The 116,474-nt window shown below is 39.7% G+C and overlaps 1 protein-coding gene across 3 annotated transcripts; it reads left to right on the plus strand.

The window, feature by feature from the left end:
* Positions 1 to 6,981: 6,981 nt before the first annotated feature.
* On the plus strand, positions 6,982 to 105,966 carry SPATA16 (spermatogenesis associated 16). Of its 3 annotated transcripts, none has more exons than XM_057411566.1 (11): positions 6,982 to 7,102; positions 24,022 to 24,658; positions 41,052 to 41,197; positions 52,983 to 53,072; positions 64,779 to 64,863; positions 77,735 to 77,882; positions 81,113 to 81,259; positions 81,484 to 81,596; positions 88,576 to 88,740; positions 93,057 to 93,137; positions 105,637 to 105,966. In XM_057411566.1, the coding sequence occupies exons 2-11, from the start codon at positions 24,086 to 24,088 to the stop codon at positions 105,826 to 105,828; spliced, it is 1,740 nt and encodes a 579-aa protein (XP_057267549.1). In that variant the 5' UTR covers positions 6,982 to 7,102; positions 24,022 to 24,085; the 3' UTR covers positions 105,829 to 105,966. The 3 variants fall into 3 exon arrangements, with proteins under 3 accessions (XP_057267549.1, XP_057267551.1, XP_057267550.1); XM_057411568.1 differs by having other exon boundaries at positions 93,057 to 93,230; positions 105,637 to 105,774; XM_057411567.1 differs by lacking the exon at positions 93,057 to 93,137.
* Positions 105,967 to 116,474: the final 10,508 nt, after the last annotated feature.

The raw sequence follows: 116,474 nt of genomic DNA on the forward strand, positions 1-116,474 counted from the left end.
GTAAAATCCAAACCTGAACAGTAGACCTAAGCAAGCTAGGAAAACTGCTGTACTTAGCTGTGAGATACCAGGAAGAAAACAAGAGAACAGTTCCTTCAGAAGACATTTTTCCTGTGCATTTAGACTTAAAAATCAGTGTTGGGATAGTACCAGATGGGTAGCTTTGTCTGAATACTGTAAGTTCTGCTGGATGATGGATGGGATCCAGAAGGAAAGTCCGAGTGGGCACACTGTCTACTAGCTCAGAGCAGCAGGTTAGGAAATAGTCTGTATCTCCTTTGCTAGACAGCATCCTGGATGAGGTGTTATGTGAGGTACCTGTTAAATGTCCAGCTGTGATTAATGAGGTTGGAGAACAAGCTCTTCAGTTACCAAACCCACCTTTTTAATGCTGAGTCCCGCTGGCTTAGGGGAAAAAATGCAGGCTGACAAACACACATAAAAATCTGCATAGGTTTTTAATTAGGTTGTTCCCTGTTGCTGCTCATTTTTGTGCCAGACACGAGCCCAGTAAGAGCAGAAAATCCCACCATGCTTGTAAATACTCACTGGTAGTCAAATAGGAGCATGACTTTGAGAATCAGAATTTATCACTGAAAAATACCATTGTTTAATCAACAAAGTAGTTTCAGTTTCCCTGTTAGTATTCGGATTTTTGTAATTTCCGCTAAGAATTTAGCAGGCAACATCAAAAGCCTTAGCTTGGGGAATTCATAAGCAGGATATGTTTAATACAATTTCAGATGTATTTGTAGAAGATGCCAAACTTGCTGTAGGAGCTGATAATTTAATTACATTCTTGTTTATGTGATTCATATACCTAATATTCTGAGTACTCTATTAAAAAATAAATACAACTTAATTTTTCATAGGGCATTGCTTTGTTTTGCTATACAAATAAACAGTTGATTACATGGAAGGCACGGCTTTGATTTGCTGTAAAAATTAGGATATCATTGTACTGTGAAATAGCTCTCAAATATAGGTACAGAAAACAGGCTGCATATGCATAAATGCATAAAATCCCCAGGGAAAAATTAACACCATATTTGGGAATTTTATGTTGAATATCACAAATCATATCAAGTCTTGAATACCAGTAGCTTAAATAAAAAAATATTCTCATAAACTATTTATCATACACATTTCTTAAAATGTTAGCGTTCATTTTTGCACCAGATTTAATGCAACTGCCATGAGACTGTTAGGCAAAGTCTCTCTCATATCTCTACACTATATACTGTGATCAACAAAAGTGCTGGTTTTATCATTTTCATAGACAAGATGCAGCTGTAGTTCTGAGGTAGTCAATGAAATTACACCAGTATAAGCAAGAGAATCAGACCCACACTTATTAAGTGCGCCTGATTCTCTTGCTCATATTTTATCATAATATACCACTTTATTTTTCTGCAAAAATACAAATATTTCTTTATAGGTTCAGGAGACGCTTAATACATATCTGATACACAGTGAAAATCAGTTTTATTCTGGACTGACTGCATAATTTAAAATGTATATGCCCTGGGTATCTCTAGAATCTAATGTAAAACAAGTTTGCTGTATTTGTGGATAACGTGAAGGTCAAAAGGATTTTTATAGACTTTTTTTCCTTATTTAAACAGTGTTTCAGTGATCAAATTCTGACAATTGTTAAAACCCTGTATCTACTTGCAACTAAGCAAAATTCTTACAATTTACAATAAATACAGTGGTGGAGCATCATAAACCTGGGTATATAGAAATTTAAGACTTGGGGATCTAAGAAAAAAGAAATCTCTGGCAGAGACAATATTTGTAGATTTTCTATACAAAGCCAAGACCAATCTCCTTTCAGTAGCCTTTGGAAAGCACAAAGAATGCTATGTGTGCCACTCATTGCAAACAGGTAGTAATACTTTTTTATAGTCTTTTAGAACCTATTCCATTCAAACTGGTGCCTCTGCAGAACCCCAGCTGCTATTTTTTGTGGCAGGGAAGAAAGTGAAGTGCAGCAGGTAAGCTGTAAAACCACACACATAGTGAATCAATTCTACACTGACTTGCGCTGTGGAGTGCTGGGAGGAAACTGTCATGGGGAGGCCTAAGCTGAGTTCCAACCACTATGGAATAACTTCACTGTGTTGTAAACCTGCTATGCACAAAAAAAGCAGAGAGGCCAGACATATGTCCCAGATGGACCCATGTCATGGAATTCCTCCTTTGCAAAGTGCCCATTGATGCTGCAGCTGGAATCTGCCCAACTCAGGATGTTTTCATGCTTTAGAAGAAGTGGATGCAAGGGTACGGTTGCAGAAAAAAGGAGCACTATGATGAAGCTGTCCCTTATTGTCCATGAGGCCCTATCAACTAAAAATATTTCTTCCAGCAAATGTCAGAATTTTTTATTTTATTAAAAATTTCAAATGGATTTAGTATGTTTCTATGAATGATTGCTCTTTGTTTTCAATTTTCAGATAATCTGAAAGCTATATGTTTATAAAATTTAAAATACCAAAAGTATTTTGGCACTCGGAGAACTTCAGCATCTAAAGCAGCTTGGCTTTTGTTTGCTCTGCATATTTTCCCATCCTTTACTCCTTATCAGAGTGGACAGGCAATGCTACCAGGATGCAGGGGTGACATCTGGCTTATGCACAGGGCAGCTGACAATAAAAAAGGCAATATAGCAATATATTTGGCATATGTGGATTTTTCCCAGTGCTGTATGGTTGGTTCAGCTTTACAGAATGATGATTTTGTATTTACTTTCAAAAAGCTAGAATTATCTCAAAGTTATTTAGCCATTAAATTTCCTCAGTACATATATGCATACACAGATAATGTAACTAGGAGACAATGAAAAGAATAGCACAGCTTGATTTCTTATTTCATTTGTTGCATTGTTTCAAGTTCTCTTCTTGGAGGAAGATGTGTGTCTAATAGGTTCAGTTGGAATATACACAGCTAATGATGTACATTGCTAATGTACAAAACAGATTTCCTATTACAAGGAGTCTTAGACAATAAACATATAATGAATCTGCAAGTAATTTCTCACTGAAAGCTAACAGTTCCAAAGTCCTTGACCTAAGTGTGGGATTACTTTCGTCGAGATGGCCAAAGTCATCATAAGAATATGAATTGAAAAATGAGAAAACGGCTATATCAGTATGAACAGAAAACTATTCAGACTCATGAAGGCAGTCTACAGTAAAATCAGCCAAGGTTATCACCAGATGTTTCTTGTCCCACTTGCCACCACTTGATTGAATTGTAATTAATTCAGCTGAAAAGCCTCTGTGAGAACTGTGTTTTCAGCACAATATCAAGCTTGGTTTCAAATACCAGAAATCATTTCTGATTTCTTAAAACATCCCAGACAAATGTGAAGCTCTGCAGTTAAAGCCAGAAAGTACTTTTAGAAATTGCACTTAAAGAGCATTAAAGGAATATTTTCAAAGTAGTTATCATTAAAGCTAGAGCTCTGGGGTTCAGAAACTTATGCATGTATAGCATGAAGTCTTAGTGCCTTATTCAGTAAATTATTTGCCCCAGACCATACTGCAACTTCAGAGGTACAACAGAAATTTTAACTTGGGCTTCTGCAGCAAACCATAGTAGTATTTATCCAGTCAGCCATACATAACATGAATAAACAAAAATATCAATATTTCCCAAGGTATTTTATAGCTCACCCTCCATTTTTTTTATGGCATATCAGGCCAAAGACCTACTATATTCTTGTTGTGAAGAAAGATGCTTTTAATTATTTAAAGTCTGAGGTCTATTTAAAAATTAATCTCATTAAAGTTAGATATTCGCAGGTAAGAAGTTAAGTCATAAATAAAACTGAACATATTTTATCTTAATATACCACTTTATTTATCTGCAATATTTGCAGAAAGAACATGTTGAAATGCACTTCTGAACTACTCTGAACCTGACTCTTTACAACACAAGACAAAATGAAATACGTTAAATATTATGTTTCTGGTCTTCAGAGGCATTGACCAGCAAAGCCTATATTTAACTTCAGGTAGAATTGTGTTCAGCATGTCTGAAAATTTGCCCAAAATTAAAGATAAGTGCTTTTATGTGGGTAACATCAGTTTAAGTACCAGCCACAGATTATATAGTGATAGTTCTTCCCACTGGAAAATCATCTTTTGAATTGTTTTAAAACAAAAGCACAGACCAATGTCAGCCCTCTTACAAGCTGCATAGTAATGTGAGGAGGGGAAGAAAAGATTTATTTGGAATCTTCTAATTGACCTCAGTGGAATTGGGCCTGGACCCATTAAAACATTAATGAAAAGCAGTTATGGAGCATGAATAGTACTCAACCTAAAACATTAATGTCTAGGTAATATTAAAAGTAATTTGTTTAAAATTTGCTGGGGGGGGGGGAGGAGCAGGACCCTGGCTACATTAACAACTAAATTCCTTCAACTTCCGGTTAGTAATTTTTATCATTATATTTTAAACAGTTACAGAGAAAGAAGTTCATGTTTTTCCCCTTGCTTCTCCTACCGCAGCACTGGCTCGAGAGTTAGTAGTACTCCTCATTTTCATCTCAGTCCTGCATTATCCTGATTTTTAGACTAATGTGCCAACATATCACAACTTCATCCTTTCTCAGGACTGGTGTAGGCAGTAACAGGTATTAAAACAAATAAGCCTCCAAAATTAATGTGTTTTGCAAGGAGTAAGCATAAGGGTATCCAAAGCCAGAGGGTATGTTCACAATAAGGGGATTCAATTCCAGCATGTCACAAAATATTCTCCATTACCACAGCATGGCAGAAACCTTTTCTTAATGCTATGACAGATGTTTTAAACACACCATTTACTCAGAGTTATTGGATATGGGAACATACAAATCTACCAATAATGCAAGAGCCTATGTTTTATGAAGGGCATAGCTACCAGAGAGGCAACTGCTTCCCCAAGGATTTAGCAGTGGCTTTCCAGATAGTTTTTAGTGCAAACAAAAGCTGCCATTACTGTATGATCTCTAGCTTACAAGTACCTGCATGGAAATCCTCTAGCAAAAGTTAACCCAGTTATCAATAGGAAATTGCAAGTTATAAATTAAAAGCAAACAAACAGATTGGTAGGAAACATTTGTGACCCTCCCTGTGTAGTACATTTTCTCTAGTTTTCCAAGCATTGACTTCTCCTGTGGTCCTTTACCATTTATTTCCAGAATCTCTCAAAATGAACAATAGCCATATGCATATTTACCTTTGAACACATGAATGTTGCATTGCATCTCTTCAAAGGTGGAAGGGCCACGTAGTCATCCTAGAACTATGAGAGACATACTTTCAATAAATGATGTAGCAGCCCAGCTTTTGACCAGAAAAAATGTGGAAAAGTATGTGATGCTAATGTGCATTTTCTCTGCTGCTCTCAGAGGCACATAGCAGCAGTGTGAGTCACAAGACCCTTGACAGCTCCTCTCCAAAGGCTGCCCATGCTGGAAGTCAGTGTCTTGCCATTTGTCCCAGCTACACCCCAAAGCCCTCCCCTGCCTGCCTTTGACTACCTGCAATTTTTCATGAAAGCATTTAAAACAAGCCATTTTGGAAACAAAAAGTAAAGCATTTTGGTTTGAGAACTTTGTTTCAATGTCTCATGAAAGGTGTGGTCTCAACATCTCTTGCACTTGTATTTAATTTGCACACCCTCCTTGGGCTGCGTCTTACGGAGACCATGTCAGCCTGTTTCTCAGACTAGTCAAATTTTAATCAAACACAACTACTTTCTTTCCTTGCTTATTTTCCGGAAAAAGAAAACAAAAAATGCTGGGATCTCTATTTTTAGGGAAGAAACAAAATCTCTCTTTTTCAAGTAGTCCTACTTAATTTTTTTAAGGTCTCTTCCTAGTAAGGAATCTTTGATGTAGTCAGCAAGACGATTCTTCTGCCTGGAAGACCAACTGATATATAGTCAAACAGAGAGCAGAGAAAAAAACCCACTCTTGTATGTCACTGGACTCTTAATTTATTTTATTAGCCTTAAAGACTAAAACTCTCTGCACAGTAGAAATTTCAAAAGACCTAAAAATTCTATATTTTCTCCTGATGTGACTTTTCTAAACCTGAAGTTTTACTTTTTGTGAATATTTTTAACCACCACAAACTTTTTTAGGCTTTTTCTTACATTTACCCTTTGTCAAGGAAGGAAGAAAGAAGCAAACCTGTGAATCAGATCCCATATGCATAATCACACAACTATACGAACTAATCGCATCCATAAAAAGCATTCAGTTCAAACATTGCTGTATAGGGAATTCTTAGCCTTAAAAATTATGTTGTTTGGACTGGCAACTTTGAACACATCTTATAAGCAATCCATCTGCTCTAGTATTTATTTTTTCTTTTTTTTAACTTAAATCAGGGGACATGAGCAACCTGACAGCGTCTCCAATAAGCCTGCTGATTACTTCACTTTTTGTAATTCTCACTTCTCTTTTTGTCTCACACTTCTGTTATACTAAAATGCACATTGTTAAAATACTTTAAAAAATTGATCAGAACTTGATTGCCAGCTAGGAAATTTGGAGTAGTAATCTCAACAAAATTTATAATGAGCTTCAAATTTGTTACTCCATACAGAGACGTCATGCATCAAAAATTACGCAAGTTGGGTGGGACAGACCTGCCACTTAGAGTCCTAGGAGGATTCATTTATAGCACAGATTTGACAGCTTTTTTTTAGACACCAAGTCATGGCCTAGCCAAGCCGTGGCTCACCATGCGGGTGGAGGGGTGGTGGCAGGCAGTGTGGTGGCTGGGGATGAGGAGTGATGAGGGACATGGGGTACACCGGCCTACATCCCTGGCACTCCCCCTGTAGCAGGGGACACTAAGTGGTGGGGACACAGAGATGCTGGGGACGTTGGGTTGTAAGGATGTAGGAAAAAACAGGAGCACGGAGGAACACGGGCTGGTGAAGACACAGGGATGCCAGGGACAGCAGGCAGTTAGGACATGGGGAAGGGCGGGGCACCAGCTGGTGGGGTCTCCAAGGACACCTGGAATGTTGTCTTTTGAACATTCCGCTTGGCAGCTACGGAGGGTGAGAGGCAAGGGAGAGAGCTGGAGAGAGCTGGCTGGTGAGAAAGCTGCCTGTTTCTATGCCATGCACAGAGGGGATCTAGGTGGGACCTGGGTTATCACATATGGAATGCTTCCCTTTGAGGAGTAACAGGATATTAATAGTTTGCTTTTCCTGAGCTGGCTGCAACTTTAGTACTCACAGTGGGGACAGTCCTGAGAGGGAAAGGAGGACTCCTGGCCCTCACAGAGGAAACCCACCTCTAAATCTCCTCCTCCATTCATGTTTAAGGGAGTGTGGACTAACAAGGGGTCAGCGTTTCATTTTCTTCACCTCACTCAAATTTAAAGTCTTGGCACTCTTCGGAGACTGCAATGCATTTCTTCCAGTCATCTCTGGTCTCACCTACCCCAAATCCCTTCTTTCATTTTACCACCTAGTAGCAGCCTTTATTTCTTGGCCACCTCCACTTGGGGATCTCGTCTGTCTATATGGATTTTTTTAAGCACTTGTCTCAACTGCTCTCCTGTCTCTCTCCATCCAGAGGTTTTTTCCTCTCCCATTAGAAAATTAAGTTAAAAAGAAAAAATAATAATCTTGAAGATTTAGGTGGAGAAAGGTCTTCCCCTTTTTTATTTCAGTTTTGTTTCTATTTTGCATCTTCCTTCCTTCTTATTTCATTCTGACTACAGCATTTGGTTTTCTGAGGGAAAAGACTTAATTATTGTTTATCTAGCTCTCCCTGGATCCTATCTCCAAATTACTGCATCATCAACAACCCACTGAATAGACACTAGGAAAATTCACATGAGGGAGAGACACTGTGAATACTCTCTCTGCAGGGAATGCTTCGATCAGAGCTTGTATGCTGTTAGAAAACAGACAGCCTAGCCTAGGTCCAGGTAACTTGGTTTCATTAGTTCTACTCATCATCCAACTACTTGTTTTACATTCGTATTATTTTTCTGTATTTCTCTATTTCCTCCTCAGATCTTCAATGCTTCTCCCTAATACTGAATCCCTAACCATTTCCATTTTATTTCTCTCCACCATTTTGTTGCTTTAGCCTTGCTGCACTTTTCCCCACAATTCTGCACATCCAGCAGGCCAGAAAGTGCGGATGGGAGGCAATGGTTCATTTGTCTGGTTTCATCTCAACTGCATAACCAAAGTACAGAAATTTAGATGCCATATCTAAGTGGCACCTGGGGAGGCAAATGTGTAGAGGAAATAATAAGCTACTGAAGAGGTGAAAAAAACAAACAAAATATCCTGGCCTGAAAGTAAGTTTATTCATTTCTCTGCAAAACAACTATTATTTGCAATATGACACATCTGTTCTGAGATTTTGTATCTTAGTTACTTGATTAATTGTGCAGATTTTGCTTTGTGCTCCTTATTCACTTGTTTCCCAACGGTCATGGGATTCTTTAGCACTCACTGCCTAAGAGAATAGCTTGACACTGAAATGGGACTGTTTTCTGTGAGTCCAATCATTTTCTACTCTACTTCAAAGTGCTTGTTAAACCCTTGTGGTATTTCAAATTGTGATCATAACTTCAGTGCATCTTTTTCCACCAGCTCTGTCCTGTGGCCTGCAATTAGAAGGTTTTTGTCTGAGTTAGAAGCAGCAAAGGCTTCATATTTAACTGCATTTTTCAAATTCATTTGCAGAATTTCTTTAGAAAGTGAGGTTAACAAGTTGCTCTGATGTGTGCTCAGCAATTTAGTCTCTTGACACATTAATAAGGACCTTCCTTAAAACCCTTTTCTAAACCTATTTTAGAACTTTTTTTTCTTTTATCACATACATAAGTGGAGCTCAGGTCCTGATGAGCATAAATATACCTCCTTCAGTGGTACAGGATGGGAATAAGCCTCTGCTTACATTCAGTCATCTGAGATGCAAGTGATAGAAGAGTTGCGGGGATATAGATTTCCTTTCTGGTATTATATACAAGTAAGACACCTTTGAGCAGGTTCAGTTTCTTGTTTCCAAAACACGGGGCTGAAGGTATTCACAAGAAGGTGAGGAAGAGCTGAGCTGGAATTACTAAGCTGGGGCATGTTGTAAAGCATTTAGGACTGACTGCATCAGGGACAGCCATGCAAAACCTTTGGGTGCTTGTACTCACATGCTCCAACAAGCTCAAGAGCCTTGACTGAGCCAGTGTTTCGCTTCCCAAGTACATCCCCAATAGGGGCGTTCTTCAAGCACTCCCTAGGCAACTACAGTTGCGCTGAGCTGGCTCAGTGCCATTTTGTAATGGGACTTAGGAAAGGCAACTGCAGGAACCCTGAAAGTGAGAAGCTAATCTGCCATGGGTTACCTGTATGTCCCTGGAATCCACTTCTCTGTGCCTCATTCCCATATCCCAATTTTGCCACAAAGGATATGTCTTTAAAAATGTATTTTACAATGAATACGTAGAAGTATAATAGAATCCTGATCTCAGATGGCACCATTTAATTTTGTTATAATAATAGTAATAAATGTACTAAGCACAAACAATGTGCTCAATGTAGAAATAGATTTAATATACTGAACTGGATTTTGAAATTGGTTATCCATGAATGGACATCCATTCTTGTTCAGATCAGAAGAGACATCTCAGATGGTACTTTGGAAGATGATAGAATACCTGTCATCCTCATAGCAGGATAAAATAGAGAAGGAACATTAGATTTCCACTCCAAGCCTGTGAAAAGAATTTTTTTTTCTGATACTTGGATGTTATTTCATTATATTTCCTTTTCTTCATTTAATTTAATATTATGTTCCAATATATTTATCCAAATGCATCTGTTTTATACTTAGGGAAATACAATCTGAAAAGAAAATATAACTTGTTCCAGTAAAGTTAAAAGAATGGAAGACAACTAATTTTAACATATTGCCACTTAATGCCATCTTGTTTGCTGATAAAATACATGGTAAAGTGTTTTCACTAATCACTTCTTGAAACAAAACAGAGCTTTTCTAGCTAATGAATAGAGATACATTTATTTATAGGACATTCATCATTCTAGTTCCTTTGTGTTTCACAGATATTAGTAAGTTGATCCATGTGGTACTCAAAAGAAGCAAAGTCTTATAGCTCCATGAGGCACAGACATCTCATGATCTACCCACACTTACAGAAAGATGCATGTAAAGTATAATTAGAATGAAAAAAAAGCACCAAAAACTTGCTCTTATTACAACCAGTAACCGAACTTTACTAATAAAAAACTCCCTCTGTCATTCAGTCTTGCTAACTTTAAACATTAAACATCCTCAGGCAGGCAACCAGGAGCACTTGATAAAAATGGGGGGTGAAGGGAAAAGGGTTTGGGTTTTTTTGGTTATTATTTTTACAAATACATTCTTTGACTTCTTTCCTTTTATTTCCTGAGCCTTTACATGATACATGAGTTATTTTTCCAAGCCTTTTCCTGCAGCCATGAAGGCTAGAGAAATTATTTTAAAATAACATTGAAATTGTCATCTAATTGCATACCTTCTAGAAGCTGAGTTGTCAGCAGCCTGCTAAATAAAATGAGGTCTGTTGTATTTCAGGGTGGCCTTACTGTCATAGAACCAGTAAATGAAGTATTTCAATAGGTACATTCCCTTTGTGGTGCCTGCTCCTTAAAAGGTCATTAACTGTATCTGTGAAAATTGGTGGCAGTGCCAGGACATCCATAACTAAACTTGCAAAACTATTTAGGAAATACGGATTAAATATTGTGCTAATAGTATTCAAATACGACCACTGACAAACTTTAATCTCCAGACACATGTAAAAGTGAGACCTTTGAAGTGTTTTGCGTACATTTATCTTTGCTCTAGCAAATTCATTTGAGGTTTTACCAACTGATTGAAATGGTAAGTAAGGCCAACAATGAGCAAACTCCATGTATTGTTGCTGTTTTGAAAGCAAAATCAATGTAAAATGTTTTGCTGCAGTCCATATTTCTTCATTATAAATATAAACCCTAGCTCTGCAACTGCTTGTTTGCATGTCTAATGTTATGCGACTCAGTAAGACTACTCACTCCTATAAAATTAAGATGCTGCATGTGTGCGTTTGCAGGACTGTGACCATGAGGAGCACTTGCTCAATGTAATAACTACCAGTTGAAAAACAAAATAAAAATCAACTCTAATTGTGCCCATTTAAAGTCAAACATTGAAAAATAGTTTAAATATGGTATTTCAGGATGGAAATCTTATAAAAAGTCTGAAGATTTTAGGATTCTGTTAGCTCTTTAGACCCTCTGTAACGAGGCTATTACATAGCATTGTTCAGATTGATGCTGAGATAATGCAGCTGCAAGAGCAGCTGCAGCAAGAATTTACAGAAGCCAGGATCCAAACCAGAACCTGCTCAAAGTCACTGCCTTTAGCTTTCTATTGTCAGGATATTTCCCCCGCTTATTTATTACCTTAATTCCAACATCATCTGTAATGGTGCCTTGCTGGGAATAAGTGAGGGTTAAAGCTTTAATGGCTTCACTTAGCCCCACAAATGAAAAATTTGGAATTTACTGCCTTCTACAAACCAGAAACACACTGACAGAAGCAAATGCTGGTTTTTCATAATGAAGAGTTCAAAGTTAGTTGACATCAAGACAGTAACAGCCAAGAAGAAAAATAGCATCAAAAAGGAGGAAAAGTACTTCACAGTCAGGTATACAGTGTGTGAGAGTATCTTCATGCTTCTAGTACTTAAAAAGACATTTTTGCTCCTCAGCAGGAGCTGATGAACCTGTGGGCTGCCTCCGCAACACATTTGCCTGTCATGTGGCTTGCAGGCAGGTTTGGAGGAAGGTTCAAGTCCAGCACCCAGCCTTATGCTTTCTTTTTCATGACATGCAGGGGGTGACAGGAATTAATTGCAGCAGCAGAGTGCTGGGCCACGGGTAAACCCAGATTTTGGTAGTCCCAAAGGCATTACAATCCTCACCCCATTTCCTAACCCTAAAATTTGGTGATGGTAACTGACACCTTGGTTCTTGTTGGTTCTTTCACGGACAGGATGATATTAGGTAAAAACGATTTTAAATAATTTTGAAAGAAAGCTTTACATAACTTAAATCCAACATTAATAAGTCTCATCACTCAGTCTTTCATAACCATCGCATAAAACCTTCAGAATAATAGTTCACAGGGAGATTTACAATAACAGATTATACATGGAAACAAACATCATAATTCACCTCTCAAATCTGAATGTACAATAGCCTGTTAATTCAATGGATTCAGTTACTGGCCTAAAGTGACCTGTACTCAGGACAAAAAAGCAATTGTAAACCTCTGCTCCTCTTTAAATTTAAATTTTAGAGCTAGAAGAACACCTTGGATGATCTCTACTAATGGCAAAGTTCATAACATGATGTTTGCATCCCACATGTAGCCATACCAAATACTTTGTGTTCCTAACGGCAAAATCAACTGGATGAAAAGAACTGATACAGTTTTCTTTCAACTCACTTAACGTGTTCAGTCTCCTAACTGCAAGTTGATATTCAGGTTGCAATATCTTGCATCTATTGGAGTTTTGCAGAATTTTATAGGAAGGACATAAAACATTAGAGTAATATAACTTAAAGGTTACACAAGCATGGGCTACAGAATCAGCAACAGCTCTAGTCCCATTGCAGTTTATAGGAAATAAAGGCAAGAACCAACCACACATTTAGTAAAATGACCATAACAATGTTAGAATCAACTGCTGGATCAGACTTTTTTGTTGGTTTTCCAGTCACTCACAACTGCCACTGGATTTCCCTTGGCTATCCATGATCTTACAGAGTTGTGTTGTTGCATAGAACCATGTCAAAGACCATGTTCCCTCACGCATCCTGAATAGGAAATTCGTACCTACAGAATTTATGCCATGTACCTTTCTATTCATCAAGGGAAGGAAGGAAAATTTCCTTGCTGTTCTTGTGGCACTTCAAGGTTAAAATCCATAGCAACAAAATAATGCATCAAAGGTAATAAACATTCACAGAGGTTAAAACAATTGTGTAAAGGGCAATTTCTTCACTGGAAAATTAAGACACCCAAACTAAAAGAAGAAATTAAAACCAGAAACCATACTAAGAAACTAACAGCTGTCAAGGTAAAAGAACTGCCTTGAATGTTAATCTGAGATATTTCAGCCAGGTCTTTTTCACAACCTTTTCTTTCCTGCTGACTTTATGTTACAGCTCTATTGCCTGTACAAAGTTGCTGAATTGAAGTTCTGCCTGTCTGCAGCTCTCATCTGTGCATGCTTTAGCTCTCAGTTGTTAGTGAATTCACTTCAGCTGCCACTTTTAAACGATAGCATGTCAAATTACAAAGCAATTAGGGTAAAATGCATAGCTGTAATACACAGGTTTAAAAAAATCCAGAAACCCTACCTCTAAATTTTCTAGGTTTGTAACGATGACTTTGGAAATAATTAAATATCTATTAATTAATATAGTTCCCAAATTACTGACATGTGCTTAATATGGTGTCGTTTTTTTACTTTCCATCTTTCTCTTTTTCCTGCCTCTCAGGCTTTTTTTGCCGAGGAATATTTAAAGTTTATTATTCCACACTGTAAGGAACGGAAGAAGCATAACTTGAGTATTTGCTAAAGCGGCTACTGAAAGAGAACATAGATAGATAAGCTACCCACATTCTTTATTGTGTATTCTGACCCTGAATTTTTGCTCTTTCTGTCTAGCATTACTAAGGAAAAACTGTATCTAACATGAAATCCCTTGGAGGTATTCATTAATATAAGGCAACTGTAGTGATTGTATGAAGGAGTCTAGAGGATGGCTCAATGATAGCTGCCACCATTGTGCTCTGAATCAGGAGCCAAAGAGGGGCGGATGCACACCTATGCATAACTCATTTAATATCTCTGCTTAACATCTCTGCATCCCAGTGGGACTCATAATATTTAATTACATATCTAATGGGAAATTCATCCCCACCCTGCGAGTTATTGTGCTTCCTCAATTTCTCTTGCATTGTAGAAGCACAGCACTTCACAGGACTGGTCCTGCCATGAAAATTAATTAGTTTATGCCTGAACAGGGCTTTCAACACACAGATCATTCTGTATGACAAAGTAGTACTAGATAACAAACTAAGTTATTCAATTGAATTATGGAGCCATGAGAAAATTATTGTCTCTTATTTTTAGTCAAGCAGACTCCAAGCCAGATTAGGCCCTGAGGATGATGCTTTGGATATTTCAACAGGTTTTATTGCCACCAGAAAAGTTTCACCTTCTTCTTGCTCCTACACTTTTCACTGCTGTATACATAATCCACTCAATAAAGCCAGTTCTTGCCTTCATTGAACAGTAATTGTTAAGATAGCTTGTTGAAGGTAAATAGTGAGCCTTGCTGGTTTGGAAACAAACTTCTCCACCTTGTTTGGTTTGGGTTTGTTTTTTTTTTTATAAACATTCTTTTTAACCATCACTCACTGCAGGGATACCTGAATTTAGAAACAGCTCTGCAAGTCAGAGAAAATTAAGCACCAGTAGTTCTGCATTTCTTTTCATAGCATCAGAAAAATCTCAGGTTAGATTTCATATGCATGAATGCTTCAGTGCCCTACCACCAGTTATCAGACTCTTTATTAGCCTGCATAACCCAAGCAGAATAATTTCAATATTGTCTTTAAGAGTCACTTGGACAGGAGCTTCAAGACAAATTGTACTGCACGAGTCATAGAAATTCAATAGCTAACTTGGCAAAAGAGAGCTTAGTTTTGTTTGATGAGGTATAGAGGTATATTTTTTGCATGGTCTTCCTTGCAAAGATGAATTTCTGATCACAGTAACCCATTTGTAGTCAAAAGGGTCATCAGCTTCCATCTTTCCAGACTATTATCATTCTAGACAATATATTTGGGACAGATCAGTGTTAATCTATACCAGTGAAAGATCTGGACTGGGTCTTCAAGATTTCTCATTTCTCATTTAGGCTGTGGTCTCCATGGTCCCCTGCTGCAAGAGCTTCTTTATTACCAGAAGAGTGGGAAGGACTTGTCAGCACCCGTTATCTGCTCCCTTGTTCCCTCACACTGCATTGTACTCTATTGCTTGTACACTTTTTCTTCCATTTATTGCTCTTACATTGGAAATCAGATACAACAGTCATAAAGAACAACAGCACCAAAGAAATAAAAGCCACAACAATAAAAGATGAGAAAAAGAAATTCCAGTTGATGACATTTACCTGGGGCAATTCTCCCTACAGAGAAGTGGAGCAATATGGAAGGAAATTCAAAAGGAAGACAGCCCTCAGTCCACTAAAATTAACTTTGCATCTTGATATGATGGCCTTTTAAATATGTTCAAAGTTTCTCAGAGCCTACTTGCTGACTTCCTTTTCTTCTTCCCTGCATTCTCATGCCTTCCTTTTCTCCCTATTGCTCCTTTTGGTTGACTTTGATTTTGGGGAGGGTTTTTTTGTTATTATTAGAGCAAGAATTAGGCACACAAAGAAAGATATTAGATTTTTTACTAAGCGTTCAGTAAAATTAATGACTTACAAAGCTCTAGCACTGATTTTCCAAGTTTCTGTGGCTCCCAGCTTCATCCTACTTACATCGTCTAACCAAAAGGAAGGATTGATACCAAAGATGCCTTTGATCAAGTGGGGTGGTCCTGGTTAGGAGCTTGGATATCACAACCAACTTTTTACCATATGAAACATCTTACAAGAGGTAGCAGTGGAGTCTTGCATTTGGTGAACAGAAATACAAACAGGTAGTTTGTATACAAACTACCATACAAACATAGAACTACCATACAAAATGGTAGTTCTAATCTAACACCTATCTTTTCAATTCACATGAGTTAATGAGCAGAACTGAGGGGACTCTAAGAGGATGCTGATCCTGGGGTGGTGACCAGCAATTAGGGTTGGGTTCAATCATGGTAATCTGCTTGTCTGGTATAGCTAGAGCAAGAAAAGGATCTGTATCCTCAGCCACATCTCCGTCACAATGTGTTTGACCTAAGTGCCCTGCAAGGTGTCAGGAACCTTCTTTACTCTGGATCTGGCAGCTGATACGTTTTGTGTACTGCACAATTGGTAATGGAAGTCGTTACAGGTTTGCTAACATTCCCTTTAGGTCTGGGCTTTCCTAGGGCCTGGTCCCATAGGAACATGGTTATTTTGTGAAGTAAAAGAGAGCTTTCTCTGTACCGTGAGCTTTCACTGAATTCCTGCCTTATACTGGAGGCAGGGCTGCCCAGAGCAGTTTGGAGATTCAGACCTCTTCATAGTATGTTGGCAGATCTAATCAAGCCCACAGCAGAGTCTGCAAAAAAACCTCCAAAACCAAAACTTGCCCCTCTGCGCTTGTTCTTTACAAGTACTCAGGTCTCACCATTTCAAAGCAATCTTTTCAGAAAATCGATAGTTCTTCATCTCCTTCAGAACGAGAGCAAGTAGGACACTTGGACGTTTGCTTTGTAATCTCTTCAAAAATTGCCTTCTTGTCTTCCCAACAGAATTAGGAAATATTGCAGTACTAAAAAAAAAAAAACCCCTCAAGTTTTTTCAGCACAAAGTCTCAGTTGTAGTACCAATCTTTGCATTCCTTTTCATTTAGGGATTACCCTAAGCTTACTGGTCTGTTTATACCTTAGGCACACACATACATCCTTGTTCCTCACACAGAGAAATTATTTGTTTTCACAAGTCCACTTTTCAGGAGGCTGCTGTAGAAACCTTTAACATTTTAAAATTTCCGTTTTCTCTCCCTCTTTCCTCTCAGTGGCCCTTTAGCTAGGAAAATGAACCACTCTGCTCCCGGAGTGCTGAGCTGCCGAATCCAATCAAGGAAGGCTGGCCAGGCTTCACATCCCTGTCAGACACAGCATTGACCTTTTTTTTCCTAATTGACAATGCGGGGCTTTGTGCTAATAGGATGACATCATTAAGCAGAGCTGAAATGCTTTCCCTGCTGTCTCTTTTGTCTCTCAGTATTTTTCTCCCACACTTAGAGGAAGTATTTGACTAGGAGGGAGTGTAAGGAAGACAGTTACACAGTGCCTAAAAAGCAGCAAGAAAACATCCTCAATTTCTCTTCATTTTTCCTTAGTCACACTTGTTTCCAACCACATATCCTGAGCCCTCACTGTGTACTGAATCTTCCTTTTTCTTCTTCCAGGTTGTTATCACTGATGCTGCTTTTCTGTATTTTGCGTTGCCTCACTGTCCTGAGATACGCTGCTGGGGATAGTCTAGTTTCTTCTTGACTTTGAATTATAATTGTAGTTGTTAGTCTAATGTCCTTTTATTTTAATCTTATTCCTCTCATTTTAATAAAACAGCTTGTTAAAAAGATCCTTGTGCATCTCTACAGCAATAAATGGTTAATTGAGATGCCCAATTTTGTGTTAAAATGTTGGCAATTAACTTTCGTTGCGATATTAAAATATTTAAGGTTTTAAAATAAAACATGGAGGGGAATAATACATGTAGGAAGTACATATGGAAGGGAAGAAGCCCCAGTGAAATGGAAAATATTAAGAGCTTTGTTTCAGCTGTCTTGTGAAATTGGCTCACCTATTTCAGTGAGTACTATAACCTCTTAAGGATGCTGCCTTAAAGCTTTAAAAAAATTGCCTTAATGCTCCTTAAGCATGCAGCCTTGGCCAAGCCAACAAAGCAAATGGAGACGTGATGGGCTTTCCCTGGAGAAGATAGAAAAAGCAGGAGCTTCCCAGTTCTGCCTATCCTCCTTTTCCCCTCTCCCACGGCTGACATATGGCATACATTTCCAGCCTGCTTCAGTGCCTAATGAAATGGAGTAACTCAGATCCCAGGTACTTCTGTGAATCTGTTTACCCTAGCTGTTTCAGTCTGCACAGTAATGCAACAGCAGCTAAGGAGAGTATTGATCAGCTGGGAGAAGCAGCCTCTTAAATCACTCAGGCTAGCTCTACAGGACCATGGGTGCCTATAGCCTTACTTCAAGAAACGCAAGCAGGAATGATAAGATAGACAAAACATAGAGTGAAGAAGGGAAAAGGTTCAGGCGGGAGAGGAAGCAGATCCCATTACTATTCAACACATTCACAGTTGGCAGGAATAGGGATTTATCTATTTTTCTTTTTGCCCAATCAACACACAGCTGTGTCATAGAAGACTCCTGGATTCCTGGACTCATGACAGGGAACTTCATGTTATTCTTTAATATGACACCTTTCCTTTCTGCATTTAAGTACTGTTCAAGAAGGCAATAACCACCATGCTATTAACATACCTTGTGAAGATTTTCTTGATTATTTTAACTGTATTTCCTAATCTTTTTTTTTTGCATGTTATCCCTAGAGACTGTTAAGCATTTTTAACCAGGATGTGTTTCTGTCATATTTACCTTCAACTTTAGTTAAATTCCATAAGCTATTGTGAATAATAGAAGGAATTGTAGTTGTGCTACTTTGAATAACAGTAAGCTTAAGCTGTTTTTGCATCAGTGCCTAGTAAACTAGCCATCTTATAGCTGTGAACAGTAATTGATACAGTTTAATATTTCTCTTATGCCTATAGCCTAACGAGATTAGTGCTAAGCAAGTTTCAGCTTCAAAGAACAATTAGGAAATTAGGATAGCATACTTAAATCCCTGCAAACTATTATTTAAAAAAAAAAGCCAGACCATCACACCATTCACCTTGCCAAATTTCAGCTCAGAGCCCAATTTATTTTTTTTTTTTTTTTTTATGAACAGGTTAAATACAGTGAGTGAAAACAGTGTTTAGAGCGGAAATGCTGACAAAAACTTTACTGCAGCCATATGAACAATGCAGCTGTAATAATAGAAAGTATGCCCTTACCACAGCAAGAAAAACGTAAGGAGTTCTGAATTTGCACTGAATGAGCCATTACTTACGTCTATCACAAAGAAATAGCGGTGCTGAAAAAAAAAAAGAAAAAAAGGATATATTAAGGGTCGTTCCCCCTCCTTTACCCAAAAGAAAACTAAAACTAAAAAGATCAGATGTGACTCAGGCTTTCAAACAATAAAAATAGCAAGATAAAAGAACTAGGTTGCTTCATTGCCTAAAGAAATGGTTAGAATCTTAAAAAGTCTGAAACCTGATTGTGAGAGATTCACTTTATGGGCTGCTAAGAAGGTTCTGACCTTCATCATCAATAGATTGTCTGAGCCTTTGTGGTATTCAGCAGTAAAGGAAGTGCTTAAAAAGTCATCCCTCTGAAAGATGGACTGGAAAAATCTCCAGTTCAGATCTCAGCCTGGCTGTTGTCACTGCACATGCTCATTCAGAAAGTCTGCCTGTAAATCTAATACAGATAAATCTTGCTTCATTTCTAAGTGATAAAACCAGAGCATCCTCACCTTAGAGATGGATCAGGATCTCTAGAATTCAATATAGGTGAAATCACTATAGAGGAGGGCAGCTAATGACCTATCTGTTTTGAGGCTCTGGATGTGCTTTGTGTAGTACTATATTTCTCTGTCTGTACTAGAGGACATTGAAGGAGTGGGATAACACTTTTACAAGTACCAGTGATATAATTTTCTTACACTCACTCTATGGTTTTGGATGCAGTTTTTCCTGTTCCAACATTTGCACTGAAATGAACTGTAGCAGATGACTGCCCTGTGATTTCAAATGGCCTTCTAGGACAGGAGAACTGTTATAGATTAAAGAGTTCAGTTCCTACAACTTTCTGGAAAAGTCTCATCACTGTCTAAGTAGTACACCAACACAGCAGTTGTCAGGATATGGATCTTCTAGCAGGGTGAATTAGCCACAGTGGTGTATCAGGCTAATACAATGACATAGCTGCTGGTACACAAATGAGCTCACTGAAAGACAAATGGGGTATCTTTGCACAAAATGCATCTGTGTTGCAGATACAGTCATACCCTAGCTGAAAAATGTTGTGATGTTATCCTCTAGAAACCATACAAGCATTGAACATTCACAGCAGAGAGCATAAAATACAGATGGACCACTAATGACAGCAGATGAGGTACAGCCAGACTATCCTGAACGAGGCAGCTTGTACCTTATCCTGCAAAGGAAGCAAAAACAAAACAAAACAGTGACAAGAGAAATCTCTGCCAGTTCTGGTCAGGGTTGAGAGGGAGAGAATTACTGCTGTCTCCAGATCTGATGTCTAATGTCTTGAGTTTTAGCAAGGAATTTATGCAGTGTGTTCAATGTCAGAGCACAAGTCCACTTGGACTGCTGTCAAATGGTCCACGTAAGGAACCTGCTTCAGAGTAAGAAACATAATCATTGAGTCTTCTTTCTGCTTCCTAGCTGCTGTACCATTCCCCTGGACCTCCAAACCATGCAAGGGTATGACCCCGCAGGCCAACACTGCGGAATCCCTCTTTGAAATTGTATCTTCCTCCATAGTCTTGCCACAAAAGGCGACTGTGACCCTCAAACAGCAGCTTGTGCTGTTTACCGAAAGATTTTACTGAAACTGGGAAACAGAACTTGTTCTGAAGCACAGTCTTACAGAATTCATGACCCAAAGAGCTAGTAACAACATTATAATGGTCCAGTTTCGAGGCAGCTTAATCCCCTCAGAGAACTACTAGAATTTCATCTCTCCTGTCTCTACACTTCAGTGCTGAATGTAGCTCAGTGGTTCTGCCTTGGTATATGTAGATTTAGGAAGATAGCACTGAAGTCTTAAGTGTATTGAAAGGTTTTACCTCATAACCATAAGGGCAGAAGCTTTTTTGGTTAAAATCAAAGTTTAAATTCTGAAATAAAAAGGGCTCATCAAAGAATTGGCAAAGAATATAAGAACTAGGTGCCAGATGAAATCCCTGTGTGATTTATCAGCAGGTTCTTCTCTAATCTGGTGTAAGATAATACGAGTAGGTGTTGAAAGCAGAATAAAACTAGATACAGAACAAAAAGCATAAGTAACAGGGTTCATAAGACTATGCACATAAGGAAATTTACATTATGTAGTAGGCAGGTTGCTCTCCCCAAGGTTTACCGAGATATATTGGGAAATAATAGACAAACCCAGATTTTAAAAGATAAATTATCTTATGTTTCTTTTGCATCTATTTTTATTCTCTATGTGAAGAGATGTGGTTTCCTTACCAACAGGCCAAACAAAATACTTATCTGGAGTAGCTGGTAGTGCCATGGACAGACATCTCTTAGCAAAAATTAACCCTCAAATATACAGAAAGCTGAACTTGCTTAGAACTGATCAGGAAGATCATTCCTGAGAGCTCACAAATTTAGAGTAGTTAGTTACTGTAGCACTAAATTGTCTCATCTATATTCCTCTGCATAGTGATTCATTAGAAGCACTTTACAGTAAATGCTTCCAAAATAAAACCAGACATTTTAACCAAAGTCTCAGGAAAATACTTAACTGACAAAGATAATGATTTTCTAAAAGCTTTTCCCTGGAAGTGTGGTGGTTTTTTTTATTGAGGCAGTGATTAAAGTGAGCCTGCCTGAGTTATAATGTGCTTCCATTGCACAACCCAGAGTCATGTTAATCAGCCTGAATACCTAAAAATACAGTAGAAGCCGTAAAAATCCACTTAATACAGCAAAGTTCATTTCAGGTGCTGGTCCACCAGAGAAATGTCCATATGTGATAAAAAATTACCGGTCGTATTTCACAGTTTGTGCTCTGCTTTTTTTTTATTCCATGGCAAATTATTTTTAGATTCTTAAGACAGTCTCATGGCAAAAAGTTTGGTCCATTTCCCAATTTCCCATTTATGCTGATATCAACCCTGCTTCAGATAGAGGACTTTGACTTTGTTAGCTTTCTGGTGAGGAGAAGACAGCCAATTGTATTTCGGGCTGCATTCAAAGAAGCATGACCAGTAGGAAGAGGGAGGTGATTCTGCCCCTTTGCTCTGCTCTGGTGAAACTCCACCTGGAGTACTGCGTCCAGCTTTGGAGTCCTCAGTACAGGAAAGATATGGACCTGTTGGAGACGGTCCAAAGGAGGGCCACAAAAATGATCAGAGGGATGGATCATCTCTTCTAGGACAAAAAGCTGAGAGAGTTGGGGTTTGAGGTTGTTCAGCCTGGAACAGAGAAGATTCCGGGGAGACCTTATTGCAACCCATCAGTTCTTAAAAGGGGCCTTATGAGAAAGATGGGGAGATAATTTTTAACAGGATCTGTTGCAAAAGGACAAGGTTTTAAACTAAAAGATGGAAGACTCTGACTGGATGTGAGGAAGAAAATTTTTACAGTAATGGTGGTAAAATATTGGCACAGGTTGCCCAGAGAAGTGATAGATGCACCATCCCTGGAGATATTTCAAGGCCAGGCTGGTTGTGGTTCTGGGCAACCTGATCTAGTTGAAGATGTCCCTGCTCATTGCAGGGGGGGTTGGACTAGATGACCTTTGAAGGCTCCTTCCAATCCAACTGTTCCATGATTCTAATTCTGCTTGAGGGCTCCTTAGTACTATACAGCTGCTTAGAGGAAAATTCCTATAAACTTGTATATGACGTAGATACTTAAATCTCATTTTCTAAAGTTCTATAGGACCTTCACTGAACGGGCCACCCAAAAGGCTGTGAAAGTCCTGTGTTCTCCCTCCAGAACATGGTATAGCCATACACTGCAGGGCCACACGGAGGTCCATAACAGGTCCCAGTTATGTTGGCATGACATGGCACTAAGATCATCAGGCTCATCCCCTCAGCTGGGGCTAGGGCTGGCTGGAGTATCTGCTTTGCTGCACAGTGAAGATAAATCATAATTTCCTAAATTACCTATTGCCAAAGCCAGCACTGAAAAACACAGCTTCCAATCTTTAGGCTGTGCTATGGTTTGTTTTAAAAGGGACTGAATGTCTTACAAACAGGTAAAATTGCTGCCAGATGCAAGTACATTAGCTTTTTCCAGCTGCTTTACTGCTGCCATTCAAAATAATCTGCTATAAATATGATTCCTTTGAGCTCTATCCTGACAAGCGCGGGCACTATCTGGGGGAAGAGCCAGTGGTTTTCTATCTCCACTGAACTCAGTAGGAGTTGTGATTTCTCAGCGCATTGCTGAAAAAGTCTGCTGAAATTACCTTAAATGACACAATTATCCCCTCACCTCTTGCTCATTCTCTTGCAGTCATGGAAGGAGGAATAAGTTTCTCCACAGGCAGCTGTGCTGCAGTAAAGTTTTCAGCCTGGAGGTGGTGAACAAATGTCAGAATCAACAAGTTCCTTCCTTCTGGGCTGGTGACAGTCCTGACTGCAATCTGGTTTAGCCGGGGAAGAGGTGCGAAACATGGCAGAGATCTGAAACCCTATTAATGAGTTTACAATGCCAATTAAGTCACCTTCCCTATTGTATAGGAACTAGTGTTGAGAATAGGCTTATGAACTTGATTCTGCACCTTATTTGACAAGTTTGAAACCATTACTGGCTCCCTAAACTGAGAATTAGGGTGTTAAATCTTAGGGGAGGGATGCTTTTTAGCAGCAACACTTCAGGGTCCCTTGTAAACAGCGCAATAAGAAATGGCTTTGAAAGCCAAATCCAGATCTGAATTTGGCTCAAATACAGCTGGGACTCCACCTGGAGCTCATGTCCCTCTGGAATATATTCACTCTACCAGATTTTTTTAATATCCTTCTCTGACCTCAGTAACTGTGCTTACCAGCTCTCAAAGATCAGAACACAGTGATTTTTTTCCACTGTGTAACAACATACCACACAAATCAATCAGTCACAGGGTTTTGGTTGTTTTTCTTTTGCTTAAAAGCCAGGTTTTCCCTTCTTGTTGCAGATATAAAACTGGAACACCGACGTTATTTTGCAGTTTAAGGGACTTAAACTTTTACACAGGAAAGAGAAAGTAATTACAGCTCGTCTAATATTTTATGTACTAACTGTTGAAGAGTTTCCTTCTTTCATAATAGTGCCCACAATAGTGGAGAAGGCATTAGCATTTTTGGCTTTGGAACATTTGAGTATTCTTAACTTTTCTACATTTTCTCCTAGGACTCTTTCTTTGCTCAAGTTATGGCATCATAAAGCAGCATTAACTTCCAAAAAAATTTTAAGCATGAATGGCAAGAATGAAACCTCTCAGCAGACGCATAGTAGTAAGCAGTTAAATGTAGCAGCAAACAAATTGAATGATATTCCAGCAGCACTACAAGAGGACAAAAATCATCTTGGAGGTGCAGCAGCAGAAAATATAATGGAGAGAATAAAAATGGCAGAAAGAAAGAATAAAAACCAGAACAATGATGTAGAGAGAGCAAGCCATAAACAGAAATCAGAAAATAATGAAAAACTGGCTGTGCAAACAGAAGAAACAATGTTAGAGACTGGGAATCCATTAATGTTAACAGCTCTGTCTCATATTCCTCTGAAAAGCCTAAGTGACATAGAAACGAAGCTGGTCTACGTTGATGAGGATAACATTTTCCTTGAGTTTGATGAGCCTATGGTGTTTAACAGCAGACAATCAGGGTATCATGATTCTGCACAAGCACATGCTCTGAATCCACCTGACAGCAGCACTTTGCCCCACATCAACAAACAGCTTCAGATGACCCTCCTGGAAGCCAGCACTTGCTACAAACAGAAGAACTATGCAGCAGCAGTGGAGCAGTTATCAACAGCAATGGAGGTATGGGTTAAAGAAGTATGATCACCATAGCGAAATAAATGAAAGGCTGTCATTGTACTAACTTGGTATAATAATATCAAAGCGAACAAGGAGTACAAACCTGGGATGGATACAGTTTAATAAAACCCTGAGATGCAATTTCGCATGAAATCTGAAAATTGAAAGATAAAAATAAATCACAGAGGGAGGGTGGCACGGACCAAACCAAAAAATCTTAGCTGACCTTGTATTTTTCTCTAAGTCTTCAACAGTATTTATGTATGGAGGAAATTTAAGTCCCATAGAGTGTGGTGGGTCAGAAGGGGAATCTCTTTCTTATCCCAGCTCTGTCAGAGACAAATGATACCTTGATAATCAAGGGAATCCCCACTCTATCCCAGCTGTCTATGCGCTACTGGGTTAAGCATTTAAACATGCATTCTGATTCCCTTTCTTCTCTAAAGCCAGAAGATGGCCACTGGATCTGTGTGGAAATCCATTTTTTTCCACATGAGAAAGAACAAGCCCAGTACTGAGCAACCTCCTCCAGACACAAATGGCTTTCTCTTCAGCAGATATGAGTCCAAAACCTGGGGGTTTTGTGAAAAGAAAGTCTTCTTGCCTGCCTGAGATATTAAAGAAACGATATGACCTTGACTATGGTCTTTGAAACTAATCTAAGATTTTAATGACTTTCTGCCTTCAAGTGCTCAAACTTGAGCTGTCTTAAACACATCTGTTCTTCAATAAGCAGCTATTTTTATGTTTGCAAAAGCTGAGCCCTTTCCAGTTTCAGGGTGAGCCCCCAAAAGGGGGTACCTAAAGGCCTTTGACATTTTTTAAAATCTTAGCCAGCCTTGAGTTTTATCAGTATAATATGAAAGGAAAAGAATAGAAGAGGGAGTACCTAACACTCTGACAAGGTTGAAATTAATTTCATGGGGGGAGGGAAGAGAAAGGAGGTGTAGGAAACACCAGCAGGTGGTCACAGTTACGTCCACCAGCCTCTTGTTTCCTGGAAGCCAAAGCTAGCAGCATTTACAGTAAAACTGATTGTTCAAAGTTGTATCATTATTCCCAGATTTCTCGAGTGCTGCTAATCTCAGTTAATTATATTGGAAATCCCTTGTATTATGACCATGTAATTCATGATTTGCCAGTAGAAGTCATGGTTCATAATAATCACATAATGGGCAAGGACTTAGACGTAATCAGATTTTAGTTACCCTGTCATGTTTCCGTAATGCTTTTGTAAAACGGACATAATCACAAAACACCAGTTATTTAAACATTTTTTATCAGATTGATGTACAGTATTTTCTCTTTTTTAAACAATGTAAGATAACAAAAATTGGATTACAATTGCTGGGAACAGACTATGATAAACTGTTTGCTTGCGTGCAGAATGAAATTTAATAATGGCTTCAGCATCTCAATTTTTAGTAATGTTAAACGTGTTCAATAGTAGCACTCTGCAGCCAAAGGCTGCTTTCAAAGAGGAAGCATTACAGCATTTTGAAAACTGTATCTCCAAGAGCATAGCTGTCCTATAAACCTTGAAAAATACCCTATACACTCACAATTAACCCAGATGTTAACATTTACTGTGCAGATGAGGGCTTTACTTTTTCTATGATATGTGATGCAAAAAAAACTACTCTTAGTAGCTGTAAGAATTTTAAAGGTCAGTGTCTGCTTCTCAAAATAAAGAGAGGCACTTTCTACTTTACAGGAATATGGTTGGTGATTAGAATAGAGGACTTGCAAGTTAGACTCTCTGATCTCTAATGTTTTATCTCCACTCTGACCCCAATCACTTCAGCTGTACACTTGACATCCTGAGAAAGGGTCCAGCTACACTTGTTTCAGCACTGTAGTGCCAAACTTAATTCAAAAGCATTTATGAAACATTAGTTTGCAGTTGAAAAACACATACCCTATTCCTACTTTTTTTTTTCTACAATACCAAAGGCATTTTATTTTAAAACAATAATTATTACAGAAGTGAGTGAGCGAGCAGAATTAGTAACTGCTATCCTTTTTAGGCTTCCCCTTCCCCCCCTTTCAGAAATGAGCTGTGATGGTGACAAAAGCACTTATCAACTGACAGCAAAGGGGTACCTGCTGCCTCCTAAAAGGAAATGGAAAAGCTAGCTAATAGACATCCTGGTGAAAGATTAAGTAGAGGTTAAAAAATTCCTTCCTGGGATTGTAGACAGAGTGATTGGGAAAATCACAGAACTGTAGGGCTGGAACTTCTCAGCAGCCTCTTAAACCGGCTCTTCTCAGAAGTAAAAACCAGAATATTCCTGAAAGACACATCTGTGTTTTTCACAAAAGTGTCTTTCACAGACAGACTTCTTATCAGCTTGCTGATATAGATGAGAAGTTTTTCCATGCCTTCCATGCTGCAAAACAGCTCATAATGGTTTTTGCATCCTTATTTGACATGAAGAGCAATTAACCAACCTATTCTCTTTGTACTTGCAACCTCTTGCCATCTCTCTTTTTCAGTCTTCTCTAAATTAAATAAATTTAATCCTTTTAGTATTTCCTCCCAGGTCATGCATTCTGAACTTCAGTTTGTTGGGGTTTTTTTTATTGCTTTCTGTTGCAACGTCTCCAATTTGCCTACTTATTTGGATTTCTGTGCACAGATTGGAGATGGTGCAGAGAAACCCAGCAAACTTAAGTTGCCGAGATTGGAACTGTAGTGGATTTGCCCATTGTTTTTTTGAGAAATAAACAAAAATTCCTCTCCATTTCACACGAGTGAAGGGATGTGTGATACGATGCAATAAGCTCAAAGGTCAAAGCCACGGCTTCTGTTTACAAAAATTTGCAGACTTTTTCAGATTTAAGGAAATTAAGGCTTTAGCCTGACATTGCAACATTTTGAGTAAGAGATCTTGATACAGAAAAGCAAGTGCACAGCATTAAATTTGAATAATACCACAAAAGCTAGTGCTGCCTTACATACTGCAGACATCATACATTTGGCTCTTCTTTAAGCCAAAATTTCTTCTCTAGATCCATCTATATATTTATGTTGCATTATAATTTTTATATCATGTCATTTTTCAGATATGCAAATAACAGGCAGTTCTGAAAGTCTAGCACTGAAATTACTGGATTTAAAATTATTAATCAGAACGGAAAATTGAAACGCTTATTTGATTTAGAGACTTTTATATGTTGGACAGCATGCTGCTGATTACCACAGACATCAGGAAGGCAATATTATCAGGAGAACTGGTGGCTTCTCACTTTTTCTGCACTATTTAGTTACCATTAAATTAATCAGGAGGGACTTAGCATTAGTCAACTGCATTATAGTTGGCCTGGGAGAGTTAAAAATAACGCTCCCTTGGAGAACTCTTACCATTAGAGCATAAGAATTAAGTACTTTTTGTTGCTAGTGAGGAAAATAGCTGTGGAAATTGGGGCAATAGTCTTTGCTTTTCTACTTCTGAGCTCAAAAATACAGTATGTTATATATACTACATTGAGAAACACTAAATTTCCCTAGATTTTCGGCATCCATCTGTTGGAGCATAGGGGAATAGGACTTGAACATCTGGAGTGGGATATGAAGGGTATGAGAAATCACTCTTTAGCTTAAACCCTCAGTGGAAACCATATACGTGTATCTATAAAATCTCTAGCCAATTATTAACAGCTTAGCTACAAAATAACATTAAACCTTTATGAGGATTGAAAGATCTTGTCTCAAACTAATCTCCTAATATCAGAGAACGTAAAAGACCTCAGAAACACCTGATTAAAACCTGCACAAATTTAAATTTCAGACCCTATTGTTCTGAAAATAATCCTCCCCTGTGATTAAAAAATAAATGAGAAGAGTTCATGACTGCAGCGCACAGAAAGAAGCCCACAGTATCCTGGCACACAGCTTTTGGTGTAGAATATCTGAGACACAAAATGAATCCCACAAGCAAGGTGAAGGCCTCAAACAGCATGTGATTAATTTACAGGAGTGCTGTTGTAATGCCTTCCATAAGCTGGAATACCTGCATTTTCCACAGATGGCTATTATGGGCACCATTCCTATGGCAGGGAGATTAGTGGCATTTTTTTATCGCACACCTTGATTGTTTAGATTAACCTTTCCTGTGCAACAATGCCTTCCATGCAAAATTATCTGCAAAAAGCAAATATTCTGAAAGCGGCTGTGGCACTTGTGCCTTTTGGACTTAATTACATACCAGTATGGAGCTAGGCAGCATGGTTCAACCAAGCCTTCCATCAGTTTCATCATGCGAGAAGCAAAAACTGAGTATTTCCTAGATAAATACCTGTGTGAAAAGAGGTACATCTTAAGCAGTGTATCCACTGGCAAAGCACATGAGAAAAGCACAAGTGGCTTTCTTTAATTCATTGCTGCAAGGGCATTCCTGGGAGCACTGTAGGATTAAGGTCTTTGGATGTGCTCCCTGTTGTGACCATTGGATCAGTGCTACTTGCAGAAAGACTAGGGCTCAGCCACATTTCTGCCCACCCTTCCTCCTCCAACATTGCCTCTTTTTGCAGATGGGACTTGAGGCCCAAGAAGCTAGCAATGTATAACAACGTGTAACACCTTACTTCATGGAACATGGAATTCCTGATCATCTGGAATGAACAGGGCATATGAGGGGACTTACTGGAGTTTTCCCTAACCCCTCTCATCAACAGCTGTGCAAGAATTAGACACAACACAAAGGAAGTCCTGAAGGGAAAGCCTCATGAGAAAGGCTAAATAGTTATTTTAGCAATTTTCTGGAGCTAAAAGTCAGGCTCAGATTATCTACCCTTACTATCAGCACAGATCCTCTAGAAACTTCTTGGGAGTACACTAGATCTTGGGCAGAGAACAACAGAGATGACAATCACTATTTCCCTAAAGCCTGAATACAAGATACTGAATTTACTCTCTAGAAATATTCTTTTAACATCTAATCATAGAATCATAGAATAGTTAGGGGTGGAAAGGACCTTAGATCATCTAGTTCCAACCCCCCTGCCATGGGCAGGGACAGCTCACACTAAAGCATATCACCCAAGGCCTTGTCCAACCTGGCCTTGTACACTGCCAGGGATGGAGCATTCACAACCTCCCTGGGCAACCTATTTCAGTGCCTCACCACCCTAACAGGAAAGAATTTCTTCCTTATATCCAAACTAAACTTCCCCTGTTTAAGTTTGAACGTGTTACCCCTTGTCCTATCACTACAGTCCCTAATGAAGAGTCCCTCTCCAGCATCCCTATAGGCCCCCTTCAGATACTGGAAGGCTGCTATGAGATCTCCCACACAGCCTTCTCTTCTCCAGGCTGAACAGCCCCAACACTCTCAGCCTGTCTTCATATGCAAGGTGCTCCAGTCCCCTGATGATCCTCATGGCCCTTCTCTGGACTTGTTCCAACAGTTCCATGTCCTTTTTATGTTGAGAACACCAGAACTGCACACAATACTCCAGGTGAGGTCTCACAAAAACAGAGTAGAAAGGCAGGATCACCTCCTTCGACCTGCTGGTCACGCTCCTTTTGATGCAGCCCAGGATACGGTTGGCTTTCTGGGCTGTGAGCACACACTGAAGCCGGCCCATGTTCATTTTCTCATCAACCAACACCCCCAAGTCTTTCTCCACAGGGCTGCTCTGAATCTCTTCTCTGCCCAACCTGTAGCTGTGCCTGGGATTGCTGCAACCCAGGTGTAGGACCTTGCACTTGGCATGGTTAAACTTTATGAGGTTGGCATCAGCCCACCTCACAAGCATGTCAAGGTCCCTCTGGATGGCATTCCTTCTCTCCAGCGTATCAACTGAACCACACAGCTTGGTGTCATCGGCAAACTTGCTGAGGGCGCACTCAATCCCTGAGGGACACCACTCACTACTGGTCTCCAGCCAGACATGGAGCCATTGACCACAACTCTTTGTGTGCAGCCATCCAGCCAGTTCTTTATCCACTGAGTGGTCCATCCATCAAATTGATGTCTCTCCAATTTAGAGACAAGGATGTCATGTGGGACAGTGTCAAACGCTTTACACAAGTCCAGGTAGATGACATCAACTGCTCTACCCCTGTCCATCAGTTCTGTAGCCCCATCATAGAAGGCCACCAAATTGGTCAGGCAGGATTTCCCCTTAGTGAAGACATGCTGGCTGTCACCAAGCACCTTGTTGATTTTCATGTGCCTTAGCATGCCATCCAGGAGAATCTGCTCCAAGATTTTGCCAGGCACGGAGGTGAGACTGACTCGTCTGTAATTCTCCAGGTCATCCATTTTCCCCTTCTTGAAAATGGAGGTTATATTTCCCTTTTTCCAGTCATCGGGAACTTCACCTGACTGCCATGATTTTTCAAATATGATGGCCAGCGGTTTCACAACTTCATTCGCCAGCTCCTTCAGGAGCCACAGATGGATCTCATCAGGACCCATGGACTTGTGCACATTCAGATTTTTAAGATGGTCTCAAACCATATCCTCTCCTACAGTGGGCGCAAGGTCTTCATTCTCACAGTCCCTGTGTCTGCCTTCCAAGACTTGGGTGGTTTGGTCAGAGCCTTTGCCAGTGAAGATGGAGGCAAAGAACTCATTCAGAACCTCAGCCTTCTCCAAATCCTGTGTAGCCAGTTCTCCTGAGAGATTCCAGAGGGGGCCTACGTTCTCCCTAGCCAAGTTTAATTCTAACTGGGCCTTAGCTTTCCTAAGCTGGTCCCTAGCTTCCTGGACAACATCCCTGTACTCTTCCCAGGCTGCCTGTCCTTGCTTCCACTTATTATAAGCATCTTTTTTCCTTTGAATTTTCCTCAGGAGCTCCTTATCCATCCAAGCAGGTCTCCTGGCCCTCCTGCTGCACTTCCTTCTGGTTGGGATGCAACACTCCTGAGCTTGTAGCAGGTGATCCTTGAATATTGACCAAGAGTCTTGGGCCCCCCTGCCCTCTAGGGCTGTATCCCATGGAACCTTCCTAAGCAGGTTCCTGAAGAGGCCAAAGTCTGCTCTTTTGAAGTCCAGAGCAGTGAGCTTGCTGCACGCTCTTCTCACTCTCCTGAGGATCTGAAATTTTACCATCTCTTGATCGCTGCATCCAAGGCTGCCCTGGAGCATCACATTTCCAAGGAGCCCTTCCCTGTTGGTGAGCACAAGGTCAAGCATGGCACCTCTCCTTGTCGGTTATTACTTGTACTGTCTATGGAGGGCTTCATCCGCAGGTTCTCCTTGATCAGGCGGTCTGTAACAGATAATAACAATAACAAATAACAAAGTAGTTTCTGAAATATGCATTTAACTTTCTTAAAAAAAAAAAAAGTCAGTTTTTTCTCTCCCTATAATCCCATTACTAAATTTTTAGGCTGCAAAGCCACGAAACTGACTTACACACACACACTACCGATTTTCTTTTATGGCTGCAGAAGGTTTTAGACCAGGAAGGTGAAGCTTATACAGATGGCTCAAATCTGGCTAGTGGAATAGAGTAGGAATCTGTTATGATGATCCATTTGGACATGCTCCCATTTTTTGATCACCGAATTTGAATTTAGTCATCTTCTAGACATATCCAGCATGCCTATCACCATTAAATAAAGCTGAGGAACCACGCAGCTATTTCTCCATAAGGATTCTTGCCCCCTCTCTTCTTGCCTGATCATCTGTTACATACTGGCCTATAAAGTACTTTTTTCCCCAAGGAATACTATATGTTGACCATAAAGCAATATCTTACTCATATGCATGTGCAAGAGCAAAATTCCTATTCCAGAAAAGACAGGCCATATTTTCCGATCATTTTGGTGCCAAAGCAGATCAGTCAATTTCTAATTAGCTCTAATTAGCTTCCTCACATGTTATAAAATTATTTACCTGGAGGTGACAGCTGCTCAAAAGCACCAAATATTTTCTCCATACTTTACCAGTGTTAAGCAGTATATTTGATTAAAAATAATCATCCACTCCTTCTCACTTACAATCAAAGGCCTCATTGTAATATATAGTCTGTATGTGTTTAGGTCAGTCACTGAGAAATGGAGACAAGGTCCATGTAGTAGATTCCTCAGCAGGTAACACCGGAAAGAAAAAAGGAGTAAAAAAAAATTAATAATTTAAAAAAAAAGAAAAAAAGACTTGGGACAGCCCTGAGGGAGGCAGTAGCCCACCCTGAAAGACACAGGCTCAGATTTCTACTCAAGAGTTAACATCAGGGCTCTGGGCATGTCGCTGCCAGCTGGATCCATAAGGGGCTTCTCTGAAAGCTGAGCAGCTAAAATCACTTAGCTGCTTAAACCCTATAGCTCCCCCCCATGTATTGCAGGCATCGTGGCACCCAATGGCAGATAAACACAAAGGCGCCGTGCTACCTCACCTATGTGCCTTAGAGCCTGCCTCAAAATGGAGTTTCTGTTATGCTCAAGGGCCCTAAGAAATTGGAAACATTTATCCTCCCAGCTGCCACCTGCTCCTGGAGGGAAGTGCAAGACCAGAGAAGGAAGAGCAATTCATGTTTAATGTGTGGCTCCAGGTGCTCCCTGGCTAGAGCAAACACAGCACAAGAATGCAATGGACAATCGGCTTAATTTAGAGTAAGAAAATTAAGCAAGCTCGGAGAAGGTTCAATTACCAAAAGCAGCTAATTCAGGAAAGCAGCAGTCATAGAAGGTGTCCTGTTAAAGTATTTTCTTGCTGAAATGTCTTTAAATCATACCTCTGCATACCTACACAGACTCTGCATAAAGACACTGGCTGAAGTGGGCACCGAACTGGAAAGTGCTCATGGACTGATTTGAGAGTAACTTTATCCATGAGGACAGTTTAGAGAAAGTGTGTTATTAAAGTACTTTATTTCCATTTAGAGATTCACACAGGCATACACAGACAGTAGGTGGTGACAGCTGCTACCAGAACCATTTGTTATCTTACTCCTGTTCAGCTTTTGACAGTGTAAAAATGAATATAAATGCTGAAAAGCTTTAACAGAGGTGAACCAAACAATAAAAAGTAAGGGGGAATGAATTCTGGTTAGGCTACTTTAGGGAAGAAGCTTTATTTCTGTTTATTCCTGGGGCATGAATATGTGCTGTGTTTCTAATGCTGACAATACTGTTGAGAGAACTCTTGTTGGATTTTACCAAATCCAGACCATCCCGAGGTGGGAGAAAGGGGAGAGCTGGCCTTGCAGCTAGCTTTAATGACATATCCAGAAACAGCATGAAAATAAGTCTTTGGCATATTATTGCTTTTCCCTAATAATCCTGTCCATCAAAATGGAGTGAACCTTTCACACAGTTTGCCTTAATAAAAGAGCTGGTGAAATATCTCTGTGTTTGGACTTAGCAGGAGCAAATCTCTTGGCATCAAGGGGATTAAATTAGTTGGCCTGAAATTATATTGCTTTTTCCAAGCAATCATGACAGCTCTCAAAATCTTGCTACAATATAGTCACATCACACCAGCTGACAGTCGCCTCCAAAAAAACATCCATTTTGGCCAGCTCCTTCTGTGAGCACTATCAACACTGGTGCTCCTGCTTCAAAGTTGAACAGGCATTTTGAACTGTAATCCTCTCAAGAGAAGGTACCGGTATCAGTTTTGACTTCTGATTGTTTGGTTTTCACAGAATCACAGAATGGTTAGGGCTGCAAAGGACCTTAAGATCATCTATTTCCAACCTCCCTGCCACAGGCAGGGACTCCTCACCCTAGACCATGTCACCCAAGGCTCTGTTTAACCTGTCCTTGAACACTGCCAGGGATGGAGCATTTACCACTTCCTTGGGCAACCTCTTCCAGTGCCTCACCACCCTCCAGTAAAGAACTTCTTTATATCTAGCCTGAACTTCCCCTGTTTAAGTTTAAATCCATTATCCCTTGACCTATCAACAAGAGGAATAGCTCACATGGGGTATTTACTCCATCCTCAGTTGGTTTGATCTTGGATGAACTCACAGGGAAGGAATGCCAAATTTCATATTACAAATGCAATCCATAAAAGAGATGTCAGTATGTTGTACAAAAAAAAAATACAAAGTTCCTCAGAAACTAATGTATATTGATGCCATGATATATGTTTCATTTTAGCACTTTGGGGTTGGTTTTTTTGGATGGGTTGGGGGGGAGGGTTGGTGGTGATGGATTTTTTTGGTTGGTTGGGATGTTTTTGCTTCTGTGACTACTTCTTTCACCCCAGCAGTACTGATAATAGAAAAACTCAAAATTAGGATTGATCATAAGAGGGACAGACTTATAGTGCATCACACAGAGTAAGCTGAAGTCAAATGGATGACATTTTCCTAAAACCTTTGCTCCTGATATAATACTTCTGAAGCAAATTATTTACAATATGAGACAGACCCCTAAGTTTGCACTGCGGGGAGATAAAGCCTTTAATCTGAAGTTGCGCCAATAAACAGAAATGATTTAGGTTTAGGAATACTGCAGGGAACATCGTTAGCTTCTGTGGGAGGGAAAGATTCACATCAAGATTATTTTTATAAAGCAGCATTCACCTAGCAATGAGCACAAACTAAAATGATATATCCTTCGAATTTGCTGGGCACTCAAAAAATCTCTTTTGCAGAGAGTTCTTGTTTACAAAAAGGGCCAAAACAGTGACAGATGTACAAAACATGTCAGCCTTTGAGGAACATAAAATTTAGGTTTGAATTTCTCTAACATTCTGCCCCACCTGGTAAACAAATCCCTTCCACATACATCTGGTTCCTGCTAAAAGGCTGGTTGCAGCCAAAGAAGGAATTTAAGTACAGGCATAGACAGAACTTAAGACAAACCCAATGAAAATGTCAGGAGAGCAGGATCAATTCCACCCCACCAGATGCCAGTTCATCTGGGAAAATCACCCCTCACCAGATCCATACTTTTCTAGTGAACTGGTTTTCTCAACAGAAACAGGGAACATTTCTTATAATGCAGGACAACTTAGGTATATTTGGCTTTCAGCCAGTATTGAGCAACTAGCAATGTGCCCAAGATAGCAAATGTGTGCTGCACACACATTATTACAGCATCCAGTGCTAACTCTATGCAGAGTAGCTAATACGCCAAAAACACCATACGTACATATTATTTGAATTACTCATTTGCAGAACACATTGTAGGAAGCCTTGTGAATTTAGTTATTCTCACCTGACATCTGCATTCATATTTAGCAGTGAATTATATATTTTCAATATGTTTTCTTGCAAGTTATTTACACAAACCTTATTAACAATAAAGACAGGGGGTTTATATACAATTCCTGCTCTGCTGACTGAAATTGCATACCAAGACGTCAGTATGACTTTGAATAGAGCTGGAAAGTTATGCTGCATGAAACCATGTCATTGAGGGAAAATCCTCTCTTTCTCCCCCATACTTTTTGTCTCTCCACTGAGACAAAACTGCCATTAACTGTTTCTTTGTTATCCTGGTTTCCTGCAGTATTTTTGATAGTGCCTAATAGTTGTAAAGCCTGTATTAGAGTACAATATACAAAAAGCAGTTTGTTTTCGGCACTGTGTGACGCCTTCTACCAGGTTTTGAAAATTATTTTCAGAAGTAGCCTTCCTTAGCAGACATTTTCTAGGATGCAGTTAGCGTTCAACTTGCCAGGTGCCTGATGTGCAATGCAGTAACATTACCAGGCTGATTACTTGGATGGATCTGAAGTGAAGGCATCTGGTTAGGACTGTTGGCCAGTCAGAAGAAAAGGCACTAATTAAATACTTTTTGCCTTTTCAGGTTTGTCTCTCTGATTAGCCACTCTAAAAATCACTGCAGGGAAAACCACTGTTATCTTTAATAGAGAAGCATGATTAAACATTCCTCTGCTAACAAAGAAAAAAAAAATAGAAAAAAGGCAACGTAATCAACTCAGCAAGGCTAGCAGGTTATTGCTGTATTCAAAGTAACTCAGCCCTTTCGTCTGACAGAGGAAAGCATGAGTGATCTCATGGAATTTGCCAATGAATCTTAGTGCCACACACTATTTGACCAAATGTACATGTTTTCCTAAGCTAAATTGGTCTTAAAATATGTATCTATAACTACACAAATGGGTGGACATCTATTGGGCATCTTTAAAGCAAACTGTATTCCTGAATTTAGCATACACCAAACCTGTAACAGTGATCAGTAAACTGTTACCATTGCCAGTCTCTTACAACTGAACCTTTCACCTGGTTTTCAGAGAAAACCATTCCAAAGTGCCAAGTTACAGATCACCAGAGCTCTAATCTTATTCTTCTAAATTACACACATGCTAACTAGAAAGCTACCTTAATCATAAACATTTCCACTGGTCTTTTACCAAAGCCATGGTTGGTCTTCTGGGGGATCTTTTTCTCTCTTCCTTATTAGCTAATGCCTGGGAGGTCTTTGCTCATAAAATTTCATTGCTTGCTACTGCCAAAATTAAAGCCTTAATACCAGAAAAAAATCTATGCTAAATTCACAGTATCACAGACTCATTCTGTGACCTTTGATAAAGTACTTTGTCACAAGCATTTATATGACTGTAGTTTCAGCAATATTTATAGGGTCCTATACACTGCAAGAGAAGCTTCCTTCATCAGTGAAAATACAACATAGTGTCAGTTCACCCCCAATACAAAAATTGCCCATGACACTTTCATTCCTTACATTTTGTTTATATACTTGATAACTCTTTGAATGGGATAACTCAGTAGTCTTCTAAAGGAGGCATGTTCACAAAACCTGCTCGATAGCCTCCAGTTGTAACAAGGGCCTCTATGAAAATAGAAATATCCTTTGGCAGGATTTTTAAAATTAAATGTTATTTCTGGAAAAATACTTGTATCTACTGGCAGGGGCACTCTCAGGTAAACTAAGTCTAAAAGTAAAATATACTGTTACACGTGCTAGCTATGGTAAAAATCATAAACTGGCACATTACAAGTTTTCAACCCCAGATTGGCTGTAAAGCTTCAAGTGTTTAAATGATTTGCTTCAAATTTAAAGCCTCTATAACCTTTAAGATATTGGCTAGATTTCTGCAGACCAAAAGCTCACTGAAGTTTTAGGCAAGATGTACCCTAAATTTCCCAGTTTGGAATTAAAATACAATTCTCACATAGCTCTGGGGAAAAAAAGTAAAATAAAATAACCAAATACCCTCAACAGTACAAAAAGCAACTGCCTCTTCAATCCAACATCTATATTTGAATGTCCTTGTGACAAGACCATAAGGTATGCAGAGTGAGAGGGAGCTGCTTTTACTTAAAGCATTCCAAAAACACCACAGCCCTTTTGATCTTCAAAGTTGGTGTTATTGGACTGCAGACTGCAACAAGATAAATAAAACTCAGTTGTGCTAGGTGAAACATGAAAAATGCAAACAAATCTCCTCCCTGCTCATTATGTCTATGCATGGCACAGCCTTTCTTCTTCCCTTGCTCTCAGTTCAGCTGGGTTTTCTAAAGTTACAACAATCTGCAGCTACAGAGGCTCCTTCGGATCCCTAGGAAATTTTCCTCTTCCCCTTTGAAACTCAGATGTGAGTCTTTCTACAACTCTTCTTCACATCGCCCCCCCCCCCAGCTGAAAATCTCTGCCCCACTGTCTCTTTCCTGCCTAACTCCTCCCCTGGGAGTTTCCCCTAATCAGCTTTCTCAGGTGCTTTCTGGGACTGTCTTTGCCTCACACCCCCAGAAATGCTCACTCGGACTTCATATTCAGTGCCAGACAGGCCAACACAAGGAAGTGGTCCTTCTCCTACTGCATAGCCAAATCATTTTATCATAAAGGCCAGCAAAATACAATAAAGGGTGATAAACCATACACAAAACATATCTCCTCCATCAGAACTTGGAAAACAATGTGCACTTTTCAAGCAGTGCTAAAATCATTCACCTGATTAAAACCTTTTCCAGTGGTGTCTTTATTGCTACCAAAACAGTACATTTAATAGTGCATCTTATTGTGCACCAATACCAGACACTAGGGCTATTTAGTATATTTATAACTTGCCCCACTTAGTACAGAAGGAGCCATTTCTGTAAAATTAAGTTGAATCTAATTTTTGATACGTTTGTTGTTTGTATGGAACTAATATGGAAAAGTCTGTCTCAAATGCACTGACCCACTGCAGAAACGCTACATAAAAATTAGGAGAGTTTGGGACACAAAAAGCATATAACATAGATATAGGATGTCCCAAATGCAAGCACATCCCTTTAAAAATATTACTCTGATTTTGCAAGATTAAAGATTGAGTTATTATTAATTTCTTTGAGCTCTTACTCTGAGATGCCTTAGAGGAGACCTTACAGAACCCAATCTTCACCATATTTAAATATTTTTTCTGAATCCTTACCTGTTCAGGTATGGTTTATAGAGACTCATGTCTTGGTTTTTGTCAAAGATAACTGAGGGGTCACACAGGTCTAAACATAACTCTTCATATCAGCAGTAAGACTCAAGGAAACTCTGAATTGCAGCAGTTTATACTGAAGGGAGTCCTAAATGATTTTTTCTTCTCACAATCATTCAAGAACCTGGAAGTCCAGGGAGTAGCCTGATATCTCTTATTCCCATAAATTTAATAGAGGTCACAGCATGGCCAATTCAGCTGAAAAGTGTTATTACATAAAAGTATCATCAGATTTTTCTGTTCACTGATGTGAACATAATTCTCTGGGTCTTTTAGGTACATATAGCATGTCTTATCCATAGAGACACTTCAGCAGATATATACGGTACCATGAGCAAAGTTGTAAGTGATGAATTTGCTGATTTATAACTTCTACTGATAACATGATGATAGAAAATCTTAAATGTTTGGGTGTTATTATATACACTGTGTAACTTTGCTCTGTGGAGAAGGGATGCGAAAGAAAATAAGTATTTATCACACCTGAACTAGGGGGATGCTTCCTCAAACCACCTTTGTTGCCTCTTAAGAACTGAGCTGATCTCCAACCAGTACACAAAAATCTTAAAGACAGGGATAGCTTTGTAGATGCTAAATGTGGATGAGGGTCTATAATCCTTGCCATTAAGAATCATAAGCAGGAAGAAAGACACATACATAGGAGAGCTTTTTTTCTGGACAGATTTAATCTTCTAAAGGGATCTCAAACTGCTGAGTTGATATTGCACCTCCTACAGATCAACCACTGGATTTTAACTTTGTAGGCACAAGAAACTAATTACTATAACTAAACTCATTAGTGATGTGGAGCTGGCAAAACTGGGCTTAAGCAAGAGTCCCTTGGTTATACTCCATTTAAAGCAGAGACTACATTCATCCACATCAGGCTGCAGCTGTATATCTGTGCCATAAGCACCCACAACACTGCTCTCAGTGTGATTCAATATATTAAGCACACAGCCTAGATAAGTATTAATTTGTTAATCTTCATTACAGATCTACTTTCAAACCTGACTCGCAGTGAAGTCACTTAGATGAAATCATTGCACACTACATAATCCTGTTAAGAACGTTTATCCAAGCAAGGGACATACAATTGCGTTTTCATTAGTAGCACTATATGGTTATTCTACTTAAAGACAAGGATCTTACACTTCATCTATTTGCTTACAGTTGACTTTTCTTAAGAGCTAAAAGCTAATTTTTACTACTCTTGGGCATTACAAAATCAGGTAGATTAATAAAACAAAGATTTGAGGACTGAAGGTTGTCCTACCCAGTGCTGCAGCTCTGCCAGCACTGAGGACTCTCCAAAACTTTTAAGGAATTGTGCATTATCTGATTCTAAAGATGTGCATTTTTAAACATTGTTTACCGAGAAAGTCACTGGCTGTGATGAACAGCAGGCAATTTATCTATCAGGGAAAGATAACTTTTTAAGAGAAAATATGATGCTTCTCTCTGCTAAATTCTATATGGATCAAGATGATCGGAAAGATGGTCGATCTCATCCTTTTAACTTGCTATAGTAGTCTTCTGGAAGGACAAGTCCTCCCATGAAATGAGGGCAGGATTTCTGGTTTCCTTGCCTTGTATCACACTCTGCTTTCCTACCCATGGGACAAAGGCAGCAGAGCCTAAGGCATCACTGGCTTACTGAAGTAAGTAAATAGCTGTCTGAGCCTCCTCCTTCAACCTCCTTCTGAAGACAGCCATGGATTCTGGTATCCTGAGGTTGAGCCTCTAATTTTTTAGATGGGGAAAAATACAGCTTCTTTCCTAACAGTGCTTTTTAGGTTTTAGTTTATTTTCTACTGTCTTGACTATCCCTTCCAGGAATATGACACTGCATTTTATATTATATTCACTTGTATTTGTACTGGTTTTTATAGTGCTAACTTCGGTTGAAGTCAGGGTATATTTTACTTGGAATTCCATCTACTCAATTTATCAGTTACAAAAAGCATTTCTACCTAACAAAAGGTACATTATAACATTAGTAAATAATGTTTTTGTTTCTTGTACAGCTTTTCAGTAAAGGTGCTGCTATAGAGAATCCCTATGAGTTACCTACAGAAGATCTTTCCAGTATTGCCAGTTTTATTGAGACAAAGTTTGTAATCTGCTACCTAAAACTGAGGAAGCCTGATGAAGCTCTCAATCATTCACACAGGTAAAAATAAATATTGATTAGATACACTGCTAAGACAGAAACAAAAAATGAAAGACCATGAATTAAACCTGCGCAGGAAAAAACAGTCTAATAATGAGAAAAGAGAAAGCAATAAAACACAAGTTACACGTGACACTGATACTTAGTGTAGACTAACACAACATCTGGGACATGAAGCCACAATAGCCCTGTATACATTTAACTGCTTTGATAATGCATAAGGTAAGGTTTTGCAAATAAGTCATACAGTTCAGGGCACCCTTAAGGCTGAAGCTAGGCAAATATAAACATTCTTAGCCTTATATGACAGTAATGATATTATGAGCTCTTGATCTGCTATCAAAGCAGATTAGGTCAGAGATAGCTTCAAATTATTTTCATTACGTAATTTCTCATAGGCTCACTTGTGATCCACATGACCAGCACCACCAGCAATACATAAAGAAGCCAGAAAAAAAACTCATACATGGTGGAGATGAAATTCCCATTAGTTTCAGATGAGTTTGGATTTTGCTGGGCTTGTGCTACCCTTAATTAGCATTCAGGCATAAGGATAGTTTCTGTTAAGCACATGCATGTCCTGCCAGCAACACTTCATTACTGAGGTCTCTGTTCTTTTTTCTTTCCCTTGGATGATGAGATGTATTAAGATGGATACTGCAATTAGTGCAGTGAGGGTTTTTTCCATACAATCATTCCAAATGAATGTAACTACAAGAGAGTCATTACAACAAAAGAGAAGGCACATGCTTATGCCTGATGCACAGAAGACAGTGGTGAAGAATGTGTTGGTCTAGAAATGCAATGCTACCACGGCAGCAGTTTCATTTAGCTACATGCTAAAGTCATAGATTCTCAGACCTAATGACAAGGTCTTCATCTCCCATCCGCATTGATCCCCACCCTTTTCCCCACTATTTTTTGTCTGTAAAGCTATACCTACCGGGAGCTTATACACACTGGGGGCATTCATCCTTCAGACTACTTCCAAGTACCTTTCTGGGTTAGATAGCTTGAATGCCCAGGAGTGGTTAGAGAACATTAGGTGTGCTCCCAGGGCACACATTTAGCAGGGACTCCTTGCAGGTGGAGTATTCTGGTAGATTAGTCAAAGCATAGGAAGCAGGGAAGACGAAGACTGAGATTCCTGCCCATGGTAGGGGGGTTGGAACTAGATGATCTTGACATCCTTTCCAACCCAAACCATTCTATGATTTCTGTTACAAAAAAAAAAAAAAAAACACAAACCAACCAAAAAAACCCACCACAAAAATCCATAAAATGCACTCCTCACACAAACTAAAAATCAAACACATTTTTTCATGGTTTCTCAAAGACCATGTTAGAAAAGAAAAAAAAATGTATGTATAAATTTGACTGGACTCCCAGCTTCTAGCAAAATCACTCTTATTCCAACTGGGATTACCAAGAACACTAAAATAAGGAAACATTTGGACATATAACTGGAACAGGAAATACTTTACTTCCTTTAAATTATATTGGTTTCAAAATAGTAAAATGTATTGACCCTGGTGCTGCAGAAACTAAAGCCTATTCAGACATGCCTTGGTTTCAATTTCTAAAACAGAAATCCACAACCTACAAAGAACATATATGCAGTCAGACTGAGATCACTAGAAAACTGAAAAGGGGAAAATTCTTCACTTTTTCTTATCTGCAATTATAATTACTTGTTCTTAACTCTCTTAACATAACACAAAGAAAAGTGGCGATCAGTTATGCCCATTTTTAATATAATTCATTTAATAACTTCCAGAAAGGGAATAAACCTGCAGACCATAGTTGTCACACTGAAAAATGCAGCAACTTGTACAACAGTATGTCAATTAAAAAAAAAAAACATTCCGAGACATAATTAAGAGAAAGACAAAACTTTAAATACAATTGCTATATTTTTCAAAAAGATCATATAAATTACTGTATGCTTGCCTACTAAAAATAGCTTACTGCTATCAGTTAACTGCTGTATATAGAATTTTTATTCCTATCGAGTTTTTATGTCATCACCACATTGTAGTGGCTTGTTGGTAATCCTTTGGCATTAATCATGAATCCAAATTAAAATATTCATTTCTGCGTTTATTTGCATTTACTGAAATATTCTTTCTTTAATTTAATGTAAATTTCACAGCTCATGCATTCATTTCTGAATCCTTATTAGCCAAAAATCAGCTTTAATATTCTCACACAGAGTTGTATCAAATATATAGAATGGGTTTTGCTAGGAAGAAATCTTATAAAATATCACAACTAGAGGAATAGAAACAAATTCCAGCAACTTTGTTTTAAAGTATTCAAGAACAGGCATTTACAGGAGAATAGCTTTCCCATTCTTAAGAAATGAAAGGGAGTAGAATTTATATCATCGGCCTTAGATCCTGTATAAGAAGCCAAGTCTTCCTGAAAAGTGGGAATTGTATTCTCTGGTTTCTCAATATCAAAATTTAAGGCTGTCTTTAGCATCACTGGCACAACTGAGGACCCTGGCTGGGTTCTGATCATTTGTCAGGCTGATAACAAAAGATTTTACCCTTTGCAATCAAACACCCTCATCCATCACAGCTTTGAACAAACCATGGATTGACCTCACCAGGCAACATCTGCAGTAACCTACTTGACCACCAATTTTCATCATGAGATAGCCATCAAAATAATTCCTAACTTGCAGTCCGAGGCTATAAAATGAATCACACAATATTTACATGCCCTGTGGTCCTTTTGGCCCAGGCATTATGGCATAACATGGTTTAATGATCTTAATAACCCCATATGGCTTGCTGAGAAATTAGATTTTCCCTTTGGTTACAGAAGGTAATTCTCAATTATAGCAGATGGCAAAACAGTGAAGGTCCAAGAAGTCAAGAACTGAATAAGAAACCTCAGATTAGTACTTAGGCCTTATACTGCTCAGCCTCATAATGTCAGTGGTTGAATTTCTGCCCCAAATGAAAACAGTCACAAAGCAGAGCATGGCATTTCAGCAGAGCAGTTCCCCGGTTATGTCCGTTCTTCAGAGGGCCAGGCCCAAAAGAGAAATCCATAAAGCTGCAGTCACATGTGAAGAACAACCCATGGAGTATCACGTACACAGCTCAGCAACAGTTAGGATTCAATTTTGTTTGAAAATGGAGAGAGTTATGCTGAACTCTAGGACAACTGAAGATAGACAATCCTTCAAAACATGATATACATTACTTCCTTGATGAGACTGTATATCTTCTTACAGTTTCATTGTTTATTTTCCTTTTTTCCTCCGAGCAAGCTGAAACAAATCATACAATAGAATCACAGAATAGTTAGGGCTGGAAAGGACCTTTAGATCATCTAGTTCCAACCCCCCTGCCATGGGCAGGGACAACGCACACTAAACCATGCCACCCAAGACTCCATCCAACCTGGCCTGGAACACCACCAGGGATGGAGCATTCACAACTTCCATGGGCAACCCATTCCAATGCCTCACCACCCTAACAGGAAAGAATTTCCTCCTTATATCCAAACTAAACTTCCCCTCTTTAAGTTTTAACCTGTTTCCCCTTGCCCTATCACTACAGTCCCTAATGAAGAGTCGCTCTCCAACATCCTCATAGGCCCCTTCAGACACTGGAAGGCTGCTATGAGGTCTCCACACAGCCTTCTCTTCTCCAGGCTGAACAGCTCCAACTTCCTCAGCCTGTCTTCATATGGGAGGTGCTCCAGTCCCCTGATCATCCTCGTGGCCCTTCTCTGGACTTGTTCCAACAGTTCCATGTCCTTTTTATGTTGAGGACACCAGAACTGCACACAATACTCCAGGTGAGGTCTCACGAGAGCAGAGTAGAAGGGCAGGATCACCTCCTCCGACCTGCTGGTCACGCTCCTTTTGATGCGGCCCAGGATACGGTTGGCTTTCTGGGCTGTGAGCACACACTGAAGCCGGCTCATGTCAAGTTTCTCATCAACCAACACCCCCAAGTCCTTCTCCACAGGGCTGCTCTGAATCTCTTCTCTGCCCAACCTGTAGCTGTGCCTGGGATTGCTCCGTCCCAGGTGTAGGACCTTGCACTTGGCATGGTTAAACTTCAGGAGGTTGGCATCAGCCCACCTCACAAGTGTGGCAAGGTCGCTCTGGATGGCATTCCTTCCTTCCAGCGTATCAACCGAACCACACAGCTTGGTGTCATCGGCAAACTTGCTGAGGGTGTGCTCAATCCCACTGTCCATGGCAGCAACGAAGACGTTGAACAAGACCGGTCCCAGCACCGATCCCTGAGGGACGCCACTCGTTACTGGTCTCTAACTGGACATTGAGGCATTGACCACAAATCTTTGTTGTGGCCATCCAGCCAGTTCTTTATCCACCAAGTGGTCCACCTATCAAATTGATGTCTCTCCAATTTAGAGAGAAGGATGTCATGAGAGACAAATGCTTTAATCTGCATTAATACCATATGTATTTAAAGGAAGGCTATAAAGAAATCAGAGACCCTTCTTTTTACAAGGAATCACAAGGAAAAGACAGGGGTAATGGGTACAAGTTACTACTGGGGATATTCCATTTGGACACAAGAGAAATTTTCACCAGGAGAATAATCAGTCATTGGAATAATTTCCCCAGGGAAGTGGTGGATTCCCCAGTGGTGGACACTTTTAAGATTCAGCTGGACAGGGAGCTGGGACATCTTATCCAAACCATGCTTTTGCCAAGATAGTTTGGACCACATGATCCTTAAGGTCCCTTCCAAGATGGCATTCTACAATTCCCCAACTGCTATGGTGCTCATGGCACACACTATTTCAAGAACAACAGACACAGCTTGATCTAGTTGCCTAAACAGACTGCTGTTCACAGAGATCCTGTGCATGGATCAAGCACTAGAAAATGGGGAAGAAGTTAATGTCACCTACCCAGCTGCAAGTGGCAATAAGCATTTTGTTTAATTCATGCTTACTTTGGATTACTCCCTGTCCAGCTGTAGGATGGCTGCTGATGCATAGGGCTCCTCTAGAAATAGTCTACTCGTCAGGGAAATAAGGCTGTCCACTGTAAGTGAAAAGTCATACCTCTTCCCAATGGGATTGCCATCGTACCATAGGAAACCCACATCTGTTGATGGGAACTGCCATCTGGAAGGATGCTTGCAACTTGCCTCCTCCCAGAGCACCCCTGGGCTTGACTCCTTGCCCTCCCTTCCCCAACATGGAGGCTGTGGATGCAAGAGCTGGAAGGCAGAAGATGAATCAGACATTGTGGCATGTTTCTTTAACATTATCTCTAAGTAATGCCTGAAAAATATGTTCATGATAATGAGGAATGCTGTACAGAGCTATATTCAAAATCTTTTGCAGGTTAGAAAAGATTTTCCTGTGTCCTTGCAGACTCTGCTTTGCAGCACAACTTGCTGCCAATACTCTCCCTCCCTCCCAGAAAGGCAATGTATAGAGAATATAATAAATCTGTAAAGCTTTTTCTGCTATGCCTTTTTATGTGCTCAGTGGAAGGCAAGGCTCTCTAATGCCTCTTGCACAATTCACAGGGAGACACATGAAGTAGAAAATAGCACCTATGTTAAGTAGTACGCGATTGCTTTAGTGATGACTTAATAGAGGGAATCTCTTCTGGAGGCACAGTGAGGGGGAAAAAAAAAAAAAATCTAAAAACAGCTGAAGCCTCACAGATTTATTCCTAAATCCTTTGCATTTTTCCCTGTGACTTTTCAAACACTTGAAAGGTTTAAAAAAAATTATTAATGATCAAGCTTTATGCAATATCAGTAGGAAGAAAGGCATCTCAAAACTTGGTCAGTGTATTATAGATAGGATAAATCAGTACTCTTTCATCCAGATAAATTCAGAATTTTCAGAATAAAAATTCAATATTCAGCTAGTTCTTCATTCCCTAGCTTCCTTATTTTGCACCTTTAAAGTAGGACTATACTAAAATAAGTTGAAGAATAGAATTCTAGTGAAATATTAAATAATCAAAAATAAATAATGCAATGATGCTGTGATACAGTGCAGTCAGTGGGCATTAAAATTGAGATAGAATAGAAGGGCAGCTCAAGAGCAGCATAGACTTTTAGGTAGCAGTAGAAAAAGGTGAAGCATAATGGCTGATGCTGCTAATCTGTGGGAAGTCTATAGTGTAATGTATACTTTGCTCTAAACTACTCTCATAATCTCTTACCTTTACAGAAAAATGAAGAAAGAGAAGAATTAGCAGCACCTAATTACTTCAGCAATTTTGTTAAGCATATTGCAATATACATAATAGATGAGATATTATTAATACAAACCTATTCCACTGAGATGCTCTTAGTAATATAAACCAGAAGTACTCTTAAAAAAATAATTCCTTCACATGCAGCATTTCAAATATTTCTCTGTACTTCACCTTTATTACTTTTTAAATGAGAAACATTTTCTCTGAATTCCAATTCTCAGCTCTGAATCACACATTATTTCCAGGTTGGTATACCAGCAACATAGTTCCTATTTTATGGGCTGAGACTTCCTCCACTGAGATCAAAGGTTATATTCCCCTTGACTTTAATGATGCTATATTGCAAAAACATTTATCTACGCAATGTATGGTGGGATCCTATTATGGAAAGGTGTATTTGGTGGGGGTAAAGGGGAATAGGGGAAGAAAAGCTCTGGAAGAAGCAGTCTGGCAACACTTTATCAGAATCAGACGGAATCACTTTATGGAATCAGATGGCTTGGTGGCAAAGACAGTGCTACTTGTACAGCTGGAAAGTGAGCTGGCAGTGCACTGTGTACACAAGATGGGAAATGCAGAGTATCTCCATTTGTATTAAGGTGTTTTGGGAGCTTGAGACAAGATCTTTCTAAATATCTTTTTTTCTGGATTGAAGAGCATTCTCCTTTTTACCACCTTCACAGCTGAGGAATCGAGACCTGTATAGCACATTTATCTTATGCTTGCAATTCAAAGCAAATTGCTGCTGCAAACCTTTTAGTATGACAGTTATATTTCACTTCACTGACAGAGAAAAGGCGTTGTGTGAAACCTTTTTTGGGAGCCCACACTCCCCCCCATCTTGTCTGTTTAGATACAAAAACTTCATGAGATGGTTTCTTCAGTGCACTAAAGGTCCTTGCCCACAGATGCCATAACTGCATTTTACTTCTAATTAGCTGTACAAAAAAATTGAACTGCACACAAGCAAGTCAGGTGTCCTTCAGCATAAAGGGATTTGGACAGGTTCCTTGATCCACTTAAGTTCAGTAGAAGCTTTTATGTCTCTGTTCACAGCTGATGTCTTTGTTCGCAGTGATGACAACAACATTAGAAGGGATTCCTAATGATTTATGAGGTTACCAAAGAGACCCATTACAAAGTCTGCCAGATTTGCCTTTATGGGTGCTCTTATAGCTACATCTACATGGCCTCTTTGTCTTCCAGCTTTTTCCTGTATAGCACAGATGTTATCTAGTTTTCTGTGTCACTTCTTTAAAGTGACATAAAAAGGCCTTCAAGTGCAGGGCAGGGTGCAGACCATTGCAGCTAGGCATTTAGTGGCAACAGAAACTCCCCATGGACTCATGTGTCTGAACCTGCACAGCCACCAAGAAACCAAAACCTAGCTCAGGAGAAAGGCCCTACCTCCCTCACATGTCCTTTCAGGTGGCTCTCCTCACCACAGACATCCTCCTTCTGCCTTTGTTAATGCCACTAGCACTGAAACCACCACACTCTCATCCTCTGGAACAAAGTGCTTCAGCATGCCTGCTTTCACAAGCCTACTAAATATTTCCACCCGCTTGTTGCGACAGGGAGGATTTTTACCTCTTCAGGATGTCAGCTTTGGTAAACTCTCACATAGAGCACAGAACCCCTTAAGCTTTTGTGTATCCAAGACACATCCCTCTTAGTTCCCTGTAACAGCACTAGGAGGATAAGTGGTTTGGAATAGAAAGTTGGCTACAAGCAAACATTCCACTGTTAAGTGCTCAAATAAAACTTAAATGAAATCGTAACATAGCTGCACATACAAACTGCAGGAAAATATGATAAGATTGCTTCCTGGCTACCATAGGGTTTAGAGATTTGACTGCCTCTACTAGGGCTGAACTCTTAAACCAGCCCTTGGGATCACAGAACAGAGTATGGCAGACTCAAACAGATGTAAGACTAGAACTACATTGCAGATATTAAGCTCCCTGCCATATAGATGAAACAAGAAAAAAGTTGAGGTTCAATGTAATTGCACAGGATTCATCAGGTTCATCTGAGAGTATACTGGGGCTGGATCATCAACTGTACTAATCAACAGTATTCACTGAAGATAAAAACTCTGTGTTGGTCTACACCAACTGAATATGTGGCTCTGCTGAATACTAGTTGACATTACTTGTACTGATATTGTATTTAATGTTGTGGTGAAGAACACCTCAGCAACTGCATCTGTACTCAGTAACAGTGACAGATGGATGTGCCAGCCCTTTAGCCCATGCTAGCTTTATGTCTCTCTGCAGAGGCACATATTGCTTTAGCACTGAATTTTTACTTCTGATAGATCTCCCAATTCCTTTCTAATAGTAAATTACAATTGACTATTAAAATGCTTCTGTAAAGATCACACTGTGTCACAGAAAAGCTTGGAAAACTCAGAAAAAGCTTCTGCTACTCTACTCAAATAACTGCACGCACTCCTACAAACGAACTATCTTTTACTTACAGTACTAGCAAGAAAAATGAGTTTATCTGCTTTAGAGGTGAAGAGTATTTTTTTTTTTTTACACTTGTTTCATCTACAGAATCACCTCATTGACTTTTTCTTGGCCTATAAAGGCCAAACAAGAACTATGTGGTGGATAGTAGCAGAGGCACTTTCTCATGTCAGTCAGAGTTAAATCCCTGTTGCATTTAGGAAGGAATTTGATACAGGATGCGCACCTTAGACAAGAAGCAAAGTGATTCTTGCCACACCTCTTTTCTTAACACCAGGCAGCAAGACTGAAAGAAAAACTTGGAAAGAAAACCACAAACTAACGCAGGCACCTTTGATTCGCATACTCCAATTGTGAGAGAGTTGATGACTTCTTCCCCCTCCTCACAGTTTGAAAAAAAAAGATAAGAGGACAAACACTGTATTATTTTTAAGAGAAGATGTCAAGATGAAAAAATGAAAATGTCAAAAGAGGCTGATATACAGCATTACTTAAGGACTGTTTTGTTGAGAAAAACTGACCAAATGATTTACAAAAGGCTTTTAACAGGGCAGTCTTCGGATTACAGCAAAGATGAAAAATAAATGAAAATCTATTTCAAGTTTACTTTAGTCTAGTTATTTGACAGATGAGGGCAAAACCTGGCAAGAACACAAGTTTTAATCCTCAGATGTAGTGACTTTATTTGCAGTTTTGCAGATTAGAAGTTTTCTCTGGGCAAAATAAGAATTACTCAGTTTCAGACATTTCCTGTTGAAACTTTTTCTACCTGAAACTCCAATGGCAGCACATGGGTAAAAAGACCAAAGGACCAGTGTTTCTGCTGATGGCAGAAATTGCTGCACACACAGATTGTCCCGACTGTACTGCAGCTGGTGTGTCCAACACCTTCCTCCCTTCCTAATTCTTCTGTCAAGCCTCCCTCTTGAAACACATCCCTCCTAATTAATTACAGGATAAACCAGCCTAGTATCAAGACTGCTCATGGCTGGAGGTGGATCTTGGAGCACGGACTTGTTCTCACTATGCACAGCCTGGCACATTTCTGCCTCTCCAGATGGGCTCCCCATCTGCTCCAATTTGAAGGAGAACTTCCTGGAATTAGAGTTTTCCTCTTAACCTTTGTTTGTACAATTCCTTTGCTTCCTATTCTCATTCAGGATTGTGGGGTTGTTTTTTTTTGCCTTTTCACCAAAATTACCTGAAACACGGATTCAGGTTTAAAAGCCAAAGGGATAGCTTTGCACAGTTCTAGTGCACACTTGGCATTGAATTAGAATGGCTCATCATAAAGGCTAGTAAACTGCAGCTGCATCAGTATAGCAAAGGTTTGGGTAGAGTAGTAATACAGCAGCAGTTATTTCCAGCGTACAGGCTACAGACAGCCTAGCAACATCAAACCAGACTGCCAGAAGTCAAAGCTAGGGTTTTGATATTTGCTCAAGCTATTAAGGCATGCTATAATACTTTTCAGTATAGAGTTTATAGACCAAGAGAAGCAGTTGAACTTCTTGAGACTAGTAAAAAAAACAAAAAAAAAACCTCAAGATGGAAAACAGAGAGCCAGTATCTAATTCTATGAAAATCTGCCACAGTTCTATATTTGTTATAAGCCTATCACAGCACATCCTGCTCAAAGACTTACAGAAAATGTGTTGCTAACTACCAGAGAATTATTGATTTTTTTATTATTTTTTTCTTTCATAGTGCTATTGCTTGGCTGTGGTAGAGCAGATAACTTGGGGAGCAGGGGGAAGAAAAAAAAAAAATCAATATTGCTATTATCAGCTGTTGACTACAGTTTACAGCAACCATAATCTCATAAAATAGCTTGCAGAAGCAGTAGTTGTCATTCATGGAAGATATTACTGTTTTGGTCAAATCATTAAATGCTGGTAGTATTTGACGTTTTGATGACTTTGCTTTGGTTAAATTAAGTTTTGGTGACCATCAGTACTGTCTAAACTTCAGACATGAACCATGTTCAGCATGCCATGTTTGCAGTTGGCATTATCTTTTCATTATTGCTAGAATGATTTGTTCCTCTCATTAGAAAAACTGATTTTTAACATCTCATGCTGTTTCATACACTGTATTTTAGTTCAGTATTTAGATGTGCCCTCAGTCACTAAGGTCTGCACTCCTTCCAGTAATGTCTTAAATTACATGATATTCATTTGTCAGTTTTTTTAATCCCACACCTTCTTCCCAGAGAGGTAGTTCCTGCAGGGTAAAGCTTTCTGTCAATACAGTTTTCTGAGCATTTGTTCAAGTGTTGGACTGTGAAAGCACAGTTCCGAGTTCTACATTTTCTACATGCATGCAACAATAAATATTAAGTTTGGCATCCTACAACACACTGTATGCACCTTTTCTGCAAGCACCAGGAGAAGCGCTGACCAGAGAAGCCAGTCACTCTTTGGTTCCACTCAGAAGTGCAACTAACTAGATGTAGAAACTGTCTCTCTTGCCCTCCCCCTGCTCACATCAGAAGTCTACCCTGCCTGCCAATCTAACTGCTTAGCTTATGCTATTTTTAGCCTTCTTCTTTCTGATATTGACTTAAAGCCTATAATTTGTTACACTTGGAATTGCATCTGTTAAAGGTAAAGGTCTAAGAAACATGCCAAGGTCCACCAACATAGAACCTACCACTTGTACAGAAAGCATTTCACAAGTCTCCCAAGTTAACATTAAAACACATGCTACATACAGTTTTTCCAGGTAGATAATCAGACAACTGCGATTGTGGAGCCTAGGAGTTAACATGAAGTTGTACTGTAGCATTTTTGCTTATGTTTCCTACAAGCTAAAGGCAATATAGAATATTACCACAGTAACTTTTTTGCTAGAACAATACACAAAACCCCAATGAAACTGCATTTATGATACAACCTCAATAAAAATTTTAATAATGTTGTTCATATATCACAGCTGTCAAGGGAAAGCGAGAGTTCATACTACATTTGAGACATACAGTGTTGACCTGTATAGAGTGTGCACAGTATGATTCTTACAGTTTGATTATCAGTAGCTTTTAATGGTGTACAGAATAGAAATCTAAACTTGTCTCTCTCATCTTTTGAAGGAGCATTATTTTGAACCCATCTTATTTCCGGAATCACCTGCGCCAAGCTGCTGTGTTTAGGTGCTTAGAGAGATACTCTGAAGCTGCAAGGTAATCCACTGCTTGTGTATTTCTAGTGGTTTATCTACATCTCTTTCATGCCAGCTCTCAGTAGTAAGGATACCACCTTATATCCAGGCTTTTTCAAAGTCAGTAGGAGCTTTGCGCTGGCTTTGTGTATATGATCTCACTTGCAACAGAGCTCCAATCTTCCCAGTTGGCATAGCATGAATAATCCCAATTTTGTCCCTAGTTGCTGTTAGGTTAATGCATGCAGGAGCATTTACTCCTCCTCAGGCACAGGGGTGAACCCTGATTGGGTCCCTGGGCTGCCCTGGGGCAAAAGTTACATGCACAAAAGCATGTTCTCCTTCCTGGTTTCTCCATAACCCCGGGCCGAACCTCAGGTGGGCTCCGAGTGGATGGGGGTGGGTAGAGAATCAAGATCTCCGGGTACACTGTGGTATGCTGCAAAATTTAGCCTGCACGCAGCTGATGAGATTGCTGGTGTGAACGGGAGCTGCTGGCAGGAGGAAAGCCTACGAGAGGAAGCTCTGCTTGTATGTTTCCATTAATGCTGCCAAAACCTGAAAGTTTCAACATGCAGCAGAAGTTTTTAACCATTTAACATATTTAAATGAAAGAAATGCATGAGGAAATGCAATGGTGGTTTGGTATGTATCACCATTACTAGTACCATTAGACACTTACAGAGGACTGCTAAGCTAAAGACCGCAAGGTACATCACAAAATATTTCACAAATCATTAGCTAACTAATGGCAGAACAGGGAGTGCAAATAGGGAAGCTACTGAAAGGGTCACTCTGCTTATCATTTAAGATGGATGCTAGTGGTATTGCTCTGAAGCTATTAAAATAGCAGAAAACTAGCTTGTACAGGGAGTGGAAGACAACTTTATCCAAGCAGATATGCAGAGTTACAGAGAGAATTTGGGAAGATGAACTATTTTCTGCGCTGGACTTCAGCCAAAAGCTCTGGGACAAACACTTCCTTTCTGCAGGCCTCCCTAGCTTTCACAGGTCAGGATAGGGAGAAGAAATCTATTCCCAAAGGCAAACAGTTTTTCCAGATTTCCTTAAAAATACAATTTCAGACACCTGGAATATTTCAGTTGTCTGTAAACCCACCTTTGGGTTTGGTTGGGTTTTTTTTGAGGAGGAGAGGAGGAGGGAGGTGGGGTAGGGTTGGGTTATATCTCACTTATTCCCAAATCTTGTTAGAGCATTGGTTCAAAGAGAAATTGTCACCTTCTGAATCATCAACAGCTGGGGTCCACTGACCAGCCACACATTTTAGAGCTATGCTAGAAGACCATAGTCACTTTGTGATAGGGAGAGATTTCTGTCTAGGACACTTTTAAACACAAAAGTTCACCAGAAGCCCAACAGGTGAAATAATACAAGCCAATTGTTTGGGGTGCTGCAGGGGAAAGAGGACTTTCCTCTGAAAGACAGGTTGAAGATTTTTAGAACAACAATCATAGAAGTTAAACAATACCCTCTCAGACACTGATCTTTCCTAAGCAGCAACGCATATAGAGGCCCATATTTGAGAAGACAGTATGAGCTAAGAAGGTGTTCATAAATAAGATTTAAAAACAAACAAACAAACCATAACAAAACACATACAAAAAACACCCCACAGGAAAACCAAAATTGTGGTTAGTGTTACCGCAGATAAGGAATCAGTAAGTTTACTACATCAGCAGGCACAGGGGAACCCTGTGCGCCTGTTTTTCCCCCCACACCGAGTATCTTTCAGGGGGCTAGATTTATAAATGAGATTACATATTTTGTAAAGGAGAGGAACACTCTGACAGACTGAATCCAGAGTGATTCCAAAAGCAGTGACTATAGCAGTATTCAGAGTTTAGCCTAGTTTAACATAGTGTTATAGCAACTGTGCAGAGCTGCTTCTGCAGATTGTGTTAAACTAAGCTTAGCACTACTTCCACCATCACCGTGGAGTTGCTGGTCTTAGCTGAACCTCACTAATGGTGCAGAATGTACTCCAGTCATTACAGAAAGACCATGGCACAGATACTCAGTTGCAGTTTCTGGAAAGACAAACTTGGGTTTTGTTAGCATAAGGCATCATTTATTTCTGCTTGCCATTTCCATGAGAAAAAGGTCACTCTATTCCTTTTTCTGCTTTTAGGTATCCCTTGCCTTCCCACCCCTTGCGATTTTTATGTTATCGCCTAGTCCATTAAATACACCTAGAACACTGTACAAGTGAACATGAGTGGCTGGTTTTGAACAGTTCTGCTTGGCACAAGCAGCATGGATAACCACATTTAATTCAGCCTACCTATCACCCCAGAGATTCTGTCTCTGAGGACATGCCAGACTGAATTCTTTGGTTCAGAGAAAGTAGTAGGTTAGAGTGGGGTCAACTGTAATTTAAACATCTCTCTACTTCCTCTATGTGTAATTTTCACTAGTACAGCAGGAGAATAAGCACATGAAGCAGTCTAAATGCAAGGACATCTGAATTAATGCAAGGAGTCCGATACGCCCATATCAGCATCACTTCTGAATTTTGTCAGCTGCAATAGCAATTCCTGTGGGCTAATACTGCGATAGGATGCCACCAGGTAAAGTGCAACCTAAGGCCATTTGGCATTGTAAAGCAATCCTAGAAACACCAACGTGGGGTCATAGAATCTGCAAATGATTAATTCCGAAGTGCTGCAAATGCTTTCGCCAAGACGTCAGCTAGTAAATATATTTCTCTATAGGTATCTCTGATAGAGGACTGTTCTTGACAAACACTCTAAAGATTTAAACATCATATGGGAGAAAGCCTATTTCAGTGGAAAGATCATCTTGGCCCTCGAACAAGTGACCATAAATGCATTATACATAAATTTCATCTAGAAGTTACTGGGAAGTCTTAGCCATTAGAAGGTATTTAGGTTTAGGATCAGCATCCAATAGCAGCTACTAGAGGTACCCTGCCAAAGGACACATGGTCACAGCTGATCAAAAGATCACCAATAACCAGAATGGAAAGTCAGGGGCTCACTTCTGTCCCTAAACTAAGAAAATGCTCTTGGAGGAGGCCAAGGAGAACTCAACTTTCCTGGCAACATACCCAACTCAAATTATTCTGTGATCCTATGACTTCTACCTTAGGGAAGGATGAGATAAAGGACGAGACAAAGGATATGTATGTGCAAGGGTATGTATAAGCCACAGAAGAACCTCAGAGGTCCATGCTGCCTATAAAGACAGAGCAGACAAACTACCATCCTTTGCTTTCAAGAACAAGAGTGCTAGAAAGGGAACATGCACCCAAGAGCGAGCCTCAAAGCTCCTGAAGGAAGAGTTATGAGAGCCTACCAAGCCCACGGGCTGTGACCCCACAGCTGCACCCACAGGAGAAGGTCTAACCAGATGAGCAATAAGGCATGAAAGCAATTTCTCTTTTTTTACTCAAATAGCGCAGGCTATTGCTGACACTGAGTAACCTTGAATCAGTAGTAAGGTGAAAATTCTTAACTTACAGAAAAATATTGCCACCTATTTGCTTTGAAACTGGAGTTTTAAGTACAGAAGAGATTTTGTCCCTTTTTCTCATTAAGCTGTATAGCTCTCATCTTCTGCTAATCAAAATGCTGTGCTGATTTAACAGTGTCACTGTGTTCTGCGAAAAGCTTAAGATAGCTCTTTTATCACCAGCTAGAACACTAGTGACTTGAAATTAGTTGTATACATGTAAGGGAAAACAGACTGTCTGTCCCTCTGCCAGAACAAACAACTCATATTCATCTGACTGCATAGAGTAGGGGTAAGCAAGCATTAAGGAGGAAGACGTTTGAGGATCTTAATAGCTGGGGTACAGCTGACTCAGCTTTTTGACATTCATATTAAATAGACATAAAATAATCTAGATAAATCCATCATCTGAAAAGCAGACTAGGTCTGCAAGTAGTGAACCTCAGCCCTCTGTAAAAGTTCAGGTGTGTGTCCCCTTTTGGTCTGACTTGAAAACACGGTGCGTGAAAGCTAGGTGAATAATTTGGGTTAGTTTGTAAATCCAGGTTTGTTTTACAAATCACAGAGTTGCACTAAGGAAAGCTGTAGTAATAATTGGGGTTGGGGGACACACTGCTGAGTGCCTCTAAACCAGGGCAACCTGCCTTTGTATCCAGCCTGGGTTTCCTCTTGGAAAAACAGATGAAGGTTTATATTGTTTCTCCACCCTAATGGTTTCAGTTTTCCTAAACTGGAAGTAAAGAAAACTAAAAACCAAAAAACACCAAAACAAACAAACAAAAAAACCAAAACAAAAACAAAACACCAGAACCACAACACACACACCAAAAAAAAAAAAATACTCTTAGAAAAGGAGTGGGAAACCTGCTGTCATGGCAACGGACCACCCCACACCCCCACACCCCCCGTCAGCACCGGGCTTCCCTCCGGAGCCCCGCGGCTCCCCAAAACGTAGAGAGCTCGCCCGGCCAGGGAGGCGCGTTTGTGTACCCTTATTTCGGGGGCTGTCCGGGGGTCAGAGCCGCGGGACTGCCCTAGGCCGGGAGCTGCGGAGAAGAGACCAGTGACGCCCAGGCCCGCAGCCAGCCCTGCGCGGCACCTCCGCCGCCCCACGCCTGACCACCCCAGGGCTGCTTCGCGGTCAGGCGGCTCCGGCGAGCAGCGGGGCGCCCCCTGCCAGGAAGCGCGTTGCACGGGCAGCACGCGTTGCCCAGGGCCGGGAAGAAAACGGGATCCGTGAGATTTTGCTGGTTTTGTGATCTCCAGACTCCCCAGAGCAACCCTGCGGAAGCAGCGCTGCATAAACTGCATCTAGGAAAGGAGCTTCGACAAGTGCTGGGATCAAAGCCCAAAGTCCACACAGCCTATTACTTAATTTGATGCCACCATACGATGTTAGACTGTGTCTACCGGCTGTTATTTCTGGGCCACACATGTTATTCTTTACCATTTGAGATTGTCCACATGTCAAACAACAGCTGGCTCCAATAGGGGCAGATCAGAGGCAGCTTTCAACGCTCACATTCTCCACGTCTGGCAGAAGAAAATCTAACCACTGACAGTACAAGACACGCCCCTAACCCAGGGAGCATAAGACGCAAACACCAGCGAACAGGGCAAGCACCAAGGGAGAATTCAGAACAAGCACACACCATGGATTTCTGGAAGTTTCCTGGCATCTCTGCCACAAGCGGTTCCAGCTATCCTATCCTGTCTCTAAATGGCTCAGCCATGAGGCTAACGCAGGAAGTGGGGCCTCCCATACCTCCTGGGATTTGTAGAGCATATCCATTTTGACTAGTGTTATTTCATACCAGCTCACAGCCCAAGATTTTGCTAGGCAAGCAAGCAACCTGTTTTCTTGAGCATGTCTTGTCATTTTAAAAGGTTTGTCATTTCCCTGTGCATCACTCAGCTCAGGTTTGTAAAGCAATTTCCATGACCTTATGTGGCAGTTGCCATTAAATGAGAAATGCTTGTTATCACTGCATAGCAATCTCAGTACAATGCAGAAAGTTGTTACCTGCATGCAACCATGGCACAGATAATAAATGTAATAAATGTATTCTAAGTACAGGTGCCATTTTCTTTGCAGGAAACTTACTTCTCCTTTCTCGCAATAGGCTAATGACCCAGAAACTTGAGCAAAGACAGTAGACATACCCCATCACCAATCTGGAAGGGCTAGGCAGGACAGAAGAGCATCTTCCCAGTGCACTTAAGGTTCACTTGTGAAATGCACAAAGGAAATTTTTAGCCGGTCCACTGCAAGAATTAGCAACGTCAAGGTGTTATACAGAGATAACATAACTGTTTGCCCCATTTGGGGGCTAGTCTACATATAACTAAATCCTGATGTTAGTAATTTCATTTTTGCTTAATATTATGGAGTTGTGTTCAGCTCTCATCATCTAATGGTTTCCAAGTGTCTCCATAACATCAACGTAATTCATTTACATTTACTTAGGCTATATAGATATGTTTAAAAATTAACTATTATTATTTTGTTCACTTTTCAAATAGGATTATTGCATTAAAATTATTACCTCCTACTTATTCCAGTTACAAACATCAGTTTCCTTTTATAATCTCAGAAGAAAATAAGAAAGGTCATGCAGAATAGAGCAGTAGCTTATTTTGTATCTTGCTTTTTAGTCTCAGTACTATTGCATTGGAGAGCTTAAGTACGCAGGTATCTACATCTGAGCTGATCTAAATAGGAATATAATAGGAAAAGTTCCTTTTAAACTGGGAAAAAAGAAAAAAAAAATTAAATATATATATATATATATATATATACTTACCCTTTCCAAGCAGTAGGTCTGCCCAGAACTAACACCACACAGCAGCTGCCAAGGCCTCCTTTTAGTACCATGTACTGAGGATCCAGGTGAGATCACTTGAAGTAGGGAGCAACAGCTGCCAAGGCCTCCTATTAGTATCGTGTACTGAGGATCCAGGTGAGATCACTTGAAGTAGGGAGCAAAGGTGATTTTCTGCTACTTGTCAGGCTATAATGTGCCTAGACTGTGATTATTCCTAAGGCTCTGCAATCTGCAGAGAAATCTTCCTCTCCCCTGCAGGGCTTCCTTCCTTTCTTTCTCTGTAGCTCAAGCGGAGCAGTCAAGGCTTAAGGAGCTGACCTTGAGTCTTGCCCTCATATATTTCCCAGTATTTACAGTGGTAAATGAACACACAAGTATGTAGCAACCATACTAATTTCTTGTCCTCTTTGGAAATCTAACACTTTGGTGCATTCCACAAAACTCTCCATATTTCTTATACCTGTACCATCCATTTTCTTGTCGTGCATTTGTGTGGCTGCTGAAGGCATTTTGCTGTACACTGGTTGTTAGTGTCAGCAGCTGTCATGCAGCAAAAGCTACCTTTGACTCTTCTATTACAAGTTCTATAACATGTCTGGAGATGGGCCTAGGGAGACAGTTTAGGATCTGTGATATGCTCTTGGCTTGCACATATAGAAATATATCTTATTATTCTGCACCACCAAGTGGCCAGATTGAGCAGATATTGCAAAACACTGCTTAACCCAAGTGGGTCAGGATATGTCATGGAAGTTCCTACTGACCTGAACTAGCAACTAGGAAATAAAAACATTTGAATTTAAAGCCTCATGTTTTGAAAGAAGGAAGTGTCACATTTTCTGCCACATCCCATAAGGTGTTCCTGAAGGTGCATTGTCAGAACTACTTCAGTTCCCATATCAGAGAGAGCTCCTTGATGGGCTGCCCACCTGAAACTCAGGCATGTTTTAAGTATTTCAAATTAGTGAGTCAAAACTGGTGGATGGTTTTGTAAATATGAAGCAAATATTTCTGAATATCAATGAAGTGGTTGTGTCAGAAGTTGGACGGGGCTTTGAGCAGACTGGTCTGGTGGAGTGTGTCCCTGCCTATGGCGGGGGGCTGGAACTAGATGATCTTTGGGGTCCCTTCCAATCCAAACCATTCTGGGATTCCTTTGTTATGTTCTTTGTGCTCAGGAGGGTTCAAAGTTGGACCCTTATGGAGTCACTCCAGGGGTACGAATCAGAGTGAGGTCTGTTGCTGGCCAACATTAGTTGTCCAAAACCTCAGCATGACATAACAGCTGATCTCAACTGATAACATTACATATCTACATATTGCATTTCATATAGTTTTGAAATTGTAACGGGAGGGAGTGGTCCCTCATTCTGTTTCTGGCAATAGTAGTCAATGTATCAGGAAATTCCTTCTTTCAAGGGCTTCTGCTTTCTGCTTTTCAGAAAGCCCTGTTTGGGAGGGGAATTAATCCTACCCATCCCTATTGTACTCACCATATAACTTCTTTTTATCTATGGAGTTCCAGTGAACAATGAAGCAACTCAGATTCATTCTCAAGATATATATTATCCCCTTAAACCTTTAATAAAAATGCAGTTCTACAGTATGTTCTAGAGTTTTGTATGCTTCATTCCACCTATGATTTTACATTTAAAATTGATGATAATTCAACACTGCGTGCCTAGTTTAGTCGTTACAGATTCCCCTGATGATCTGTATTTAATATTTTATCAGTCTGCAGACTGGACCAATGTTTTCAATGTGCAAGTAGAAAACAAGGTTACAGCTGGTTCTGCAACTAATTTTCAAACTTTTTTAAAAATAGACACAGCATGTATTTACTATATGCAAAAGTGTAAGTAATATTAGGCTAATGAAAGCGAGATAAATGTATACAAACAGAAATGGCAAGAGTAATCTGAATTGTGGAGTTACCTGTAAAAGTGACTATTATTTCAGCAAACTCTTTACCTCTTCCCCAGGCAATTCCATCAGATATAAGAAGAGAAGCTTCAGAGTCAGGCAGTTTGAACTCCATCCCTCTTTTTTTTTTTTCTATTTTTGTCTCAGTTTAGGGAAAGCAAATTTCTCTCTTCTTCATTAGCACACTGCAGGAAATGGAAGCATTGCGTTGTACAGTGTACAAAATTATCACAAATGGGTCTATTTTTAAATAAAGAAGGGCTCTGCAAATAAAGAAGAAAACCTCCAGATAGCCATATCATTGAAGGAAGGTTGGACAGCTTTGCTGAAATGCTGTTACACACGAAGCCATCAAAAAAGAAATAAAACCAAGTATGGTGTCTTGAGATATGTGCATGCAATAGGCTTTCACTCTGATAAAAGCGGGAGAAAAAGATGCTAATGATCTGGGTCACTAGCTCTGGATCTTAAATAATAATTTCATAAATAGTATTTCGTTAAATAATATATTGCAGAAGTCTCATTTTAGAGTGTCCCACGGGCTTACCATTTGCTTACTGAATGTCTTTGTTACCTGAATTTCTAAGGGCCACATGGATACATATTCACCTGGAGTTAGAAACACAGCTAAGTTATGTAGACCTTCATGTATTTCAGTATTTAACCTACCTAAATATCTCAATCAGTTTTTTGGCTTCTGAGAATTTAGGTGCCTAAATATTTTTCAGTGCCCAGCCCTGTAACCATATTCAGACAGCATAATTTCACCTGTGTCCCTGTGTCTGGAAATTCATAGTTCCCTACTGCATGTGTCACTTTGCTTCTGTGAATTGAGCTTTGGAGGCCTTTGAGGAACACTTTCTGACTTGGGCACATTTGGGGTTGGACACAGGTCATGCACATAGAGCCTTAATACTTGTGCTTCTTTTGAAAGTGGAATTTTTTAATTGTAAACGCTGAGGTCACAGTAGCAAGTGTGCTCCCTGATGGCCAAGGAACTGAGAAGCAAAACTGGGATGGAGGCATGTGAAAGGCTCAGAGGGGTTTTATGTCTGTGCCTTGCCATTCATGATGTAGTGCATGGCAATATAAAAGAAAATGAGTATGGATAAAAGCAGACATTGAAAAACTAAACTCAAATGCTGGAAATATAAGTGTGCTTCTGATTATTTAAATAAGAACAAATTAAGGAGGAAGAATAAAGAGGAAAGGCATTTGTCTGGAGTGCAGCAATGCCTGGAGATGTCTGCCACAACCAGAGTGACATTATGCTAAGCATGCTGCAAAGAATTAGCAAAAGGTTGTGCCAGGAGGACTCGCACACCAAATAAGTAAATCAGTCAAATATGGTCATCCGCATTTTACAGCTGATGCTGAGAAACAGAGAAAGATGAAGAAACTTGTCTGAGAAATTATTCCAGATTTTTCCAGGGCTCTGCACATATCTCCTCCTTTGAAAACAGTGCCACACTGGGACAAAAGTCTTGGCTACCATGAAGGAGCAGGAGGTCACAAACTGGATGTCCTGTTGTGCTGCCAGTGGGATGCATTCTCACGTCACCAGTCTGCAGCCCAGCAGTAGGGATGTAAAAACACACTGCAGGTGTCTCTGTATCAACTGATTGTGTTCAACCCATGGCAGTGCTCCACAGCAGCAGGCAGAGATGGGGCGAAGCTCAGGTTAAGGATTTGCCAGTTTTAATCTTTGAAATGACAGCAGTTGAGGCATGATGTATCTATAGGGTCCCAAATTGTAAATGACCACTTGCAAATGTGCTTTGACTCCAAGACAGACAAGGCTTTAGTGCTTAAGAATTGCTCTAAATTTAGAGTGAAAGTTCCTTCTTTCTGACATGGTGGCTGCAGGAGGCCTCCACTGCTCATGTACACCACTACAAGTAGCTGTGCCATTGCCGTGGTAGCTGGAAGCTTTGTAGACCACCTCTGGTAGACCAAAGGCACACAATAACATGACAGATTCATTCAAAGTCTTCCCTCAATTCTGTGCTGCACAGTTATTTACCTTTTCTACCTCAGAATATAGTGAAGGTCTTTCCTCAAAACTATCCCAGGTCAAGCAGGCAAAGCTGGATGCTTTGCTCACCTTCCCTGCTTCGTCCACAGGATCCATATGTCGTACCTGGGATTAAACACTGGAGTCAGTGAGAGTTTTGCCAATGAATTTCAAGGCAATGAAGATTTCATCCTTTGTTCATCCTGTGCCGGCTGCGCTCATGATGTTCAATTAGAAACCACTCTTTGTTCTAGTGCAGTCAAGAGGATTTTTGCCAATGATTTAAACGAGCATTGGGTAAAGCTTATGGATAAATCCAGTCCTTATGCAGAAATCCATGGATCCTACTGAAATGCTTTTCTCCTTGTGAAATTAATGGGAGCTGCATGGGAACATCTACGGGAAGATTTAGTTCCTGTTTGTAACAATATGTTACCCCCTGATACTGGCCTTGCTTTGAAATGTTTATTGTTAAATCCGTGTATTTTTGGTTATGTCTCATTAAGAACGTAATACAGCCTTGGAAAATGCGTTCTGAAAGGGTACAACAACAGGATTGGGATTACTGTTTGTGAGACACTTTTAACTAGGGGAAAATTTCAAATTCAATTTATGGTAATGTCAAAGCACAATTAATATATAGGCAATGATAAGGGGAACATGCAGAAGTACACATTGCTAGCACTACATCAACAAATAAACTTTTGGTGCTAGTAATTAGGTACAGAAGATTATTATATGTTTAATTGACTAAGTGACAATTTGGAATTACATCTAGTCACATTTAATTGGATTTGGAATCTCTAGAGGACAGGAAACGAAGAGCAATGTGGAGAGGCAGCCATAAAAGCAAACTGATTTTCTAAAGTCTGTTAAGACTCTACATTAATATCCATTGCACAATAGTATTTTAATATCCCTCAGTCTAAAAAGAGCAATGTAATGATTGTCACTGACAGTGGGAGTACTAAAGCATACTCCATTAGGTAGCAAGACGGCTGATTACTTTTAATTTGTTTTGTTGGGATTTTTTTTAAATATAGTTTAATCAAAGTTGAACTATGAGTTAGCCATAGACAAGTAATAAGCTCAAATGGCCAAGCCACAGGGTGTTATACATGTTGATGATGTCCTAGAAGAAATGTACTTGCACATAACATACATCCTCCACAAATACTATAAAGAAAAAAAAAAACAGACTAGAATATTGTATAGCAGTCATTAAATATTTTCTCAGAGTAAAATATGGAAAAGCTATTAAAAGAAAATGTAGGGATGTTTGCTTGCAGATAGTTTAGCTAGTTGAAAAATGTTTACTAATGCTTATCTTACTGAAGTTGCACAAAGACTGAAAGTTATGTATAATCTTTTGATACAAACCTTGTGTTACACTCTTTAAGAATTACCTCCTTTAAATATTGCTGTATACATCCTTCCTTCCCTGTACACTCATTTATTCTCCTTTTGTCATCAGGAGCGCCATGGTCGCTGACTATATATACTGGCTGACAGGAGGCACTGAGCAGCATATAAGCAAGCTCATCAAACTGTATTGGCAGGTAAAAACTGATAGCCCAATGAGGAAGGAGGTGCCTATCTTACTATTAAGACCAAAATGAAGGATTACTGCTTAAAAGACTGCCGACAAAGGTAGCTCCTGGCCATATCAATCAACAGGACACTATGTAGTACTACAGTATTTATAATGAAGTAGATCTTCTTGGACTAATTTTAAGGGCAAAATTCAAGGTTGTTAACCCTTGGCTCATACTTCAATTTTATGGACTGCTATAAAATTTAATTCTGGATACTGTATAGATCCCTAAGCTATTTTTTGTGAAGTCTTCCTACCTTAGTGACACTTTTCTTTTGCAATTTGCATGATACTAATCTTCTGACACCTTTCCAAACTCTTCAACTGGAAGGGGAGTTAAAAATGACTTTAACAAATGGTCTCAGAGAAACCTAAAGTGCTCTGTGAAGGATGGTTAGGTAAGACCCCAGTCCACAAAAATTACTTACGTGGGGAGTAGACTATTGACTTCAATGAAATTTGTCTCTGGAGCTATTTGAGATGGCTGTTCAGCCCCATCAGCACAAATTTAAGTTTAAGGGTACTCACTTCTTCACTGAGGAGAGCTCTCCTACAAACCTGGAGGTTAATGGATGCTAGATCCTTTGCTGGGAGACACTTATTGCTGCAAGAATTTACCACTGCCACTGGTGCTCCAGCCTTCACCCCCCTAATTTCAGTGCGAACAAGGTGCATTTCAGAGGGAGAGCAGTGTTCGGGCTCTAAGTGGTGGAAATCCCTTCTGTCTCCAAGAGTGGACCTTGCCCTCGGGTCCTTCTTGTCCATACAAGGGATTTAATGATACTAGGAACAATATATGTCCCTAGTGATAAAATTTCAGTCTGATTCTGATCCCATTTGTGGGTTTATTCTGTGAGAACATCTGTGACATCTGTACTTTATGTGAAGTGGTGCAAAATATGTCTGACATGAGCCAGGGTAATAAAGATCAGAATCTGGTATTTTATCTTCACTTCCGCAGTAAATTCTTCCTTTATAAAACTATTCTTAGTTGCATTCTTATTGGTAAAATTGAATAAATCTCAGTTCTGGGAGCTGCTGAATTTCAGTACTGCTGTGAGTGCAAAGTGCATCTCATTCAGAGAATTACCCACTGGGCTAGTGTTTGCAGTGCCTGTGAACTTTCTTATTTGCTTTCCAGCAGAGAATTTCTTCTGTACAGAACAGTTTGATTTTTTTTTCCCACTGGGTCAGACTCATTTAAAATCTTGAGTTCACAAACAAGTTTCATGAAGGGGTCATTTCTTCAAATGGAATGTCTTTTTTTTTCTCTTAACACTCATATCCATTGACTTCCCTTCTTGATGTCATGGACATGAAGCTTCAAAGAATAAACCTTTAAAGGAGGAGCTGTCATAGCTGTCCTCTCCTCCAGGGGTTCAGACTCTCCTGCTAGGTAACAGGGCCCACAAAGTGGCATGAAGGACAAGATTTATCACAGTGTCTCCTCATAGAGTCTAAACCAGAAGCTGTGGCTGGCCTGAGATGGGAACAAACCAGAACTGAAGTGGAGCTACTGAATTGCATCCAGCCATTCCTATCATATTCCTAGATAGCAAGGGCCAAAGGATTTTGGCAGTGGTACAACTCTGGTTCATCTCTGCTCCACTCCATAGTACCTAGAGGCTCCACCATGCTGTTTGTGCCCCATTCCCTCTCCTTTTCTGCCTTTCTCCTGAACCTAAGTTGCTGTCATCTTTCTCTGCAGAAGCTTTGAAATGTCAGCAGAGATCTAACCATTTCTTTGATCCCCCTCCGTGCTTGATTTTCACTGGGAGACTGAGATTGCTCTGCAATTTTGTGCCTTTTGTGCATATGCCTTAGCGTGGGCTCAACTAAGGAGTCAGCGGTATCTATATGCTGACACACACGCAGTGGAGGCAGCTGGGTGCCCAGTACCGCTCCCACTCAAGTTAATAGCTAGCACTTAAGAAATGCTGCATGAAGATATATCCCCAGCACCAGTAGCAACTTTTTCCTTCCCAAGCTGATGAGTTCTGTGCACTCAGCATCAGGGGTGACTTCAATGTCATTAGAGCACACAGCAACAATTATGCAGGATGGTGTAGCATGTGACACTGCACTGGGACTTTCCGCCACAGAGAGACCAAGCAGAAGTAACATAATCTTTTTTATAAATATTCTCTCTATTTCATGGTGTAAAGCTGAAAATAGCTTGTCACAACTATACATGCTCATGTGCCTTTGTAACCAAAGCAACAGCTATTGATGCACGCTTTTCTTGCTAACTACTCGTCTGCCCCAGAGCTCGCTAGTATTGGCTCACAACCATGAGCAAAATTTTCTGAGGAAGAAGGGAATAGACAGTGAACAGGATGGTTTCTTTTTTACTTTTCTGAAAAATGATTTTTAGATTAGATATGTCACTTTTTGCTTTCATCAATGGGTCATGTATATAATCTTCTGGTGTGTCATTGACTACTTTTGCTTCTTCTTTCTATGATTCTTTTAACTTCTGGAAAAGGCTTTTCCTCCTCACAGCCTGACTTCTACTTCTTTCATGGCTTCAAAACATTGTAAGACCATTCGAATCCTGCAGCTGACATCTTTACTGCAAAAAAATCAGGCCTTTAATTCACATCTGCAAAGCTCCTTATTATTTATCCTACTTCTAAATCACTGCTTTTTCTCTCCTGATCTATTCCTCATGCTCAGAGCCATCTTTATCTTGTATCTCCTTTGGTTTTCCTCTCCTGATTTTAGTTTGATACTTCCTTTTGAACTTCTTCTATCCTTGACATCTACTGCTAGAAGTCCTCTTTCTTCACAGTTCTTTATAAAACATCCTTCCGTTGCTCTCCTACTCATTATTAACTTTTGCATATTTCTTCTTCAGCAGCAGTAATCTGTTCCATGTAACTGTATACCTCCTCTCATGCAAACTGAAAGATTCGGACTGCCAGATTTTTAAGGCCAGATGGACTCATATTGATGAATTAATTACCTGACTTCCTGCATGAAAACACCACAAAATTGCACCCTTACCTTCCTACATTGTTGCCAAAAGAAGAAAGCAGAGTCTGGTTTTGAGAAAGTTACCTAATCTCCATTTAAACAGTTTAATAATGGACTATTTAACATAGCCCATCTCATAAATGGTTTGTTTCATTATTGTCCTCTGTTTCTTTCTCAGTTTACAAACCAGGATCTTACACGTCCAGTCCAAACTTCCAACAATTTATATTAAGCATTCTTGTCTGAAAGCTTAAAGAACCTTTAGTACTTGTAATCTTCTCCCTGTGCATGCACCTATGGATCATGATCAAGGCAACTTTAAATATTCTTTTTGATTAGCTTTTTGATTAGCTTTCTTTGATTATCCCCTTTAAAGTAAATCATCTATTTCTGGATCTTCTGTACAGTGATCTGTAATATCTAATGCCCTGCTTTGGTTTTGAATATTAATACCCACCTTCCATTCCAGTCTGAGATAAAGGTATAATACTGATGAGAAGTGAAAAAGTAATTTGCATTGGATAATATTATTCTGTAAGTTGGGCCTTTTTTTCTGTTTAAATATTTTATTCCATGGATTGACAATATACATTCTAAGTTAATATATGATCAAATGTATGGGCTTTTTTTTCAAATCCACTAGAGAATATGGTCTGGATGATGTGTGTATTGGCTGTTAGGTTAAAAATTGGTGATTTAAATAGAATTCATCACAATAAATAATAATGTGCAAGTTATTAAATGTATTATGGTTGATACCTTCAAAGCAGTAGCAGCAAGACAAAGTTTAAACTTACTTACTTTTTACATTAGTGAAGTCAAGTCCCTAGCATTTATTGTCAGCAATGTAATTTCTTGGCTGGTAATATTAAAGCAAACAATAGGCTTGAGATATTTCATCCCATAGAAAAAGTCCTTCTCCAAACTGTACAGTTTTACTGACACTTTTGTAAGCCCTCTTTCTTTTAGCCATTATTTCCAATGGCTAAAAACTGCAATATAAGCTGGATGGTTTATTCCATGAGTAAAAATACATCACAGAGATACCACAATATGAGAAATTACCAACATTCTCAAACTTGAACTTTGCAAAAATCTGGAAAGTCACAGCCTGACTTCACCAGTATCTGGCACTAACATCTTAGTGCAAAGTGCCTTTATTATCGAATTTATAAACATCTTAGACTTAACTCACTACTACAGATTTAATTGCTCTTATTATTTGGTTGTTAAAACAATGTGGCCTATTTTATATTAAAGGTTCAGCTCTAGCATCTGCTATACACTTCCAACCAAAGTCAATCCCATGTAGCCTAACTCTTCTACTAAGTGCCATTGCACCAGCAATGCACACTTAGTGCAGAAACTAACAGAACCCCAGGTAGGCATTTCAAAGCTTGTAGGTTCATATCTGCAGGCTTCCATAACCACCTGTACTAAAAGACTTAGTTCCATAACGTAGCCAATGTGTATTTGCTACAGCTCAAATGGAGACCTTTTAGCTTTAGTTCCTGTTCAACCCCACCATTTTGGCCAAGGTTGCAGCCATCACAGAGCTGCTCCTTGCACATAGAAAATACTGGCTCTGTGGCTGCTGCACATGGAGCTCGCAAACTTTTGTGTTTGAGAACATTTCTGTCAGCTAAACTCAGTGTCACAGAGAAAGCTTCCAGCAGCACATGCATTGGCTGACATGAAGGTTTGGGTATTCAGACATTTGTTTTGCTGTCTTGATGCTGTTGTGAACATCAGGTGCTTCCATTTCAAAAATCTTTGCTGCTGCAAGCACAGAGAAATACACACATCACACAATAAACCAAATGATAAGCCAACCCTGCAAGGTGGCTGAACACCTACAGTGCAGCGATGAATGCTGTCAGCTCCTTTAGAACTCAGCTTTATCTCACACCTTGTGGAGTGACAAGCCAAATCAAGAAACTTAAAAGGAAAAAGCTATTGGTAGCCAAAACCTCCTCTGCAGTCTCAGCAGGTGACAAGACCCGTCAGCAGTCCTGCATGCTCACACTTGACCCGTGTCCTGCTACAGAGCGTGAGGTTTCCAAGCTGGCAACAGCAGGGATGTTTTGAGATCCTCCTAAGGGAATGACTGATAGGAGCTGACAGGCAGCTTCTCTGGGCAGCCTGGGCATCATAGCGCTGAGAAAATATATTTCTCATTAATTCTCAGGGCTATTTTAGCAGATCTTGCTGTGCCACACTTCACTGCAGAAAAGTCCTTTCTTTAATTAAATCTGGGGGAAATCCCATTGAGGTCAATGACTCTTGTGTATACAGGCAGGAGTGTCTAATACCTGTAAGCCTATATTATCTCAGAGGTCTGGGGAGCTTGTTGCTGCTTTAAGAATTAATTTTGAATTTTCTTATGTGAGAAAAAGAGGTGACATTTCTCTTACCTCTCTCCATAAAAAAAAAACAATAGGTAATCCTCCCTCTTCTGTATCTATGGCCATTTTGAAGGACAGCACTTGCCTTGAAACACTAAGCTTTAAATTTTCTGGTGGAAAATTGGGATATAATGATTTTCCTCATCCTGATCATTAGAATTATAAAAAAGAAATGTTATTTTGGCCCATACGATCAGTGTTCTTAAGACGTTGCATTGGTATCCAGATGATCTCAGTGCAGCTTCTGACCAGTTCATGGTTTTCCTATGTTCTCAGTGCATCATGGGTGAAGCAACTTGCTAAGATTAAAATTATTAACACTTTTTCAGGGCAGAATGGGCCTCTTCCTACATATGCCATTTCAGGGATTCAGACCATTCTGGCTTCAGAATATACTATTTTTAAGACATAGCACTCGGCTGCAAAAAATCAGTTTCATTCTGTTCTCAAATAAAAAATATGGAGTAATTGAAAAGGCAAATAAAATAACATAACAGAGAGTTTCTATCATGTTGATACTGATTTGGGAGCTTTTTATTGCTGTTGTTATTGCTTATATTTCCATTCCAAAAACAATTCCACATGTACAAAAGCAAGGAATTTAACATTTTTCTTGTATTCTTTCTTCTTTAATAATATCTACCTCCACATATTTTCTACCGACTTCTGTTTTTCTGGTACTACATCATACATGGTAGAGTAACCGTTGCTTGAATCATACTTATATTTACATGGTAAGAAAAATTATTAGTTTAAATGTCACAAGTATTAAAACAGCTGGGTTAATTGTCTCTAATTGCCTCTAATTGCAGGAAAGAGGGATTTAATACTAGCCGAATGTAATAGGCAACACATACCTTACTGTAGTTGGTAGCTGTTGAAATCCCACTATGAAACCCTATTAGGGTTTTAACTGTTAACAGAGGGCCATAAATGATGTCTCAAAGATGCTCAACAGGAACAACCTGGCCAGCAAAGCTCCAGATCATTTAAAAAACCCACAGGGTAGCTCAAAAGTAATGTACATGTATCACAAGTAGAATTTTCAATTCATTCTGGCTTTTGCTGGGTTGCAAAGCAGGGCTTTAAGATTTACAAAAGCCTGAGAAATCAGTGCAGAAAACCAACCATTTTGTGCTGTTCTGAGGCCTTATTGTTCCTTCAAGTTTTAAAGGTCCTTAAGAAGTTACGCATTTATTATCCTCTTCCATTTTTGTATACTATCTCTTTTCTCTGGGGGGATGAAGCTAAAGGCAGAAGTTTGTGTTCTCAGGATCATTGCTGGTTATGTGGCTTTCCGTCTGCACATCTGCTCTTGAAGAACTGAAAAGGACATCACACAAAAATAGATAAAGCCACTTTTCAGAAACAACACTAGATACAGTCAATTTGTCTTCTACTAAATTAGCAGCTATTCAGCCACATAAAGTAGCATGCTCTTGCAATGACTTGGGCATGATTTTTCACTGCCCCTTTGAACAGTGCTGTCCACTTTACAGGCTAACCCCATCAGTCACCATCTCTGGCTGTCTGATTCATCTTTTCACATTTAAGTCAAGTTTCCAAAATATGTTGAGCTCAGTTCTAGGAAGGAATGACATCTCCTTCAGTTACTTTCTGCATTTTAGTTGCCTTTTCTATTTTTTTGTTTTTTTCCTTTTTTTTCTCTTTTGGGGCTAAAAGCCCTGAAACCCCCTACAACAAGTATCCCACCTTTCTGCCAGGGGTATTTCATTGCCAGGCTCAATCAGTGCCTCTTAAGCACTTGCCTGCATCAACAGATGGATGCAGCATCCGGCTGTTGTCCAGTGGGTTCCAACTACATTCACATAAAGCATTCAAGCGATGTTCAACCTTTAGCTCTGCCTGTCTGAGTTAAGATGTCCCTCTGAGCCCAGGTTACCAAAGCTATTCAGTTTATAAACCCCTTTCACACAAGAAAAAAAACCCTGCCATTTACACTATGAACCACTGCTGAGATAGTGGGAGCCATGTGGAGCTGGCACAACACCTACTGAGGATTTGTGATGGCAAAAGGCTTCTCCTAGCACTGGAAGGTCACTCCTGCTGCTCAGAGCAGTCCAGTAAATTTTGTTTTGGGATTAGGGCATTTCTCACCACAAAACCTCTCTTAAGAGAGGGGTAATATTAACAAAACTGGTTAAAAGCCATGGTTTTTGCCAATAGTTTCACTTAGAGGATAATTAGCCTATTCACAGGGCCAGTTCTTTGATCATAGAAACATAGAACAGTTTTGAGGTTCCAAATTGGTGCCCCATTCCCTCCAAGCCCCGTCCAACCTGGCCTTGAACACTAGCATAGACAGGACAGCCACAGCTTCTCTGTGCAAACTGTGCCAGTGCCTCACCAGTTTCACAGTAAAGAATTTCTTCCTGATATCTAACCTAAATCTACCCTCTTCCAGTTTAAACCTATCGCCTCTTGTTCTGTCACTACTTGCTCTTATAAAAAGTCCCTATCACATTGCCCCATTGCAGATTTATGCCTGCCCTCTGTCTTGAAGCTAGAGCTCCTGCCTGGGATGGCAGCAAACTGTAATCTGAGTAGTAACAGGGACTCACCTTGCCAATACTCTGGATCACCTTTGCAGTGTAAATATAACCTCTGTTTCATTGGTCTCAGAGTTGCTCCTCCATAGCAAAGAAACACTGAAATCTTTCACATTTACCGCTGCGCTGAGATGAAAGGGTAATATTCTCAGTTTGCAGCAAGTGATGCAAGAGTTGAGGACTCTCGTGGCATTCTCCATGCACATGAGTTTGTGAGACTAGGGCTTGTGGGTAGAGAGCTTCCCTGAACTAGAATTGCATTTCCACATTTGTGCTCAGTCCCTGCTTTCCCACCAGCCAGCATTACAGACAGAGAGTTTCAGAAGCAGCCTCCAGCTTTTTCCACACTCTGTGTATTTTGGCAGGTTTCTCTAATGAATAGCAATCTCTTTGGAAGGTTGTAAAGAATGGATTTCTTTTCTCCCAAAACATAAAGAGATTCTTAATAGGGTATCAAACAGGTCTTGAAGCCTAAGGTAACCCATTTGCAATGCTTCTGCCTTTCAGAAGTCAGCAGAATGCACAGATCTATCACTGTGGTGCTCTGAAAATCCGATTTCAAAATACACTGCATACAAAATAACTCACAGAGACTTAAATACGTTAATAACTTAAGAACCTAAATAAGCTGATATTTGATGTGACCTACATTAATGGGGAGGCATTACATGGCAGATAAGCAGGAAGTTCTCATCTATTGTATAATACATTATTTATTCATACCACAAACATACTGAGCAAAAGATATGCTCTCGCATTCTGTCTACTTATTTTTCCTCCAGAAAAAAAAAAAAAATAATAAAAATGATGTAAGAAGATCATGCTGGTGAGAAGATATTCATATCGCAACAGAAACAGACTTAGTGGCAGAGCTGCCAGATACTTCTTTATAGTTGGAAAAGATATAGAGGAAAGCACATAGGCTGCACCACTGTGCACCCACAATTCTAGCTACCAGCCTAAGAGTGGAAGCCATTCATAGAAGAGGCTGATGGCTTTACCCTGACTCATATCATTGCATTAATAAAAATCATCTGTAAAAGCATCAATTCCTGCTGTACTGTAAATGAGACAGTGGCTGAGTGTGCACTGCAGCTGCAAGATAAGGCACTAGAAAGACATCTAAATTTTTGGCTAATTCTAGATGTCAAGAAAATTGGATTTTCCAAATTAAACCTTTCTGTAATTAAAAAGGACTAAGGGTAAGGACTGTAGCAGGGAAAGCTACTGTCACTGTTATGAAGAATTTTTTGCTACAGTGCGTATTTCTTCTATGTCTGCTCTAAGCCTGCAAAATGGCAAGAGCTTCATAAAAATATTGAAGTAGTTATATCATTTGCCATCAGAAGTTCACATGGGAAAGCTTTGTTTCTTGTGCATCTACCTATTCATTTTATGAGCGCTTAACAGGATTTTAGTGGGTGGTGAAGGGACAGTATAAGGTTGTTCAGGCTAAAGTTTGTGTTTTATTAAAAGGTCTGTGAAATGTAACATTACTACATATGATAGAATGTAAGGATATTGCAGGGGCAAGGTGCTCAGAGGTGTATGTGTTGTTGGGTCAAATATATGTTTAAACACTTGATCAAAACAAATTTTTTGTTTAAGAATGTCTTTTGGCTTTTTAATTGTCATGATAGCAATGTACATCCCTCAAACCTTGTGAATGCTTGTGTTTCATGTGGGAATTAGTTGGTATTTTAATAAAAGTGCTGACAACATAAATACTCCTTGAGATACTTTGTCTCCAGATGGTTTCTCTGAAGACTTTCTCTGATACCCCACACTTCCAAAACAGGGATATAAACCTCCTGACATAGCAAAGTATGAGTCAGTCCCATAACTACAAAAAGAAATCTTCCTTTTCATCAGATTACAGCTTCTTCTTGAGCTACTTTTACATCTTTGCTGGAGCAATAGGTTTTGTCCACTGCTAAGATAAACCACCAAATTCAGTGTGAACTCATGTCAGTCATAACCCTTACATTACTGTACATTGCTAGAGGACCTCTTTCTTATAGTTAAAGGTCATCTCATGGATTTCAGTTTTTCTAACTCTCCTGGAATTGAAGGCTGGAATGTAGCATCATGTGATGAGATGAGTTAACATTGCAGAGCTCACTTGCAGGATATGACAAAAAACAATCATTTTTCTTTATCACCTTTATCAGTTTAGCAGCTACCCCCATACTCATGAAACAGCCTGATGCTTCTTCCACTCCAAGGCCAGAACAGCAGCATCCTCCCTGGTGCATCTGAGAGGATGCTGCAGAAAGGACCCTTCAAATGAAAATAAACCAAAGCATGTGCAAATGGGGAATTAAAAAAAAACCACGTTTGTCCTGTCCTCTCTGCAGAAACTCTCTTGAAAGTCTGTGGGAGCCCTTGCAATCCTCTCGACACTGACTATATCCTGATGCATGGTGTACAGCATGACAGATGATATTCTGTAGGTATTCCTGTTTCCTGGACACTTTGCCAGAGATCCATCCACGCGTATGAACTTCAGTGCATAAAGGCTTAAGCAGAAAAATCCTTAGGGATTTCATCGTATAAAGTTTTCTCCTCCAAAGTTTTTATGGGCTTAAGTTTTATATCCTGAAAGACTTTACCCCGTAAAAATCCAAGAGGATAATAAAACAAATAGCATCTATGTCCAGGGTCAGTAGCTTGGGGAAAAAAAAATGCTCTTGGGTAATAATAATACCTTCAGTAGCAGTATTGACCAGAAACTACAGATCTATTCTTTTCCCCATTGGCTGACATTTTACCGTTATTGCCCTCTGCTGTGCAGAACAGCCATGGGTACATGGCAATGCAGAGATATTATAGCCATGACTTTGAACTGTTCTTGGGGATGATAAAGCCAAAAGAGAACTTTTCAGGCAGAATACAGAGCTTGTCTGGTCCAGATTAGGAAATGGCTGCCAATCTATAGAAAATAAGCAGAATGCCCAATATCTCACACAGAATAAGGCTGACCTAATTCTGTGCCTATATTTACATATGAAATTCAGTAAAACTTGAACAAGTAGGCCTCTCTTTTTTTAAAAAATGTACCTTGGAAAGCTAGATTGGTACTACTGTTTTGCTACTGATCCTCTAAGGGCCCTGGATGACAAGATACTTAAAGTCCATAGAAATACAAAATCCTAAAACCACTTTCCTATAAATCAGTACAGACTAGTAAGTATTCCCGCTGGGAGGAATGGACACAGGATCCATTCATGGACCTCGAAGCTCTTGGCAGGAGGACACACTTGCTATTTTCTGGTCTGATATCTCCAGATCTGTGGCATTAACCGTGGATAACACGGCTGTGCCCATAGGAAATTGCAACTCCTTCTCACTGGGAGGGAAAGCTATTACTGCCCCAGGTGGTCATGATACTTTTGCACACATCTGAAGCTTTTTAATGTTCCAGGGCTATACGCGAGCCACTCCAGACTGCTTGCATTCCAGTAAATGCAGGACAATGGGCTGACTAAATACTGTAATCTAAAAATATAAACAAATCCCCAGTGACACCCTTGATATCCAGGTAGAGTATTCAGTGTAAGAAAGAGTACTCCAGACGCATGTATGACAGCTTATCCCAATATCTGCTTAAAACAATTCTATAGAATTTCTACATATCCCATACAAATAAAGAGAATGGAAATATCATATGGCCGTATTAGAGGACCTGTTGTCTAAAGCTATTAAAGAGAGGACACAGGTATTTAACTAACTGGCGCTCTCTGCCTTCCATTCTGGGTTGGTGGGAACAGTCATCAGCTAAACATATGACTCACGGAGGCACACTGTTTCTTAAATATTTTTACATAGGTGGAGGATAGACTGGAGAATAAAAGGGAGGACTTGTCAATAAAATACCAAACTAGTCCCATAATGATACCTTCAGTGTATAAAGTGATCTTGGAGATTCATACATCCTGTTAAAAAAAATGTATCTTTTACTCTCTTACTTTTCTGACCATCTCTATTAACTTCGTTAGTATTGTCACTATTAACCGTGTTTATCCTATTGCTGAGACACCTTAATGAAGCCTCGCAGTTCTCCCAGTTTCCAGAAAGGACTGCCCATGTCAAGGAGACAAAATCTTTTTTAGCAGCAGATGCAGCTGAAGCAGCACTGAATGTGGTCTTAGCCAAACCCAACCCAGGAGAAGCTGCAGTTCAATCTCCCTTACACTGATCAATAAGAATACTGAGCAAGACTGTTTCCAGGCTGGTAGCTCCTGGCAGTTCCAGCACCAGTTCATTGGAGTCCACTAAGTGTGAAATCCACTAAGGGTGAAATCCACCTCTGCATGAGACCAGCACAATGCATCATCTGAGTCATTTTTAAGGGATGACAAGGTTCATAAGCTTCATGTTGCCCTCTGCACAGAAGTGAATTTTACTCAATGCAAATGGTGTTTAAACGCAATATTTTAAGACTAATATTCCGTATAGGCGGAGTGTCGAATTCATGCCAACCCAAGGGGTAATATGAATGCTTAGTATTGTTTAACCAACTCCCAAGGACTGAATAAAACCCTCAGATGAAAGATGTGACCTTCAGAGGGCACGGAATCACTTTTTCTTTTCCTCTAAAAGATAATTTATCTAATACTTTTCTCTTCATTGAAGACATAGACTTGCTGCCCTGAAAACTGTTTATAAATGTTCTTTCTCCATTAAATGGATTTTCTGAGTATAGATAGACAAGTGTTTTCTGGAACTAATTTAAATTCTCATCTAATTAATATTCAAGACCAAAATGTGTTATCTTTGCATGACTGTGCAATTATTAAAGGGAAAATATAATCTCTGAAAGTATTTTTTTTTTCTAACTAGCCATGAACAGACATGTAATATATTTTTTTTCTGCCTGTTTTAGGCTATGATTGAAGAAGCCATCACTAGAGAAGCATCTTTTTCAGTTATGTACACACCACTTGGGACAGAAATCAAGGCTGATGAACGAAATGAATTAAAGACCAGGTTTGCTAAAAAGCACCCTGATTATGTGGAGCACATATATACAGGTAACAGCAGATTTCACATGTCCTTAAGCTCTGTATACTGTTGCTTGAGTGGCTGACTTACTTAAAAAGAGTTTGAGAGAGTCTGGAGATTGAGCTCCAGACATTTCTACACTTTGAGGCAGGGGGGAGATGGGGAGGGGAGGGAGAGAGGAAATAAATATCTAAAATTTGCTTTATGACTGCACATGATTTAGGTAATCAAATCAGTACTTAGGCCAAGTACAGGCTTTACACTGCAAATCCCATAAAGATGATTTTTATCCATGTAGCCCCATGTTTGAATTGTTGAATTTCATTATTGTAACTAATATTTTGTTCAAACGTAGATTTGCAGTGCATTGCAGTGACAGTGAGACCCAAGCTCATTCTCATCTCTGTGGGTTTCCATCTGTCACCAATGGTCATCCCTGCAGCAAGGGCTTCACTTTCCAAAATTATCCTCTCTGTAAGCACTAATAGACTGACTGACACTTTTAAGAGCATCTCAGCTGTAGGAATGGGAATAGATAGCCAGGTTTCCTTTAGCCTGTTGAAGACAAGTGGAATCAGAGTGAACAAGGCCTTTGCAGAGCCCTTTGTCATCTCCTGGCAGAGTGAACTCAAATAGCATCTCCTGGAGTAAACAGATGCTTAAATTCTGGCGACCACAGCCTTATTTCAGGAGGAACAGGCATGACATTTTGGCAAAAGAGAGGCAGGGGGATAAAAGGCATTTCTTCCTACCATTAATGTGGTGACTTGGAGGATAGATGACCCTGATAATGTTTGACCTTGAGTTTGATTTAGAAACATAAAGGGAAAAGTAAATGTCTCAGGTGAAATTCTGGGAATCCTCTATCTTCGTCACACAAACTGAATGTGTAGCTCACCTCTAACTGCCACTTCCAGCAGGGTCACCCAAAGGGCTGAGGTGCTGCCTGCTCCCTGCAAGAGTTAGACCCAGGTCAGACAGCTTCATCCTTGCAGCACTGCTGAGCCCCAGCACTCAGCAGATAAATAAGGCTTCCAAAAGGACACACATTGCGTCTTTGGGGAGGAAAAGAAAACCTATTTGTAAAACATAAATAGGAATTAGGAAACCAAATGTTTACCACGAAACTCTGCAAATATTGAACACAAGTAAACTCATTCATTTTTGTTTTGCTTTAAGGAAACCAATGTAAAGCTAGATTGTGTCTTGCAAGCTGCAAACCACCCATGTACTGGATTTCTGGCAGTAGCTTTGGGGTTGCTCAAAGGGGAAAAATGAGGACTTACCTGTCATGGTGGTTGTAGAATCCCTGTCTACTGTTTACTTTCTAATATGATTTTGTGGAGAATTTCCTGGGACAAAAGTATTGGCATTAAAAAGAGCACAAAATAAAACTACCTGAACCTGATTTTAAAAAAGATAAATTCGTATTTCACATAACCCCCTCAATTTACTTGAGCATACTCAAGTAAAGAGTGAGACTTCCAAGAGCACATGAGCAGAAAAGGTGTGCAAGTGCTGCGCTGAAACTCAGTTTGTGTTCATAAATCATTGAATGACTCTAAAAGCGTCATCAGCCATTTTCTCACTCCTCCCAGTAAGGAAAAGGAAGAAGTTAAAAAAAGGGGGAAAGTGTAAAAGATCTCAGTCCTATAGTACTTTATAATTATAACGTACAGTCAATTATAAAATAGATTGAATAGAGACAGATCTGCCTTCAAATACGTTTGTTTACAAAAATCTATCTGTTAAAAGAATTGCTTCAATTCTACGTAAGTTTCTCTTGACTGCAAGTTCTGAAGTTTCTAGGAGTTAAGTGGGATAGAATGCCAAGAAAAAACAATATGGGTATCAGGGTTTTGAAAGTGCAGTGGTGTGAGATGTCTCACACAGACGGGACCTCTCCCAAACTCCCTCCTTTCTGTCCCATAAACACAGCAGACACAGCTGCTTTTCCAAGATGATGCTGAGACAACCCACAACAATGTTAGGTGAGGTCCACCAAAGCAGAAGGGTTACTCAACTTGTCTATTCAGATCTGACCTAAAATCACACTGCCCACCAAAAACAAACATCACAAAGCAACAAGTTTAGCTCATTGTCGGTGTGGTACCACCGAGCATTCAACCTGCAGGTCTGTATCTCAAAAAGCTGAAATTAGAAATATGAGCTAAACCCCATTTTAACAGTGGGTGTGAAATACCAGACTTCTCACAAACATGTTATTTTAAATAACCTTCCTATTCTGTAACAATTATCTGTCCAATTTTAGTCCAAGTTCTGCTAGAGTGTAAGGACTGAATTGATTTCAAAGTTTTCCGTATTGCCAAGGAAAAGGAGCAGACACACATTTAAATCCAAGTATACAATGCAGTTTGTTGCAAAATTGAGAATCCATTAAAAGCAGAATATGCTGCAAGGGAAATATCAGGTCCACTCACTTTGATTTATATAGGGGTAAGTTCAGAGAGCTCTGAGTGGGGCTCTCCATTTGTCACTCTGACCATGCAGCCTGGCATCTTAAAAGCAGAGCTCACTGAAAACAGAGCACTGCTTTGTGAAAAGTGACACTGACATTCAATCTAGGTTTATTTTTTGCAGGGCAAGAGGAAGGAGGAAAGGACTGGTCTGGTTCCCTAAGCAGAGGTGGTTTAAACAATTGGTCTGAGCATCTGTCCTTGTTGAGGTCAGGGCATATACACTCAGCTAATACACAGGCTGTTTGGCAGCAGCAGTCACAAACTCTGGACAAGCCACAGCACATGCTGTTACATACCAGCTGGGTGGATCAGAAAGGACATGCAGGAAGCCTGGGATTACAGTGGTGGTGACGGTTAAAGCACAAATCTGTAGGAAATAAAACCTCAAAAATTCAGGGAATAATAAAACAGCTTCTTTGCGGTAAAAAGATCGCTATGTTATGTTACTGAAGCGGTGAGTTATTAATGCTTTGGATTATCAACATTGAAAAATACATAAATGGAAAAGACAAGTTTTAACTTATGCATCAGCAAAATTTAAGCTGTTGATGCAAAAGTTTGCAAAATCTGGAATTTCAAAACCCAGTTATAGCTGGATGGGCTAGCTTAGTCACCTTTGTTATGGTGTTATGGCAAGCTTTTGGGACTACATTTCACTCTTTCTTAGACGTCCTTTCTTTTCCGGGGGGGGGGGGGGAATGAAAAAGAAAAAAAAAGTGACTTCTGTTACAACTGAAAAGAAATGTGGCAGTGGAAATTATTTTCATTTCCTATTCCAGATCCTCATGGACTTCACATCTTGCCACAGACATCTGAGTGGTTGTCTGAGCCTCCCCAGAAGTACTTGCTGACTCTGGGTTTCAGAAACAAACATATTGGAAAAATCTTGGAAAGGTGGTCAAACAAAAAACTGCCAATCTCTTCAGGTGCGCCAACCTGCTCAATAGCTGGAAAAGCTCAGGGGAGACCTTGCTAAATGAGGGAGGGTGGGGGTTTCTCAGGACCCATTTCTCTGTGCTGGCAGCCCCAACTTTCCAAATATCTCTCACCATACTCCTCTCTCTTCCTTCAGTTTCCTCATCTTCCTGCTAGATCCTCTGTGGAAAATGTATATAGGTAAACACAGTGGTTTTGTGATTTCATTTCCTAGACCGGAAAGCACCTTTCTGTCCTCTCACCGAAGAAGAAACAAAAAGATACTGGGATTACACTGGCGAAAAGATCATGCCAGTAATAGATTTTATAAGAAGCACCAAATTAACTGTGAGTATAAAATTCCCCAGTGCATGTGTAAATGATGTGTGCTTTTTGGTGGGTAATTCATTCTGCACATACTTCTCCTGTGTCCAGAAATGCTCAGTGAATTGCATTAGGAACAGAGTTCAAATGAGGTTTAGATACTTTTAAAAAGTACCCCTAATTATTTGACAATGTACCCAGTTTATTTAAAATCACTTTGCATGCAATTTTCTCAAATCTTTATGGCCTATTATATTATATCCCTACTTCACATAACCACCAAAACAACTGCTATATTTAATACCTGTAGTTTACTATACATATCACCAGGATCTCCATCAAGAGTTAATAATTGCACTTGAAACATTTCTAGTGCTTTAGATCCTGATCCCTATGTAGTGATGTGAAATAACCTTCAAATCTGCTACAACCATACTGAAGGTATATTAGTTAATTCTACTCCATACTTTCTGCAATAATATACACAGCTTTTTAGCACCATGGCTTTTGATTAGCACAAAAGGTCAAAAATCAAATTTGCATGTAGACTAGACTGTTTTAATGCAATACTTAAATTATTCTCCTGAAAATAAGTGGAAAAAGCCTCTCCTCCCCAGACTGTAAATGCTAATGTTAACGCTTCTTCCCTAGCAATAACAGTTTTTTAGTTTTCTGTATGTTGAAGGGATCAGAGCCATTTCCTTGTATGGGGTGTCTTAGCAAATCACAGGATTTATATTCTTAGGTTTTGATACCAGATAGTAGGTTGACAAAAACTGCTACTTAGCAACCCCTAGCAAGGAGGAAACATTAGCTAGATATTTGGGGAAGCTGTATCTCCTTTACTTTTGGAGAGCAGCTGCTGAAACAGCAGTAAGTGCTTGAACTTACATGGTTAGTGGGAGGTAAAGGTGCTTAGTGCTTCGCCAAAATGGGCGCTCATAAAGCATCTGTATCAGTGTGAGGCAGGTGAAGGAGGCTGAGGTCAGACACCCTTGAGGAAACACAGAACTACTTCTTTGCAGTTCTTTCCTGAAGCCATGTGCTGTTGGCTTCAGATGACCAAAAGCCCAAGTTATTAATGTGCAGGCTAATGGAAATGGCATCTTATGAAAAGTGAAATACCCATCACTGCTGAGTGCATTGCACTTTAAATGTTTCAGAAGCTTGAAGTATAAACAGACAGCGGGTGGGTACTGGATACAGAATAAACCCCTGATCTTTCTGAAAGCCCCAGTAAAATTCCAATTAATATATATATATATATATATATATATATATATACACAATGCTCTCTTCGGGTATAACATAGAGCTTTCAGAGGTGAGATTCCTCTATTGCAGTTAATCACTCTTTAAAGAGCATCAGGAGAGAAAAAAAAAAAAAATTGAAATCTCACAGTCTTTGGATTCCCCACAACAACCCTGATCTATAAATGAATTTGGAGGAACTGGACCACATGGTACAAGCAGAGATACATGGTATCTGGTATGCAGGGTGTAGGGAAAAGGAACTCATCATGTAAGAGATGAGAGTAGAGTGGTATATTAAGATTGCTCAAGACAGGCTCCACTAGCTGTACGAATTTACACTGCTCCTACACAGAAATATTTTCTACCAGGTCTAGACCTCACCTCATGCATTTAAATAGTCTTGCTGAAACAAAAGAAAGCTCCCAGAGCCATTGAAGTCAGCAGCAAAGATGCCTTTTTTTCAAGGAGGTCAGTACAACATTCCTGTGTTTCAGGCCAGGTCTATCCCAGTGCCACCTCCAGCAGCAGCAAGAATGTGATAACAGGTCTGAACCTCCATCCTAGAGATTTATAACTAGCACCCAAGGGGTCAGTGTGGGAGCTTTAATGGAGAGGAGGAAAGACACAAGATAGAAGAAATTATCACTGAGTTAGAACAAACAGCTGCCAATTCCACATCCATTATCAGCGGAAACATATTCACTTTCCCTTCAGTTTTCATAGTGTTGAATGATCCAGGCAAGACAGAACCTCTGACCCAAAGAGCAAATGACAAAGCTAATTATGCCTGATAATAGAGATAGGCATGGAGCCAGGACTGCTCTGCTGCTGGTGATTAAAATCTCTTTATAGGCCTGACAGAAATTTGGCTACTTTTGCTTCTTGAAAGTATTCCAACACTTTCTTCAAGCTAGAAATATGATTCCATCTTATTTCCTGTACAGACAAACTAAATTAAAAACTTCTGAAAAAAAAAACCTTCAGATACAGACTCCAGCTTTACAACTTACTTTAAGAAGATAAAAGAATATATTTGTTTTTTAATAGAAAAAGCATTCCTTTCTCCCCTCTTCCTCATTTGTGGATGCAAACATACAATCCGAATACTTGTCCTTATCAGATTTCTTTTTGATGAAAACATCTCAGTGCTAAAGCAGAGCTTATTAAACCATGGCAACACTTAATATAAGTCAATTCTGCCACCTCAGTTTTGCAGCTACGCAACCTAGAGTTAATTATATGATTTATACACACACCACTGTTTGTAAGATATGAGGTTAAAGGTTAAAAAAACAGGACATTTTCTGCTGGCCCCTCTTTTTCATAAAGAACAGCCAGTCCCGTTTAAATCAAGGGGACATTTATATATTGTAAAGCAGGAGCATTTGAGAGTGAATATCGCAGTCTGGTCCCCTTGCAGCATCATCTGCTGCAGCTGAGGAACTGCCATAAACCTCGTCTATCCAAAAATATGTACCATGACACAAAGGTTATTTTATTTGCCTTAAATATATATGTGTGTGTGTGTATATATATATATATATATATTAGTCAGAACTTCAGCTACTCATATTCCTTTCAAGATTACCAGCACTGACAAGAGGTTATTCTATCCAGCGATTTCACTGGGGTAATTTCTGCTGCTTTATACACACCAAGTTTGCCTTTCTCTTGGTGCAGTCCCATGCCAATGGCACATGATGCTACTTAACAGGAGAAACAATGGCCAGAGGGGCTCACATTATAAAGGTGAACAAAACCTACTGTATGATTCCCAGCATGATGCATTCATTTACAGATCTTACTGTTTTGATGTCTATTTTTTAAGTAGAGGGAAAGTGTTTGCTACATACAGATTTTAGCATACACGTTTTCTGGAGGATACCAAAGGCATTAAAGAAATATTATGATGGATTTTTTCTGCTTGTTACTGCAATACACCACAGAGCTGCTTGCAAGGCATAACTTTATTCAGATTTTGAGCTGCAAAATACTAGTAAAGACTCTACAATAGAAAAGAACTACTGGGGGCTTCTGCAAAATGATGCTCTTAAAGCTGATAGTAATATGTATTGGATGTGACAGACCCTGCTTTAAATCCAGGCTGACCAGTCACTTGCTTTTCTTTTTCCTTAGCACTCAGGCAAGTAAACTTTATTTATAAATAGAAGTGGCATAAAGGATGAATCCTTTCTTGAGTATAGAGAAAAGCAAAAAGTGGGGATATCATCCCAAAATTCTCAATACATGAAAGGACACGATTCACTCTTCTCACGTGTCCTCCAGCTCCTTTTTGCAATGAAAGCCTGCCCTAGTTATTCCTGGGTATTTAACAACAGCAGGTAAGCTCCATCCAGAACAGGCCGATCTGCTTTTTTCAGTGCCTTTTCATCCCAAGGTCAGAGGAATGAAGATGTCACAGGGCTGATCTTTGGGTATGAGGACCTTATTCCTGTCCTAGAAGGAAGGTCTTCAAAGACACCCCGGGAGATAAACACCTTTTCATTTTCCCTTTTTTTTTTTTTTTTTTAAATCTAAAGGGAATTTGTTCAGCAAAAAGTCTGCTGGGAAAAACTCTCTTGAGAAGACCCCCACCTCAGCCAAGACCACCCATTATGAATAAAGTCATCAAGAGAAAATCCATCAATTACTCATTTTTACTTTCTTCTTTAAATTCTCCTTGGAATATCAGACAATAAGGGTGAGACCCATCCAGAAAGCAACAGCAGTAATATGCTACTGCATTTCTAGCCAATATGCAATTGTGACTCCATGAACTGCATTTGTTGGTTCCTATGCTACCTGATTCCCCAAATGTGCATTTCTTCTCTTTGTTAAAGGAGCCAACTCTTTTCCACTGGAGTCTCCATTTAGGTTTGGTCTTTACTTAACCTTCACTGTGCCTACCTGAGCTGTTTTCATCTTCATCTAATTGCTTGACCGCTTTACTGTGTTTGTTACTATAGCTTAGTAGCCCCTTGAATTCTGCTATAGCTCATTTAATTCTCATCATGTGGTTCAATGTCCCGTGGAATTTTTTCTCTTGCCAGCAGCAGTTATTTACTTTCTCCCTCTGCATTTTTCACTGCCACTGAAACATCATCTCTGACAATGTTCAACCTCCTCTAATCCCTTAAAAAACACCCACTGTTGGCTACTTATTTATTTTCAACCTGCTATAAACTTCCACAGAGTGCATGTTGGCAAAGATGCCAAATTTGTTTCCCATATCTACATGGGATGCTCTCATATTTCTTCTGGAGAGTCGAGCAAAGAAAAAAATGTTTCATTTTGCCTTTCCTTTCTTAATCGTTGAAGAAGCCCCCAACAGACGCAGCGTGATGAGAGAGGATTTTTACCTGCTTTCTTAGCTGATGACTCAATATACTCATTTCTTAGTGCTTGCACAAAAAGCTTTTGGGTGGATTTCAAGAATAGCAGGGAAAAACCTTTTGCTGCATCTAAAATGTGAGATTATTTCACTTATATAAGAGCTCTCTTTCTCTCTCATTAACTGCTTGCTTCTCTTTATTTTAGTGCACAAAGCTCTACCTGGGGACACAGCTATCTGGCTCTCAAACACCAGTGATCAGGTGGAGATGGGGTTCTATTTTGTTCCTTGCTTTAGTGCCATGCAAACTAGACTGTGTCAGGCTTAACAATTTCACATATCAGAGATCACAGGAATTTTCTTTTCTTGCTGATGTCTACTACTAATACTAGGTCAGGGCTTCAGAAAAGGGGTTTTCAAGTGACAGTTTGTAAGAAGATTGTCCTGGTCTCGTTTCTTAGAGGTAGGTTAACAGAAGTTCATGAGAGGGTAGGTCTGGAAGGGCTCTCCTGGCTCCTCAAGTCGAATCATGCTATTACACATTGCTGTGTTACCTAATATTCTATTCTTAAATTGAATAAAATCCATCTTAGAACTGGTTAGGCTTTCTGACTTTTCTGCTCTTGGTGAAACACACTGCAGACCCTCAACCTAAAATATAAGAAGCTTAATTGCCATCCCAGTCTTATTGGTACCTATTTATACACAATGGTCCTTCTGTTATCATTGTCTTTTATCTCTCCTTCCCTTTTCAGTTGTTTTCTCTCTTTGGAATTTAGCCCTGAATTATGTTTATTGAGAAGAATAATAAGCTCTTGGCATTTTCATTAATAGACTAATCAAACCACACTTCTCTCAAATGAGGTATCTCCTACTGTACTGGCTTCTCTGCTCCATGATGCTTGGGTTTAAATTAACCTCTCCAAACACAGCTGACTGGAGCTGTCTACAATACTCCAGAGAACTGCTGACCAGAATTCCTTTTCCCTATGCAGTGCCCAGTTCTCTCCTTCAGCTAATGGAAATACCAGCTCATTGGCTCAGCGCTTTCTTTTTCAGTTACTTTCATATCTGGAGCTCCCAGATTATAGCTGCATTCCTACCAGTGGTCACCAGTGCATGGTCTTATATTTCATACTATTTTGCAATTATATTAGATATTATATTAAAAGGGGTAAAAGTAACTATACCAGGACTAGTTTTCTAGAATGAAAAAAAAAAAAAACTAAGCTTTTTTTTTCCATTATTATTCTTATAATTATTATTCTTGTAAGTTTTATAGAAAGCAAGAGCAGCATTCTTATTAAATTCTTATACTTGATACAAGAACTATGTTGATGATCATTTTGATAACACTTGATGCTTGCCCGCACAAATTCTTGCAAAAGATAAAGATCAAAACAAATAATGAAGATTCTTTGCCAAGAAATGTTAATTTTAAAAACAGAACACCATTTCTTGAAAAATAAATGCCATTCAAGACTTTCCTTTCACCCCATTCAATATACAATTGGACCTAGAACCACCTACCTGGAAGCATTATGTAAATGGCAGCATCAGTATGCTACCATATGTAACTGTCAGAACAAAGTTCTGCTAAAAATACTGGAAGTGGCTTTGAAAATGGATGCCAATTCTTGGAATTTCAGGCACCTAAACACATTTAAAACCCTGATTAGATGAATGGAAATTTCACTCTGACGGGCTGAGCATTCAGATATACAATGGCTACATCTCATCGTGAATCTAGGCCAAATTGCTTTTGAAAATCTCGGTAGGGTGCTTATTTGCATTTTTGGCAACAGAATACTTTCAAAGATGTGGTGGTAAGGCTGCCATCCATCAGACACTTCAGCAGGTGCTGAGATTTTACACAAGCACTTGACTGAGTTTCTGTGTTCACATGTTTAAAATTTGCAGTGTGCCTAGCTGCCTGGAGGATCAGAGACCATCTCTGCAGGTTTTAGTCCCTCAGGGTTATATATTTGAAAACTATGGATCTGCCTAGTCTGCAAACAAGCCATAAACTGACACACTGCACTGTTTCCTCAACCTCTTCACTGAAACTTTAAAAGCAATCCATAAACGTCAGGTAATATTTAACAGAGGGGATTATGGAAAAGCCATTTCCAAATGAGAAAATTGCATTCAGGTTTGTTATCTGCTGCCTCCCCTTCACATATATTACAACGTATTTATTTTTCTAGTACTACTAGACAGATTATGGCAAGGAAGTCTTTCCCCCCCCCCCCCCCCAAGATTGACAGCAGCACTATCTTAAAGGTGGTGGATGCCATATTGCTTATAGTATTACCGGCACAAATACATATGATGATAAGCCTCAAGGCATAAGACTCAAAGGATGAGTGTGTTTTTCTGTGGCTCTCGGCTAACCTACTTGGTTTTGCTGAGAAAACAGGACAATCGCTGCGCATGTTCATGTGGGATAGAGAGGTTGCATTACGCCAGCATCCTCGGCCGTTTGCAGAGAGTTGAGGAACAGTCCCAAGTGATCAATCAAGCGATGGCTGAGCTAGCGACTCTTCCCTACCTACAAGACACCAGTGAGAAAGATGTCAGAATGGTAAGTATTTATTTCTAATACTTGTTTTGGCCTTTAGAGGCAGGAAGCCAGGGAGGAAAGGGCTGGGGCAGAGCACTGCAGTGCAGTTTGCTCTGGAAATCATTTTTTGAATGTGTGGACCTAAAGTAGTTTTAAAATCCTACCGCAGTGCCTTGTCAGAGGAGGTGCTTATCACCTGCAAGGATGACTTTTATAGAACCAACATGACTCATCTGTAGGCATATTTTTAAAACCTCTTCTTTTCCCCCAAACCTCCCCAGATCAGTCTGGGAAAATGATTGCAATTATTCAGATCGTGCTACTTTAAAACACATAACATCAGAAGCCACCTGCAGCAAAACAGGCCCAACCTAGCTAAAGCTGAGGAGAGGAGGGAAAGGAGAAAAGATTTTCTTTCCTGGCTCCATCTATGACTTGCTGCCTGTCTCTGAATAAACCTGTCTACCTGCTATGCTTTTGTTTTCCCTTTGCAAAATGAGGGAAGTGATGCTAGCGGGGCTGTTGCAAGGCTAGAGTCATTAATAGCTTGATCGTATATGAATAAGCTGCAATCAGAAAGTACTGTATGATTGCTCTTCCACAAGGCTCTCAGGTTTTCTGATGGAGGAAGGAGGGAGGGAGGGAGCTCACATACATGGAATTTTAAGAATTCCATTCTACAAAAGAAATAAAGTCCCTCCAGAGTCCCTGTATTTAAATGCCGTCCAATTTTGATGATCCAGCTTCAGTTCACTAAAACCTGTTGGTTTTCCCAAAGCCAGTCCCTTGACATTTGTTTGCAGTCCTGCAAAGCTCATAAGCTCTGTAGAATTAAAGCTTCACAGGAGCTTGCTTTAGGGAAGAGGAGCAGCGGCCTGCAACTGCAGGAGGTGGTTGCCAGACTTTGAAGTCTGGGTTTGAGATAAGGGGAAACGACATTGCAGAGAAACTGTGCTATTAAAAGACATTCGCCTTTTGATGCAAGTTTCCTACTATTAAACTTCAGCAGGCCCACATTTCAAGGCTGACTAAAGGGTCTTGAGTTATTGGTACATATTTCAGTGATAGTTTTTTCTTCAGGGTACAATATTTTTAGTACATCACACATAAAGTACAGGCTATTACGCTTTTGCCTGTATCTTGTCATGTAGTAATCATAGGTCTGACCTCCCTGGAAAGTTTTTTGAGGGAGGCTCCAGACCACCCACAACATAGGTCCTCAGTCTCTTAGAGTTGGGCTGGGCAGAACAAGGGTCTGAGCTGGGGCATTTAAGTGGCAGCTTGTAAATCTTTCAACTAAACACACGATTTGTTTACTAAGCCCAAGGTAAAAATGATTTTTAAAAGAGCAAAGGCAGAAAACCTGCACCAGTTACTCTCTTCAGAGCATTAAAATGTATTAATTCAGCATTCGTTTCTTTGTCTTGTCATCCTGCTGGAAAAGTATATCTTTAGTCTGTGTTGCAAATGGAGGTTCAGATGCTTTGTAGCTAGGATATTGCGGTATACTTCAGGCACCACAGTGTTAAGGCACAACACTGCAAGCAAGAACTTGCAGAGTGACTTCACCAGGGAGTGATTAATGGGCTTTGCCTTTCCTAGTGACATTAGCGTGCATGGCACAAGCTCCTCTTATGCTAGTAAGGATCATTTGCCTACCACATCACAACTGCGTCAAGCACAGAGCATTAATGCCCATCTCTGGGATCTAGTGATTGGGTTGCCTTCTAGTGATCATGACTTGCTCAGCCTGCCTGTCATTCTCCTCATTTCAGTGGGGTCCAGGCAGGGGGCAGTGGGCTATACTGGTATGACTCAGCAGCTTCCAATGAATGCTGCAGAGGCAGTTCCTCCATGTCCCTAGGCTTCTGCCTCTCCAGCAACATTTCTAAGACATCTGAATTTCTTCATGGAGAAAACTGAGCTGGCCAAATTCTAATCTCCTGTACTAATAAAAATTTAAAGTAATTCCTCCATGGTCCTTCTGACTTTACAGTGGTAAAACGGAGATAAGACTTTATGACCAAGCAAGGCAGTTAAATCATGAGTTAGAAAATGCTAAAGATGCCAAGTGTTTACTATCACATACAGTATAAGTTGTATAAAGTTTAAAACACACTGAATTTATAATAGTGCAATTTTCACTGGAACAGCAAGGATCCCAAAAGCATTTCAGGTATAAACTCTTCTGTGTAAATGTCTTCTGGTAACCAAATAAATAGAGTCCTAATCTATGGCACAGAGAACCTCAACTGAGGCCTTTTTTGATCAGTATTTATTCATAGACCCTGGAAAAATAAAGATTTCAGTTCGGTTGAACAGTTGAATATAAGTGGGGAAAAACTTCGGAGAACATCTTTCCAAGGTTTGTGATTTCAATGTCACCATATTTGTACATCATAACTCAAGATGAAAGCTTGTAAAAAAATATCATAGATCTATTTCAATATAAAATCAAATGAGGATATTTTAAATGCAGCATTCTTCCTTTGAGAAGATTTAAGAAAAAAAGAGCAGCTCTGGGAGAACTGCTTTGGTTGGCGAACTGCCTGCTCTGGTAGCATTTTGTCTGCCAGTAGAGCAGGGGAGAAATTTTGGATGATAAAAATTAAAACCAGAGCACACACTGGGCACTTTTCACTGGCATGTATTGATATCAGCAAAACTTTAACTGGAAAAGTTTCTTGTTTTAAATTCTTGCCCAAAGCAGTGAAATCTCCAGCCTGGTTCAGCTTGGCCCCTTAGGGGTGACAGACCACTGTCCTGGTCCCTGTCTCAGTGGGTGCTGTTGCACTGTTTTTTCAGAGAGAACCACTCTAAGAAAAGCAATGGAGAAATCCTCCCCTTTCCCACCCAGTTCCTCCTCTGCCTGGTTTGATGCAGGATCTGTGCTTTGCCCATTCTGCCCTTAATACCCTTAATCTCTGGACTGTGTCTATTCTGGATTCATAGAAGATTATCTGTCATAAGAGTATTGTTATGGAAAATTTCTGACAGGTTCTTGACTCTTTTCACATTAAAGTCAGGGGCAGAAATTTGTGGTTTTTTTTTTGCATGAATACTGATGCATGACTTACTTTAAAAAAATAAAAGCTTCCATCAAAAGCTGGGATCAATAAGATGCAACTTGGCGGCTGCACAAGCACAGAGCAAGCAGGCTGGAAGCAACCATAGTATGTCTATTTAGAGATTCAAAAGAAGATTCCTGCACCCTTTACCCAGTGTTGGGGCACAGACAAAGAATTTTAACTTCAAAAACCTGAGTATGAAGGGAAACTTGAGGAAATACACATCTGCTTCTTGAATCTCAAGGCAGCATTTTTACACCTTGTGATGAGCCTAAGCTCTGATGTTTTAAGTTTCATGACCTTATTTATGTTAGATCACTGCCCGTCTAGGTACAGAAAGAAGAGACAACACCTCTATGAATGTGTACAATTATACTTGGCCAATTACTTGTAACGTGTAACAATTTGGGAAGAGACACTGAAAAATTATTGTCTGGATTCACTTTAACCAGCTAAACATTTCGGAATAGACCTAATAGAGCACAGCAATATCACAGGTATTGGGTCCGCCCGCTGTCTCTCTCTGTTCCTGAATTAAGAGCAGTTGAAACATTCCCAAGTGTTTGGGAAAGATGCAGGGTGAGGCAATGCTGTGACTAACCTGGAAAGGTACTGTGGGAGCACTACAGCTAACCTGAATTTTAGCCTTCCCTCTAACAGTAAGGACTGATTAGCAAGTATTTTCCTACAACTTCTTTTTATAGTTTACGCTAGAAATTGTCAGCCTTGTTTTTATGCTCTGTTATGCTGAATGATGGGGAGAAGGGAAGGTTTGCCAAAGAAAAAGGATAGTAAAAGCATGGAAAATGAGCTAGATACTTCCAGCTACAGTAAAAGCATCTCAGCTTTAGTGTTGTCCTCTTGTGAGGTTTTACATGCTGCTTTAAATTATGATACATTAGCCTTGGGAGAAAATACTAAAAAGCATTCATGTACAACAAAGAATATCCCAGGCAGCTAAAGAATGAAATATGGAGCCTTTATTCTCTACAACCCAATTCCTTTACCGAGTATAAACATTTACTACATTAAAACGTATAGGCTTAAATACAAATTTTCCAGAGGATTTTTTTTGCCATTGTTAAGTATTTTATATCCACAATAATACAGTGTAATGGCTGAAGCAAAGATGAGGTGCTCGTTGTGTGAAAGATGAGTAATAAAATCATCAGCATACAAATGATTTTTTAATTAGGTTTTAATCTGTGTATTTAGAGAAGTTATTTCTGTGTGAATTCCACACTGATAATTTTTATCTTGGTGCCACAGCTGCGGTTGCTAATGGCAGATGCCATGGACACCCTTGAAGGAAGAAGGAGTAAAAAACGTGTGTGGAATAAAATTCAAAAGGTAAAACCCTGCAGGAAAGGACAAGAGAATATATTGTTCCCTGGGGAGTAAATGTCCACCTGAGTCGTATCTGTTCAAAAGGTAGAAAAGAAAGTAGGTGCCATTTGAAACCTGACTGTATGCTTTGAACTCTGTCAGTGTTTAGGCTTTAGCCCCTATAGTTGAAATTTGTTCATGTTAATAGTCTCATGTGGCTATCTAATGGAGGAAAAAAAAAGAAAGAAAAAGAAAACAAACCTTGAATAGCTTATTTCTGGCTGATAATTATATTTTCATCTTTGTCATATGAGGTACTGTGCTAAGTGGGGTGGGAAGTTGTTATGGAACAAAATTCAGCCCAACAAAACAGGTCCATTAGTGGAGCTCAAATGAGGCTTTGGTGATGTGAGATGTAAAAGACATGTAAATACCTTTCTGGAGTCTCTGCACAGCAACCAGTCAATTTAATTCTTAAAGGATTTGTGAAATGCAGGGAGTCTTGTGTTGGCTCTCTGTGCAGATGAATCTGACAGAACGTAATGACTAATAGGTCAGGCTGGGAGGTAATAGGAGTATCTTATGTTTTTACAAAGTCTTTCGAACCAGAGCAAATCACAGCTCTGGCCGTTCAGCATTCAGACTCTTCTGGGGAAAAGGAAAGCAATTCATCACCAGGAAGGTAAAGCGTTACTAATGGTTCAAAGCAGTGGTCTTACCCCATGTCTTATGGCTCCATCAGTTCCTAGACAGATGCACGCTTGCTCTGGGCTGTGGCTGCAGCAGGAGGCTGGAGAAGAGAGGGTTTGAATTTCTGCGCTGGCAGAACATGAAATTGTCCTTCTTTGGGATTTAGGGTTTACAAACAGATCTCAGGGAAGATGCTGAAAACCAAACCCTGGCTGCACTGGGTCAGCGTAAATAGGATAAGCAAATAAGACAGAGGCGGTGTAAAGAAACCACTGGAGTGAAGGGTCAACATATTTTCAGAATTCATGTTTCCAAGTGATTTGAATTAAAATTTCTGAAGTCATCTTCTCTGAAAGAAAGTCTGAGTAGGTGTATTGCTTCAGTTAACTGTCAGATCAGTGGCTGTTAATAAAGTTTTCCAAGTACAGAATGTTTTCAGAAAGTAAGCAAAACCCAAATGCCAAAAATTATAGACAGACTGGGTTTCATCTCTTTCAAGCACTCATGAGGCAAAACAAAGGATAAATATTCATACTGCTTTTACATTGTGCCAGGATAGTCTCCAGATCTCTCACACCTGCCTACAGATCATATGAGAATCTTTTGCAACACAAACACTACGTATAAGATGAATTATTTATATTCAATTACACACATATTTCCTGCCATATATAACTAATACTGATAAGTAGATGAATATATTATCTATTTGTAAATATATCAATGATATATTTACAAATAGACTATTCCCTGTACTTCTCTAGTGCTTATTCTTTGCATTTTCAGACAATAGACTTAAATATCAAAGACAGTTTTCCAAAGTTTTTCCAAAAGTCAGGATTTTAATCCACAGTTAGGTGTTTGAATGACCAGCCCAATTTTCACTGCTCTGAACCACCACCACTCAGAGGCTGTTGAGAAGAGGTTGTGGCTGAAAGTTAGACCAAGTACACAGATGACTAAATAGTTATTAAAGGCTCATCAAAAGTTTGTTGGCGGTACCAAAATTATTCCCACAAATTTCAAGAGGCAGTGGCTAGTATTTCATTGTAAATTCGTTAAGGCAAAGTATTTTCTTTCACTGTATTCTGATTGCAGAATCCTACAAAGAACCTGCACACAGACCTAGTTACAATGTAGTTATTTGTATTTTTGGTATTGAATTAATTTACATATATTTGAAAGCAAAAGAGAACATTAAGGAGTTTATACAATCAGCTATAAACGCAAAGCTCAGGAAAGCTGACAGTGACGTTACCACCAGTGAAGTTTGGCTTTTGCAATAGAAACAGCTGTTGCATCTAACGAAAGCACTCAAAATTTTTCTCTAATGCAGCAGAATTATAGCCATGCCTATTTTCCAAATGGTTAAAGGGTCTGTCAGAATTGCCATTACAAACCACCGTTTTCAGAGTTTTATATTCTACAGTCAGCCATAAAAAGATCATTCAGGCTGAAATTTGATATAGGAGGTGCAAAGCCTGACACCCAAACACTTTTCCTTTTGTCATTATTGCTTATCAAATTAGCTTGAAATTAATCTGGGCAATTTTGGATTTGTAGGACTGACAAAGTAGTAATATATGCATAGCTACAAGTGTTTTGGGTGCTGCGCTGCTCATCCAAGTCACTGACAAATTTACGTTTTTAAGCAAACTAATTTATCAGATGGGCTAATTTATTTTTGGAAGCTTTAAGTACAAAGAAATTTAAAATGACCTTGTAATTAGCTGGAGAAAAGAGAATATTGCTGCAAGGAAGATGCCTTTCTTGGTATTACCAGGTCACAGCCTCTCCAACCACAGGGAGAGCTGACCCAGGAGAGCCTGGATTACCTTGAGAGATTAACATCTTCCTGCGGATGATTTACCCATGTAGCCTAAAGAATACATTAGAGGCAGAAAAAAAAAAAAAATTGGGTCAGTTTCCCAAAATCCCTATTATCCAGAATTTTACTAACACTTTTCCTTACAGTCCCCTGGATAAAGTGTGAGATATGTATTAGCAGTTTGGGGAGGCAAGTCTAAGACCTTTGAAGTAGTTAATGGAGGGACTAAGTCCCAGCCTACTTCAGGAACATGGGCAGTCCTAAAAAACTTTTACCACCCTTCTGCTTTTTATACTTGTCAGAAATTCCCAAACTGAACTTGCTGGTGGCCAGACTCCTGGACTTAGAGAGGATTCAAGGCAACATACTAAGGCTTAAGAATTTTTTTTCAGTTGCTGCCTCTGTCCAAATTGTGTTATAAGTCGAGTCACAAAGGCCCTTAAATATCACACCGTCAGCATTAGATGAGAATGGACTTTTCTGAAACCACCCTTATGAATGGGTATCCCACTTAAAGCGGTTAATGGGAAATGTTATGGGAAAGAGCACCAAACCCTAAAGAGGCTTAAGTCTTCATCAGTGAACAGAGGTAGAAATATACTTTTGGTTACTAGATTTTGAAGTACAAATTCTCTTATTAATTCAAATTACATTTGAGTTTATTTTTTTAACAAGACTGACTTAGCTCAGTGGTTTAAGCAATGATCTCTGATTCACAAGCCTCAGCAGCAATGAACAAGAAACTTCCAAGAGACATGGAAGGGAACTAATCTGATTATTCTGCTCTGTCCCTCAAAATCCACTGCAGCCACTGGGTCTTAAGCGGATGGGGACACTAGCAGAATAGCCAGGTTATTGGCTAGCTTCTTTGCTGACATCTGATATGAAGATGGATGCTGGGACCAGTGGTAAAGCTTGGCCCTGAGTAACTCAAGGAACCAGGTCTCTGCATGGCCATTACAGAACTTTATAGCAGCTACAGACAGGCAGAGGAGTTTAGAGTATCTCAGATACATAAAAAGTCAGGAAGGCTCCCGCTTTCCTCTGTAAGGCCTTTGCTTCTCTGCAGACTTGTAAAAGTAAAAATAAAAAAATAAAAAGAGATTACTTTCCTGTCTCATAAGTTCATTAATAAAGCCTCACAAAATTATAACAGTGAGCAGAATTACATTAAATAAATAGATACTTTAGAGACTATCAACCAGCACTTTTGACATCCAAAGAGAAGAGAGCCATGTAAGTGCAAGTGCCAGTATGACTCTACTTCCCTTATGAAGATAATAAAGTAGTTCTACTATTTTTCTCCATTTAGCCCCTAGGCTTTCATAGCAGTTTCACAGGATCCTCTTAACATCATTTCAAGAGCCAAAGGAGAGACAGGAGATGGCAAATAAACACTTTCCTACATTTCCACATGTGAGACACTTCATAAAACCTTCACATCTGAGTTTACCTCAAAGGCATCACATACTTTGCAATTTAGATAAGTTATTATGCCCATCATTTGCTGAGCTTGGTGGAATGCCTGTTTCATAAATCTGAAAGCAGAGCAAACATGGATGAGTGAATAAAAGAACAGATGTAACTTACATAAGGATAAGTATATAACAAAAGCTGCACTAATATATATGAATATGAAATTAAGTAAAATTAGCTTAACATATTATATAATCTTTTAGCCAGGCATATGGATTTTCAGAGGTTGACCTCTGCTTACTACATCTCTGCTTCCTGCAACAGCAGAGGAACACTCTCTGATGAACTGTGTTCTTCCACTGACATTACCTCTTAATTGAAAATCAAGCCATGGAAAAGAGCCATAGACTTGCTAGGTTTTCGGTCAGCTGGAGGAGCAAGGAGAGAGATTCATAGTATGTTGATGGGAAGTGGACATGTTGCTGAGTAGTATTGTGCTGGCTGCTAGGACAGTTATTTGATGTATATGACTTTGTAACATCTTGTAAAGTCATCCAAGTCCATGCCACAGCCATGGGGAACTGCGCTTGTGCTCAGAGCATGCGGGCTTCAAAAGGTGTGTTTTGGTGCACTGTTTTGATTCAAACTTGGCTATTCCTGAATTAATAGAAGGAAACTAGTTCCTGTTTGTTGTCTTTTGGGAGTTGGGATGCAGCTGGGTGTTTCGTGAATGGATAGACCTATTGTGAAAAGGGGAAGCAAAGGATAGGAAAGGATAGGAAAAGCACAGTTCTGGAACAAGAGTGGAAGTTTAATGCGTAATGTCTAATGTTCAATGAAGTCATAAATGAGAAAACACAAAAGGAAAATAATGTTATTGGCATTGGTTCAGGTAGACTGAGTGAAGGAAAATAAAAACAGAGGAAGCAGGTAGAAATGCAAACATTTTTGTTAAAGTTTACCAAAGATCGGCTTCATGCTAAGAGAACACTTATTAAGACATTCTGGAAAGGATGAATCAACTTTGAATCAGCAGCAGCCTGGAGAGGGACAAGAATTTTCTGTAGCAGACTTTTCTGACCTGGCACCGAATAAAGTTTTCAGACCTGGCAGAGGAAGTTAGGAGAGTGAGCAGGAAGTGAGATCTGCCCCGTTGAACCTGAGGGAATTCAGAACAAATGTAGGCAACCAAAGCATCACATTAATAAATTCAGGCCCACTGTAAGGATGAGAAAACCATAATGGCATTCACAGAGAGTGACAACAATGGGATTTCAGCAGTTATCTAAACACCTGTGCCTAGTATAAGTTCCCACCCTTGTGAATCTCCAGTTCTTTGTCTTTCATGCAAGAGAAGAAAAGATGTCCCAGCAAGATGCCTACATGGCCCTCAGCTACACTGGAAGAAGCAATTGCATCCTGCCTATTTCCCGCCCTCCAGACAGCAGTATCCTATATGAAGCTGAGCTATTTAGTGACTGCACACTAACCAGCTATACCTCCTGATCATCACTAGACTAGTATTGCAATATAAAAACAGGGGCTGTGACTGTAAAAAAAAAGAGTGAGCTTTTAGGCATACAAGGTTTTCTTCAAGTCTGAAGCAGATGTGGAATGTTTCAAGTTTGTTGTTCTGCACCAGAAGTTTCTGTACATAAAAGCGTGGGGTTTTTTTTCCAGCTAAATCAAGTGGTCTGGTAGCAGGTACCATCTATACCTGTAACGCTGAGGCCATCACAGCTACAACAAAACACTGCTAATGCTGTTGGGAAGGAGTGTTTTGTGATGAGAAAGTCTGTTCCACCAAGCTATAGGGTGTGACAAATCACTGGAATAATTTTAAATAGCAGCAAATCCAGCAACGGAGCAGTAAATGTCCTAAACAATGGAATAATGTAGCTGGTTGTAGCTTCCTGGCAGTTAAATCACAGTCAATTCTGGGCATTAACAATCCCCACGTAAGGATTTAGATAAACATTTCCCCAGCTGTTGCTAATCATGCTGTCAGTTATAAACGAGCAGTCTGCTTACCTGCTGCCCTCTACCAGAGAAGGTCTCCAGCCCTATAAACACTTGCTACCAGATATTGTTACTGTGATAAAAAATAGCATGAGTCAACAAGACTGCTCATAGTAAACACTGTGCTGGACAGTGATTTCAGGAGAACTTACAAAGTACAAAGGGACCATCTGAGCTTTAAGGTAGTTATACATGTATTCCATTACCAGCATCAATATTATTTTTATTTAGTTCCTCATCGACAACAGTCTTTCCTCCATCTGCTTTTACCATTGGAGCTTTGCTAGTGTGCTAAGAACCTACTGGCAAACGCTGGTTTTCAGAGTTTGACTCCTTCCTTTACAATGGAAATATGCAACCGAGCAGGTTGTCAGACTTCCTCCTTTAAAGAAAGGCAGTTCATACAAACGAGGCATGTGAAAATGCAGAAATGGAGCACGAGGGGTACCATATTTATCTCTGGCATTAACATCTGAAGCTGTGAACATTTCTAGAAGCAGGTCCAAGGCAGGACTTGCACAGTCAGTGGGTTACATTGCCAACCAAATGCAGGGAAGCACCTTTGGCCTGCCTGTGCAGTTCAGATCATGCGCTACTGTGCAAAACCACTTCCTTCCGAAAGCAATCATAGTAGCTCAAATGCCCTTTGCTTAACACAGGAACAATAAAATCATTACTTTACCCAGATACTGAGGAACCTTTGTTCTAACTGACTTTAATGGAAAGTACAGATTGGGATTTAATTTTTGTTAAAATATCAGTCGCTTTTCTTAAGCTTTTCCTCAATGCTCTGTACAGCCATCTCTACTTACTCGTAGACCCTTCAAGTACTGTTCCTTTGGTTATATTCATTCCAAAGAGTGCTTTAGCAAGTAGCTCTGAGAGACAAAGCAAAATGCTGAGAGGTACTTGATGTTTAAAGGCAGCTCATTTGCCTTCTACTTCTAATATCTCCCAAGTAATAAAAATAGATTCTGTATGCCAGAAGATCCTTTTTGCCATTACATGTTATTTATAGCTCCCGCATATGTTTCCAAAAGCACCTGTTTCTTATCTGAGAGTGACTCCCTTGATTTGTATTGGGATTTAGGAAGTTCAGATGTTTAGGCATTACAGGGAATGCATCCATGCGAGACATACTTTTAACGATTTTACAGTTTCCAGAGTCTGCTTGCTGCTTATCCATCTGATTTTTTTTCTAAACAAAATTATTTTCCTACAGGAGTTTGTCACTGTGGGAACCTGGATCTTTTTCATTTCATTCTAAACTCTTCAACACATACTATAACTGATATTTTGCATTTGTATTCAAATTTATGCCAATCCTTTAAAAGACATGTGTGCTTTCAAAATAGCTTGTGGTGAGAATAGTTCCCCCATTTTTGGATAAGCTTCCTTTGGACAGTCAGTAAGCCATCAAACATCGACATCTGTTCCTTGGAACAGCCCCTTTGCAGCAAAGGTTGACAAGTTTCATGACATCTGTGGCCCATCAGGACTTGGACAAAACCACACTGAATGATGGATAGTATTGCAGTGTTCCCTCATCATAGCTGGTGCACATCACATAATTAGGAGCAATATGTAGGATGTCTTATCCGGATGAGTACATAGGAAGGGAAAAGAATATACTTGCATTGTAGTATATCAGGGCAAAACAAGATGCATGCAGGCAAGTTCAGAAGCAACTGACATGGCATTACCAGAAATGCAGTAAGTTTTTCAGAAAAGGAGATATGAACTTGCCATAAAGCCCTGCTTTGAAGAGGAGTTTGGTCTAGATGACCTCCAGCAGTCCCTATGCTGAAATCTTCCAATGATTGTAATTCAGCTGCAGCAGCAAGTGCTGCTTACGTATCCCCCCACACCGTGAGTGAATCAATCTGGATGGCATCCAGAGAGCAGGGCTGAATGCTCACAGCAGCGAGTCTCTCCCCTTTATCCATCACTGGACAACATGTACAAAAGGTCAGGATTAGAAATATTTTTATATGTGCCAAACAAAGACTGTATTGTTCCTTATCTTTGCATGGATCTACATAATGTCATTTATCAAAAACTCCTGTAGGTCCAAATCTAATCCTAAACCAAAGGGAAATTTTATATTGCCTCACCCAATTAGACCCACTGCAATTCATCCCTCCAGCTAATGCTGTTGCATTGCCTGTTACCCAAGGAGCTTTGTGTTTTTATTGCAGACATAAACTGCATTAGATAAGTATACCAAAATCGTAAGTATTTACACATTCTGCCCAACCTTCGAGAATGATGTAAAACCATTTCAATTAAGAGCAAGCTGATAACCTCAGTATTCGCATGGATCATTTTCTTCTCCCAGCATACTCAGAACTGGAATTCAGAACAGACTGATTGACTTATAGTCCATCCAGGTACTTCTGATTATGCTTTTCACCTTCTCATTTTGTGTCAGAATACAAATGCCTTGATGTGTGGCACTGAGGAAAGGCAGACACCTCACTCGTTTGTCTGATTTTCTGTGGGAGTAGAAGAACAGGAATACTTTCGAGACGGCCTGTTGGTGCTGCAGGTCTGTGCTGGGGTTTCAGCAGCATGTGATGTCAAGGCAGCAGCTTCTTGGTTCAAGGGTCTCACACAGGTTTTGTCCTTCCCAATTATCCGTCTGACTTTAAAAACAGTGTCATTTCCTTCAGGTGGGCCAAACAAGTTTGCTTTTCTTGTCTTGTTTCTCATTTTCATTTAGCCACCAGTCTAGAGATGTCTTGATCCTAACTTAATTCCCCTTAAGCATCGGGCATGCAGACCCAGCATTAGCCCATTGCTTTATTCCCCAGGTACTTTCATGGACTCGTTGGTATAAAACTGAAGGTGGACTATTGAAAGGCCAATGCTATATATTTGTACTCTTGCAGAAGTCCAGTTGTTTTCTTGGTGTTAATTCCCTTGCTTCATGTTCTGGCCCTTCCCAGATGCAAGAATTTGAAGCACAAAGGAGAATTTAGGAGCAATGTAAAATAAAAGCAGTATTGACATAAAGAGTACAAAATAAACTCTGCGTAGTATCTGGTTCATTTTCTAATTTCTGCCCCCAAAGCCTTACACTTCTCTGCTTAGCTTGACCCCAAAACACCTATAGGTACCATACAGATGTGCTGTGGACTAAGCATGTAATTTGCTTTAACAACATCTTTTTTTCTATTTATTCCCATTTGATCTTAATTCTGTTCATTCCCTTTATCGCTTGCTCCCTCCACCTGATTACAAGGGCCAGTCTAAAGACAGAGGGAAAAATCCAGTGAAGGAACTAAGATCAGGTGCAGCCTGACATAGGCCAGTGCTGTAGGTATTGATACAAAGTAGAAATGCTGCCCCTGCCCTGCTGGGGGTAACTGGGAAGGGGCTGAGAGGATAAATAAGTCTTGAAACTAAGATGTCATAGCAATGGAGGATTAAAAATAGGTTGAAGCCAGATTTGTCTTTGTGAGCTCTCAGGTGACCAAACGCTTGAGAAAAAGACCATAAAGACACTGTATAGCAGGTTAGATGGGAGAAATGTGGTTTCATGTGTTCAGGAGAGTATTCAAGGCTTCAAGAACGTCAAGCAGGAAGTTCAGCTATTGACAACTGAGCACAGCCCCTGCAGATGTGATGCGATGCTTCTGACCAGCTCCCAGGCACTGATTGTGGCACACATAGACATCATGTGAATCAGGGAATTAGAGGTTGGAAAGCATCATCCAAGTAGAAATAGAGCAAAGGACTCATCCAACACTGCTGATCTCTGTGAGGGTTGGGATCGGACCCAAAATGAGCCTCGTGTGAATCACTGGCAACACTAGTAGTGAATCCTCTGCCATGAACCCAGTCCTGCAGAGCTCTTAGCTTGGGCTTTAGTGCTGCTTTAGTGTATCAGGTAGCCACAGGGCTCAGCTATATAACCCTGGGATTTGGTCTCAGCATGAGTCTGTAGCCATCAGTCTATTGCTTTGCTTGGGAGTAAGTCACAGGTCTTTTACAAAATCCAATTTCCTACGACAGCTGTTGCTGTAGCACTAATCAAGTTTGGGCTGGCCACAAACTATGCCCTTCCACCTACTCCCATCCACATGGATTCTTATTTAAACGGTTATTGGATTTAAAAAAAAAAAAAAAAGAAAAAAAAAAAAGAAAAGCTATTGATTTAAAAAATTTGCATTTCCCAGTGAGAGCCCCGAAGGTGGCTCACCACAGTCAGACAGCAGAAGAGCAGGCAGAGGGAGGTTTTAAATTAAGGCAAAAAAGCAGAACGTAATGCTTCCAATTTACTTTCTTAAAATGAAATGTGCAAGCTAGAAAGCCACGAATTAGCACTACTGAACACTGCAGCCATCAAAAAGAGATTTTTAAACCACTCCCCTCCCTTCCTTTATCTTGTCAAGAGACTGTATTTTCATTGTGTTTGTATGGTAATTTAAATCATGCTAGGGCTCAGAGCATACAGTGTAATTGTAAGTCGGCAAGGGTTTGAATGCCATCACTGCAGTGAAAATAACATCATCAACTCATCAGCTGTGTCAGTAACATTGCAATTATGTAAGCAACTATTATTTCCACCCCTGATATGCTATATTAGAATGTATTTGGGGGGCTGGAGCTGACAGGTATTCTGTAAATATGAAAAGCACACAACAGCAGCAGAGCCATGATTCAAGATAGGAACATCATTCCACCAGGGCTTTCTAGTGGCATCACCAGCAGTACAGGCACCACTGGATGGTCCTAAAGGATGTGCTGTTAAACTTGTAGCTTTTCTGGTGTCCCCTTTGCCCTTGCACCACACCCTATCCATCACCCAGGACCCATTTCCTTTCCTCTTACCACCTTTTGTGCTCACCCAAACTCAAGCATTAGCCCCAAAATAGAAAAGATTACTTTAAACTGCAGAAGAAATTTACATAGACATTTTTATTTGGTCCGTTGCAGAACAGTCTTGTGGATTTGGTGGTTGTGTTAAATATGTCTAAGCCCCTGGACTGTAGCTTGTCACTAAGTGATTAGTCTTTCTTCCTGCAACTTCCCGTGTGCTTTTGGCCAGATCAATGATTTCCTAAGCTTTTATTTCAGCTTCTTAAAAATGAGGCTAGCATAATGATGCCTTTCTCTAATCCTCTGCATGTTTATATGGTGAGCACGCCACAGCGGAGCCAGCCCATGAGGCTGTCTTCAGAGAGCCCCAACCTCTCCGTGCTCCTGTTGCAGTGGATCTCTTGGCAACAGAAGAGTAAAAGCCCACGCATAAGTGCCTGTCAAGGTTCATTAGCACAGTAGAAAACCCTTTTACATGGCATCATGCACTCTGCTACGCAAAGGTGATCTGCTTAAAACATCACCCCTGCAAGCTTCATGGGGAGGAGGAGGCAGAGCTCCTGTCCCAAACATGTTCCTTGTTCTCTCAGCACCCCAGGGAGGCAGACGTAATTGTCCTTAAGCTTTTCTGCCTGCCTCATTTTCTCTCCCTCACACACACACAACCCTCACCAACCCAAACCATGGCCGGAGTGCATGGCATGGCTTCAGGTTCAGGGCTGAGGAGCACTTCAATAACAGATCAGTATATGAATAAGTACAATAGGAAGCCACACTTGGGCTAATTCTCAGTTCGGTGTTGTGCCTAAAGAAGCAATGCTCCACTGAATGCATGTCAGGTTATGGAGTCAGACTTTTTTTTTTTTTTTTAAGATTTTAGTTTAAAATGCAATTGGAAGATTGATTCTTTAGATCTTCACATTAAAAAAGGCTTAGGTATTGAGTATAACTCAGTGTGAATAGATATGATGCTCGTCTTCACCTTACAGAAATACCGCATATCGTAAAAGCTGACAAAGGTTATGAATAAAGGTAAGATATAGCGGGGGAGATAGCCATAAAATTGCAAATGCCTGGTATTTACAGAATACCTGTACACAGTACTATTAATCTATAGTTTTGGTTGTTTTGAAATCATCTCTGCAAGGAAGATGTGTCTATCTGAATGTAGTCTTTATTAGAATAATTGCATTCTTATTTGGGGAGCACACTGAGGTCATCTATTCTTTTACTGTATTCTCTAGTGTACTATATTCATGGGAAAACATATTTATTCAGAACTTCATTTTGATATAATGGAAAAATAGTTCTTGCCACAGCAATGTGGAATACTCATTTTTCTCCATGTGTTGATTTTGGCATATAAATGCCAGAAGCCTCTGTTCTCTTCCCTTATCAAGAAAAACTTGCCTGAGATTAATTTCCTCATCATCCTTTCCTTTTAAAGTGACTGTTTTTCAATGCCATTTAAAAACAGAGTTGTGATAAATTCCTGTTTTCAATGTGCACATTTCAATGAAAGAGTCTATTCCACAGCAGTAAAGTAATTGAATCCAAATAGAAAGGGACTAAAAAAATACATTATGAAATCAGGTGCTGTTACTCCAGCCAATTGTATGAGAGGTGCCTTCGTGTATTTTTCTTTCTAATGACAATTAGTTTTGAAATAAACCAGTTAGAAAAGCTTTTAAAAATTTTATAGAGGGGAAAGGACATGCTTTTGACACCACTTCTTTATAATTTCAGATTGGACTAATTGAAGACTACTTATATCAAGCAGAAGACAATTACTTAGAGAACAAAAGTCAGAGAATAGCTAAGATGGAAGAAATGAAGAGAACCCAAAGTACACAGCAACATTATAGGAACTACAGAACCATCCCTTACAAGCCCAAAAGTCATGGCCACACAGCAAACAAGAATATTACCTGTAAATAACTGACAGATGGGTCAGCAAAAGCCACCTTTCAAATTAATGAGTCTTCCCCTGACTATGGAGTGTCTTCAGCAAAACACCCCTGGACTTCGTTAGTCTTTACTGGTAGGAATAAATCTCTCTTAAAGGCTTGTTTTAAATTGTCTTGTTTATTTAAATGGCAACACCCCACAAAGAAGTGGCCTGTATTGTATTTTCTGTTCTAAGAATATTCTGCATCCAAACTCTGTAAGTTCCTGCTGCCCAAGCAGCACTGAAAAACCAGGGTTCCCCCATCCTCAGCTAAGAAGATTCAGCCCCACATTGCCTTCTTCCCAGGTTAATGCTTTACACCGATACAGTACTATCTATAGGTGAAAAGTGGCATTCTGCACCTTTCAGCTGTGGCAACTTCAAGGGGAAGAAACACAACACTGAAAAGAGAAAGGAAAAAGAAACGGGGCCGAGCTGTTGTGCCATGGTTAAGAACGTGAAGTCCTCTCTCATCTGAGCCCTTATGATGACTTTTTTATCCCCTGCATTAGATGGCAATTGGTTGGTTGTTTTTTTCAAAAAAAAAAAAAACCACCAAAACACTCCAGGGAAGAGAAGAACTGCACCTCCCTCCTTCAGGGCAAATCTCTTGCTTAAGGATCAGCCACACGTCTTGCACTCCCACAGCAGCAGTCTGTAGTATAGGCACATCTTACATCACTTTGGTCTTCAAGGGATGACAGGATCCCAAATCCCCTGAGACCTGTCATCAGTGAGCAAAGCAACACACCTGCTTTTCAACAGAGATCACCTTATCAGATGATGTTTGACAGGCATCCCAGCTGATGTGTGCAGCCTCTTCTAAGACTGGCATTTCCTTTATGTTCACTCTGTTTACTTTGTAAGTAAAGAACCTCATTCTATAAAACCAGTATTCAGTTCATTTTCCTCATTCAGGGTGATTTTAAAAACAAAAAGATTGAAAGAAAGGGAAAATCCAGCCCCCAGCCCTAAGATTTAATTAAAAATCCAGGACCTCAAAGGTATTTAGCACTCAATTCCCACTACCTATTTATTGCAGATAGGAGTCTAAATCCTACAGATTTTTAGCTGCTCAAGACCATCCTTCCTAGGCTCTCATAAAAGATTTCTGAAAAGCTAAGAAAGAACTGGTAAAAGCTTTGATGGTTCTTTGTTCATTGTTAACAGAGTAAGCATGAAGAAATCTTTTTGAGAGAATCTGAGCCAGCCTGAGCTCCTTAAACATGTGGGACAGGAAAACAAAGAATTATTGCCCTTTAGAGATGGAATTATTTTGCTTGGGAGTTGGTTTTGTCAGATGAAGTTTTATGACATGTAGTGGCAATCATCCATCTTCGATGAGCAGACACACACTAAATCAGAAAGACTGCTCTCCATGGATCATCAAGTCACAGTTAACACACAGCTTGGTAAATCATGAAGGTCTTAACTAAATGCTCTTAATATGATGCAAGCTGGCTTACAATTCTGCAATATTTAAGGCAAAATCAGGTATTTTTACCTAGAATGATGAAAAATAATAAAATGCAGTGAAAACAGGTGATACTGAGGAACAAAAAAAGCAACATCGCCAGTGAAAAACTGTTGTCTGTGCAAGAAGTTGAGCTAAGCACACCAAGAAAGATGTACCAGTCTCATCGTGGAGTTTTCAAGAAACCCTGATCCAAGACAAGATGTGACATTTCACTTTTCAGGTTTCAAGTAGGGCAGAAAACCTGTCTTATGATGTAGATCAGTGTGAGAGAGAGAGGCCATAGCCCATATCAATCTGTAAGGTGTCAGAAACATCTAGGACAACACTTTGCTACAGTGCCCTTTTACCTCCAGAAAGCCACAGCCTAAAGTAGTTGTAAGGAGATGAATTCAGCTATGAAACAACACAAAACAAACATTCAAGGAGCCTCTGTCACAGAGAAGGTTATTGCTGTTTTCCAGAAATACCCATCTGTGATGCATAGGGCCAGGTCCAAACCTGCATAGTATTTTATTCATGACTCTCTGAGAGTCAACATTACTCTGCTCAAGTCCAGATTTGACAGGCCCTTGAGCAACCTGGTCTAGCTGAGAGGGTCCCTGCTCATGGCAGGGGGATTGGAACTTGATGCCCTTTAAGGTCCTCTCCAACCCAAACCATTGCATGATTCTATGAATATACTACATTTTGGCTGCACAGTGGTGAAGAAGGGCAGGGTGAATTTCTGATGCTTGCTGCATACAGTATAGATCCTAAAGCATGAGATTCACTAGGATTACCTACAAAACTAAAATACATAATAATAATTAACTTGCCTTTTGAAGATATGGCAGACTGCATTACAATGATTCTATGGCCTCTCAGCTGGCGATTTCTATAGCAGGATGACATATAACACTGCTCCTCTCATTCAGGAAATATTATTACAAGTTGGATTTCATTCTTCATCCCCTTTTTTTATTAAGAGCACATGAAAAACAGTCTGGCCCATGGTTGTTGTGGCTCTTTTGCTCCTGTACACAAGGACACATGAGACCACTTCCCAAGAGTTCCACTTTCAGGTCACTTCTCTTTCAAAGACTTGTTTCCAAATGCATGACAGGGGGTTGTTTCCCTCCATCTCAGATTTTTTTTTGTCACAAAAATGATTTATCTGTTGACAGCTAGGTTCACTGGCCCCAGGCAACTGATGCTGGTTGAAACCACTCAATGAAAAGCACAGAACACTATGACAGTTTCAAGAAAGGTGGGTGGGGGAAAGGAAGAATACTGCCTTGTAATTCTTCTGCTTGCTGCTGCAATTCTTGATTCCTTGTAAATGCCAGAATTTCCGTACTAAGTCCTGGAAGGGACAATGAGCACACAAAGAGTCAGCTCCTTCAGGTGTTAGGTGTATGTTTGCTGTTGAATTACAACACTAATTACAACTCAGAAAAGGTAGACCAGAGAGTGGCTGGTCTTAAAAAACATTTTTCATTTTCACTATTTGTGAAGTCTCTCCTGTCAAAGGCACATGGTAAAAACACCTGACAAATACAAGATCATGATTCAGTGATGAAGAATGGTTCCACAGCTAAAGTATCAATTAAATTAAACACATCACCAGAGGAAGATGATGAGATACACTTGTGACATCCAGTGGTAAGGATTAAATCAGTAGCCTGCTGTTGCTAATCTCATTCTGTACTCAATGAGAGGGACAGTACTCAGAAAGTAATTGGGAGCACCTAAGTCATGGTCCTACCTCTGCAAGTATCTCTGTCTACCTCTGTTTCACACCAAAGGTGAAGGAGAAAAGAACAGTTACATCAAGTTTTCCTTCAAATTTGACTATACAGGTTGCAAACTCCTGAGAACAAGGACTGTCTTACGGTCCATTCCAGATGCCTTCTTAGGAATTAGCATAATAATACTTCTTAAGAAAACACCATTTAAAAAGGAGTCTCATATTAAGAAATCTATAAACTAATCATGAGTTTATTAACACAGAAGACATATGTGGGATATTAGGCACCACAGTATTCCCAAAATGAAGTCCATGGCTAAAATTAGAATAATCTATATACGTGTACACTGCATTCTGCTTCCAACCCAGCTGAGAAGTCATATAAATGTAAGCTATTGCTTATTCAGTGGCTAGATGTGGTCACACATCTTTAATCTCAAAAACCAGAACAACAGCAAGTGCCAGTTTTACATTTTTCCATTTGAACCACAATCATTTTCACAAGAACCAATTTCACACTGGGCTCTTTCTTGTTCTTGTAATTCATCACAAGAAGGCATGAGATGTAAGACACCTTAGCAAGGCATATCCTATGAATAATACAGTGCATTACTTCAAGCTTTTCAGTTTGCTTTGTAGTGTGATTGGCCAACCATTCCTGTCTTCTGTTGACCACCTGGAGGAGAAGGTGGGATGGACAGACAATTAGTCAGAAGCATACTAAAAAGGTTAACACTGGAATGCACAGCCCTGGCTTTCTTGAGCTTTAATGTATAATAAGATTCTGCAATCTCTTTCTTCTTTCAAATTATGCAGGGAATAAAAAATAAATCGCACAAAATGAACTTTGTTTTCCTTTCAGATTATAATCATGTCATTCCTATCAGATGTCACACTTGAATGATTTTAGTTTATGCATAAATAAACTGAGAAGAATGTTTATTTTTACCCCTCTCAATATGGAGAATATTGAGTTGGAGTGGTGAACTTTTCCTTTGAAGCTGGTCATTCTTGAGTAAAGGAAGATGGGTGAAAGTGGAGGCAAAAAAGCTCCATACGGCAGTCACCTTTAAAAAGGTCGCACTTGCTACACTAACTACATGAGCTGAGTCATTCCAGACATTTCCTAGTCAGAGAGAGGAAATGGGGGAAGTTTTCATCCTGTGGGCTGTCAGCTGCAGAAAGCTTTATCTCCATATCCACCAAGAATACCAGGGCAAGAAGCTCTCACATGTCTCAGGCACACACAGAAAATGAGGCACGGTAGGTTTTGGTGGAGGTTCAGAAGTGCCTCTATGTTTCCAGACATCTTCATAAAATATTCTAGATTTCTTTTTTGAAAGATGACACTGTCATGAATGACGCAAAGTTATATTGGCAATTACCAGAAAATGTTTCCTGAAGCCTTGTAGTTAAAAGACCCAACTTCCTTTGCTTGTAAAGATTTTCTAAACATTATTCTGGTGTTTCAGTTACAATGACATGGGATAGGGTTTTTTTTTTAGATGTGCCATATCCTTGTCTTTGTACGAATGTGTTTCTCTGAGTTGCTATTAATAGCAATGATATTAAATACTTCAGATGGAAGAAGTGGGGGAAAAAAGAAAGGGAACTTTCTGCTACCCATTAGAACACCAAATTTTACATTTATTACAAGTATTGACCCCAGTAATGCAGAGTCTTTCTTATTATATCACAGTAATAATATAATCTCTGTTTTGCTTAAGGTGATATTCAGACAGGAAGAATTACTAACAAAGAAAAGATAAAGCTTTAAATTATAAAAATGACTTCATGGTTTCGCTCTGTAATACATTTTAAGTCCAGAAGGGACCATTAAGATCACCTGTATGCCAAGGATTTTTACACTGTGCTTTTTGATATATGGGATCCCAAGTAACACACCATTTCTTTTGACCCTTGCTTTTGAGCATTATCTCTGATGGATTTTTACAAACTATGCATTTGAAATATTCACACGCTTAGAGGCATGCTCACAAATTGAAATTGGTTAGAAAAGCATAATTTCAGAGGAGCAGTCAAACTTTTTAGCACAAAAGTTTTGCTGTGGCTTTGTAACAATTTCAGTGAAATCAGCACGAAGAAAAGTTAATCAGGCTGCAATATCTTTTTATGTTGATTTGAAAAATCTGTAGCAATTTTCATGAGCTCTTATTCTTGATTTAAAGTTTGGAATTGAACTGAACGTTTCTGAGCATTTAGTGACCAAAGTTATAGCAGTTACACCATTTACCAGCTGTCCATAACTCTAACCCATTAACGTCCCATTAAGCACTAGAGGGACACCATCATCATCATGAGAACTCCAGCCTCAACAGCTTATTTCTATGGATCACTATCACAAATTAAAATATATAATGAATTAGAAGAGCAGTATTCCTGTCAAGAACCAGATTAAATTCTGGGTATGTTGAATAGAAGAGGCAAATGAAGAGAAAGAAAAAGACAGACAATCCATTCCTGCTTCTGTTCTATTGTCTAGGTGACCTAGGGAGTGCCTATGGCACAGAATGAATTGTTCCCTCCAGAGATAAAGGACTAAACATCCTTTTGTTCTTTGCGTTCACTAAGTGAGGGCTGAGGCAATCTGTAAGAGAATGAGAGTGCCAGGAAACATGCAGAGTTCTGCTGCTGTTGTGGTTTAACCCCAGCTGGCAACTAAGCCCTGCACAGCTGCTCACTCACTTCTCCCCGGTGGGATAGGGGGGAGAATCAGAGTGGGTGAGAAAACTTGTGAGCCGAGGTAAAGACAGTTTAATAGGTAAAGAAAAAGCCACGCACAAGCAAAGCAAACCAAGGAATTCATTCATCATTTCCCAGGGGCAGGCAGGCGTTCAGTCATTCCCAGGAAAGCAGGGCTCCATCACACCTAATGGTTACTCTGGAAGACAAACATCGCCCCAAACATCCCCATCGCCGCCTTCTTCCCCAGCTTTACATGCTGAGCATGACATCATATGGTATGGAATATACCTTGGGTCAGTTGTCCCAGCTGTGTCCCCTCCCAGATCCTTGTGCACCCCCAGCCTGCTCTTTGGTAAGGGGGTGTGAGGAGCAGAAAAGACCTTGACTCTATAAGCACCGCTCAGCAGTAATTAAAACATCCCTGAATAATCAGCACTGCTTCAGCACAAGTCCAAAGCATTGCTACCAGGTACCAGAAAATTAACCAGCACAGCTGCCTTGAATAGTTTCTCCCTGATTCCTCCTTTATAAGCAACACAGCAGTAACTTTATTTTTTAAATGTATTTATCCACCGCTGTTGGTAAACGTGCCCTGAGAATTTTTGTTTTCCAGAGGGATGAGACCATCAGCTGTTACATATCGACAAACAAGCAGTGAGAAAGCTTTTTTTTGTGTGTAAGATATGGAGTGTCACTCCTTGTGGAGGTAAAAGCTGGAGGTGCATAAAACCAGATTTGCCATTTAATTAGTAATCAGCAATGACCTGTCAGTCAGAGTTACTGTAAGTCATGAAATGTTAAGTCAAAGCAGAAATGGCAAGTAATTAGACTATATCCATTAGAGCTTCACTAGCACTCACTCATACATATAGGGTTTCAATCTTAGGAAGAAATGGAAGTGTGAAACTCCTTATTATATTCAGCTTTTTAATTAGCATCAGTGCTGATTTGTCAGCCATACCAACCCTAATGCACAAGCCATTAAAACACAGGAAAAAAAGGTACATTTTCAAAATAGTTTATGCTTAGTTTTACATTCCCTCCAGGCCAAAACATTGGAGAAAATACTGAAATATCATCTTTGCCATCACAGAGCAGCAGAAAGCATGTAGAAGCTTACAATCCAACAAAGCCAAAGAATTACTGAGTGGGTAAAGACTGAAGTTGAGTTTGTGAGATAGTGTCTCCACACTACCTAACAAATAAATATTACCATTTTAATTGTACATGAAACAAAATCTCTAAGAGCTTAGGTAATACAATTTATATCCCAGTCAATCCCATTTTAAAGAATCCATTGATAAATTGACAGCGTTCCTACCAGACTGCTGAATGAAGGAGGTGGTTGAACAAAAGTGCAAAAAGCCATCCTTTACTTGATCTTCCCAGATACCTGAGCTAGTGAAGCAGAATGCAGAATGCAGCCTGCTTCTGGTCTTCAGTAAGCACAAGATCCCCTCCAGATAGGAGGAACTCTGCAGTACTCCCGGTAAACTGAATAGCAAAGCTGGGCTTTCCAGCCTTAGGCCAATGGCCACACCTTTCTTCCTCAGTCCTCAAAGACACTGACATGCTAGAGGTAGAGGGGAAATAAGGACCACAGATGTTCTCTTTTTACCCATATTAATATAAATATCAGAACTTTGATTGCTTAATTTCACCAGTAACCAACACCAGGCTTCACTATGCAAAGTAAAAAAATCACTCATCTCTTTGTAAGTATCACTATTTCATACATATATATTTATAGATATAACAGCTTACTTCAACAGTTAGGGGGTAGGTCCCACTGTAGCCAGGCTCTATACTTACAGTGCCAGTACATGGATCAGCTGATAAAGGCACTGAAACAGCTTAAACTAATTACAATTTGCAGGTAGAGTGGCAATTGCACTTCTAACTGCCTAAATTAGGCATACAAATGCATGGTTGCATTTGTTAGAGGCTGACAGAATACTTTGCGCCAGCTGAAAATTCAGCCCTGAATAATGGTAATGTTCTTATCTAAAAATGACTTTTGTTTGCCTAACATCTGACAGTGTAACATCTATCTCACTACATGTTTAATTAGTTTGTTTTCATTGTGTTCTCCCTTCCATTTTAGCTTTCATTACTGACGGGAGAGAGCAGGTTTCTGGCTCTGCACTTAAAACTGGTCCCAAGGCAAAGAACATGGCACCAATTCACCCTTGCAATGTCAGCTGTATAGAGCACTAAGCCAACATTCTAAGCTCCCTACAGCTTTTGTGTTTTTAAAGTACCTTCTAGCTAGCCCCTGTTTTGTCTCTGATGGCTGGCTTTCAGATGTTGTAAACATCCATCTCACTGTGGAGTTTTCAGTTCCTATTTTTGAAACAGCAACTATTTTTTCTGCAAAATACAGGTCAAGCCATCCTGTTGAATCTACAACAGATTCACAGTCAGGTGCTCTCCAGCAGCTATAATCTCTCCACCTTTTCTTTTCAAACAAAAACTTTTAAAAGGTTAATCATTTTAGACCATAAATGCTCTAATAGCTTGCTGTGACTATGTGTTTATGAATTCTAGGTGTAGGTTTGTGAATGGCAGCACCGCTCAAGCCCAGACTGAGCTACGTAAGGAAGTTCACATGATTCAGATATCAACAAAAGAAGAGTTCAGCTCCAACCTGTGTTTCAGACTTCCTACGGTCTCTTGGCCAGCTGCCGGCTTCTTTAACATCTCAGTGGGGATTCTTCCATTATTTTTAAGCAAGCAAGCAAACTATTGCTTCCTCATGTATCACCCTGCCTCAGCACAAGCTTCAGTCTACATATCCCCTGCAAACTACCATCCAATAGCTATACAAGCTCCTTACACACTTTAGAGTATAAACTTCTGAGCACTATTACATATTTCAACTAATAAAAAAAGATAGGTTGGTACCACAATACACAATTTTCTCCAAATGTTGAAGGGCATATTTAAACTACATCACAATGCACTTACAACACTAATTCCTACTCACAGGAATTTTCTTCTTGGAGCATTACTACCTAGAACCACAAGATACATATGGCTAACAAGAGAAGCAGGCAAGCACACTGCTAGAAAACTGCATTCTCCTTGAAAGTATGGATCAGAACAGTGAGACATCCCCACCTAACACCCATCTAAAGGAAGACCCTTCCCTGTTTTTTAACTTTTAGAAGCACCAGTTTAAGACAAAGGATTCTTGTGGCAAAGAACCTAAGCTCATTGAGCTATATGATTTTGTACAGCCTACAAGAAGGTTGTCTTTTAAACAATGATTTTTTTTCGACCTGCTTTTTGGAGAGTTCCAGTATTTCTGAATGAAAACAACCCTTTTGTATGCCAAATGTGTGCTGGCTCACTCTTCAGCACAGCGTTAAGCGAATGAGATCTAAGTTAGAAAGAAGAAAAGTACCTTTTACCCCGAAGTTTGTTCCTTAAATCGTTGCAGGATAATAGAATGGTTTGGTTTGAAAGGGACCTTAAAACTCATCTAGTTTCAGCCCATGGAACAGGGACACCTTTCCACTAGACCAGGTTGCTCAAACCCCCATCAAACCTGGCCTTGAACACTTCCAGGAATGGGGCAGCCACAGCTTCTCTGGGCAACCTGTTCAGCCTCATGACCCTCACAGTGAAGAACTTCCTTACATCTTATTATCTCCCCTCTTTCAGTTTAAAGACATTCCTCCTTGTACTATCACCACATGCTCTTGTAAAAAGCACCTCTCCAGCTTTCTTACAGGCCTCTTTAGGTACTGGAAGGCTGTTTTAAGGTCTCCCTAGAGTATTCTCCTCTCCAGGCTGAACAAGGCCAGCTTTCTCAGCCTGTCACCGTAGGCTTGTAACACTGTCATGCAAGACACTGCCTTATTGAATAGGTCAGATGATTCCTAGTATTTTCTGCAGTATCCAAAAGACTTGTTACTAGCTCTAGTTAATTAAATTAAGAACTGCCATTAAGTTATCAAATCAGCACATCAGTGTAACTACTACCTATTAGCTTGTTATTTTTAACCCCAAATCTGTTTTCCCTTCTATCTCACCAAAAAAAAAAAGCAGTCAGTATCTACAAAGCAGTTAAGGGCTTTGGTACAATCTAACAACACACAGTGCTGGTGCATCAACTCTCCAGTTTGGGACAAAGCATACCTTCAGTGAGCTGCTGCTACAGAACATTGTCTTAGAGCATCATCAAAGAGCAGTAAAGAAAGTAACGACCATTTTCCATTTTACATCATCTTATTTGATTACACAAGGATGGAGCTGCTATTTTTCTCTTAGTCCTAGGATAAGATTTTTTTAAAACTGTGCACTTTTCAATAAAAATAGGGGCCTGATGGTGAAACTTAACATCACAAGTTAAGATAATAATGCACGCAGAATGCAGGAGACTTAAGTCACGCTGGAGGCAGACAGTCTTCCCTTCTTTTCCTTCAAGTGTTATCAAGACTGAGCAGAATGAGTTCCTCCATTAGAAAGTTACATGCACCAAATGACAAGCAGTAGGATGCAGCCCTCTGAGCAATCATTTTCTGTTCATTTAGCAAAGCTGCGCAGCACTAGTAATGCCAAGACTAGGCAATACAGTAAGCAGAAGTTCGACTGGTTTTGAGTGCAGGTAAACTGTGTAGAAGCTAAATACAAATAATTTGGAAATCCAAGAAAAGACTGATATCATTATAAGTTTCTACGGAGGTTATCAGGTTGGAGATGCCCATCCAAAAAATAATCAT

This window comes from Pezoporus wallicus, unplaced genomic scaffold, assembly GCF_028554395.1.
Source record: "Pezoporus wallicus isolate ANWC-B61680 ecotype Strahan unplaced genomic scaffold, APGP_CSIRO_Pwel_v1 contig_6899, whole genome shotgun sequence".
NCBI classification, from domain to species: domain Eukaryota; kingdom Metazoa; phylum Chordata; class Aves; order Psittaciformes; family Psittacidae; genus Pezoporus; species Pezoporus wallicus.

Excerpts from the sequence above, each read along its gene's own strand:
- SPATA16 (XM_057411566.1), top strand. The coding sequence starts at position 24,086 with ATGAATGGCAAGAATGAAACCTCTCAGCAGACGCATAGTAGTAAGCAG. Across the intron at positions 53,073-64,778 it reads AGATACTCTGAAGCTGCAAG|GAGCGCCATGGTCGCTGACT; the intron begins GTAATCCACTGC and ends TTTTGTCATCAG. Across the intron at positions 88,741-93,056 it reads GTGAGAAAGATGTCAGAATG|CTGCGGTTGCTAATGGCAGA; the intron begins GTAAGTATTTAT and ends TTGGTGCCACAG.